Consider the following 144,179-nt stretch of genomic DNA (forward strand, 5'->3'; position numbering starts at 1 on the left):
GAAGAATTCTTCTGTTGACCTAGTGGTGTCTCCTTGTGAAGCTAGGTCATTTTAACTAATCCACTCAGGAGTGTGGATTTGTCACACCCCTGAGTGATGTAGTTATGTCGACCTAATTTGCTAATGTAGACCTGCTCTTAGAAAGACTTGCAACTGTGCTGTTCATGGCCTCTGGAGAGAAAGCAAAGTCCAGATGCTGACTTCTTAGGGAATCTGGCTTGCTGGGGATATCACAGTGTAGTCAGGGAACTGTGCACCCTGGAAAACCTCCAGTCAGGAAGCAAAGAGATGCAGGTTTCTCCCCAAGAGAAGTGATGGCTCAGGAGTCTCGAGTGGGTACTCTTGGAGGACCACAGAGGAGAAATACTGATACAATTGCCCTGAGCTGAGACAGTTATAGTGGAAAAAAAACATATAGTTTGGTAGGGATTTTCTACATTTTCTTTTGGGAATGGTGGGAAGTAAGGGGTCATTATCATCCTGCAACTATAGACTAATTACAGGAGCTGTTACTGTGGTACCTCACCCTACAGGATAGGCTTTTCTTAATTGGCAGCCATTACTTTGCTTTAGTAGTATGTAAAAAGCCAGCAAAGTAAAACAAAACCAAAACAAAACCCAAACCAAACAAAAACCCAACCTTACAGGGAGGGGAACTTTCCAGCCTCTTTTATACATTGTAAAGAAGCAAAAAAGGGCACAACTAACTTTCCCCCTTTAAGTAGTCGCCGTTAAATCTTTTTGTTTGATTGTTCAAATAACATTTTCCTATATGGGAACGAATCCTACTTCCACTGATGTATATAGCCATCCTTCCACTGATTTTTATGGTTGGATCAGGACATAGGTGAAGAGTTCTCCACTGGACTGTCCCCATTCAGAGATTTCTACCATATTTTAACTCTTCTTCCCCCGCCATCTTGCACTAGGCGTCATAGTTAGGATTGCTTGCTGAATAATGGTATATGCCCATCTTGAGTTAGGAAAAGGAACTGAACTAGGGGACCTTTGGTTTGATCATCCACAGATTCTACATGTATGTTAGGAGGTGTTAAATTTTTCCCTTCCCCCCTCCCATTTTCTGACACACTCTGGTATCTAATAAAAAGATTTTTACTATCCTTTTACATTTTTGAATCAGCTTGACTTCTTGGAGTATTTACCTACATTTCCTGTAAAGTTCCCTAGAGAAAGTTGGTATAATTCACTTTCATTGCCAATTTTGAAGGTATCATATAGCACATACGCGAGCTCTTCTTTGCAACTCATCATATCCACTCTTAGCTGGCACACTTTGCCTGGCTGCTGGCTCAGAGCATTAATGCAGTCCAGCCCCAGCCAATGTTCATCTGGAAGAAAGTTTATATAGTTTCTCTATCAGGATGATGGTGTCTGAGAGTTTTATTTCTCTTCTATATAGTTTCATATACCATCCTCATCACCACAGAATCCTAACACCTTCCACTAGTCCATTAAGTGCCATGCCTAACATATCTCCAAATTAAATTTTACCAAGTTAGTGATGAGCTGCCAGCATGTTAACAAAACTGTAGTTTAGGAATTGGGTAATATCCCTTTGGGAGCTGTCTAGTGGCCTTCCTGCCTTCTGTTGCAGAAGCCACCAAAACCTAATAGGGTTCTGTATATAGCCTTGGATGTTTGCATATAGTTAATAAACATGGTTATTTGGAGCCCCAGCTGTGGCTGTGTGGTTTCCTGATACTCCTAATGTTGTGTAGAGAGCACAGACACAATAAAATTCCTCTCTTCCCCCCCCTCCACTCAGGCTGTGGTAAACTGTATGCGTCACAGGCATAAAGAGCAGGGAAGAACTGGGGAATCTATTCAAATATTTTTCTCATTTAAACAAACATATTTCCTGAACAATAACCAAGCAAGAAGACAGCATCACTTGGCCAACAAATTTTAGAAGTGCCCTTTGATGGAAACATTTATGCTTGTTTCCCCCAACACAATATACAGGCCATATTATTAGTACTGTACAGTGTCCAACTTGTGATATTGAAATGGAGGGTGAGAATGTGTAAAGACCTTATCAGAGGTGCAATTATATGTGTCCTCACTTTGGAAATACTTGACACTTGGTGCAAACTTCTACAACAGCAATTTAAAATGTGTGCTCTTTGAAATTCTTTCCATGAGCTGAACAGAGAAGTGAACACTGACAGAACTGATAGATCTGTTGTGGAACTAAGTTAAAATTGGAGTTCTTGATCTTCAGATCCTAGGGAGGCCCAGGATATAGTGCAGGGGGAATCTAATGGACCAAGAGCCTTCCAGGTAAGACACCATTCTCTAAGTCTCTACTAAAGCACATGGTGTTTGTCTTGTTTGGTTGGGGGGTGTTGGTAGCTACCAGCAAGTGTCTTTGATTTATGGGCAATCACAGACCTTGTTGAAGCTGATGGGAATGCTAATCATCCTTGATTCAGTCTAAATGAGGGAGCAGTTAAGTGCCCTTTTATTTGGAATATGAGACATGTAGGGCTGGGAGGGACCTTGAGAGGTCATCAAGTCTGGACTGAGGCAGGACCTAGACTCTCCCTGGCAGGTATTTGTCCAACCTGTTCTTAAAAACCTCCAATGGCAGGGATTCCACAATGTTCCTTTTTAACCTATTCCAGAACTTAAGTACCTTTACAGTTAGACTTTTTCCTAATATCTCATCTACAGCTCCCTTGCTGCAGATTAAGCCCATTACTTCCTGTTCTACCTTCAGTGGACTTGGAGAACAATTGATCACGTTCCTCTTTGTAACAGCCCTTAACATATGTGGAGAGTGCTATCAGGTGCCTGCCCTCTCTGTCTTTTTCTCAAGATGAAATATGCTCAGTGTAACAGTGGCTTTATGGAAATATGCTTATGAATGTAAATATATAACTGGAATATGTTTTATGCTACATATGCCATGTAACATATCTCTGTAGAGGTTATGATCTACTGAATCTATTAATCCTATGTGTATGCACGTATCATTTTTGTATTCAAAGTTATGAACATTGGATGTGTACTGGCTTGATTTCTAAGTAACCTTAATAGAGCATTTGGTCAGTTCCTTGAGAAAGGAATGTGCAAATTAGGTGCCCAATCAAGAAACACTTAAAGGACAATTTTCAGAGTAACAGCCGTGTTAGTCTGTATTCGCAAAAAGAAAAGGAGTACTTGTGGCACCTTAGAGACCAATAATAAATTGGTTAGTCTCTAAGGTGCCACAAGTACTCCTTTTCTTAAAGGACAATGACTCTTGTAAGGCTCCAATCCACATAAGAAGTCTACCTGAGGCCATTCGAGGAAGCATGTGAACCATGGCTGCCACCCGTAAGTTCTGAGTCATGCATGGACATGTGATTTGCCCATGTGACTCCAAAATGGCATTTTGGGATGTATAAGTAGGGGCATAGCGAGCAGATCGAGGGACGTGATCATTCCCCTCTATTCGACATTGATGAGGCCTCATCTGGAGTACTATGTCCAGTTTTGGGCCCCACACTACAAGAAGGGTGTGGATAAATTGGAGAGAGTCCAGCGAAGGGCAACAAAAATTATTAGGGGTCTAGAACACATGACTTATGAGGAGAGGCTGAGGGAGCTGGGATTGTTTAGTCTGCAGAAGAGAAGAATGAGGGGGGATTTGATAGCTGCTTTCAACTACCTGAAAGGGGATTCCAAAGAGGATGGCTCTAGACTGTTCTCAATGGTAGCAGATGACAGAACGAGGAGTAATGGTCTCAAGTTGCAGTGGGGGAGGTTTAGATTGGATATTAGGAAAAACTTTTTCACTATGAGGGTGGTGAAACACTGGAATGCGTTACCTAGGGAGGAGGTAGAATCTCCTTCCTTAGAGGTTTTTAAGGTGAGGCTTGACAAAGCCCTGGCTGGGATGATTTAACTGGGAATTGGTCCTGCTTCGAGCAGGGGGTTGGACTAGATGACCTTCAGGGGTCCCTTCCAACCCTGATATTCTATGATTCTATGATTCTATGAAAACTCCATCTTGGAACTGGACTTTGCATAGGAGAGAGGAGGGGGTCTCCATTCACAAGAGAAAATCTATTTAAGCCCATGGGAGACCCCTTCATTTTGTCTTTGGCTGGCTAAAGAGAGAGCCTCTCCACCCCCAAGGATACCTGAAAGAAACTGGAACAAAGGACAGTAACTACGGGGTGTGCGAGTGATTGCTGGATCCGGACTAGAAGGAGATTAGTCCGTAAAAGGAAGCTTCCTGGAACTGGTGAAGTTTTGTCTGTATTCAGTTTTATTAGACATAGATTTGCGGGTTTTATTTTATTTTGCTTGGTAATTCACTTTGTTCTGTCTGTTACTACTTGGAAACACTTAAATCCTACCTTCTCGTATTTAATAAAATCACTTTTTACTTATTAATTAACCCAGAGTATGTATTAATACCTGGAGAGCGGGGGGCAAACAGCTGTGCATATCTCTTTATCAGTGTTATAGAGGGTGAGCAATTTATGAGTTTACCCTGTGTAAGCTTTATACAGGGTAAAACAGATTCATTTGGGGTTTGGACCCCATTGGGAGTTGGGCAAGTGTTAAGGACAGGAACACTTCTTAACTTGCTTTCAGTTAAGTCTGCAGCTTTGGGGCATGTGGTTCAGACCCTGGGTCTGTGTTGCAGCAGACTGATGTGTCTGGCTCAGCAAGACAGGATGCTGGAGTCCCAAGCTGGCAGGGAAAGCAAGAGCAGAAGTAGTCTTGGCACATCAGGTGGCAGCTCCCAGGGGGTGTCTGTGATCCAACCCATCACACTCAGTTTTTCTTTAACCTTTCATCATAGGTCAGGCTTTCTAAACCTTTAATAATTTTTGTTGCTCTCCTTCAAAGTGTCCTCCCAGATTGGTGTCACCTCTAAATTTTATACACGTGGTTTCCACTCCATTATCCAAGTCATTAATGAAAATACTGAACAGAACCGGATCCAGGACAGGCACCTGAGGGACCCCACTAGATACATCTTCTCAGTTCCACAGTGAACCATTGATATCTACTCTTTGAGTGGGGGCTTTAACCCAGTTATGAACCCACCTTATAGTATCTCTAGACCACATTTCCCACAATACCCTAGAATGTCATGTGGGACTGTGTCAAAACCCGTACAGAAAATGAAGATATCACATCTACTGCTTCCCCTTATCCAGTAGACAAGTACCATGTCAAAGAAGGAAATTAGGTTGATTGGGTATTATTTGTTCTTGACCAATCCATGTTGGCTATTACATATTGCCACATTATCCTCTAGATACTTACAAATTCATTTAGTTTAGTGATAACTGAAACAACAGAATGACAGGTTTCAGAGTAGCAGCTGTGTTAGTCTGTATTCGCAAAAAGAAAAGGAGTACTTGTGGCACCTTAGAGACTAACCAATTTATTTGAGCATAAGCTTTCGTGAGCTAATGCATCCGATGAAGTGAGCTGTAGCTCACGAAAGCTTATGCTCAAATAAATTGGTTAGTCGCTAAGGTGCCACAAGTACTCCTTTTCTTTTTGAAACAACAGAAGTCACTCACTGCCCAAAGCCATAAGACCAGCATGGCAAGGCTAGAGTAGCAGCTGAGCTATTGGGGTGAGGGTTTTCCCTGGGAACTTATTGCAAACAGGGTTTGGGCACTGGATTCCAGCTGGGTGTGTGTTTGTGTGTGTCAGTAGCAGAAAAGGAGCAGGAAAACTGGGAGAAAGCCACAGCAGTATTAATAGTGTGGCCCTGGGAACAAGCCAAGATAGAGAGCTTCTTTTGGGCAGTGTACTGGCTGGCAGCAGGCTTAGATTTCTGAACAAGAGACCTGTCTCCTGGTGTGTGTTCTTACTGCATTAGGGAATCAGGTTTCATGTACATTCTTGGTAAATAAACAGGATTGAATGCAAGAAATACCTCACTATCTATCACCAATCTCTGCTCCTAAGGGAAACAATTCAGAAAGGCCCTGAATATTGGCTAACTGTTCTGGCCTAAAGAAGCAACAATATATTCTCTCTCAGCTCCCACAACAGCAGTATCCAGCGCTGGGGGGAGGGAGGGAAATCCTTCGGGCCAAAGAAAATCACCTGAATTCTCTGGTTTATTTGTGGGAAATTAACAAGTTGTGCCCAAAAGTCCTTTCCAACGCTTTGCACTATGTGGGTGGAGCAGCTGCTTTACTGAAAAAGAACTGTACACCAAGTGCCTGTCTTCTCAAACCACCTGTTTCATGAAGCATTCCAGTTACAGAATGTCTGCACTGCACTCCATTCTGCATTGCATCAGCTTGTACCTGAGGACTGGAAACACTTTCAACTGAGACACTATGATTTGCCTGGTATATCAAGTCCCTCAGGTGCATGGCCAGACAGATAGTGACTTTAATCCACCTTTGCTTTTCCCTGATTCCAAGGCCACCTTGGACCATTCAGGTTGCTCTAACTTATTCCTGGCTACCTACAGCCCCAAAATGCTGTTCAGGTAGCTAGGAATCAGCTGGACATACATGTTCTGGCCACATCCCACTTTGCTCAGCCATATCTCCCAAATAGAAGATCGTAGGAGCTGTTCAGAGGGCTTATGCCAATAGGAGATTCTGCATCACAGAAATCCCCCACTGCCTGGATCCACTGGATATACAGTAGGGCTGGTTAAAAAATTTTCTTTCAAAATCATTTTTGATGGAAAATGGGGATTTGACTACATTACATTTTCTGCAAAAATTGTCTGCTTTCGAAGGAAAATGTTGACTTTTCATGAAAAAAAACGAATGCCCAAAACCAAAAATATATTGATTTGGAAATGCTGCTGCAGTGCCTCCTGGGTATTGTAGTTTGGTTGTCTCATGTCACTATTCTTTTATAAGGGCTGGACTACATTTCCCATGATACACTGCCTCCCTGCCAAGAGAGGAGATCATGGTGCATGATGGGAGATGTAGTCTATCCAGGGAGCCAGCCCACTGAACAGAGTAGGCGCTTGAGATACCAGAACCACAACTCTCATCCCATAGCAGCATTTCCAAATCAAATATATTTCAGGGGTTTTTTGTCAAAAGTTTTCAATATTCAAATTTCTGCCAAAAATTGAAGTTTTCAGTGAAAAACAAAACCATTTTTCATCCAGCTCAACTACCAAATCATTCTGAGATGGTGAAGCAGCACAAAGTGGCACAGCATGGCCATGAATCTGGCCCTATATTTAAATATTATAGTTAATAGAGGGAAAATAGAGCTGACTTGAGTGTTAAAACAACATTTAATTACTCTTAGGAAATTGGCAATCCTGAGGCTTTTGGTACTGCTTAATTTCCAGGGTTGACTTGGGACTTAGGATCATCAATTGCTGTGGGGCAAAGGCCTTGGTTTGACTTTTCAAAAATCTATATGCTCCATTTTTGCCCCCCCCCCCTTCCATGACTTGCAGGATATAACATCATCCCATACATGTTCTAGATGAAGACACAACTTCCCCCCGTGATGACTCTGGGGGGGCTGCTAGGGTGCACTGCAGTAAAGAGAAAGCAAGGTCTGTGCTTGCCATGAGAAGGTACTGGAGTAGGCTGGGATTGGCCCAAAATCATTACCAATAACCCCACACCCTCTTCCCTAATGTATGTAAGCTGTCCTGGCCAACCTTACTGCTGGGCCCATCTCCTCCTCATACCCGGAGGCATTACACAAGCAGCTATGTAGGGAGCACTGGCGAGCCCCACTGAGCTGGTCATGGGCACAGATGGGAGAGGCTAGGGGCAGAGTGCATCCGATTCATGACCATTCAGAGGGGCAGCCTTTTTTAATACCTATCCACTGGGGTGGGAGTGGAGAAAGGCTTGTTGTGTGGATCTAGGAAAAGAAGGAAGCCAAGACTACTGCAAAGGAGAAAATGATGCGGTTCAAATATATATATATATTTTTTGGATCCAGTCTGTTATCTTAGCTGGTGACAAGTGTAACCCTTCTGCCCGTCAGAGTTGGCAGCAACAAGGGCCGGGTTCAATATCTAGGGGTTCCATTCCAATAACACAGTGCAAACCGGCTCGAGCCCCCACCCAGTGACCTGGGACAAATATATACCACCCCCGCTGGGCGCCTCCAAGAGGCAATACTTCCCCTCTCGCAAGCACATAGTCTGAGTGTAGCAAAAGTCTTTTAATAACAGAGAGAAACAATGTGGCATTATGTTTGGGAAACACCACCAACAGGATTCATAACACAACCCATGAGCAAAAAAAAACCCACCCCAGGCAAATTGGGGCATGCCCTTTTCCCTTTGGTTCTTGAGTCCAGCAATCCCAAATCACCCAAAGTCCCAAAAGTCCAATGCCCCAAAAGTCTCTGTCCCTGGTCAGGGCAGCCCCAGAGTTCGAAAGTTTATCTGTGGAGCTTTACCTCCCAACCTGGGTGGAAATGGGACAGGGGTAAGAGGCACCTTACGTGATCTGAAGCTGACTGCCCCATAGCTCCATAGCGGCGCTCCGCTCCGCCAGCCGCCCCACAAACTCCTTCGCTCAGCTGCGCTCCGCTCCGCCAGCCGCCCCACGAACTCCTTCGCTCAGCTGTGCTCCGCTCCGCCAGCCACCCCACAAACTCCTTCACTCAGCTCCACGGCCCACAAGCAGCTCCTGCCATCCACACACTGCGCCGCGTCGAACTGCTTCACCAGCCGTCCCGCAAACTGCTCCACAATATATCTTCAGGCTCCCCCACTACTTAACACAACACTCAGTGATTTCAGCTCATAATAGGGGAGCCCCAGTGCTGGTGCACTGTCAGCCCAAAGTAAGCTCAGCAGCCTATAACTAGACTTCTAATGAAATCAAAATTAGCTGTGATATTCTACAGTGGAGAGAGGAGGAAGTGCAATTAGCATGTAAGGCCCTCACCAAGGGGCCCATGCCACCAAGTATTACTACTTGTCCCCAGCCTCTCTCCATTCACACAGTTTTGGAACCCATGACCCTTGCCTAGCGAGTGCTACTTAGTTGATGGTGAATCCCTCCATCATAACAAAAGGCCACGTGCAGTTCCAAGCATAGTTCCCATAATCAGGGTAATAACAATTTATTCTTCCTGCCCCAATAACAGAGACACTGGGGATCCCACAGCAGCCAAAGTGACCATTTGGGCAGCTATGGTCTCATTCTAGGCGTGGTGGGTGTGCCTATGCAAATGAGATCGGCCCCTGAAGTTCTTTTCCACAACTTGCCACACCTCACCACCAGATGTCAGGGTGGAGCTCATCCTGACACTGCTTACATCAGTATACCTGTTCTAAAGGTTTAACTGTAATATACACTGTACAGGCATTTAGACTTCAGATTTTGAGACTTAATTTTAAGGCCTATTTAAATGCAAGCTTCCTTGTAGGAACATTCTTACATATATGCAACATGTCCAAATCTTTGTTTGTAGCTGTCCCAGACCCTCATGAAGTTCACTGGTTGACCATTTTCACCTTTTCCATGGCGCCTCTGAAAAATAGTCCATCCTCCATCTTCACGCTTCTCACAGAACACCTATGAGGCAAAGACTCAACCTAAGGTAACGTTACAGCAGATTATCCACTTCATATACTGTTATGAGCAGGGTGGAATCTTATTATGGGTTGAATTGAAACCCCTGTCCCCCGAGACAAAAGGAGTGTGTAAACCCACCCAGGCGCTTTTGACTGAGTGTTGTTTTGGGTAGGGATGTGTCTGTGGGGGGTGGGGGAGACAGAACAAGAAAACCTGAGAACGAGAGCCTAAAGTTGCTGCTGAAAGCATGGTGGCTGATCCTGGAAGACACCTGAGAAGGGTTTCCGGGGCAGGGAAGCAAGCTGAAAAGGGTGCTCTTGGTGCTATGAGAAAAAGAAGCTGTTCCCTGATATTTGATTCTTTCTGCATTAGAAGACACAGAATTTGTACATTCTTTGTAAATAAATTGAACTGCATCAAAGAAAATACCAGACTCCATCAATTTCTATTTCCAGCTGGAACATCCCCAGGGCCCTGAAACTTTGACTAGCCACTTGGGTCAAAAAGGGCCAACAATACTATAATGAAAAAAAGGGAAATGGCCCAGGTCTTGTTTACCTGCTAATTCTGTCTGGTCAACAAATAGTACAATGGAATTCCAGGTTTAAAGTCAACTTTTAATTTGACTTTAAGCTAGAACAAAAACTTTTAGAACATAGATGGAAAAAACTGCCATGAAGTTTAGTGAAGTCATCTAATTAGCCAGTAAACATTGGGCTCATAGAGTGGACTGTTTCCTTTTCAAAGGAGATGGGGACACAGAATCAGTACGTTGTCATAGCTTAGTTACATTAAAAACATTTCAAGGCAGATATAGCCTTGAGCAGCTGTGCCAATTTACCTACACAGCACTTCTCTTGAACAACTCTGTGTATTCCTCAGTCCGCACAAGCCCTAGGTGCGTTCCCTTCAGTGGAACTGCCCTTTCCATTTTCCCAAACAGGCTGTGCACTTCAAGTCCCCCAACAAAGAACACATTTCCCGTTGTTGTTAGCTTAGCTGTTTTACCTCTGTAGGTTATACAGGTACCTTACCATGGGCGGTGGGTATAATAGGCCAGTGGAAGCGCCTCTGGACACCTGGGCTGTGGTGGCCCTGCCTGCACGCCACCCCTTCCCTGAGATCCCCAGCAACCACTGCTGCCTGGCGAGTCTCTTCTCTCCTCCACTCCACCCCCTCTCCGCAGGTCCCCGCCCCTCACCACATTCCTCCTCCCCTCCACCTCCTCTCCCACAAGGCTGCCCGCCTCTCCCCAGCAGCCAGTGAGGACTCAGCTCCAGACGGCAGCCTGGGGCTTGGGCTGGCTGGCAGCTCAGGGCAGCTCAGCCCAGAGTTCAGGCCAGTGCTGGGGCCAACAGCACAGGCTGGGCTGAGCTGGTGCTCAGGCCAGTGCTCGGGCCAGTGCGCAGGCCAGCCCTGGGGCTTGGGCCAGTGCTCGGGCCAGCTTGGAGGTTGGGGCGGTTCGGCTGGGGCTCCTCTGGCCACGGGAGGATGGGGGCAACTCAGGGCTCCGGTGTGCGAGGGGGGAGAAAGGGGCGGGGTAGTGGTAGGGGCACGGCCTTAGGTGGAAGGGCTGGGGCTAGCCTCCCCAAAGGGGGTTTCACCCACCACACATGTACCTTACTCTCTGCTAACCTGATTCCTCTTTGGGTGCAGCCATTTTGTAGACACAAGGCAATCCACTTGAAATCAAATATTAAGGAACTTCAAAAACTTCAACTTGGCAATGTCTAGTTAAGGGTCAAGAACATATTGCCACTGTATCTAAATGAAGGTTTTCTAACCATCCAGAGATAAAATTACAGCTAAACTACTGTATAAAGGACACAGGAGATGACCTTCAGTTGCCAGCGTGCATTGTCTGGGTCATGTTTTTTTCTTAATAAAACACAGATGACCATGAAGCACCTAATTGGGAAGATATTTTCACAGTCTAGTTGTAAGTATTCTGGCGCCACAGTAAATTAGTGAGCTGGATCTCTAGAAAGAGCAGTTCTCAAAGTCTCTTTATAAATGCTTGCTTTCATAGTTGACATCGCAGTTCACAAAGGCCTTGATCCTGCAATCCAATCTCCATCGGAGAACCCTTGCACTTGTGTGGCAATCCATTGACTTCAGTGGCCCTCCCCGAAGGTGTAAGGGTACACCCAGACAGAGCGGCGTGGAGGATGGGGGCCAAAGTTTGGCTATGGATATTTTTATAAGTGTAGGGCTGTCTGGATCCAGGATTTTGATACAAGACCAACAAGAAATGTCCAGAATTTTTGGATTTGTTCTGTTTGCTGGAACAGGGTTAATGGTGGCTTAAAGAATTTGTAACAGTCTTCTGAGCAATCTGAGTACAAAATTCATTTCAGAAGAAGAGACTCCCTTATGACTGTCTGTCTATCTAGTGCCAAATCACAGTATCATCTAAGCATTCTATCAACACTTTATCTAGTGGCTGATACAGAAGAAACAGCTAGCTATTTGTACTAGATGCTTTCTAGACAGATCTGAAACAGCCCCAATACTGGAAATAGCATCTTACCTTAAAAGGCTTTGCAACTTTTTCTGGTTTTATCAGGTAAACTCCACTTTCAGCATTAGGATTTTCAGCAAATATTTCTGTGCAATCACATCCTTTAACTGAAAAAAATTACAGGGTTTTTTTTTTTGAGGGGTGGGGAGGGATTGATTTTGTTTGTTTTTAAAGCTGAATGAAGTGTCTGAGGTGGGAAAGGGTGCTATATACTAGCATTTTTATTACACCTGGTCAAAAAATGTCCATTGAAACTTTTCTTTGACAGAACATGGCTTTTGATGGAAATTTTTGCCAAAAAATTGCTTGCATACAAAATGTTCTATTTTTCCATAGAAAAATTGCATATTTGTAGGGCAGGGGAAGATAACTATTATGAAAGCCAAAATATTTTGAAGAAAAATTTCAGCAAAAATGAGCGTTTGTTTTCATCAACAATTTTCACGGGAGAAAAAATCATTTCCTGTCCAAATCTGAAAACCAGACTACTTATTTTATGTGCCTTGGCGAAATGTTTCAAACATGGTTTATGTGTCAAACTCCACTAGAAAAGCCAACATTTCTTTTGGTTGAGGAGTTTGAAATTTACTGCCCTTGGAACTCTTCCAGTCCCACCAATCTTAAGGCTTGATGCAAGAAGCCATTGAAGGACTTCCATTAATTTCACGGGGCCTTGGATAAGGCCTTTAGAACACCCAGTTTTCACTGCTGTGGGCACTATGGAAATAAGTAATAATAATTTATGTAAGATCCATAAATAGAAAAAGAAAGACGCAAAGTTATATTTTGGCAGTGCTGCCATTCTTAAATTTAACATTACCATTGCTCTTGATGTCTGAAATTATTTTAGCTTATCACATTCTCTATGCAAATATATTTATTTATCTTTGTACTGGTAGCTGATTAATATCTGAATTAATAATGGATTAGTGGCTAAAATATTTACTCAACTTCTATCATATCATTAGCAGCCTCTGCGGTCATCACCTGCAAAGAGATTGCATAGTGTTTATTTTACACTAAGCTATAACACTAGTGGTACAATGCATAGAAGTTTTGCGTAACTCAACAATACAAACAGATGAAAACTAAAAGAATTCCTCCTTTTAAAAGGATTTCTAAGAGAAGGAAGAGCTCTGTAAATGAAACATTCACCATCTACTTTTAAGATTTAATATATGAGAGAGACAAGTTGGGTGAGGTAAAATCTTTTATTGGACCAGCTTCTGTTGATGAGTGAGACAAGCTTTCGAGCTACACAGAGCTCTTCTTCAGGTCTGGGAAAAGTAATCAGGGTTTCCAGACCTGAACAAGAGCTCTGTGCAGCAAAAAAGCTTGTCTGATCCACCAACAGAAGTTGGTCCATTAAAAGACATTACCTCACACACCTTGTCTCTCTCATATCTTGGGACCACTATGGATACAATACTGCAAACATTTAATATATGAAGTATTTTTAATCCACACCCACTCATTGTGGCACTCTGTTCCCCTTTAGTGGTGGCTGGGCCAAACATAGAGGCTCATGAGCCTGTTACAGCCTGGACTAATAGACTTGGCTCTCTTACCTTAGGCTGCAGCGACTCATGCTTAAAGTTCTAGAGGGTCAATGTTCAACCCCCACTGGCAATGACCCATCCAAGGGAAGGCAGTACCAGGTTGATGAACATCTGTATGTGGCCCACCCACCACTGGGTTACAGATCATCACTTGACACACAAAGTGGCTGCTTGGTCCAATGAACATGGGATTAGCCTGGGAGGCAGGAAAGCTGATTTCTCTACACGACCACAAGACTTGAGAAAGCCACTTAACCTCTAAGCGTTTCAGTTTCCCCATCTGCACAATGACGATTATAATGCTTACTCACCTTTTGTAAAGCTATTTGAAATCTGTGGATGAAAAGTACTATTTAAGTACTAAATATTGTTCTGATCTGTTATTAAAATGTAAAATTCACTCTCTAAGTCAGTATCAAAACATAAAAGCATGAAATAAGTCAGCTTGATTGGTCAGTGAAAACTCCAATTTTCATCAATTTGGGCCAATAAACTTGTGTTTCTTTTTATGCGTATACTGAAGTAATGGTATATCTCACCTTTGCACTTGCTTGCTGAAAGTACAGGCTTAATAAGACTATTGCAATGCTGTTTAATCAGCCAAGAAAATTCAGTTTCATAACTGAAACAGAAAAAATTTAGAGAAATAAATTCAAACTGTTGTGTTCCTTTAGCTAAGAAGAGCAGGGAACAGTGATCTCTACCATCCTAGCAGAGGATTAGCCACTGCACAACATGATAGTGGGCTAAATTCATCCATGGTGTTAGTTATTTAAGTCAATGGGGCTCCTTTTGAACCACTGCTTTTATTACTGACCATTTAATGTAAGAACCTATTGCAAAGGAGGTGATTAGTAACATTTATTCCAGAAAATGATATACCTGCAACAAATACTAGTCTTAATGGCACTGCATGTTTTCAGTTAAATTTCATTTATTGTTGTCGCAATTACAGGGCTAGCTGCACCTCTGTCCCCCTCCTGGTCTGAGTGCATCCCCTCAGGTGTCAGGTCTCATGCCTTTACCTGTCCTGGGGTGGAATCCCACAATTCTCCTACTCTTAGACCAGGTCCTGGACTACCATAACCTGTGTGTCAGCCATTCCTAGCTGCAGCTCAAACTGGGCTCAGCACCTGTGGTTCTTCCCTTCCAGAGACTATGTCCAGTGACAAGACCGCCTTCTTAAAAACCATGTCTACCTTACCTAATGGATCACCATTCCCTGACTGTGATCTATGCAGCTCTAACTTCTTCACCCCCCAGTTTGTATCTGTGCCTGGTTTCCCAAACATCTAAGCCCCTCCCTTAAGATAGAGTCTCTGTTTAAAGTGTCAGAGGTCTTTTGTGCTTCTGAGTTTCTGGTCTTGGCCATCGTCATCAAAACCGGTTTTGTAGGTTGGCTGGAGCCGGAGGTAAAATTATCAGAGCGAACATATCCGGCTGACTCGTAACAATTCTCATATGTTTGCTGAGAGATGGCTTATCTTTTTGCTCCCTGCTTACTTTTCCCAACAGGCCCCTATTAAACTAATCCAATATATTGATACAATAAACATTCCAATAACAAGGCCAACTTAGAGTATTTATAAATTATTACAGAACAGCTCGAAATCCATCACAACTATACATATAGCAACAGGACCTGGGTGCTATACAGTGCAAGAAACATGAACATATCGCACTCCCACAATCTGCAGCCCAGATGTATGTCGCAAGCAGCACTGCCCACCGTTCAGCTCTGCCCTCACCCTGCCTAACGCATCCCACTAACCAGAACCAGAAATACAAATGATGGAAGAATAGAAACAAACCCAAGAGCAATTCAAGGAAAAGCCGGAGGGAACAAAAACCCTTGCAGCGTGACCAGATTGAGGCTCTGGCTCAGAACACAGCCAGAATTAGCAAGGCCCAGGACAAGCTATGGAAATGAGTCCAGAATAGCCCCAAGGGACAATGACGGTTGTTGGCAAAATAGACATGGGAAAGTGAGCTCAAAACCTTACTCCCTCCTGCAAATCTCACCTCTCCCAGCTCCCCCCAGCTGCCCCCTATAAATCACTCTCCCACCCCCACATCAGTCAGTTGCAGAAATCTGCCCTTTATCCCTTCTACCCCCAGGGGAGTGGAGCAGGACAGAAATAACTTTCCCAGGGACCTGGTGGGGCATGGTGCCAGGAAATGTTCTCTCTCCTTCCTGAAGGAGAGCTGGCATTGGAGGGAGGGGCCAGGGGTCCGTAGGAACTTAAATCTCAACATTTTGGCCATTGCATTTAATTAATATGGCATCTCTGATTTTTAGGAGGTGAAGTAGCAGCATCTCCAGTTACGGATGAGGAGCTGAGGAGCCTTTATCCATAAGGAATTGGCCTGATTTTCAAAAGTCCTGAGCACACACAAATCCCATTACAGTCAGTCTGAGCTGTAGGTGCCCCTCTCCTTTGGGAATCAGGCCATTTACATTTAGACACAAATATGAATTTAGGACTCCAACTCTAAACACCTTATTTTGAAAGTGTTGGGAATTATCACTGCCAGCCCAGCTCCCCCTCAGCCCTCCGCCTTCCTGCCAGCCCAGCTCCCCCTCCCCACTGTGCCTGCCTGCCCACCCAGCTTCCCCTCCCCACTGTGCCTGCCTGCCAGCCCAACTCCCCCTCACCGCTCTGCCTGCCTGCCAGCCCAGCTCCCCCTCACTCGCCCTGCCTGCCAGCCCAGCTACCCATCACCACTCTGCCTGCCTGCCAGCCCAGCTCCCCCTCACCCACTGTGCCAGCCCATCTCCCCCTCATCCACCCTCCCTGCCTGCTAGCCCAGCATCCCCTTGCCCCCGCACCCACCCTGCCAGCCCAGCTCCCCCTCACCCACTCTGCCAGTCCAGCTCGCCCTCATCCATCCATCCTCCCTGCCAGCCCAACTCCCCCTCAGCCCTCTGCCTTCCTGCCAGCCCAGCTCCCCTTCACCTGCCCTGCCAGCCCAGGTGTCCCTCACCCATCCTGCCTGCCATAGAACCAATATATGCAGTTTTATCTTGCTATCCATGTTCCGTATTGGGAAAAGTGTAAGAAGCAGGTTACGCAGGCTGGTTCTGTTAATCCACTCTGGCACACACAGACATTGGCAGTCTGTGTGCCAATGCACCTATAAATGTAAACTCAGCTGTAACTCCACCTGCAACAGCAGCAGCAGCTTCCTTACCTACTGTGTTCAACAGAGCATGTCCTCTGCTTCACTGAGAGAATGATGAGAGCAACAGCGCTCTGGGTGAAAGGGACGCCCGGGAGGAAGAATGTAGCCAGGTGGCAGAGTGGAGGCCAACTCTCTCCTCCACCGAGAGGATGAACCATTGCCTCTCACCTGGAGGTGGGAAACAGAGGTAGGAAGGGGAAGGCCTGAGCCTTGATTACCTGGTGCTCCAATTGTAGGCACAAGTGCGGGGAGAAGCAGTTTATCTGAAACATATTAAATAATTGTACAGGCTTAGCCTGACCATGGTGAGCCTGACCCAAAGCCCCTGAAGGAAATGCCGACGTTGCCATTGGTTTCACTGGGCTATGGATCAGGCCCAGAATGAGCAGAGCTCCTGCCTGTCAGAGTCTAGACATTTGTGGTCGTATTTTCAAGATGTTTCATTCTTTGATATGGCACAGTAGGGTTATAGCACAGGTGGCGCCTAGCCCAGGCCCACAGATGCATGGAAGCTGTCACTAGGGATCTTTGGGGAGGTCGACTGGGGACTCGCTTTGTAACACCATTGAAATACACTGCAGGAATTGAAACAAACTAATAATGTCCAGGAAGGAATGTACCAGGGTGACACACTATGATTGTGACCTAACTCGGGGAAGGCATGTCCACAGTGAGCACACACAAACACACACACCCACACGAATGATAGGATCTGCCATATTTAAAGAGAACAAAGGTCTGGTTAGTTCAAAATTCTGTCTCTCGTGGTGATCTGTTTTAAATGGCGGTTTAGATGCGGGCAAAAAACAAACCAAGCACACACCCTAAAAAACCTGGACAACTGTACAGTATTTTTCATCCTGGCCCCAGCAGGTGGTCAGGTTATGCTCTGCAGCATGACATATTACCACTCCTTTGCCACTCTATTGAGTGCACCTGCCTTCTCATCTAATGTGCAGGGCCAATTGAGTACATATTATGTAGAGCTGTAGTCTGACTGCCTGAACTTAAGCATTGGAACAGTATTGCCACAGGGTGAAATTCCAACAGCCAGCTAACCCCTTTTGAGGCGGATACGTTGCGTGCCATGCAGTTTACTATGTTCTGGATCTTTCAGAAGAGACCTTGAAAAGCAAGCGCTGTACAGTCAACAAAGATTGAGCTGAGTTAGATAATAGTTAGAGTTAGATAAAAACAAGCAACTGGTCAAAAATAAAAATAAGTGGCTGTATACAAATATGAGCTGCTTAAAAGAAAAAGCGGTGAATTAGACTGCCTTGTAATGGATAAAGCCTTTGATAATATAGGTATGACTGAAAGATGGTGTCATGATGCCATGACAGATGTGGAGCTGATATGTACTCATGTTATGAGTACTGAGATGTAACCTTTTTATGAACACTGTATGTGATCTGGTCAGCAACGGGAAGTTGTGGTATAGTGACTCAGACTATCCTGTATAACTATCACTCTAACTTACTAGAGGGCTGTGAGAAGAGCAAACAGGAAGGTAATAAAATCAATCTACCTGAGGACACCCCAAAACACGCTTGACAGACAATGGGTCAAGCTGTTAGCTTCAAGACTCCTGTCTCTGGTCACTAATAAGTAGGGTGACCACCTGTCCCTTATTTTAAGGGACAGTCCCTTATTGCATTGATTTGTCCCTTCCTTAGGGGGACCAGCTGTCCCTTACTTTAAGATGTATTGAAATGTATTAAAACTAGTATGTACCATTTTAAACATTATATTGAAGCTTATGGTAATTGCATTGTATACCTGAGGGCAGTAGAAATGTACACTCGAGAGAAAAATACATGATGTGTTAAGGGAAATGGTTTTTCCCTAAAAATAAAGAAGCAGTAGTTTTCATGTTTTTTCTTTCCAACGAAGGAGGTCACCCTACAAATAAGTTGCAAGCTTCACTTTGCCAAAGCTCTGCAGCTAGAGCTCAAAACGCTAACAAGTTAAAAAGCCTTTCTCAAGGGCAAAAAGGGTACACTTGTCAACAGCTGTCTAGGGAGACAGGCTGCCAAGAGGAACTCTGCAGATGGAGTCCACGTGGTAGGGCCTTTCCCCCTCCAGGGAATGGTAAACCTGAAGGGGAAAGATAGACAAGCATAAAGGCTAGTTTATTGTTTTTAAGATGTTTTCTCTGAAATGCTTTTGTTCTAAATTCGCTTTAAGGAGCCTGTTTGGTTACTGATTACCACTGTCATTGCTTCCAGAGGGAACAGAGCTGCAGGCACTAACGATAAGTCAGGCCTGCTGAGGTAAATCACAGTTGATATACAGGGGACTAAAACTCAGAGCTCAGTCTGAGAGTGGAAGAACTGTGTTACTTCACCCCAAGAGACAGCTGGAGGCCTGAGACCTACTAGAGGCAATGCACTCAAAGAGACCAGGAGGGGGAGTCAGAGGTGCGTTAAACTGACAGCCACAGACCAATGGGATACTGTAATACCTGGTTACAAGACAGACTATCCCAGAGAGGTGAGGGAGTACTGCCATATCTAAAGGATTCCATAGATACCAGTGAGATAAACATTCTGACTGGAGAGGAACACACAGTTGAATCTATGTGGATACAAATCTCAAGCTGTAGGGATGTAAATATAGACACAGGGTTTATAGTACTGGCCTGTGGATCAAAAAAAGAAGAAAAAAAAAGGAAATTGTGTGCTCAGTGTTGAGAAAGTGGCAAAAAATTGTTTCTCTAAACTTTGTCCCATCTGACCAGTTTCTGTGTGGGTAGCTGAAGTCCTTCATTATTATCACATTATTAGAGGTTGCTGCCTCTCTGATCTCTAAGTGCTTTCTTCTTGAAACAGCTAATTCTAGCTCACACAACAGGCGAGACTATGCTCCTTAGTTTTAGGTAACAAGGGGCGATAATTCAAGAAGTAACAGTGGCTGAGGTCCAGATCCTTAAATGTATTTAGGAGCTTGTCTGCCTCTTTACATGCCTAAGTCCACCAGTTAGGCTCCACTGAAATTTTCAAAGCCACCACTCAGCTGCCACCTGACCCCCATAAACACCTATGTCCCCTAGGAGTCTACATTTCCACCAGTTGGCATTTTACTGCTACCCAATAGCTAATAACCTAGCTCAAGCTGAGGCCTGGAAGCAGGCTTTTATAAGCTAGATGGGGAATGCCTATCTCACTCTCAGGGCCCACTCCTGTAAGTGTGCGCTGAGCATACCTATGATGCTTGGGGAATCTGGCTAGGCATAGCTTATGAATTCTGTTTGATACAGGGGGCTCTTTAAGTGTATCTGTGTCAGACTGCAGACTCCATTTTCAATGTGAGGCTTACTGCCTTGTCTGTTGTCCTTTTACCTCCATGTTGGACTGAAATTCCATTGGCTGGTGGCCCAGGGATAACATGAGTGGGTCATTAAGCTTTGATGGTCAGCTATTCAAATAGAAACCACTACATTTGGCAAAGAGTTTGGCTGCCCCTGAGAAGAATCGGTCTGCCCAGGATGGATGGTAATCAAGCAACAGATCACCCGGTGAAGGACATTGATCACTGGATGATGAGGCTGAACAGTGTCACCTGAAAAATGGGACAGGAGATTATAAAAGACACGGTCTCTCACCAGCCATTTGGGAGAAGCGACCAGAAGAAGCTTGGTGATGAGTGGAAGGGCATTGACTGCAGTGCTCAAAGGGAGAGAGCCTGCATGATTCTGAAAAGCCATGTGCAGCAAGGGAAACCCAAACTCTGCAGAGGACTCTGCCCAAGCCCCGAGAACTCTCTGGAGTGGTGAGGAAGCTGAGGCAGGGAAACATGTAGAGGTGTGTTTATTATTTTGTTGACCTCTGTGCTAAGTAAAGAGTAATTGTGCTTAGAATCCTGTGCAAAGGTTATTTGTGTGGCTGTCAGCTTTCACTGTTATGTGCCCTGGAGAGTTAAACTGTAAACCCAGAGTGCCCAGGATGGGGAATCCTGAGAAACGGTGTGCTTAAGCTACAGGAGAGTGTGAGGGGTCTTCACTAGTCCCAGGGACTAGGCTGTTGGATTCTGGGGGTTCTCAGCACTCAGAAGGGGTTGCTTGGCAGATGATCAGCACCCTGAGATTGTGCTTAGAGACCCCAGCCAGGGGAAGTACTTGGATTCTGTTCAGACTCAGGAGGCTGACAGCACATGTGGCCCAGTGAGATGGGCCCCCAACACAACAGCCTTGTAAGTGTCTAACCAGGGTTGTGTGTGTGTGTGTGTGTCAATGTCTAAGATCTGATGTCCATCAGACTCTGCAGCAGGAGGGCTGGATGCAGGCCACAAAGCGGTGGGAGGATGCCATTAGTGAACGGGACAGGTGCAACTCCCTGGGCAAGGCTGATGCAGGAAAAAAACATTTGTCAACAGATTTTTGAGCCTTTGGCCAGTGAAATGTCCAAGGAGTGGGAAGCCGGCTTGTCTAGCTGGACGATTCCTTGGGATTCTGCTGAACCTGTGCTCACCCTGTCTGGGCAAGAGGACACTCCCAGCCGCTGAACAGAAAGCAGCAGCAATGCTGGGGACTCCCTTTCTGGCTGGACAGTCTTGGCAGTTTATTTATTTCATTCCTGGCTCCCCACCAGGAGGCTGGCTGCCCCACCCTACCCTTGGGCTGTTGGCTCCCCACTCCCCACCGGGAGCATGGCAGCCGCCCGGGCTCTCCACTCCCCGCCGGCAGCCATGGGCCACATTTAATGGAGGCTGAGAGAGGCTAAGCCTCCCAAAAACCTCATGCTACTGGGGGGAGGCAGTGGTGGAGCAGCGAGCAAGGGCGAGGCCACACCTGGAAAAGGCGGGGCAGGGGGCACAGGCAGCAGCTTCACCCACCGCCCATGAGCAGATCCTTGGTGCAGCTGGGCCCCCAGAGGGGAGTGGGGAGCCTCATTGTAGCCGGGCTCCAAACAGGGAGCTGGGCGCAGGGAGCACAGGCAGCAGCCTGGCTGGAAGAGGGGACCCCAGGCTCTAGATGGAAACTCGCACCCCCAGCTATGAGTGGCTTTCTTGTCAATTTCACAGCTCCAGCATGGAACCATGAAATTAAGAAGAATGACAGCCAACAGCCAATGTAAGTAACCTGCAGTGTCTACACAGACACTGCATTGACCTAACTACACCAACATAAGCCCTATACCTCTTGTGGCGGTGGAGTTATGATGTCAGTGTAGCAGGGCACTTACATCCGCGGGAGAAGGCACTGTACACTGACATTAGGTGGCTATAAGCTACCTTACATCAACCTCACTGTAGTGTAGACCAGGCCCCAGTATTGTCTCTTGAAGTTGTTCCATTGGGGCTACTTGCTTAAAGAGGCATTGGGCCAAAGAGCGTGCGAGACTGACACTATAGTCTAGTGGTTAGGGCACTGAGATGGGACACCCATGGTCCACTCCCCTATGCTCCAATGCCTCGTCAATCAGTTATAAAAAGTGGAACAGCTTCAACAGGTGAGATTGAGGGAACCCACATCAGAATATCTCATTGCCCAATGGTTAGAGTGCTCTGGAAAGTTGGGAGATCCCGTGTTCAAATCCTTTCTCTCCCTCAGGCAGAGGTGGGACTTGAACCCAGGTCTTCGACATCCCAGGTGACTGTGCTGCCCACTGGGCTAAAAGTTAGAATGTGGGTAGTTCATGTGCCTCCTGCTGGATTTTGAATGGTGCTTAGGCGAGTAGGTGCGCTCTGAGCCAACCTACCAGGTCCAGCAGGCAATGTAAGGTGGGACTGTCTATCTTCCCCCAGTTTATGGGCTGCGCTGGGGCGTAAGCATCCAGCGTGACCCTAGGACTAGAATGACGTAGCAGTGCACATGCCTGGAGGCAGACACGTAGGCACCTATGCAACTTTTATCTTGAAAATTTAGGCACCAAATGAGTTTAGCTGCCTAGGGAGTTAGACAGCAGACAAGTTGGCGTGTTGGGGATCTCAGTGAAGCCTAAAACTGGGACGTAGATGCTTACATTTGAGATTTAGGTGCCTCAGCCCCTTTGTGGTGCTGGGCCTTACTGCAGATTGAGGTGTGCAATATTTCCCTTCAAGTTGATTTTCTTCTAAAACGTGAATCAAAGGCTTGACTAGCAAAAAATGCCCAGTCTGGAATTTCATTAAAAATCTTGCTGTTGGCTAACAACAAACCCACCATGATGGAGTTGCTGACATGAAACTGCTGAGTGTCCCATTCCAAGGTACAGCACAGTGGCTCAAGGCACTCCCTGCCTGCCCCCAGCTTTATGGCTATTGAGATGAAAATGTGACTGCTGGTCCTGTATCATTGACATGTTGGCAATACTGCCCCTGAGATAAAGGGTGCATGGTGTTAACAGTAGCTCACATACTGAGGCATAAAGCACAAAACCTTGTGGTTCTCCAGGCTGAAGGGGAAGCCTTCATTTATTCCACAAATGGAGGGGTAGGTAAAGAGCCTAAATGCTGCAAATGCAAATTTCAGCTTTGCTAGCATTTGACTCATATTATTATGTGTAAATTGGCACAGAGCCGGGCAAGCTACCACCACCAGAGGAAACATTTTGTGCTTGAACATTTATTGTCCACAGAGAGCCCTGATCGCCTCATTCCCCAGGCAGGGCTATGCAAGCAAAATGATTTTTAAAAGGTCTTGTGTCAGGGTTTTATAAACCTAAAAGCCAGCACCTCTTAAAGACTGATTTCCAGGGGTCAAGTTTCCTGGACCTCTTCATAGTTTTCTGCTTGTAATTACTCTATAGGTGGAGGAGGAAAGCAGGTGGTTATGGACAGTGGTGAGCTGGAGCCGGTTCGCACCGGTTCACTAGAACCGGTTGTTAAATTTAGAAGCCCTTTTCGAAGCAGTTGTCCCGTGAGGGCTGGAGCACCCAAGGGGAAAATTTGGTGGGTGCAGAGCACGCACCGGCAGCTCCCCACCCCACACCCGGCCCCAGCTCACCTCTGCTCCACCTCCTCCCCTGAATGCGCCGCCCTGCTCTGCTTCTCTGCCCCTCCCCCCCGCACCCCGGCTTCCCGCGAATCAGCTGTTTGCACGAGAAGCCTGGGAGGGCTGAGAAGCAGGCGGTGGCTTCGCGCTCAGGCCCAGGGAGGCGGAGGCAGAGTGGAAGGGGGCACGCAGGGGAACCGCTCCCCGCCCCAGCTCACCTCCGCCTCCCTGGGCCTGAGCGTGAAGCCACTGCCTGCTTCCCAGGCTTCCCGCGCGAACAGCTGATTCGCGGGAAGCAGGGTGGGAAGGGCGGAGAAGCAGAGCGGGGTGGTGCATTCAGGGGAAGACGCAGAGGCAGCGCAGAGGTGAGCTGAGACCGGGCGTGGGGTGGGGAGCTGCTGGTGGGTGCTCTGCACCCACCAAATTTTCCCCGTGGGTGCTCCAGCCCCAGAGCACCCAGGGAGTCGGTGCCTAAGGCGCCACTTTTGATGTGATCAGTGGGGGGAGTGACCACTCCCCCTGCTGCCCCCCTAGCTATGCTTCCCCGCCCCTAGGAGCCAGAGGGACCTACTAGATGCTTCCTGGGAGCTGCCCCAGGTAAGCACCGCTGGGACTCCCCAGCTCACCCCCCAGCAGGTCCCTCTGGCTCTTATGGGCGGAGTGGACACCCGCTACAGTGGCCCACGAGACCCTCCTGCCTAGTTCTGGGGGCAGTCAGAGGACAGGGGAGGGGGGTGGATGGGGCAGGGGTCCGGGGGTGGGTGCGTCAAGGAACGCGGGGGGTTGGATGGGGCAGGAGTCCCCAGGTGGTGGGGGTGGGCCACGACTCCCTCGTGAGGTGAGGAGGGAACTGGTTGTTAAGGTTTTGGCAGCTTATCACTGGTTATGGACCTACGTTAGCAGGATGGTAGGAAAGCAGGGATCTTACTTCCTGTACGGCTATAAGGCAGGTGAAAAGGGAACCTTGATCTTTGGAAGGATGTGGGCAAGGGATAGAGGAGACCTGCTATGGGGCTAGTATGGGATCATGCTATTTGATCCTTGAATGGATTTTTAGGTGTTGCATTGCCTAACTTGTAGGCACCCTGCCACCCAGTGGAACCTGAGTTAGGCACCCACAACTGTGGGTTAGGCACCCAGGCTCCCCATACAATGAATGGGGAGACTTGGGCACATGAGAATGGAATTCATGGAAGCCAGCAAGCCAAGCAGGGAGCTGCTTAAGCAAGTCAGTAGGAAATACTGGGGAGAGGGATGGGGCCTAAGCTCTGCCCCTCAAATGGAGAGGGGGTGGGGTGTGCCCAGTGGTCAGCACAGTCATCTCAGAGGTGGGAGACCCACATTCAAATCATCACTCTGCCTAACATAGAGCCAAGACTTGAATCCAACTCTCCCAGGTGACTGCACTAGGCTATAGAGAGACTATAGCAGGGGTTCTCAAACTGGGCATTGGGACCCCTTGGGGGTCACAAGGTTATTATATGGGGGGTTACTGGGCATCGGGACCCCTTGGGGGTCACAAGGTTGTTACAAAGCTGTCAGCCTCCACCCCAAACCTCACTTTGCCTCCAGCATTTATAATGGTGTTAAATATGTAAAGAAGTGTTTTTAATTCAAAAGCAGGTTGGTGGGGGTCACACACAGAGGCTTGCTATGTGAAAGGGGTCACCAGTACAGCAGTGAGAACCACTGGACTATAGGCTACTGGCTATGATGGGTGTGTGTATGTCTCTCTCTCACCTTCCTTGCCCCTGGTTTTTCAGAGTAGGGTAGGGCAGGGTTACCTAAGTGGCTGACCTGGCTGTCACCAGTCTAACTCTAGGAGAAGATTCATGGCAGAGAATCCTTAGTGAAGGTGACATCGAGTGGCCCAGATCCATGCTAGTTAGGTTTCTAATTATCTTTGAGGATTTGGCCATAAGCTCCACCCTGGCTAGCTTCTGTGAGTCCCTTGCTTACATGCCTAACTCTCCCCATAAAATGCACAGGGAATCCAGGCATCTAACTCAGGCCTCAGAGTAGCAGCTGTGTTAGTCTGTATTCGCAAAAAGAAAAGGAGTACTTGTGGCATCTTAGAGACTAACAAATTTATTTGAGCATAAGCAGCTGTAGCTCACGAAAGCTTATGCTCAAATAAATTTGTTAGTCTCTAAGATGCCACAAGTACTCCTTTTCTTTTAACTCAGGCCTGTAAGTTCCAGGGTTTAGGTGTTGCATTGTTCAAGTACCTCTGTGGATTTAGTTTCCTATCAATCTGGAGATGAAAAGTCATTTTTAGATAGTGTCAATATCTGGTCATCCAAGCTTAGGAGCCTGAGGCTTAGCAATGCTTTGACAAATGGGAACTTCTTGGCTAGTTCTTCAAAGTGTTTCTCCTTTCTGACCTGCACGCTGGGTTCAACATGAGGCAGATGCTCTTCATCTAAGACGGTGGTTCTCAACTCCGGGCTGGTTTGTTTACCTGCTGCGTCCGCAGGTTCGGCCGACTGTGGCTCCCACTGGCCGCGGTTCGCCACTCCAGGCCAATGGGGCCTGTGGGAAACAGCACGGGCCGAGGGATGTGCTGGCTGCCCTTCCCGCAGCCCCCATTGGCCTGGAGCGGCGAACCGCGGCCAGTGGGAGCTGCAATCGGCCGAACCTGTGGACGCGGCAGGTAGATAAACCAGCCCGGCGAGCCAGGGGCTTTCCCTGAACAAGAGATGGACCAGAGTTGAGAACCACTGATCAAGAGCTCATTTCTTCTAGGCCTTCTGACATCGAGCAGTAGTGGTGGTTGCATCATCTGCAAATGATGCACATTGGTTATCATTGACATTGGTGGCAGCTAAGTCCCTGGCATCTCCTGGTCTCTCCCAGCTGTCATCATGATGACGAGCACATCAATTATGTTAATTTAGAAGCCACTTCTGAATGTCAGGTTGCTCCACTCACACACTTCCTGTGAATGCTTTAGAGCAGTGGTTTTCAAACTGTGGGTCGCGACTCATGCTGGGTTGCAGAATGTAAGGCACTGGGTCACGGGTGCTCTGATCAGCACCGCCGACAGGGCCATTAAAGGTCCCGTTGGCAGTGCTGCCTGGCTAAGGCAGGCTAGTCTTTACCTGTTCTTAAGAATGTAAGAATGGCCACACTGTGTCAGACTAAAGTCCATCCAGCCCAGTATTCTGTCTTCTGACAGTGGCCAATGCCAGGTGCCCCAGAGGGAGTGAACCTAACAGGTAATGATCTCGTGATCGACCTCCTGCCATCCATCGCCACACTCTTGACAAACAGAGGCTAGGGACACCATTCCTTACCCATCCTGGCTAATAGCCATTAATGGACTTAACCTCCATGAATTTATCCTGTTCTCTTTTAAACCCTGTTATAGTCTTAGCCTTCACAACCTCCTCAGGCAAGGAGTTCCACAGGTTGACTGTACGCTGAGTGAAGAAAAACTTCCTTTTATTTGTTTTAAACCTGCTACCCGTTAATTTTATTTAGTGGCCCCTAGTTCCTATATTATGGGAACAAGTAAACAACTTTTCCTTATTCACTTTCTCCAACAGCAGACAGCAGCAGGTCCCACTCCTAGGTGGGGGGGGGCGGAGCACGAGACTCCACGCACTGCCCCTGCCCCAAACACTGGCTCCATATTCCAACTGGTCACTTCCCATCCAATGGGCACTGGGGAGGGGTGAAGGGCAGTGCCCGCGGGTGAGAGCCATGTGGAGCTGCTTGGTGCCTCTGCCTAGGAGCCAGACCTGCTGCTGGCCGCTTCTGGGGTGTAGCGCGATCCGTGGTGCCAGGACACACAGGAAGCCTGCCTCTGCACCCCTGCTGCACTACTGACCTGGAGCCGCCTGAAGTAAGCCTGTGCCCCAACCCCCTGCCTCAGCCCACGGCCCCTTTCTGCACCCCAAACCCCCTGCCCCAGCCCTGAGCCCCTCCCACACCCCAAACCCCTTATCCCCAGCTCTGTTGGGTCACAGGCATCAACAATTTTCTTCAGCTGGGTCGCCAGAAAAAAAGTTTTAAATCCACTGCTTTAGAGCCTTCCAACACACTTCTTTTCCTTCCTCTGCAACCTACTTCCCTGACATGCCCTAGGCACTCCTCCAAGCCTCCCTTCCTTGCACCTACGTTCATTCTTACGATTCTGGCATTGAGATTGTGACTGGCATTTGCTGGGGAAGCCCACATGGGGGACTGGAGTTGTGGGGGAATGAATATACATTAAAGAAGTTGCACTAAAGGTGGGTGCCTCACAAAAATAGGCATGCACAGGAAGAGTAGAATAATCAGGAAGCAGGAGTTTCTTGGAGAAATGTGTTTCTACAGCAGCACCTCTGGAGAACCAGGTCATAACTAGCTTTCCCTCTTACTTCTCCATAAAGGCATGATGGAGCAGGCCAGCTCATGCATGTTTAGTAACTGATGGCATTTAGTAACTGATGGCAGAAGTTACAACTGTAGCAAACAGCGTGACTGGCCAAACCTCCATTCATGCATTATTTTCAGTCTCAAGTTGCCCTTTCTTCTTGCTAGAACACTCTGCTCCACGGCAGATTTCAAATTTCAAGCGGAGACTTCCAGCCTTGGCCCCTGAGCTGCTGGAATCTCTGCACCTGCTTCAGCTCCTGTATGGAGAAGTTGGGGGAGATAATATTGCATGCATCTTATTCTAAAATCCTCAGAAGGCAATATAAAAGTATTCATATTTTTAATCTTCTAGCAATGAGCTAGGTACTACTGTAAATACAGCTACTTCTAAAGAAACCAAGCACACTGTAATAAAGAGTGCAATAGCAGGCCAGCAATTTAAAGCATTAACAAGGAAGGCAAAATTGCAGCTTTATCTCATGGTACACTTTTTTTTTTAAAGAGTAAGATATGAACACTTTTTAAACTGTACACAAGTAAACATGAATTAATGGCAAAACAGGCAGCTGTAAATTTACAAGCTTATGAATAGAGATTGGTGGTTACATCTTATTCAATCATGAGAGCAACACACCACTGGCTTTATGCTACTGGAAGAATTCAGAGACTTGCCCTGTCTTACATTTCTCATTTGAAAGCTCTGCAAGCTGCTACAAGGTTATATCTACTCAGGAGTAGCTCAGATAGGTGCCAAAGTGCTTTTGAAAATCCCAACAGGCACCTAAATAGCTTTTAAAAATCCAGCACTGAACTTAATCTCCTGGGTCCAAGTCCTGCCTTAATATAAAGCCCCATATCCACAGTCAAGCACTGAGAGACTCCAATAGTCTCAAATAAATTCTTAATAGAAATATTTGTTTTTCATGCTACAGGTGGTCATGGCACTTCAATTTATCTTAACATTCTTCCTGAATGCCTTCACCTGTTGGAAGAATTTAGTCCAAAGGGGAAAATGATTTGTGATAGACTGACACAGATTCACATGAACGTACCACATCACCTTGGTCTAAAAATTTTCTTCTTTTGGTCTGAATCTGGTCTAACAGAAGTGAGAGTTGATCTGATTTAGAAAGAATCTGAATCAATTGAAGGCAGATCACTGTTTTTTCAAACTTTAGTCAACAGGGCTTTTGCAACACTCCTCACAGTGCTAGCAGCTTTCCCCTTCCCTTTCTGGGGTGATATTTACATGGTATTGACTCACTCTGTTAAACAAAACAAGCTTGGTTGCATGGTCTGTTTTCAGTGCCCTCAAATTCACATATGGAGTGTTAATCCCGGTTGGCAGTCGTTTCACTCACAAAGCCAGCAACTGAGAGAGAACTCACTTGTACAAAGATGAATTCTTTCTAAAAGCAAGGTAAGTTGTACCTGCTAGTATTTCTCAGATCCGCACGTCTACGACAGCCACTCTGTCCTTTGACTACATCATACCACCATTGGTCTGATACATGTACAAGTAGACATGTTTGGATTTATTTTTTCAAAGAAAGCCAACACAAAAGCACCTCTTAAGACATACTTTTAATATGTGGCATTCTGTCAATGTCAGTCTGAATAGTAGTTTATGAAGCCTTATGTATTAATGTGTTATGTAATAAACTCTTCTTCTTCCACAGGTAGAGAAACAGTGTGATTGTTTAAACTGCTTTATTTCCAAGCTTGTCAGCATTTGAGGAAGATGTTAGAGTAGGACAGAGCAATCCTAATGAACAATAAAGTTTTTTCTATGTGACTATTATACTGGGAGAGGTGTTGCCATGGTACATTTGAATGTCCCTAAAATCAGTTTCCAATATACAGTATACCCCCTGCTTGATTTTTCTGACTGACAGATGTATTATTTGAAAAGCTCAAAACCAGTTTGTGACAGAACTTGGGTATCCTCCTAATTTCTGAGCAAAGAAAGGCACAAGATTTCAATTTTACTTTTTGGTTCCATACTTTGATTAGTTTTTGCTGATAAGGCAAAAGCTGATCAATCCAGGGAGGCTGGTTACTCTTAACAATACTAAGATGAAGCCTTGTACAGTAATTGATAAAGCACACTTTAAAAGTTTTTGCACTCCTAGTGGAAGCAGCATGGCTAACCCTTAAAATAATAAAGCACAAAGGTACCACTTGAACACATTCTATTCTATGTAACAGTGTGACTGACACTAGGAACGTACTATCCAAGTGAGTAAATATTTTGACTGTTTTGGATCTGCTGGCAACTTCTTTCAACCAGTAGCAGCTCCCTGGAGAGACTGCAATATTGCTTTCTTTTAATGTGAATTTAGATCACACTGGTTGTCATTTTAAAATTGATCTTTGATGCATATTGCCTTAAGTTGTGGTTTCCCCATATGACATTGAGAAGTACACAGCACCATGTACTATACAAGAGTGGGTTGCTGAGAAACACTTAAGGGATGATAGTGACAAACGGTGTGGAAGATTAATCTTTTTTGGTCAGTATCGCAGAAAAAAAAAGTGAAACTGGAATACTGGCCAAGGATAACTATTTAGAAACAAGTTTGCTTTACAGGGTTTGGGCTGTCAAAATCCATAACTAATACTCTTAGAAATTGTGAGTAAGATTCACAAAGTTACTCTTCCATTATTTTTGCAGAGTCCAAAAGAAATAATGAGATTTCATTCATTGTATAAGCTTCCTGCCTGAAGCAGTCTTAGTACAGGTCATAAGCCTACCCAAAAGAATTATAAACAAAGCAGAAGTTTCCAGCGTTCTTTACTGGTATGTGATGTGATCCATGGGGGTATGTCTACACTGCAATAAAAAACCCACAGCACCAAGTCTCAGAGCCCAGGACAGCAGACTCAGGCTCACAGGGCTAAAAACTGCAGTCTAGATGGTTGGGCTCAGGCTGGAGCCCAGAGTCTGAGACCCCAAGCCTGAGACAGCTGACCCAGACAGCTGCAGCTATGCATCTCTGACTGCAGTGTAGATGTACCCATTATAGTCAGAGAAAGAGCTCAGCATTATTTCAATGCCCAAATCGGGAGAACCCCAAAACAGTCTGAGCTGGCTAAACCACAGAGAAAGCTTAAGGTACATAAGCTACTGCTAAGGGTTTGTTTGAGTACCCAAATTATCCCCACTGCTGATACTACAGCCATCTCTTTTTCCCACAGCACACTTATCTTTATTCAATTTCTTTTCCTTTGTCCCTGATGATAATCATGCAAACCAAGTTTAAAAACAAAAAACTTAAATCCAACCTCCACTTAAAAATATAAAATGCTATAATTTAAAAAAATAATAATGCTTTAAACTACTGCCCTCTAGACTAAAAAACTGAATTAAGGTGACTGAAGTGGCTTAGCTCTGGAATACATTTTTCCAGTGAGAGACACATAAGAATGGCCATACTGGGTCAGACCAAAGGTTCATCTAGCCTAGTATCCTGTCTTCCAACAGTGGTCAGTGCCAGGTACTTCCAAGGAAATGAACAGAACAGGGTAATTAAGTGATCCATCCCCTGTCATCCATTCCCAGCTTCTGACAGAGGCTAGGGCCACGATCCTGGCTAATAGCCATTGAGGGACCTATCCTCCATGAATTTATCTAGTTTTTTTTTTTTTTGGAACCCTGTTATAGTCTTTGCCTTCACAACATCCTTTGGCAAGTTCCACAGTGTGCAGTGTGTGAAGATGAACTTCCTTTTGTTTGTTTTATATGACCAATCAGGATCTATTTCCGACTCCCTAAGTACTATTTTAAATTAACAAGGAACAGTTTCACACTGCACATATAATGAAATATACAACATTCAGAGCTCTTCCTTTCACCTCAAACATATCATCAGTATCCATCAAAATACAGAAGCAAAACTGCATAAAGTCAACAAGAGGGGAAGTAGGAGTATCATTTATATATTCTCAGACATTGCCACCCCAGATTTTAGCAAATAATATTAAAATGGCAGCTTTCAGAGTAACATTTCCATAGATTGATGATGATGGATGGATAGATTAAAGACTAAGTTATACAAGAAGAAAGTACGAATACAAAAGTTGCATTGAATAATCCTGAACAAGTACACATCTGCCAGTTTAATGTAGAAGGAACTGCGTCAACAGCATAATCAATCAGATAATGAACGCTTATATTAAGTACTGGGTAGCTTATAGGGAACAAGCTAAGTTGGCAAAGTGATCTTGTTTAGATCAACTGACTTACAAGTTGCAGTCCAAGATTTTAATAAATATTTGTACATGTATATTTCACACAAACATATTAAAGCTGAATATATTTTTCTGCTAGGACTTCCAAGTGCAAATATGTATAATCCCCCTAGGTTCTGATTTCTATACTATATATTATAAAAGAATTATACTCCATTGCTTCCCCCCCCCCATCAGCCTGCAAAAATTCTCTTAAAAAAAAAACCTGATGTTAATATGAAGGTTCACAAGAAATGAACTACTCAGTTAAAGGAATCATAGCTTCAGAGAAGCAATGATAGGCCTATTCCTCCATTAAAGAGGATCAAACATCCCTGCAGAGTAAAAGCATTAACCACATTTTGGGACTAAGTACTATTAATTCATCATCAGTCAAAAATAGATCACATTTCCGATTTGTTATTTTTGACTTCACACAAATAGTTACATTTGGATGTTCAAAGATCACTGTATGCCTACACCTAAGACATCACTAATTACAATGTGGTGAGGAGGAAAGAAAGTTGTTCAGCTCCCCAAACATTAATCTAACAACGTACATGGACTGTTTGTCATTGGTCCATTAAACCTATGAACAATTCTTATTTTGATTCAATCATGGATGCTGAAGTGTGGTTGCAGGTACATCCAAATGAACTGTTTCAGTGACTTAACAGCACTTTGATTTTGCCTTGTTTGATTCTCCACTACTGAAGAAGCATCTCCAGTTTACAGTGAAAAATAAAACAAAGCGGTTACGAAGATCACGTAACACAGAGTTCTGAAGCCCAGAGTGGAGGTTTACTGCTATATGGAAGTCTGCTGCTGGCCACTGGAGCACAAGTAGCAGCTGCTGCTGCAAGTGTTTCCTCCTCTTCTTGATCTTCCTGCACCGCAGCGAGACCTTCTGTCTCTTCAAATGGATTTTCCAAGCATTTCAAAACTTCTCTTACCTAGGGGGAAAGCCGCAACGTGTTGCAGTGAGAAATTAAAAAGTAAAAACTGAACCTTCGATGGGTTCAAAGCAATCTGAAAAACTGTATTTAATGGATAAGCAGACTATGAAGAGCCACAAATGAAAAGATGAAAAAACGTGATACGCTGATATAATCTAAACTGAAAATAGAGATCTGCAATTATTTTATCGTCTATTGTAGCCTGCATGGAACACGGTATGAGCAACAGCAATTGGGAGGCTTATAGTATTCAAAGTAAAGTACCTGAACACCTTTACATTAGCATCAATACTATACATATATTAATTGTATCTGCACACTGTAGTATTTAAACATAACGTTGAGCTAAATATGATCAAATGTTGTATTTTAAAACACCATTTGGCAAATAGGGTTTTAAGTACACACTAACCCTCAGCACTCCTGTGAGTTAAGTATCATTTTATAGATGCAAAAAAAAAAAAAAAAAAAAGGCTTGCCCAGTTGTGCAGCCAATCAGTGCAGAGCAGGGGTTGAAAAAAAGTCAGGAGTTCCTAGCTCTCTGCCTCATGCTGTATTCACCAGACAACCTGTAGCTCAAAAAAAAAAAATTGGCCCATCATATTCTATTTTTGTCTTTTAATCTTGTTGCACATTATGCAACATGTAATCTGGACTGTAAAATTCCTTGGAGGATTTTCTGAAGTGTCCTGCATACACAGCCATGTTGAATAGTAATACTGTACCTCTGTGAAGTCTCCATTCTCAGCTGCTTCAATGGCATTCTGAGCAATGTAATTTCTCAAGATATATTTTGGATTGTTTGAATTCATAATCTTCACACGTTCAGCATTCCAGACATCAGCATTACTAATACTTTCTATCTCTTTTTCTAATCGGACTCTGAAAATAAGCAAGAAGGAACAAATTAAGAATTTTGTTTGGTTCAAGATTCTGTTTTTAAAATTTGGACCCATTTTCTTGAATTTGCAAGTGTAAATGGGAATTTACAGATGAGAACATGGCCTATGATCCTCCTTGTTGGTCTGGAAAGCTCAGCCATTTTTAAATTTCAGCTACAAAAACTACCTCCCACTTCAGTTAAGAACCAGTTTCACAGTCCATTAGAGGCAGCAAACTGAAGTTCAGCATGCACTAAGTGGCAAGCATACACACTTCCCTTGAAGACTTCACATTTTTGAAAATATCATTACTTATTTGAACAGGTAAAACATGTTGCATAAGTCAGCATATGAATGTTCCTGCACTTTCGGGAATCAACTCTGAAGCTTTTCTATGCACTTTATTGTATATTTAAGTTTCTTGCATGCTTACACTGGCAGAGAGATGGGATACAGTCAAGAATCAGATCTATGACTGGTACTTATTCCTGCTAGAATTCTCAGATGTAGTGAAGAGGGTCAGTCACAGGAAGCCAGCTGTGCCTGCCATCACAAATTAAAGCAGGACTTCGCCTGCCCTAACTTACACTGCTGGTGTAATAGGCTGCTACACTATACCAACCCCATCAGTTCTGGCCCAGCAGAGATTATTCCTACCTACACAGAAGGATTTCTCTGTCAGGAATCTTGAGCTATCTTAAAGCCTTGTGGCACTTCTATGAAGCACCAAGTGACCTTAGTGGTAAAGAGAATGTGGGCCCCATTGTTTTGCTTTACCTTACGCTCCCCACCTGCTCTTCTAAATTCAAATACAATACTCAATGCTCTTGGCAGTAAGAGCATTGAGTATTTTCAGTTGCTTTATCTATTATTGTGTGGATTCTTCCCTCAGGCCAAGAACTATTAGCTGGGTGAACTACCCTAAAGGTTGGACAGCTCTGGTGTAAGTCATGTTTTGGTAATATATTTACTAACGACCCAAACTAATACAATCAAGTTTAGGTATACGTGTTAGAATTAAAGTCAAAATACCTGTTTGCACCCAAATGTCTTATTGTATGTGCACCAATGCACCAAACTGGGATTTAATACTAATTAATTTATGAAATTTCCATGGAAAAATATTGAGCATGTGGGGGTTTTATTCTAACTTTTGTAGCTTATTCAGATGTCGGTGATGCCAAAAAAATAGAATCTGTTTTATGTTGTAAAGCTTTGGAGATGGGGCCATGCGGTCTTCTATTTGTAGAGGGCTATGTACTGTTGCTCAGTATAGCAGAACCTCAAAGTTATGAACACCAGAGTTATGGACTGACTGGTCAACCGGACACCACGTGGAACTGGAATTAAGTAATCAGGCAGCAGCGGAGACAAAACCCCAAACCAACCAACCAAAAAACCCCAGCCAATACTGTACTGTGTCTATATTGCATCTTAAAGGTAGGCACATCTGGGCTACCTGTCCCCACCTCCACTCCCTACTCGCCACACGGGGGGCAGCCACTTTCAGACAGGAGGTGAAGATGCTGAAGTTTACAGACACAGCTGTTAAGTCCCTGAGCAGGAGCAGCACTGGGGTCTGCACTGCTTTCCTGTAAACCACGGGTGCAGGTTCCCCCTCTACCCCTGTAATCAGGAGGTGGACAAGCTTACAAGCTCAGTCCTAGCCCGGGAAAGAAGTTTCCTGAGCTCCTGATAGAACCCGACCTGGAGAGCGAGCTGCTGAAACTGGAGCCCAATCTCCTCCTTGCATGCTGTGCTCTGGAGAAGCGGCTCAGTTTTAAAGGGCCACAGCCTCCACTAGGGGCAGCTGGATCTGGCAGAGCCCAGCTTACAGATAAAAGATACTGCGGGGGGCGAAAGGGGAGGGGGGAAGAGGAAGGAGCTGGAGGGTTCAGAGCAGCTGCAGTTCTTCACATGCCCTGAAGGAAGGCGGCAGTGTGCAGGAAACTCCACACAAGCCTGGGACCCAGCATCAGGCTGTTTTCCCCTTTGGAGCCCTGAGCTCCCAGAGTTAGGAGGTGTGGGTGTCTGGGCTGGGGGGAGGGGAGGCATGGAGGGGGCATAGCTGAGGTCTGGGCTGAGGGGGCCGCAAAGCTGGGCTCTGGAAGACAGCGGGTGCATGTGAGTGTCTCGGCAGGGGGCTCTGTAGCTGGGCTCTGGGAGATAGGGGGTGCAGATGTCTAGCTGGGGGCACCCCATGGCTGGGCTCTGGGGGGTAAGGGAGCACGTTTCTGACCCCCTGCTGGACTCTGAGGGGGAAAGGCAGAAAAACAGGGATTTACTTAACTCCCTACTCCTGGGGGAATTTTGTGTGTCTGTCTGTATTGTTACAGTCAATCACTGACAAGTATTTTGAAATAAATTACCAAAATAATTGAAACTGGCCTGATTATATCATGTTATTTTGACAAAATATGCAGAATTTTAAGATATTGTGTGCAGAATTTTTAATTTTTGATGCAGAATTTCCCGAGGAGTAGGAGGTGAAGACGCTGAAGTTTTCAGGAAAAGCTATGAGTCCCCGCTCCGAGCAGTCCGCCCTGAGGAGCAGCCCAGAACCTCTTGTGCAGAGTTATGAAAAACCTCCATTCCCAAAGTGTCCATAACTGAGGTTCTAACGTAGATATGACACAGCACAAATGTATTGCAGGCAATATTTAATAATCTCACCTGTACTTCTGCAGCCATTCTTTCCAGTGTCTTTTATTTCTACTCAATAAGTCAGCTGCTGTTAATTGCTGCAGTTTAGAAAACTGGTCTATGCGTTCTAATTCTTTAGTTATATTAGCTTTTGTTCCAATTAATGCAAACAGTTGAGGATTAGACTGAGCCAACATTAGCATCATGGAAAGTTGTCTGCAGGGAAGAGAAAAGTTATATCAGACTTTAAACTCACAGTAACAGGTAAGAACTGACTTTTTGTATCCAGACTAGTTTAGCAAGCAAGTAACCTTGTTTTTTGTCAGCAAAGCTAAATACCCTATATCCCATAATAAAAGACTAATTTATTATGCAAAAGAACATTAATTTTACTGTTATTTCCCTCCTCCCATTTGTTTAATCCACTTCTCTTGTTGTGTCAAACCTAGATTGTAAGGCTGAGAATTCACAGCCACCTAGGGGATTTAGATGCACAATTGCCCCCTGAAATTAATGAGCTGTGTGCCTAAATGCCCTAGAAAGCTTTGAAAATTGCAGCCTCGTGTTTGTAAAGTGCCAAGCATAATGGGATTTCACTTTTACTTGGGGGCCCTAGGTACTACTGTAATACAAACATCATAGAAAAGGAAGCAAAAACACTTTAGAAGAGTGGGGAATGAATGCAATGGTACCGCTTTATAATCAAGCGGTACAAAGTAATATAACCATAGACTTGTTATATATTTTATCCTATTTTGCCAGAAAGGATTGTGGACAAAAAACATACCTAATTTATGTAATTCAAACTAATTTATTGGATAATCACAGTTAACTCACACTATTAACTCAAAAAAATTAATGGTGATTAATCGCACTGAATACCAATTGAAATTTATTAAATATTTGTGGATGTTTTTCTACATTTTCAAATATATTGATTTCTATTACAACACAGAATACAAAGTGTATACAGCTTACTTTATATTTTTATTACAAATATTTGCACTGTAAAAATGATAAAGAAATAGTATTTTTCAATTCACCTCCATACAGTACTCCGTACTGTAGTGCAATCTCTATCGTGAAAGCACAATTTATAAATGTAGATGGTTTGTTACATAACTGCACTCAGAAACAAAACAATGTAAAACTTTAGAGCCTACAAGTCCACTTAGGCCTACTTTTTGTTCAGCCAATCGCTAAGAGAAACAAGTTTGTTTACATTTTACAGGGAATACTGCTGCCTGCTTCTTATTTACAATGTCACCTGAAAGTGAGAACAGGCGTTCGCATGGAACTTTTGTAGCAGCGTTGCAAGGTATTTATGTGCCAGATACGCTAAACATCCGTATGCCCCTTCATACTTCAGCCAACATTCCTGAGGACATGCTTCCATGCTGTTGATGCTCGTTAAAAAGAAATGCATTAGTTAAATTTGTGACCGAACTCCTTGGAGGAGAACTGTATGTCCCCTGCTGTTTTACCCATGCTCTGACATATATTTCATGTTATAGCAGTCTTGGGAGGATGACCCAGCACATATTGTTCATTTTAAGAACACTTTCACTGCAGATTTGACAAAATGCAAAGAAGGTATCGATGTGAGATTTCTGAAGATACCTACAGTCCTTGACCCAAGGTTTAAGAATCTGAACTGCTTTCTGAAATCTGAGGACGACGAGGTGTGGACCATGCTTTCAGATGTCTTAAAAGAGCAACATTCAGGGCAGGTCTACACTACAGCTGGAATCGATGCTCTGAGATCGAGCCACTGGCAGTCGATTTAGCAGGTACAGTGAAGACCCTCCAAATCGACAGCAGATCGCTCTCCAGTTGACCCCTGTACTCTACCCCTGACGATAAGAGTAAAGGTGTAGACCCACAGTGTCTCAACCTAAGGTACTTCAACTCCAGTTACGTTATTCACTTAGATGGAGTTGCGTAGCGTAGGTCAACTTACCGCGGTAGTGTAGACATAGCCTGAGATGCAGAAACTATAGAACTCGAACCACCAAAAAAGAAAATCAACCTTCTGCTAGTGGCATCTAACGCAGATGACGAAAATTAACATGCGGCAGTTTGCTCTCGTTATCGAGCAGAACCCATCAGCATGGACACATGTCTTCTGGAATGGTGGAAGCATGAAAGGACATACGAATCTTTAGCGCATCTGGCACAAATATCTTGAGATGCTGGCTACAATAGTACCACACAAACACCTGTTCTCACTTTCAGGGGGACACTGTAAACAAGAAGCAGGCAGCATTCTCTCTCCTGCAAATTGTAATCAAATGCCTTTGTCTCAGCGATTGGCTGAGTAGACTTGTGGGCGCTAAAGTCTTACTTTGTTGTATTTTTGAATGTAGTTTTTTTTGTACATAATTTTATACTTGTAAGTTCAACTTTCAAGGTAAAGAGATTGCACTGCAGTACTGTATTAGTATTTTTCAATTCACCTCTTATTTTTATAGTGCAAATAAAAAATATAAATATAGATTCAGCACTGTACACTTTGTATTCTGCATTGCAACTGAAATCAATATATTTAAAAATGTAGAAAACATCAAAAAATATTTAAATTGTATTATTTAATCGCAATTAATTATTTTTATCACTTGACAGCACTAAAATGACTAATATACTCTGCTAAAGAGATATGTTAATGGTTTTAACAGGACTAATTTATTAAAGGACAGGAGTTACTATGGTTAATAGAGCCAAGTTATTTTGGTGTGGTTTTTATTAGGTTTCTAAAAGCTGTATACCGTTGGATTGTGTTAGTGGGAGCTGTCCAACAGTTTTATCACTTATTCAGCTGTCTTCTCCTCCTTCTTCCAGTTTAAGTAAACATTTGTTTTTGTAATACTGTATTTTTGTCATGCCACACCAATGTAAGTGGAAGTCTCAGAATAATTTTCTAAACTTTTCATTAATGCATACATAGAAAGTAATTAAAGGACAGAAAAAAAACCAACCTATCAGCACCTACTAGCTAAAGGACAACTCATCACTAAAGATAATTAAATATAATATCTAGCAGTTTTGATTATTCAGTCTACATAAATTACCCTCCCATTTGATCTACATATGCCTAATGCAACTATCACTGGAGTGCTGTGGTATAACAGTTGTTGCACTTAGTGTAATACAGTACTGCATTAAAAAGCTTTGCTTTCATACCACTCTGATTTATTCATTACATCTCCTGCTCCTCTGTACAAAGTCTAACTATAGTAACCCAAAAGGATTGATTTGTGTATAATCAGATTTAATTCTTATTACAAGATTTATGTTTAGGCTCCAGATTTGGTTTACCTTGAAATCATAATCTAGTAATATCAACTGGCTTCTTAAGTATGGATTTCTTCCTTTTTCAATTTACCACATCATTGCTAGAACTCAACTGCCCATCTATTCAAAAGGCGATAACCAACAGTATCTCAGCGTGATATCAGAAATGTGTGAACATTCCTACTGCTCAGAGTAGAAATTAGACACTTTTGTTCACACTGACAATTCTGAGAAAAAGGTATATGTAATTATGTTGGCTTCTGCAACACTAGGCACACAAAACGTCTGCCAAACAAACAATTAATAGATCCTAGAAAAATATATAAAATCTATTCATATTAGAAACAATGAAGAACACTAAGGGTCAGTTTCACTAGAATGCTCTAATTTCCACTGTTTCCAAGATGCAAAGCAGATGTAATCCTGATGTAACTGGCCACATGAGTCAAGTTTACAGCTGCTCTGCATTGCTGAGTGGTGCAGAACAGCTAGAGTGTACCAGTAAATCTGGCCCCAAAGATGGAAACTGGATGACTCTGGGGATTTGTAACAGTATACAGAGCATCTAATACACATTTTAAATTATATTTAGCACAGTAATTGAAATATAATGCTACCACTCAGCTTGTTGGCAGTACACGTGAAATGGGTTTTGGTGATTAAAATCCAGTTTAGTGAAGTGTGTCCTTACCACAAAACTACCGAATTTGACACACTTATTAGCTTATGCCACAGAGAAGCCAAATATGGAGGAAAAAAAAAACAAACCAAAAAAACCCCCAAACAACTAGTCTGTCAGGCCATGGTTAAAATGTCCTGGCATGGCAACACAGGAAAACTCGCACTGCTGTTGATCTTATATTCCTGGTCTGTGGACAGTCTGAGACTGTCACTCTGGCACCTTAAAGATCACTAAACTGATTTAAACATTAAAAAGCATACAAAAAACAGCTATATATAGATAGTATGCCTGAAAACAGTTCAAAATTGTCCTTGTTTACTTCAGTTGTACCTTGGATCCATCTGAGGCCTGAAAGCAACTTTTAATTCTTCCATGGAAGCACACTGCATGGCAATCTTTTCAAGGAAATCTTCCAATTTTAGAGGATCCAAATCGCCCGAGAAAGAGCTCAGCAAACGGAAAGTATTTGTAAAGTCTCCACCTGAACACAAAATTTTATTCTTCAGACATAAGACAGTCTAATTTAACTTCAACTTAAAGTTTATAGTCTAATTTGTTTCTACCCGATACATCCACATTTTTGAAATAAGGTTAATTTGTTGTCAGTGGAATATGATTCTCTGATTAGTTATTTTTCTAACATGGTAAACAAGACAACCAAGTTATGTCCTGTTTTCATCACTAACCTGTGAGATGCATAGTTTCCAGAAGTTCAGACACCAATTTATCATCATCTTCTAATTCCAAATGAATGAGACCTAGCTTCTTCCTCATCTTCTGCAAATAATGCCTCTCAAATTCTGCATCATACTCCTCTTCAAGAATGAGTTCACTGATCTCCAAGGGCAGTTCTGGGACTAAAGCTTCAGCCAGCTTCCCTAGATTCCACTTGCAGATCTCTGGCTGTTTGTTATAAGCATAGCGGCCTCCATTATCTGAACCATTGCAAATGTGTTCTGGGTCATATCTACAGACAAAGAAGAAATGGTTAGTAGTCTTCTTCTAGTTAACAGAGTGACTACTGAGTTAGATCCTTTAGGAGACTAGAAAGTACAAGAAGGAAGAGTGCTTTTAGTTCTGACATTCCTCCAAAACTATTAATCTAAGCATGTGCTTGTATTGCCCTTCCTTAGGATAAACCCAAGACCTTTCAAATACAGAAAAGAACCATGCTAGAAAATGAACAGGTTATACATATATGGTTGTGACAGCTACAGAAGGTTAGAAATGGTTATGTCACGGAATACAAACAATTAGGGCTAACTTAACTGGACTCGCCACAAATAGGGCGTAATAAATCCACTTAGGAGGATGTTGAAAAGGAATGAAAGCAATCAGGAAAAGCATGAGGATTATTTTGCACAGTAAACACACAGTTGTACATTTCAGGTAATTAAACTATACTGACCTGTCCATAAACCCAAAAGGGCCATAGTCAATTGTAAGTCCTACTATGCTCATATTATCTGTATTCAGCACACCATGGCAAAACCCAACACATTGCCATTCAGCAACCATCCTTGCTGTCCGCTTTGTTACCTAAGAAACAAACACTTCAACTTTGATTATGACTTAGACATGTCTATATATTTCAAGGGATCATTTTAACCTAAACAGTGTTATTTTACAAGGTATGACTGCATTACACTGTAGGGCTTGAAATTCAGGGGGAAAAAAACAAACGCTACTTCCACTGAAGTATGGCCTCCTGCTCCACTAACATAGTTAATTCCCAAAAGCAAACAGCGATTTAGCCCAAGTCCCAGCAGTAGCAACATTTTAGCAGCATCTCCCCCAAACTAAAGGTCTGCTCTGACTGAAATAAAATTCATATGGACTTCAATGGGAGCAGGATCTGGCCCTCAGGATGTATATATAAAAAGTTTCATTAGCCTAAATGCTGTGTGTCTGTTTCCTTTGTTCATTATGACCCTATTTTCCACTCCCACTTCTTTCCTCATGCCATTTTCTTTCCTACTACATCTATCTTAACTGACAAGCCAGCTCATACAACTTGGCCCTATGAGTCACAGTGGCTCCCTTACCGTAGCCTGCCACTGAATTTGTTAATGGTGGGTTGGGAGAAGTGATAACCAGAGAACAAAAAAAAAAAAAAGACAGATGCAAGAGGCTAGGAGCGAAAGAACAAAGGAAGTGACTATTAGCACACTATGAAACTAAGGGCACCTGTCCAAGAATGATAAAAAAGGCTTCTAACAGAAGGTCAGAACCACTAGACCAGTGGTGCTTAACCTGAGGTGCACGCACCCCCTTGGTGTGTGAGATGCCCTTTCTGTGGGTGCGAAGGTTTTTAGAAGGTATTTTTAGAAGGTAAATCATTGAAAACACAAATTAAGCACAGGCATGTAAGTACAACTACTTTGTTTCATCAAACCTATGCGTTTATTAACATTATACAGTTAACAATTACTGTAATATACAAACAAAAAATATATCTAAGTTTAAAGAACTGACCTACTTCAATAATTTTTGATATGGGGTGCAAGATCATATTTTGAGAACCAAAGGGGTGCAGGCTGCAGTAAAGGTTAAGAACCACTGCACTAGACTAAGGTTGATCTAGATTGAATAAACCTTCACTATTCCAGTCTTTGCAACAAATATCTCCTGTTGCCCACTTCTAATTCCAGAACAAGAGCTGTAGGATTTCCCCATAAGAAGTGTAAGTTGGTGGGGCAGGGGGACGGGACTTACAAAGATTTAGAAAAATGAAGACGTGTTAAACAAGGATCATCAGTGTTAGACTTTGTGGTAGGGGAATATCACATTCCTTAACTATGCTAAAGAAACAAAAGATGCAAAGTTAAGTAAAAAAAAAAGTCAGGAAATGCCAAAATTGAATTTTTATGTACAAGCTGAACTCTTCCTCATTGTATCCATGCATTACAACAGTTTTTAAGTTACTTTTCCATAGTATTGTTTCTGCAGTGAGCAGGTTAGATGAGGTATAGCACATAGAGAAAGGCATGCAATATTTTTAAACAATTTATCAATTTCTTCATTTCCGTGCTATCTGCCAACCAATATTAAGTCTGTTCTACGAAAACAGTTATTTTAACTTTTAAAATAAATCTAATTAGTAAATCTATTACTGATCTGCTACCATTACAAAAATCACTGACACAAACTATGATTTTCAAATCCTCAAAACCTGGTCAAATCAAAACCTATTTGCACCAGAACACTGACTTCTCCTCTGAAACAGCTATCAACTTGTCAAATTTCAAACTTCCAATCCTTCCTTCTAGAGCTGTTTACGGTAGAAAAAGTGTTTATATAAAAAAAGAGGAAAAGCCAGCTTCACACAACTCTCATTCTCAAAAATGGCAGAACTGTCTTTGCTTAAACTTTCATCAAAATCAACCAACCGGGACAGGCTGGAAAATTTCAGCCCCGAGGAACAAAGTTCCAGAAAGTTAGAGAAACAGAAAGAAGGGTTTAGAACACCAACATTTTGGAAATTAACTTTATGCATTCCCCTCACCACCATTTTCCAGCTTCCACGCTGGCATGCATTATAGTGCTTTCAAGCATAACACTTTATATGGTTTCCACACTACTCAGAAGGGCGGTAGAAAGCCATACGACACAAGTTACTCCAAGCAGCTACATGTGCACAGAACTGATTAGAAATATGCGATAAACAAGTGCAAGTGGCCACACTCTGTACTATGGCTCTATGCCAGAGAGATGAGATACCACCACACAGTAAATTAATCATAAAGATGAGATCCAAGCTATTGAAAACAAAAGCTCACAGAACGATAAAGACATGTGAACTGCACGGTGCCACTGCATAAAATGATTTGTTATTCTAGCAATTGTTTTTTTTTTTTTTTCAAACTGCCAATGAAAAGCTTGTACTGCAATTAAAACATGGATCATTCCCAAAGAAGTGTGCGCTGATTAGAATGAGGTTGTCTGTGTTCTAGCTTCAATTACCATTTCTCTCCATCACCAATTTCTAAACTTACTGATTTTTACAAGTAAGTTTTACAAAAAGAAGAGCTTGGGAAATTATATGTTACTGAAGCCCACCACTTTAAAATGCCTGTTTACATTTTACCCTTGTTAAAAATGACATCTAAAACTACTGTAACAAAGATTCAAAAAAAAAAAAAATCTGTTCTCTTTACATAAAGTGATATCAAATGCACTCACTTTTGCTCTCTGGTTTAGTTTCCTTCACAGCGGAAAAGAGGCGACAAAAGCATTTTATATATTATAGGCAGGCCACAAAGTGCTGCCTATTAAGGTTGTCCAACACTTCCATTATAAGACCCTACTTTCAGTTGCTTATAACTAACTGTCTGGTCTGAAATTTTAAAGGTCAGGTGTCTGTCTCAGGCTGAATTTTTGTGGAAACTATCAGTCATTTCCAAGGAGAAAAATATGTTGTTTTGCCCTTGTTAAAAAATACCGGGGACCTTTTCTTTGAAAAGTTCTCACACCCCCGTGCTTTCGAGCAGAGACATGAAATTTGGAAGAGGGCGGCATATGTATTAAATGTGCCTTTTGCAATCCCTGTGAAAACATGCTGAAGTTTGGCCAAGTAATAAGCTTATGAAAAATGACAGCTGACACTTTGAACAGGTTACCAAGGGAGATTGCGGAATCCTCATCATTTGAGGTTTTTAAGAACAGATCAGACAAACTTCTATTAGGGAGGGCTTAGGTATACTTAATTCTGCCTCAGTGTTGGAGGATGGTCTGCTCACCTTTTGAGGTCCCTTCCAGCCCTACATTTCTATAATTCTGTACTCAGTAGCAATTTAGATTTTAGCAGCTGAAACCTCCAAAGATGGTCTAAACTGAGCAAGCCCTGAGGCTGGAGCAGGACTTTCCCTGCAATTGCAACTCGGGACTGTTGTGTGCCCGGCTGGGTCCTGCCACTTGAGCTGAGAGAGCAGGAAGGCTGTCTCTCCTGCACTCTCAATGACTCTGCCGCTGGGCCCAGGCAGCGCAGAGGAGGAAGCTGACTGATTTGAATATAGAGGGTACAAGAGATGAACCTGGGGGAGAACATGGAGTAGTTTGGAACAAGGAGGTTGGGGGGGGAGTGGGATGAAACTGTCAGGAAGATGGGGAGAGCGAAATAGGGACATAGGGTATATGTGAGGCAGGAGAACGGGTCTAGGAGCCAGGTGAGAAAGCATGTGTGGGAAACTAGGAGCCAGCAGGTGGGAGCGTGAAACAGACTGGATGAAGAGCAAGGTGATGGAAACAGGGACTGGCTAGGCAAGTTCACTGGCATGGGTGATGGGAGCCTGGAGGAGTGATTTACTAAATTAGATGGGACAAGAAGCTTAAGAAATGGAATTTGGGATGAGGAGTCTGGGATGGGAAATGGCTAGGACTGGGACAGTGACAGGTTGGAGGGAATGGAATGGGGTGAAGTTTGGGTGGAATGGACAGAGAGTCTGTGCTGACTTGAACACAATACCCAAGATTCCTAAGCCTCAGTGTCCCTAGGCTGTCACCACATATCTGTGAAACCCACCGGCAAAGTGCCCTCTCTACTGCTGGTCCACAGAAATGACGACAACCTATTACTATCATATATCCTATTAGCTCAAGCCACAGAGGTCTGTTGGGGATCAAGCAGTTGCAACCCTGCTGATGATATAGGTATCTATGATGGAATTTGTGTTTTCACTTCGCTTTTTTAAAAACCCAGAAAATAAAACACAAAAAAAAAGTTAAAAGAAGATTAAGATTGCAAAGTCACACACACAGAATTCAGGAAATGCTAGAATTAAAGTTGCCTATGCAATCCGAATTTGGCACCTTTGTGCAGATTCATTATAAATTCAGTCTTTAATTACACAATCCCATACTATTTCCCCCCCCACAGGACCCCTGCCTCATTCAGGACACAGGATGGACCTACTCTAGGGATGAACCAGGATTGTGTAGCAAAGGAAACTCTTTTGCGGGAACCTTACTTCATTTGTGCAGAAGTAGGAAGATGTGGTGAACGAGGAAGGGGACTGCAGGGAGAGAAAGGAAAGTCATGGGCAAGGGCTGCCCTGGAGAACTGGATTTATAAATGTCTATGCTAGAGTCCCTAGCATCATATAGGAAAGTCACTTAAATGAAACTTTTCATAGGGGTCACTAACTGTTCCTCGGTGCTAAGCATTCACAACTGCAACTGAAGTCAGTGGGAGTTGTGCTATAGAATACTAAGTACTCTGGAAAACCAGCTCATAGGCATCTTAAACTGGGTACCCAAAAGGAGGGAACTTTTAAATTTAGTTCCTATGCCTCAGTCCCCCATCTGTAAATTGGGGATAATTATACGCCCCCACTTAATAGGTGTGTTGTGAATATAAATTAATGTTTGTGAAGCGTTCAGATACAATGATTAATGCCATAGAAAAACCCATGAGGAAATTAATAATTCTGTCTTCAAAGCAAGGTTTGAATAGTGTGCAGCTAATAAGGCCTGGGGCCACACATTAATTTAAAAAAAAAAAAATGAGGAGAAAAAAATACTGAATAGCAGTCGCCAAGAGAGCACCATCCATCCTGTGCACTGAATGAGACAGGGGTCCTTTGAGGAAAAATAGTATGCAATCACATAACTGAAGATTATCGTAATGCATGTGCACAAAGGGGCCAAATTAAGCTTGGAAAGGCAACCCGAATTCTGGCATTTCATAACTTGAGAACCTGACTTGCAACCTTAATGTTTTAATGGTTTTTGAGTGCAGTATTATATATAAAATGACAGACCATAATAATTGGCAGGTGGGCCAGAAGTAGATCTACTACCTCAAACTAGTTTTAAACTTTTTCCACTGACTAGATTTAAAGTAAAACTGTCTAAGGCTTGAGACAGGACAAGAATCAATGATTAATTCAGGAGGGGGAAAAAAATCAATTTGAGGGATCTTGCCAGAACACAGTGCTGTTTGTAGAATTTACATAAATTATTCTAAAATAGCATTTTTATTGTTCATTTTAAGCTTCCTAAAGTAGCTGCTGGCTATTTCCTGCTAACCTTGCCAGCTTGAACAAAGCCTTCTGAAATACTGAACCAGGTATCAAGTAGCTGAAATGGTTTGTTTTACCGTATTGGCAAATTCCTCCTCTTTCACATATACCTCCTTATGTTGCATCATGTGGCTGCGCTAAGACTTTTCATTCTTCCTTTAAGAAAAATCAGAAAAGCCCAGAAGGCAGGTCGTATGGCCGCTTTCCAGCTTCCCGATTTAGGTATTCTATTTAAATTGAGTGTACTGGACAGAGCCCCAGAAAGCACATAATATTTGAATATACAATTAATGAAACAGAAACAGAAGCATTTCATCTTCCCTAACCCCTTATTTTGTTCATTGAAAAAAGACACACTTATTTCCACCACCTTACAAACAACTAAGGAAATTGTGTGAAAAGTGGTGTTAACACAATATCAATGTTTTGATGTAGAAGTACACAACAGTCAGGAAATGTGAAGTTATAATTCCCACAACAACTTTAGCTCAGAAACATTACATATTTCTATTAAGGCATAAATTTAGCAGTATATACACACACACCAATGCTACATATCTGCCAACAGCTCAAGTAATGGTTATTGAGGAAACCATAATTGAATGTTCTGGCTTCTGAGCATTTAAATTGTGAACCTTTAATTTACATTCTTCTCAGTCAACATCCTTTTCCCCCCCCCCCCCGTCTTTCACATTACAAAATGAGTACAGACCCTTTTTACATTCTAAATCATTACCTCATCAGCAGCCAATCAGGTTCCAGAACTCCCCAACATTCTGATATACTCAATTTATTATGCATAGTCTTGTACAGCTCTTCAAAAGCTAGGGGAATCTTGACTTGCTGGTGAGGAGGTAACTAGTCTCTTAAGTACATTTCAGTATACAGTTCTACCAGGAGTGTTTTTTCCAAAAGCAACAAAAAAAGTTAAGATAACCAAAAGGGGAAAAAAAAAAAAACAAAAAAAAAGTTAACTCACCCCATATTCCTCACACGATGAAGTTCTTGTACCTTACTTCTACATATACTATGAAAGGAAAGAATTATCAGTCTCATACCTCTCTGAAGAAAGCAGCATTCCTCTGAACACTGTTGTCAGAGTAAGCCTGCTGGATTTCTGGATAGAAAGTGCTGATCACATAATTAAGCATCTGTATTCGAATATCATTTCGGTTAACACTGGGACCTTTGCGTCCTGTGTGTTCATCTGTAGGTTTAAAAATCTCAAAAGATCCAAACCTGTTTTAAGATAAGACACTTCTTATTCATTTATATTACAGCAATAAGAAAATTACCACTTAGAAATATTACTGTAGTACCATCTCCTTAATTTAGGCCCCAGTCCTGCAAATGACAGAGATAATCAAAATAACAGAGCCCCTCTGAAGCACCACACAGCAAAGGTGTGCATCCACGTGCTGCCACGTGAAGGATCAGGGGCCCTAGACAGCATTAACAGCTAATTCTTAAGAGCTTCCTAAAAATATTCAATGGAAGACAATGATTATATGGTGAACTTATTTTAAAAAGTAACAGCAAACCAAAATAAAATACTGCCTATACAAATGAAAGACATCTTGCAAAAAAATTGGAAAAAAGATTTTCCAAGCTTTATATATTTCCTATTCCTCAGCCTTTCATTAGGAATTTGTGACTTTGCAACGGACCAGAGATCTTCCATAGAGTCCTAATATGGTTTCAAGCAGGAACTACCTTCCATTTCTAATATGTAGTCTCACATTTATCACGATCTAGATTTTGACAATTTTATTCCTTATCCTAAAACCCTTCATTAAGTGGCTTTTAAAACAGTCCTCTCCCACATAATAGTCACCCACCAGCATCAGGAGTATCATAAAGACGGCTTTTCTTTGCCAGGACTTGAAAATAATTTTTTTTTAAATTTATGAAGCTTAAAAAAATTCCACTTTCCATAACACCCCACCGTGATTTTCTGTTTTACTCCCTACTAATTAATGTTTACCTGGCAGTGTGCAAAGATGCCAGTGCATCCCATCTACTGGATGGAAAACACAGAGTTCCACCAGTCTAGCACTGAAGAGCTAAAACCCCAGAATGAGAATCATATATAGATGGCCTTGTTAGAGAAATAGTGTATTTCCAACAGGATGATGGTTTTGTTTTAACAAGAAAAAAATTGAAAACAGGCTTCTCTTTACCTTATAAAGGTGGAAGCTATTCTCAGGACAATTGTGCATCTTTCATTTTTTGGATTTCCATCATAGAGTATGTCCCGAACAACTTTTGAATCGGATGTTACACACGTTCCAGCCCTTGTTGTAGGTATACCTAGATGAAACATGGCCTCACTACACAGGAATTCTCTTATACTCGACCGCAGGACCTTTCGACCATCAGCTTGTCTATAAGAAAAACAGTAATACGACTTAGCTCTTGTGTAACACTTCTCATTTCTACATCTCAAAACACTTCACAAAAGCAGAGTATCATGACCCTCATTTTCTAGGTGGAGAAATGAAGGCCCAAAAGGCAAGTGACTTGTCCAAAGTTGCCCACCATCTCCTCTTAGTTTCAATTTACAATGTGTAATGCTATCTCCTTATTGGAAACATTTATTTTTGGTATTAATACCAACATTCATAGTAGAACAATAGAAATAAAGTTAACATATCCTCCTTTCCAATCACCTCTTTTGTTGTTTGTACAGGTTCTATACACTCCTTAAGCTTATCCCAGTATTTAAATTCTGTAGAATACATTGTTAATGGAACACAAGGGCCAGCAGAAGTGTTCCCATCATTTTTTAAATTTTAATAAAGAGCTTTTCAAACAAGTAGAAATTCATCTGCAGACCAGACATTACAGAACTTCACCTAGTATTGTAACTGCCTATAAAAAAAAAAGTGAAACTGGCTTCATTATTTTTTATTATCCAAACTCCAAAAAACCACAATCTATGAACAAGTGAAATAAGTTGACTGAATTTTTAAAAGTCACTTAATCTAAGGTTTTATTAGTAATGTCTACTACCAAAGTTGACAGTGTCTCTTTAAAGAAACGATTACGACTTTGGAATTAGCTGCAAAAGTAACTTCTTTCCCCATTCCCCCTTTAAAAATGGAGATTAAACATTCACAGGATTTAGTTATCTCACACCACCGACAAACAATCCAGTTTGAATATTAGCTACCACTGAACATAAGTTACTGCAGTAGTTTTCAAACTGGCCCGTGGCCCAGATATCTACAGCTTCTGAAGCTATTAGAAAAGCATACAAACTGTGATTCCTTCTGCTAGCTGTAGCCTACTCTAGGACTTCAGTTTTAAGTTTGTTTTTTTTTGAACCAGCTGAACTTTAAAAAAACCCTTTATCCTTCATGACTGCTTCAGATCTTTCTTTGTCAGATGTCTTTAATGCAGTGGTTCTCAGCCCATAGTCCATGGGCCACTTGCAGCCAGATCAGCACACAGCTGCAGCCCATGTGACACGCTCAGGGCCATACACACAGTATATACCGTATATATTGTTTGGTCACAGCCCACATAACACAGATAGCTACATATATGGCCCACAACGGTAAATAGGTTGAGAACCACTGCTTTAACGTATACATTTAAATATAATCAATTTTTTTGACCATCACCAAAATTAAAAAGATAGGAAACAAACAGAAACAGGACCAAACTGCACAATAATCGGAAAGTATAGAATAATAGGAGCTAAAAATCAGTTACTCAGTCTGTGCAGGTACTCCACTATAGCACCTTTTGACTTGTTTACCTATTGTTTCCCCGCTATTTCTATGACTAAAGCTCCATAATAACGCAAACAATATGCTGGCAGCTACCAGTATTTTATCTACCAGGAGAAGATCCTGGCTGAGCTTAGTTAAACAATACAACAGAAGGAAAAAAAAGGGTGGCTGCTACACACTAGCATTCCCACCACTATTATCAAATCTCTAGCAATAACAAAGGTGGAAAATTTGAGGGAAAATGCCTACTGGGGAAGGAAAGAAACAACAAATGCAAAGTGCAGGAAATGTAATTAGTTTCATCCCTCACACTAAAATATCTTTATTTTTCATCTCACCTCCTTTGTACCACTCAACATTATCTTTTTTAACCAAACATTATGATTGCTGTAGGGATGATGAAAAATCAGGGTTAAGAGTAGAGCCCTACCAAATTTATGGTCCATATTGGTCAATTTCACAGTCACAGGAGTCTAAAAATGATAAATTTAATTTAAATCTGAAATGTCATGGCGCTGTAAGCGTGGGGGGGGAGAACCAATACCATTCCACCCTTACTTCTGCACTGCTGCCAGAGGGGTGCTACCTTCAGAGCTGGGTGCCTGGCCAACAGCTGCTGCTGCTCTCCAACCACCTAGCTCTGAAGGCAGTGCAGAAGTAAGGGCAGCAATACCACGACCCCCCTGCAAATACTTTTGGGGTCAGGACCCCCAATTTGAGAAACACTGGTCTCACCCATGAAATATGTATAGTATGAAGTAAAAGTACGCAGAAGACCAGATTTTACAGGGGAGAAGAGAGAGAACATGAGCAGGGCTGTCCCTAGCTATTCTGGGGCCCTACACAGCCCCCCTGCAGGGTGTGTGTGTGTGAGGCCCCAGGCCTCTCCGGGGAGGGGTGGAGGTGAAGGGGCAGGACTGGCTTGGGGGGCAGAGGGGAACCACCCCTCAGCACTCACTGGCAGCACAGCAGGGGCAGGGTCGCTGCACTTCCCACAGCCACTGGTGAGTGCAGGCCCGCCCCCGCTGCAGTCCTCAGGGGAGTGGAGGTTGGGCTGGGGCGGAGGGGAGGGGGGCATGGGGAAGAGATGGGGCAGGGGCTGGAGCAGCACACAGCTGTGCAGGGCACCAAGAAACGTGGTGCCCCAAATTTCCTGGTGCCCTACGCAGCTGCGTACTTTGCGTATGGGTAGGGATGGCCCTGAACGTGAGTGCCCCATCTACACTAGCACACATCCCCAGCTGCCACCGCACCTGTCCCGGGCATTGGCGAGGCATTTCCCGCGGTGGCAAGCAAAGGCTCCTGGGCTGGGGACACTGTTGCGTGGCAGGATGGGCTGCCAAAGGGTGAAGTGACTCAGGCTGGGAATGGCAAAGGCTTAAAGCCCCTACGCCGAGCTCCCCAGCTGCAGCAGCAGCCCCTGGCAGCATCTCACAGGCGGGACCGGGGTGCCCCGGGGGCACCAGAGCAGTGGGCCAGGCGGGGAACCCACAAGCTCTAGGTATGATACAACCTGCGACTGACCCCGCAAAAGGGTGCGGCGCCCCCGCCAGCCCCTGCCCGGCAGAGGGGCAGGACGCGCCCGCCCGCGAATGGTTACCGGGAGAAGGGGGTGAGCCCGGCCCCCTTGAGCTGGATCTCCCAGCGCTCGCCCCGCGGGCTCAGCACCTCGCCCAGGTACATGGCCGCGCCGTCGCCCAGCTGCCCGGCGAAGCTGCCGAACTGGTGCCCGCAGTAGCAGTGCGCGGCGGGCTCCGCGCCGGGTAGCAGCCGGTTCCCGCTGAAGTACAGCGCGGCCTCGGCCTCCAGCTCCTCCAGCGCCCCGGCCGCGGGGGGCTCCAGGCCCAGCAGCGCCAGGGCGGGCAGCGACAGGGCCACCAGCCGCGGGCTCTGCACCGGGCTGGGCCGCACCCGCGAGAAGCAGGCGCCGGGCACCTGCCGCGGCACGTTCTCCTCGGACGGGTCCAGCGGCAACGAGCGCAGCGCCCGGTTATCGAAGCGCAGCGCCCCGAGGCAGCTCGCAGCCGCCGCGGCCGCGCCGGGGCCCGGGCTCCCCGGCCGGGCAGCGAGGGGCGGGGGCTCCTGCATGGCGCCGCTGCAGCAGCCGGGAGGGCGCAGGCCGCGCGGGCCCGAGCTGGGCAGCAAGAAGCAGCGGCCGCTCCGCAGCACCGCGGCCATTCACCCAGCAGGGCGAGGGGCGCAGCGACCCCGCCCCTAGCGCGGGGACAAGATTGTGACGTCACGCCCAGCGCCTTATCACAGGGCGCGCTTTCTCCGAGCCCCGCCCCGCCGGCCGCTCCACGCCCGCGGCGGTGCCTAGCCCCCCAGCCACAGGGCGAGGTCGTATCGAGGCCCCGCCCCGTGGCTGTCCCGTGGCCCAGTGCGAGCTCTGGAGCCGCGCTGCTGTCGTGGGGCAGGCCAGATCGATCCGGGCCTGGCCCCGCCGCCGCCCCACCCCTGTCTCTGCCGGGCCGAGCCGGCGCCGGAGGCCGCGCGCGAGCGAGCAGAACCGATCCGACACTCCAGCCCGAGGCAGACCAGCGGCCCTGGGAACGTATAAGCCCTCGCCGCCTGCGCCCCGGGAGCCAGCCCGGCGCTGCTTTACTGCAGGGTAGGCTGGCCCGGTGAGAGCATGAGCCCGGGAACGATCCTGCACTGGCAGAGACGTGGACTGGGTGCTGGAGTCTCTTCCAGCTCTCGCTGTCCATATCCGCTTTTTGGGTGGAATACACCGTACAGTGCCCTTCTAATCCAGCTGCAGTGAGTTAAAACAAACGCATTAATTACACAGTTATTACACAGCAATGATTCACCTTTTGATTATATTCTGCAGAAGGCAAAACCCCACTTGTAAATAAAGTGTCAGTCTCTACCAAAGACTTTTAAGAATATGTTTGTAAATGGCTACAATTAAATTGAAGGCCCAGAAGATGGTTTAAGATTGAGGGGAGTTTGTGTTCATAGACGTATTTCTCCAACACAGCCATTTATATTTTGTTACATGGTTGAAACGGTGATATAAAACAAGCCCCTATAAGGAATTCAAATTAATGCACTTGTTTATAATTGGAGGGATTAATCTATCTTCTCTCATAACAAGTTCCCAACCAGAGATGTCTTCCAGGTGGTGTACATCAACTTGTCAAGATAGTTGCAAGTTTTACAGTAGGCTACATAAAAACATTAGCAAAACAGTACAAACTAAAAGTTCATACAATGACTTATTTATATTGCTTTATATACTATACACTGAAATATAAATATTTATATTCTGTTTTATTTTATAATTATATGGTAAAAAGTAGAACAATTTTTCAGTAATACGGTGGCTGACACTTTTGTCTTTTTATGTCTGATTTTGTAAGCAAGTACCTTTTAAGTGAGATGAAACTTAAGCATACAAAAGACAAATCAGACTCCTGAAAAGGGTACAGTAGTCTGGAAAGGTTGAGAGCCACATACAATTGTTGCCAACTCTCATGATTTTGTCATGAGCCTCATGATAATTATTGTTTTCCTTAAAGCCCAATCTCTGGGAGTCAAGTGGATATGTGATGATTTTCAGCCTTCATTCTTAAAGAAAAGGCAAAGTTCTGGCTCTTGTGACTGTGGAGAAAGCTTTAAAATGTATCCTAAAGGCTCAAAAAGCAGAAGGCAAATAAAAATAACTTATTTTTACATTCTCTCATTATTTGAAAGCTAATTTCATAATTTTTGAACATTTGTGTTTGGCAATACTGCAGTGGAAAGCTCCTTTTATCACTTTTGAATGAAATACTCAGATTAACACAGTTACAACTAAACATGACACCATCACTGTATATTAAAACCATAACAATGTGTTCATCACCAGTAAACAGTATGGGGTGGACAGAGGTATTTGCATAATGTGAAATTGTCCACTGGCTTACCTGCTAGAGAAGGATAAAAATAAAACTTCAACCAATCACTCTTAAGGCTATGTCTACACTGCCACTTATGGCGGCAAAACTTATGTCGCTCAGGAGTGTGAAAAAAAAAAACCCATCCCCTTGAGCAACATAACTTTTGCCAACATAAATGGTAGTGTGCACAGCGCTCTGTCACCTGGAGGGCTTTTCCCACCAACATAACTACCACTGCTCATGGAAGTGGTTCTATGGAGATGGGAGACCTCTCTCCTGGCAGCACAGAGTGGCTACATGAGCTATCTTACATTGGCACAGCTGCAGCAGTACAGCTGGGCTGCTGTAAGCTCGCTAGTGTAGACATAGCCTTAGTTGCCTTTCTTCAAGGCTCACTTGATTTGAGCAAAGAAAATCCCTAATGGAGAGCAAATCAACACAAAATAGTGGGGTAATAATTATTTAGTTTTCCAGCTTCAGTCATCTGTGAAGGTAGAAGACACATCATTCCCCTTTAGTAGCCTCATCCCTGGTCTCCCCTTAGGCTGATGAACTCAGGGCAAATATCCATACAGTAAGTTCCAAATATGAACATTCTCTGTGTATATATAAAGTCTGCTGCAGTTTCCACGATATGCATCTGATGAAGTGAGCTGTAGCTCACGAAAGCTTATGCTCTAATAAATTGGTTAGTCTCTAAGGTGCCACAAGTACTCCTTTTCTTTTTGCGAATACAGACTAACACGGCTGTTACTCTGAAACCTGTCAAAATGTACACCAACATACTTCTAAGGTTCTGACCCAGTTTGGATGATGAAGGCATCAATGGAGGGGGCTGGTTGGTTTATCTCCAATGTCATAATCCCACTATAGGACAGAGAAAGGATTGAACAGGAGGCAGACGACAATTGCTTTGATTTATGTCTGTTGTCAGTCACAATAGGGAGGAGACGATGGAAGAGATATGGGCAAAGTAACACGGGTGCTATCTGGACAGTTCACTAAATGATAACAAAAGGTTGAGGGGAAGAGGGAGAAAGAACTGCCCTAATTATACCTGTCCTGAGACTGACTCCTAGGCAGTTACTATATAGGATGCTTGTATTGCTAATTATGATTGATCGTGTCTGGATGCAAGTTTGTACTGTAAGAGAGTTTCCGTAGTCAAAAAATAAAAGTTTAAGAACTATGTGCATTTGCCATCACTGGGGAACATTTCAAAATACAACTATCCTCTTATTGAGTCCATTAGTTACCTCCACTTAAAAAAATATATATTGCTATTGTCATACCCCTTGCAGCCAGTTGATGGAACTAAATATTTTAAAGCATGCAAAATACAGCAGTTAAAGTAAAATAGGGCCAGATTCTGCCAGTATTACTCATATTGAGCAATATCTTATTCTGCAAGTAACCCCACTGAAACCAAAGGGGCTGATTTGCAGTTATGGGCCTCCGGTATTAATCAAACACCAGAGGGTCAGAAACTGGCCCTTAATTATTTTGTGCACTTTGTGTGTTACCTTCATAGTTGATAGCTGGTAGTTTGTACCATTGTTTGACATGGAGTTTCTCTTTGCTGGGAGGAGATTATTTTAAAAAAATTTAAAAAGCTGAAGAGATGCATTTATGTTTTTTTTTTAAAAAAAGCTGAACTCTCACTTCTTTCCTCAGCACAGCACACATCTAAAATATTTTGCATCAAGCTGGGATTGGGTGAGAGGTGGAAGTGACTGTATGACTCAGTTTGTTTATCCAAACCAGCAATCAGAAGTCTTCCCCTTGCAGCATTTAAAAAATAAAGAACATTCCAGATGAGTGAAAGGAAAGTGCTTATGTCAGAAGCTGTGAGCTCTTCAGAGCTGCCCTTGCACCAGCACAGCCTCTTGGAACACCAGCCAGGGCATCAAGCAAGAGGCAGGGGACACACTGCTGAAGGGGAGGACCTGTGAAGAAAAACATGACACAACCTCCTTGCTAATTGTCTCCCCCAGTTACCTCTTTTTCCCCCACTGCTAATGGGGGCAGAAAGGATAACTCCATTTCTTCGCTGCTATTGGTTCCCCCAGTAGAGGAAGCTTTCATCTGATTCCCTTCCAATAAGAATACAGCAGGCAAAAGAAGAAGAATATACATGGCAATTTGACAAGTCACACATCTGCCTCAGCATAGGAATGCCGAGCAGAACATCTCCATTTCACATAGCTGGCACAGAGGGACTCTTGGTGGCTGCACAGTGCCACGGGAATCTACCACATAGTGGTATTTCCCAATTTTAGCCTAGTTGACACTCAGCTGCTCCCCTCTATAGCTCAGACTTGCAGTCAATATCAAAAGGCAGGTGAATGAGCTTAGCCTCATGCTGGATATGGCCCTTCATCAGTGCAGCTGTAAAAATATGTTATTAGATAGGAGTTATTAGACTTGAAGTAAAGAAACAGTCCTGAAACATCAAAGTCTAAAATTAAAGTTTATTTTAATTTCAGAGGGAAACAACAAACAACTACAAGTTTGTCTTAGAATTACACAAATGACATAATTTTCCTCTTTTTTAATGTGTAGTTCCCACTACTGTCTGGCACTTTGAGATAACGTGTTATATTTCTCATAACTGGCACTTTTAAAAGGGTTTTACATTTCATATGCATAGCTTCAGATAAGCAACTTCCAGTGGAACTCTGGGTGATTTTTAATTCAATAATTTAAATTGGATTCAGTATTATGTCAGCATCTATTAAAAAGACCTTTCATCATAAATACTATCTTGGCCAAATGTATGTATACAGCAGTGATAAACAATAGATTATAAAAGTAGGTGGCTTCTATTCCTACACAAAAGAGTAGATTAAAAACATACTAGAAGGGATGCGGGTTGGAGGAGAGAGAGCATGGCATTCCTTTGATTTAGCTGCCTCACCCTAAGCACTTCTGTATACTGCATGCCCAATCATCGTGTATTATTTCCATTGGGTTAGCTAACTGATCATCTTTGCTGGAAGTGTAGTAATTTTTGTTTTACTTTAAGGCTTTTTTTCCAGCAGCAAAATGAGGGTCCAATTCTGGAAGGGAACAAGGACCCTCCTCCATTCAACATCTTGCCAGATTGGGCCGCAACTGAGACAGTACTTTCAGAACTCATTTAACAATTTCCGTGGCATGTCAGAGGGAAGTTCCATGGCTAGCACTTTATTTTAACATTTATTTAAAAACAGCGTCTGCTTCCATCTAAATAGCCTATTCAGCACTCAGTCAAAGATCACATAAGCAAAACTTCTGCTGATGGCAAAGAAAGAATAACAGGACTTAATGCTTATGCAACCCTGTGGTCATAAGCTCCCTTTCTTCACAAAAATGCATACAAATAGTATAGGCAGTTGAGTGGCAAATCACATAGCATATTCCATTATCAGTAAATCGACTATTATATATCTAACTGTGTTACATATGGATTTATTTTCAATATGAACATTATCCTGACAAAATTAAAGCTCTGCACATATATTTTTGCAAGGGTTATTTTGATTAATCTGGTCCAATTTTCAAGATTAAATAAATTCTGGTTTTATTTTGCCACAAATTCATGCACCTTTAGCCTCTTATGAGGCTCAGTCCTTCAAAGTATGAGTGTTCTGGTTCTGATCCAAAGCAGAACACTTAACCACATGATCTACTTCTTATGAAACTACTGATGTGCTCAAATTTAAGCATGGATTTAAGTGCTTTGCTGGATTTGGGCCAAGCTGTTCAGCAACATAGTCATGGTATAGAAAAATACGTTAGGTGGTGTGCATATTTTGCATCTATTTTAGTTAACCAGTATTTGTTTTTTAAAAATGATGACTAATATAAAAAATAAATGGCTTCAAGAGAAACAGTGGTTAAAATATTTTATTTGGATAACATAGAACATACTGCTGTTTAAACTGTTGTAGACTAAAAGGCACACGCTTGTTAAAAATACTTCAGATTTACATAAGATGTACAAATGCATAAAGCAAATGCACAGTTTACCAAAAAGTACAATATGGCTTCACAGGGTTGAGTGAGGGCTGGGACAATTCAACATGTTTAAATTTCACTGAATGTTGTTAACACCTAAAGGATTGATTGTAGAATACAGAAGGAAATTAATGGAGGGTAAAACATTGATCATGTTACATAGATAGTATAGCACATCAAGTATACAACATACACCACTTATATGTGGATTCATAGGATTGTTAGGTCTGCAAATTCATCAGGCATTTGATTGCCCCAGGATAAACACTTGTGGGTTTTGATGATCTGCCAGTTTGAAAACAAATTCTTCATCAACAAACAGCTTGTGTCAAGAATCTGTTTATATATTTTAAGAGATACAGAGGGGGAAACAATACACTTTTAAAAACAAATTTTGGTAATAATCAAATTGTCATTAAAATCAAAGAGTAACTGACATATCCATTTTCCAGGGGTGCAGGTAATTGTGCGCATGTGGGAAAAAATAACATACTAAGCATCTGAAAATGCTCCAAGACAATCATTTAGTGGTAGCCCCACACAAATTTAAGGCTCATTTGTCTGCAATTTTCCTTAGTTTTTTTCTTTTGTGTAAAATTACCTGAGCACAGATATGTTCACAGATATTTTAAAGCAAAAAACATTAATACATTGAACTAAACCTCCTAGAGAAATCTCAGGAGGGGAAAAAACTCCCAATCTTTTGGTAGGTCACTAAAGCCAGGAGAAGAATGGGCTTAAGCTTTTTCTTTAAAAATGTACATAAAAATGTAATAAAATTATTCAAATAGGACTGCTAACCAGGTTACTAAATTATTACAAAAGATCAAGACTCAGAATTCAGGTGGTCTTTCTAGTCTTAGTTATTTGCTAATGCTGCCTTCAAGCTCAATACAGATCACTGCTTGTTTCTCAAACGTTAATAAATGGAAAACTGAAGACGAAGGACCCAATTCCGCTGTGTCCTGCATTGTCATTTGCATCTGTGAAAAGTGAGTATGAAATACAGCCATTCTGAGTAGGCAGTATTTTACACTCCCTTGCACAGGTATATACCCCAATTCAGAAAAGCACTTAAATACATAAGTGTTTTAATTGGGATAGATTTAAACACATCCTTTAAATTAAGCATCTCCAGAAGTGGTTTCCTGGATTGGGATCTAAATAACTACACAAGGTGCAAGGAAATGGAGTATCAGGCCCAATGGACATACCAGCCTGCCAGTGATGTCAGTGGCATAAATGCAAACAGGATTAGGCCATTCATTTCTTAAGGGTTAAAGAGAAAAAGCTTCTAAAAAGACTCTGCATGAAGGTTACACGCACAAAAACGTTGGACAAAATAGATTGTGTGAAGACATTTCCCCCACACAAGACTTTGGAAACATACCCTACTAATAACCAAGCACAGTTTGTTAACCTTATTGAACTGTATGAAAACCAAAATCAACCTCTCCTTGCTGCCATCCCTCAGATTCAGCTCTTCCTCCCCACGTAAAGGTACTAGAACAGATATGGACTTCACTTCAACCAATTTGCAATTGCATAGGAGCTCCAGTAGCACATGGACCTCTTTTACATAAAATTAAGAGATTAAAACATTATTGATATGACAAGTATGATTGCTATACCATCGGGGAGGGAATAGTTTGTTTCCAAGGGCACTTATAATCAAGGGCAATCCTGTCTTATGGATACAGAAAGAACTATAAAACATAATGAACATAGGGTTAGAAGTAGATGTACTGAAAAAAAGTGTTTAACGTTACAGTAATTGAAGTCATACCCATAATTCTACAAACAAACAGCAAAGATAAAAAACTCAACCTCATAGCTAGTTAAAAAAATTAATTGATTTTTGCTTTTCTTTCTATTAAATAGGTAAAATACTCATCCACTGAAAAGTTATAGTGATAAAAAAAAAACATTTGCATGTGTGGAGGGAAAACAGTAAGGTCAAGTACTGCATATCAACCCCAGACACATTGTCCAAAGAAAGAAAGAAAGAAAAAGCTTTGCAACATGAAAAGTAAATTAGACAGTAGTTCTAGCCTCAAAAGTTTACAATACTGAACTTAAAGCCAAAAGGATTTGGCTAACTAATATGGTTAAATAATCAAATCCAAAAGGAACAGAGTGCCCTGTAAACACTGGAAGTTAACCAACAGCTGCTGATAAAGCTACTGTGTGTACCTTTCCAACAGAGGAGAAAACTATTACTGATGTCTGTAAGGAGAGATGCAATTCTAAAGGCAACGTTTCAGTTCTTTAATAAGGCTCATAAAGAAACTTGGCGGTGTACGTCTGATAGCCTGTACCATTCTGATTTTTTTTGAAAGCTCTGAAGTTTAAAAAAACCTAAATGTATACAAAATTTTCTGTAAGAAGATGTCCTTCTAAATCATTTTATAGGTGCTTAGCACCAGGAACGATCATTTGGTATTATACCGAAACACTACTCATAGAGGTGTCCTTGCGCTGTTGAGCGGAAACACAATTAAGTTACCGTATGTCGCTTTGTTCCTCTGAAAAAGTCAAGAATATACACTCTTTACACTGTCTGTACTACATCATCATAAATATATATTATATATACACATAATATATAATATGATATATAATATGTGTAACATATTTCATTTACCTCAGACTGGACTCATGTACTTTCATACCACACACTTATCAGGAAGCAGACTCATTCATTAGGTCACAGCTGGTGTAGCTTTTAATAGCAACCCATTTACTTCACAGCAATTCAGCACGGCTCAGCATCAAACGGAATCTATGACTAGAATCCTCAGTCCCTCTTTTTCATCCCAATTAGCATGTGTTGTCTTTAGCACTCTTTTCTGCAATTATCTCCAGACAGTATTTCAACTGGGCGTTCAATGTCGAGGTCTAATTTCCATCAGCCTCTGAAGACAGTTCTGTGTTGTTGGCATCGAGAGAACAAATTGAACTGTCCTTTGTCCTACCCGGTAGCAGCCATATCCCATCAGTCCGAAAACTGTTGCCTTTATGACAAATCTGAGAACCTTACTCGAAGTTGACGGTGGAGGCACACTGAAGTAAAGGTGATAAAGACAAAGTTACCATCCACATAGCTGGAAGAAAAAGATCCTTCCCCATCTTCATTAAATGCTGATGATTTTTGCCACAATGTTTGTCATTACAACACACTTTACTAGTACAGGAGCCCTTGCAAGGAATGGGTATATTAAGACAGAGCAAATGATTCTTTCAAGGTCATAGATTACATCCAACATCTTATTCCAAATCTAAGGGTAAGTAGTATACTCCTGAGAAGTACTTAGGCTCTTAACTTCCACTGAAATCAATAGAAGTCTAAATACTTTTGCGGATCTGGACCAATGACCTTTCCAGCCACATAGGGCACAACTTAATTCCCTAAGGAGCTTGACCTCTTTTACCATCAGAATCCCTAACAAACACAAAGAATGCTGTCAGGAGTATTGTGGAGAAATTGAAATCAATGCAGAATTGTTTTTAATGTGACTATTCATTTAACTACAAAGAACCAAAATCAAAGGTAATGTGTGAGGTGGCATAAGTTAAACATCAGTATGAGGATTTAAAGAGGGTCAGGACTTGCCATTACTACAAAAAGTTTCACTGGTACAAATAAGTGTATTTACATTTAATTACATTGGTGCCATCCTGTAATACAGACAAACTGGATTAAATTGAATCTCTATTACCATGATTTAAACTGGGTTAAATGTGTACATATATTAGAGATTTGCACCGGGTCACTAGGTTGATTTTAAATTAATTTAGTTACAATGAGTATAAAAGTTTCCTAATATAAACAAGATCTTGTATTTTGAGGGGTTGGAAAAAAGGTACAACTTAGAGAGAGAATGTGGGGGCGGGGGGAGGAGGACAGGGGATAGAGATACAACAACTACTTTAGCTTCCATCTTTTTATGTCCCCTTATTAGTTAGCTTTCCCCTCTTTTTCAGTCTCTCAACTAATTTAAATCACCTCTGAATATAAACGCAAAAGGGGGTTCAGTAAGTTCAATATAGGATGATCCAAAAATCTGTAAATGGAAATACACATTTGGATTCTGAATCCTAAGAAAGGTTATTTCCAGATCACTGTGCCCCTTATGAGGCATAATAAAAAGGTATCTGCAGTACAGCAGGAGAACTTTAAATCTAGGAAGAATACCCAGAGAATACACAGCCGTAACCACACAGACTGTACATCTCAAATATGCTGAGAAAGCTGAAAGTTCATACACCAGCCAAGAAGTCGGGGTTTGAGAATGGTTGTACTCTGAGGGTTATTATTTGCTTTATACTTAGGCTTGGGAAGATTCAATTTTTATCAGTAAATGGCTGTAAACATCAATTTCACTGTACACACACAAACTGACAAAACTATTTCCATTATTTGGTTATAATCAAATTTTACAGATAGGCAAAGTAAGAAAAATGCTGCTTAAATTAGAACTCAATTTGAAGATATTTACTTTTTATATTTTGACACGTGAAGTTGACAATTTGTGTTTCAACGGTTATAAAGCCTTCACTTTTTGAATCTATGCCCATTGTCATTAAATAATTTTTGTCTGACCCATCCCAGTTTCCCGCAACTGTGAAAGTGTAAACTGATAAAAATTGAAAAATGCTTAAAAATTATCAATATCTTTAAAAATTATAAAAAAATACCAAACCAAGTTCTGCCACACCTATTTATACTATTAAAAAAAACAGGAGAGTTTAAGCAAACTTAGTGCCTTATGAAAGATGTTGGACTGACAACTCCTCCACAGTCAGAGCCTTGAGTAGTGTCAGTTCAGTCAAAATGTCTTAAGCTTGACTTAGAGGGATCCCCTGTGTAGGCATGAAGATAGGTAGGTGAATTTCCATGCCATTCAGTCTTCAAACTCACTAATGAAAATGCAAACAAATGTACCAATAATGCCAGTTACTGTGACTCTGATGTGGATCTCTGTCCACTAGCAACTGGACTGAGAATACTAACCAGCCATCAAAAGATACGGTCTAGTTGTTAGGGCACAAGCCTATGACTTGGAAGGCCTGAGTTCAATTCCCAGATTTCCTATGTGATCTTGGACAAGCCTCTCTGTGCCTCAGTTCCCCTTCTGTAAAATGGGGATAAAAGGATTTCCCTCCCTCATAGAGGTACTGGGAGGATAAATACATTAGAGAAATTAAGGCACTCAGGTACAACAATAATGGGGCATAATAGATTCAAGGGGAAAAAAAAAATCAAATGGTGAATTCTGGAATTTGCTAATCTGGGCTGAATTCCAAGGTATTATGAGTATGTCTACACTGCAAATCAGGAGCTGTGACTGCAGCACATGTAGACACACCCATGCTAGCTTTGAAAAATTAAAGCTAGCTTGAGGAACAATAGCAGTGAAGCCACGGCAGCATGGGCAGCAGCTGCCCAAGATGCTGAGCAGGCGGGGCTAGTCTTTGTAGTCTCCTGTTCTGCCGCAGTTTCACTGCTATTCTTAGTAAATGGATTACGAGAAACTGTGATTTTGCACTTCAAGAGGCAGTGCTGCCTGAATACAACAAAAGCCCAGAGGTCAACAATGTCTCACTCTTTGGTTAAAATATATTTGAAGCTTCTTGTTTTAACATACTACAGGTCCCACCTGTGAATCACATACTCTACACTCATTTTAAAAGCCCTAAACATAGGTCAATACAATTTTTTCCATGGCATGACAGTTTTCTGATCAGATGCCTCACCCTGGAAATCCAGCTTCCCCCCTCCCTTTACAGCTTCTCTCATGTTCTTGTTGTAAGAACAATCTGCAAGTATTATACACCATTTCACGGCTGACCCCCAGAGCCCCACAATGCCAGCTGGCAGATGGCACACCGTAGCACAACTCACATCAGGCCTGGCACACACATTGCCCCACCTCAGTGTTGTCATAACCTGTATCTAAAAAGTGTCATGTAAGGTAACCTACCTGAACTGATAATATGCTGGTCATTAATAATACTGAGTGACGTATGTACATGCAGAGTATAAAGAATTATAGACGTGTGCTGCAAATGTGTTTGTAAAAGGCATTTGGCAAGCATGCTTAAAAGCCCAGCCTGTCCTAGACAAAGGTATGTTGTTTTGCCTGCTTGATTGTGTCTCCAGTGTAAATGGAGCCTGATGAGCCCAGAAACAATGGAAGTATATTTACACATACAGTAAACGCAGCTATCAAACCAGCAAGTGGGGGAGATGATCACTTAGCACTTACAAGAGGGATGGAGGCTATACCCCTAGGAAGCCTTCCTGGCTCTTGAAACAGAGACAATGGACTTTAGGAATTATAAGTAGAAACAAACACATTTTGGCCACATCACTTGAAAAACACATGTGGCCAGAGTTCTAGACATCTGAGAAAGGTGGATCCTTCAACCAAGGGGGTTGAAGTCCCTGGGAATGTACTATAGGTGAGAGACCTGATTAGACAAAGATTGAAACTTGCTGACATTACGTTTTAGTCACTAGAAAGCATGTTTTGTTAGTAACCTTTCATATCTCATTCACTCTTACCGGAAGAGACAAGGTGGGTGAGATAATATCTTTTATTAGACCAACTTCTGTTGGTGAGAGACACAAGCTTTTGAGCCGTACAGAGCTCTTCTTCAGGTCTGTCCAATAAGAGATATTACCTCACCCACCCCGTCTCTCTAATACCCTGGGACCGACACTTAAACCTATGTTGTTTGTTAATAAACTTTTTTGTAGTAACACACGACTCTCTCTCAGTGCTGCTGTACTAAAGTGAAGTGTGGGTCTTCAGCTAACCTAACAAGCTAATGTGGGCACCATCTCTTTGGAGGCAGTGAACTTAACTTCCAGTGAGAGGAACTGGACACTCCAGAGAGATGTCTCTTGGGAACTGGGGTTCACTGATTGTTACCTACAAGGCAAGTTTTGGACTGACAGAGTCCTGAAGAGTTTGCTGGCAAGGCAGACAAGCTGGTGAAGCGGGGAGCTGACACTCAGCTTAGCAGCAGCAAAGCTCATTCTTGTTGAGGCAGACTGGTAACAGTGTGGCTCACGGTTCTGGGTGACCTGAGCAAGATGTTATAAGCATTAAAAACAAAGGCTACTGCAGACTGTAAAGCTGAGGAGCTACTAAATCAACACCCAAAAAGGAAAGAAAGTTACCTCATGATTTCCTGGATGTTTAAGTCAGTGTTCCAGTTCTTTTCTATTCCAGGCACATGACCCATCCCAACCACTCCAACTACAACAGACGGGATACATTTTCTGGGTTCAGCTAAGAGAGAAGAGGGGAAAAAAAATATATCAGTCTCTTCTCCAGTGAGAAAAACATTGCCAAACTGTAAGCAATCTTTAAATTAAAAAAAAAAAGTAATCATATTTCAAGGGAACAATTTCAATTACGCCCCGTAAACATGAAACAAAATTTTTCAAAAAGTTAAAAAACACATGTATAAACACACCCCCATATGTAACTTATTTTGACTAGCTCTAGTGCTACTTTAAGTCCTAGAAGCTCCAGCTGGGGCAGAATGCAGCTCCTCCCTAGTACAGCCTGCCATGAGCACATAAAATTGGGGGAAGTTTTTGCATTGCCTTCTTATTGGCTTCTGAAGGGCAGCATTCAAGGTTTTCAGCAATGATCCAAAAAGCCCTGAATGATCTCACACCTGGTCCCCTGAAAGACCTCCTCTCCTATTATATCCAGCTGTGGCGGTCAAGGTTGACAGATAAGCACTTGGTGTTGGAAGCTTACATATCGTAGTAAGTCACTCTCCATTGCCCATCTTTGGAATTTGGGTAACCTAGATCACCTGAGTCTAGTGACCATCAGGGTACAATACAAAACACGTTTGGGCCCCGAGCCTGCAAAGGGAGCTCTGCAAAATTGGACCCTTCCGTCTACACAGAGTGCCACTGATTTCAGTGGGGATCCTAAGCAGCACAGAGTTTGGCCCACCTGGTTCTCTTTACATGACTGGGCAATTATCCTATTTTTAAAGTATCTGATGGTCTTCTTTATTTTTGTTTTGGGAGCGGCATTTCCAATTTGTGTTTCAAGCACTTAATATCCCTTGCTCAAATATAAATAAAAATGAACCTCAAATCACCTTCTAATATGCACTCACTATTTAGCCCACCAAAGTCTCAAGAACAAATTTTGAGGTCCTATTTGAATACATGGCCTTTGAATACATGAACCTCAAAACATGGTATAAGGTTTTAGCTCCCCAACTTGAGTAAATGCTACAGCAAGACTGGTGCCATTCTGGTTCTCTCTGCCAGGTATGGTGGATCAGCATGATGGGGATAAATCAACATATAAATAATAAATACACAAACAAGATTCTCCTTTTTGCCTGATTCACTAAGAAATTCACACTAGTGTTTTCTGACACCATAAATTGCTTGTGACGTGCACACATGCGTGCACACACACAACACACAGTTGTGTGCTAGACTTCTTCAGCTAACAATTCCATAAATGAAAAGCCTCAGAGACAGACAATCTCCTTGAAAATCCAGCTGCTTTCTTCTATCCCCTAGGTCTTTGCCTGATCTCTCCCCTGAATTTTCTCTTTGTTCCAAATAGCTTTTATCTATCCTCCCTACTGTTTTTTCCTTTCCACTCTTTGCTTCATTGTCTCCCCTTCCTCTACTCCACGCTCCCCCCATTTTTACTTCTCTTCTCCCCCTTCACCAGCATGAACAGATTAAAGAGTTTTGGGGCCCTGTGAACTATGGAATTGGGAGCCCACCCACCTCCCTTAAACTAAACAAGAGCATGTGATATATTGTCTGCAAATAAAAGAAAAATCTACATTTATTATTAGATCAGAGGAGACTTTTAAAAATATGAAATATATTAATAGAGATAGAATATTTAAATATTCATGGCAATTTAATTTAAAAAAAAAATCTAATACCCACTCTCCTTTTTCTCCAGGAAATGTTACCTAAGTAGGCTAATCACTTGGCTATATTTATGCAACATGACTTAGAAATGAGCTTGACTATGCTCAGCTGGCTCTGCACCTCGAGGGAAAGTGATCCGGACGAACACAAAACTTGCTGGAGACCATACAAATCACACAAGAGCAAGTAGTTTGGTACATTGGGTTTCGGAGGCTCTTGAGCCAGAGACAATTCGCTGCCTTTTAAAAAAGGGGCAGAACTAAGAGGAACTTTACCAGCTCCTAAGGAAAAGGGGCATTGAGTCTCAGCTGGCTCTGGACGCAAGTTTGATCCAAATTGATACAAATAAGGGACTGAGACACTGATTGTGGGATTGGGCTTCAGCAGCTGAGGGAGCAGGAAAGCTGGTTCTTTACCCCTGGGAAGAAGAAACATGGGTGCCATAATGGCCAGCCACCAGGACCCCAAAGCAGATACCTGATGGGTCACGACACCAGTGCCAGCAAGGAGGCCCAAAGAGCCAAGGACAAGCTGAACCCTGAGAAGGGACTTGAGAAACCAGACCCCACCCTGAAGTTCCCCTACTCTTACATGGCCCTGATCGCCATGGCCATCCCAGAGACAGCCAAGAAGCAGCCCAGCTGCCAGGGTGCCAAACCTGTCTGCATCTCCCTAGGGAGCCAAACCTGAGTGGCACTGTGATGCTGTGTGGCAGGTCACAATGCCACTCACTGATGTTTGCCCCCCTCTTCCATTCATGAGCCATGGTGAGGGGGGGTGTCAGAGGGCAGCTGGGCCAAACCTGGTCAGAACCCAAATAGAGCTGCCACCTCCAAGAGTCCGAAAAAAACAGCCACTGCTTTCCCCACTGCTTCAGTTCCCAGGTGCCACCCCTCCCCACACAGCCTGACCCTCCTCTTCCCCTCCCAGGTGTCCCCCGTACCACAAGCCTGAACCTCCCTTCCCCTTCCACACAGTGCCACGTACACAGCCTGACCCCCCTCCTCTTCCTTGCCCAGGTGTCCCCCCCCCCCACAGCTGGACTTTCTCCTCCCCACACAACCAGATCCCACTCTTCTTCCTCATCCAGGTGCCCCCACCACTGCCAAGACTTCTCTTCTTCCCCTCCCAAGTACCCCATCCCCACCAGCCTGAGCCTCCCTTGCCCACCCCTACCCTCAGCCTGACTCCCTTGGCCTATAAGCCCTTAACACCCACCCCCTGCCAGGAGCCCCAGCCCAGGGAGCCCCCCTGCTATACCCTCCCAAACTCCAGGAGCCCCTGCTTCACCCACCACAATCCCTGCTCCTTATGCCTCCCGAATGGTAAGCCTTGGGCCCATCCTGCTTTCCAGCACCAAGAGAAGCAGGAGCTACCGTGCCAGCATGAAGAGCAGGACCTGGGTGGAGCCCCTTTCTACTCGTGTCCCTTGTAGCATCTCCTTTTTAGTGATGGAATCTAATCTACCCCCCCCCCCTTTTCCTCCTTCATCTCTCATCACCAGGCTCAATCATGCATGAGGCCATTGCCATGCTGATCTTGCATAAAGCAGTTTTGTTTTGCTGCTGGAAACTATGTGATTCTGAGCAGTTTCACCCTGGTCCTCTTGGGTCACATGGGAAGTGCCATGCAGAGAAACTGCACAAACTATCCTCCACTACTGCTGAGGTATTTGGGAGGAGAGAGGTGGTAAATTTTATCACCTTTTCTTCTCGGAGAACTCCAGACCCAACAGTAAAGGGAGACAGTTCACATGTTGCTTTGACACCTACTGCTTCTCTCATGACCCAAATGGGACTGACAGCAAAACTGAATGATTTTTCTCCAGTTTCACTCTGCTGCTGCTCCAGCTGGAATCACGGAGGAAAACACCATGTGAGGGAGCAGCAGAGGCCCAAGTGCAACATTTGTGAAATTTTAAAAGCGGGAGACAGTCTCGGTGGACCTACACTAAAGTTACATCTAATATCTTCTTAAGATATCGGGTATAAAATAACCCATAATTTATTATTTTATGCATCCCAAGGGATTATGGATCACAAAAGTGACAGCCAAGTGCCTTTAGAGACTTGAGAAACAATATTCAGTATGCGCACCCTCCTGAAGTATATTATTGCTTTTATAAAAGAAGACTAGAGTCCCATCCTGTGCTGTAATATTGACTCCTGCATTTTTCAAACTTTAGCAGCCTAATTAGTATTTTCCTGTTTTGAAATAGGCATGATGGGAAGGAGGAATCCATTATTCAAAGCACTCTCATAAAGCTAAAAATTTCATTCTACTTCTATTTGTAGAAGAGGCTGTCATACTAATCTAACAATATTCTCCCTTATTTTTTAAGCATTATAATTTACGAAGACATCTCATTTATTACACCTGGTACCTGTCTACAAAGCAAGATGGCAAAGCTTTTCAGATTTCCTGAGAAGAAGGAAAATCATGGAGTACTACATTAAGAACATATTGCTTGCTAAACACAAAGTTAAGAATCTGCTTTAAAGCAATTACTTTCTGAAGCACGAGGTAGTTCTATTCGCTTAGCTGCTTGTTTCAACATGTAGGTCAAGTAAATATCTCGCTCCGATACAATTGTTCGATGAAGATCAGGAAATTCTCCAATCATTTCAGCCATCATCTGCTCCAGTAAATCCTTCTGTTTACACTTCTCCACGTCATCTTTACTGAAAGAAAGAGAAACAGTCCCAATGTCTGTAGAGTCATATTCTAAGCAGTGTGTCTGAACTCAGTGAAAGGGAAAGAAAGTGGTCAATCATCTAAGAGCTATTCAATAGAAGTCAGTCATTACGCCTTACTCATGGGAAGCTAAACAAATACATAAATTGGCCGCACACCTGACAACGTGCCAAGGCTTTGAGGGAAGGCGCTATCACCACTGCCCAGTTAAGGAGCATTATTTACAGTGCTCCTCCTGGGGCTTGTCAAGCAGTCCTGAAGCAGCAAGATCAGTCACCACAACACAGAGCATTTGAGAGCATGCACAGGGAGAGGAACAGAAGGACACCTCCAAAGGTGTACCCTCAAAGCCATGAATTGGAGGAAACGGGAAGAATTCTGTATGTTCCTATTAAAGTTGGACACCCCCGCTGAAGATCTGAGGAAAAAAGTTCTGAGCTGGCAATCCCCTGAGTGGGAGTGAGGAATGAGGATGAGTAAGAAGCTGCAGAGCAAATTCAGCTCATTTACCACGTAGTACTGTAGTATTTCTGGGAGTTCTGAGCCTTGGGTTTGTTTCTGGAGTTGTAGCGCGGGCGATAGTTAAAAGAAACATGAAAATAAACGTTTATGTAAATAAAAGTAATGAAGACACCAAAATGTGTTTTATTTGCTTACTTTCCATATAGCTGAGTCATGAAACGTTCTGGGACTGGGGACATTGCCACAGGAGCCAAGGACAACCAAAAGCAGAAGTGTACTGTGCATTTTCTACAGAGTATCTTAAGGAGATCATTCCAGCTTGTTTGGACTAAATGTAGATATTTATTTAAAAACCCTTCACATAACCATCAGGATATGAGTGTACCAGAACTGAGTCATCATGATCTTAAAACGTTACCGCTGTCTTTCCTTACCTCCCTCTTACCCTCTATATTGTTACCATCAGTTGTTGTCACACACAAACTTAGATTGTAAGCTCACCTGTGTAGGGACATTTCCCATACACATAATAATCAACAAAATTTGCCTGTTCTTATTTAATGATCAATGTCTTCCTGGGAGGAAAATGCAGAGAGGAGTTGCACAGAAATCCACCTTTCAGTCAATGAAAATTTTCTTAAAATAAGAGCAAAATTCATGTCACAGGCTGACAATGAAGCATATTAGTTACCCCCATATTTTGTAGATCAGCTGCTAGTTAACAAGTCAAAAGAAAGAGTCAGACACTGGCTCCAAAACTGGATTTGGCAATATATGCATAAATGGAAACAGCAATAAATGAAACCTAAATTAAAGCAAGGATGGGAGACAGAAGGTGAAACCGTCTTGGTTCAGTTCTAGGTCCCTAAAAACCCATGTAGTTTCCTCTAAGCTGTTCATGGTTCCAGTCACAAGAGCACTGGACAGGTGCTATGGGTCAGACAGAATGGTCCAATGGATTTTCGCATATATCCTCCTCACCCAATCCCCTGCAAACCCACTACCACTCTTTATACATCTGCTGGGAGCACAAGTAAATTGCAAGGGCATCTAGGAATGCACTCCTCAGCCATGCAAATTAATGCTGCTTTTGCAGAATTATTTGGCCCCACCTATTTTTTTGGAAGGAAAAAATCCACAGACAGAACAACGGGAATGGGAACCATTGCATTATTGTAACACTTCCTGGAAAGCTAACAAAGACCCTTTATAAAGGGTGATATTAATGAACAGAACAGTCAGACATTTAAAGGTTACAGTCCATAGTCTCTTCTGTGCCAAGACCTCCTTGCATAGAGAGCTGGTAATCGTATCTCAGTTCTCAAGCTGAAATATGACAGCACGCTATGGTCCCTAAGGGACCATAAAACAGCTGTGAATTGACACAGTAGAGCTCCACTTTGTCCCTGTCACAATCCCTTCTTCTACCAAAGGGTGCAGGGAGGCTGGACAGGAATAAGAACTTGCTGATAATTCTTCCTCTAGGCTGATTTTGAGCCCAATCATCTCCGACAGATTGCTGAGGACTTTCATCTCCCACTGAAGTGAAACTGAGGATGCTCAGCAAACTGCAGGATCGGTTACTTACAATCTACCTTTCAAATAAAGCTAAAAACACTTACTCATACCTGATTGGGTCAGATAAGAAGCAGAGGCCCCAGGCAAGCTTGACTTTTTGCCAGAAAGAAAGTGCAGCGATGGCTCTCTTAAACGTAACAGGGATAGGTCTGTCCCCAAGATGAAACTTACAGAAAGGTACTTTACCAGCCTGCAAGAGAAGGCACACATTAGCTGTTAGCAGATTGTTAGGACACCATTACTAGTTACACTAACCTACATGTTCTAAAGAACACTAAGGAAACAAGGGCAAATATCATCACACTTACATATCAGGTAAATGGAGGTTACTTACAGGTGACTGGAAGTTCTTTGAGATGTGTGGTCCCTATCTGTATTCCACACATGGGTATGCATGCGTGCCAGAGTCCAGAAATTCTGACAAGCAGTGTCCATTGGCCCACACATGTATAGTGGATCTCCTCATTCTCCCGACCAAGAGCACAAGAAGCAGTGCAGGCTGATGCCCCTCCTGTTCTTCTTCTTACCTCAAATCCAGCAGGATCCAAAGCAGAGGGGACAGAAGATGGGTAGTGGAATACAGATCAGGACCACAGATCTCAAAGAACAGCCAGTTACAGGTATGTAACCTTCATTGCTTCTTCGAGTGCTAGTCCCATGTATTCTGCACATGGGTGATTGACAAGCAGTGCTCAGATATGAGCAGGGTGTGAGGAAGATGCTTGCAGTATTGCAATTCTCACTGCTGCATCTGGCCTGAACTAGCACCCAATGCATAGAGAACGTATGGAAGGAGCTCCAGGTGGCCGGTCTGCATATATCTAGTATTGGAATGTCTTGTATGGATGCTGTAGAGGTGGCGTTTGCCCTTGTGGAGTGTGCCCTGACTCCATCAGGAGGAGGTATGTGTGCTAACCTGTAGCGTTCAATGATGCACCCAGAAACCCAGTTAGAGATTCTCACAGAGGATATTGCTTGACCTCACAATCTTTCTCCTTTGGCGAGAAAAAGTCTTGGTGATTTTCTGATAGGCTTGGTCCTTTGCAAGTAGAACACCAGGGCACATCTGATGTCAATGAAGTCATGTCTCTTTGGCAGAAGCATGGGGTTTTAGAAAAAAAAAAAAGGACAGGTAAAAATGGATACTTTGGTTTACATGGAATTCAGAAATAACCTTGGGGAGGAACTTAGGATGGAGGCAAAGAGATGCCTTTTCCCTGTGAAAAACTGTTTAAAGAGAGTCTGCCATGATTGCTCCCAACTCACTCACCCTCCTGGCTGAAGCGCTCGCAACAAAAAATGAAACTTTCATAGACAGGTGGGACATGACACATGTCACGAAGGGTTCAAACGGTGGTCTGGGGTGTGTTGACAGGAGGAGGTTGGAGGTCCCATTGAGGTGTAGGTTTGACCACTGGTGGAAAGGTCCTGACTAGGCCCCTCCTGAATCTTACTGCAGTTAGGGGGGTGAAGACAGAGGGAGGGAGGCAGGCAGGCACTAATCAGTCACTGTGAGATGGACTCACAGTGAGCTAATGGAAAGGCCCGAGTTTTTTAGATACAGGAGATAATCTAAAACAGCCGGAATATCTGCAATGCCTGGAGAAGGCGGATTATGCTCCACACAACTAGAGAAATGTCTCTATTTAGCTAGATAACAGATCCTAGCTGAATCCTTCCTACTCTGGCTAAGGATAGCCTGAACAGGTGCCGAACAGGAGCGTTCTACTCCTGATGCCCATCCAAACACCAGAATGTGAGATGGAATGGGTCCAGATTGGGGTATTTGATGCTGCCCCCCCTCCTGAATTAGGAGGTCTGAGAAGGGGCAGGTCCTGGACCAGGGGGAAGGTTGATATTTTCAGGAGCTCTGGGAACGAAAACTGTCTGGGCCAATTGGGTGGTAGGAGAATGACTCTGGCCCTGTCATGACAGATCTTTCTCAGGACTTGCAGTAGCCGGGGAATGGGATTGTTTGTCCATGACAACAGGAGATCACCATGCTAGAAGCTATGGCTCATAGTTCCTCTGAAACGGTACAGGGGAAGTTTTCTGTTTGCTTGGAGAACAAAAAGATCCCATTGAGGTGTACCCCACTGAGTAAATATTTTCTTCAGGACAGAGTCATGACTCTCCTACTCGAGGTCCACTGTGAAGTGCCTGCTCAGGTTGTCTGCTAAAAAGTTCTGACCACCTGGGAGGTACATGGCTTGCTTTTAGTCAAAGAGGAAGAGATCCTGCTCCGCCCTGTTTATGTGAAGGACCACAGTGATGCTGTCTGACATCACTTGGATATGGAGCAAATGCATAAGCCGGAGAAAGGATCCGCAAGCCAAGTGGACTGCTCTCCATTCTAATACAATGGATGTGCAGTCTGGCCTCCCATGGAGTCCAGGTACCTTGTGCAGTGGAGTTGTTCAGGTGAGCACCCCAACTCGGAAGGGAAGCTCCCGTTATGCTGGTGGCTCTGGGGGTGGAAGCATTGGAGGCAATGCCCACTCTCTCTCTCCAGGTTCCACCACCCAGGTGAGGGAGCCAATGACTCTGGCTGGAATGGTCACTTGGAGTTGATGTGACCTTTGTCTGGTGAATAGACTGACCAGAGCCAGGCCTGTAGACATTGTAGATGAAGGCTGGCAAATGGTGTCACCGAAGTGAAGCCATGTGGCCTAAAAATGAAAGGCACATTCTGACCACATTTCTTGGTCTGTAAGTAATCCATGTTATCAGGCTGCTCATTAACTGAAGTCTTTCTATTGGAAGGAAAACTCTCACAGAAACAGAATCCAGCGTGGCTCCAATGAAGGGCTGCTAGAAGTTGGAGCAGATACTCCATCACCATCTTGACCTCCTAGCAGGAGTGCCAATCACCCAGATATGGGAAATTGTAACTGCCGTCTCATTTAGGCTGCCACCACAGAAAAAACCTTTGTAAACACTCTGGGTGCTGTTGCTAGCCCAAAGGGGAGGGTGTCATCAGAGTAGTAGGCAGCTGGGAATAAGAAGCTGACTCAGGCCATGAGGCAATAAGAAGGAACTGGAGAGGCGTCAGCCCATATTGCCTCTTATGCTTGGTCAAGAGCATGAGGAGATTTACTGTGCACATACACACTGCTAGTTAAAATTTCCAGACTCAGGTGCATGGCGTGCATGTGCACCCATTGGGAGACAAAGAGGGACTAGCACTCAAAGAAAAATTTTATATTTTGTAGGCAAATAACATTTTCATTTTCAATGTAATATCTCAAAGGAATACTTCTTCCATGAAATGCAACAGTTATTACAATAAAAACCCAGGGCTCTATTCATATCAAACAGCACACTGACCCTCTCTATCTTCTTTTGTACCATACCGAATAAGTCATCAGCTTTTTGGCTAGGCAGAAAAAAGCTTTTTGCACATGACTGCATTTGATAGGATTGGGATCGAGACTTGGATTCAGATCTGGATAAGGTCAAAAGCAAAAATGATTTTAATTATTTTAAATTTTGCTTTCAGAGGATCTGTAATATCCTGGATCCATCACACAATATGGAGTGAGAGGCAGAAAGCCTAAGGCTGGTGGAAGTGGGATACTAGACACTACATGGCTTGCCCTGGTGAGAAAAGATTTTGCTATAACAGATCTTTGAGTCAGAGCTACGTGAAGCCACAGATCTTTTAGAGCCCTGTCTAGAACACATGAATTTCATGTTAGGTGGACCCTTACGCAAACCTCTTTCTCCGCCTCTCAAAAAGGTCCTTCCAAACATGATTTCAAAATACTTTGTTCTGTCAGTGAAGATTCAGATCAGTATCATTTTAGAAGAGGTTTGAGAGTTGGTATGGGTACTACTTTCTCAATTGGTATGAACATATTTCTGCCCAGCTTCTGCTGAGCAAGAAATAACATCTTAAGCCGGATACCACAAAAGAACCAGTCCATGGCTGGCAACATGACAAATGGCAAATGAGGGAGAGGAACATTAAACCAAATGAAGCAAAGATACGAAGGTTTACTTCACAAATATTTAAAGGAACCAGACTCTCTATATAGTACGGGAACTTATTTGGGACAAAAGTGTCTTTCATATGATCAATAAGATAGATCACATCAAGGGCCTGATCCTGCAGTGTGACAGTGTGATAGCTCAGTGGTTTGAGCATTAGCCTGCTAAACCCAGGGTTGAGAGTTCAATCCTTGAGGGGCCATTTAGGGATCTGGGGCAAAAATTGGGGATTGGTCCTGCTTTGAGCAGGGGGTTGGACTAAATGACCTCCTGAGGTCTCTTCCAACCCTGATATTCTATGATTCTATAATCCATTAGGAGTTCCAAAGACAATGGGCAGAATACCCCACTGCCTTGCATTTTGTGTAGTCATCGACACCTGTACAAAGCGGTTGTAAAATGCTACCATGCTGATTTGATACCACAGTATTTTCACTTTGCATAGGTGTAAATGACTACATAAGGGGCAGGCAGTGAGGAATCAAACCAAATGTGTTTACAAAATACAGAAATAAGTCTACTGGCAGGATTCTACTTTTCTCCTTCAATTGATAATGGACTTTCAGAAAAAAGGAGACATCAAGTTAGCAGCATTATTAAATTTAATGCCTGATGGGCTGACAAGGGTTCTGACACTGCAGAGTATTTGGTAGAACAATATGGGTCAGGACCAGTTAGTATATTACTACACAACCTTCTTGCTACTTTTCCCCCCTCCATTCCATTCCAAAAAAGGACTGGACACACACAGGTCCCATCAGATTAGTATTCAGCTTTGTGCCTCATAGCACAGCCCAGACATAGCATGATCAGTGTAACTGTATTACTTACTAATTACTGAACGAAAGCTCTGCAGTAAATGGCACTATTCACTCAATTTGACTGCATCAAAACAATTCAGCATTTAAAGATCCATGCAGTAAAACTGAAATGTCAAGAGACACTGAGTGGAGCAGGTCTCTGCTTAGTTTCCTAATACATCCAGTTCACTCCTTTCAAAGTCCTTCTACCTAGGACTCAGACTGTATTTCCCCATGAATTATAGCATATAGCTAAAAAGCAGTTTTCCTGGCATTGTTAAGCTGCAGGAGCACCATGAAATCCTTGTAGCATGTTCATGTTATCACACAAGTTTCTGTCCTGGGCTTAAAGGTGAACTGCAAACCAAACAAAGATTGTGTATGTGCCCTTTCCCTTATTACTACTATTTAGATAGCTGCAAAGACTTTTTTCAGTCTGTCTTTTTATATTAGAGATAAGACATCTTGGATCCCCCCAGTTTTGGCTGGAGGATCCTCTGAACTAGGGATTCCCAAACTTGCCCCTGTCACAACCCTATTAGACTCTCCTAATGATTGTGGCCCCCCTAGAAACTCTATTTATAACAACAGGTTTCAGAGTAGCAGCTGTTAGTCTGTATTCGCAAAAAGAAAAGGAGTACTTGTGGCACCTTAGAGACTAACAAATTTATTTGAGCATAAGCTTTCGTGAGCTACATGCATCTGATGAAGTGAGCTGTAGCTCACGAAAGCTTATGCTCAAATAAATTTGTTAGTCTCTAAGGTGCCACAAGTACTCCTTTTCTATTTATAACAAGTTTCAAAACACACCAGGCTCATGAAGAGACATCTTGTCTCAGCCAGTTTAGGGGAGATTTACCCCTCCACAGGACTGGCTACATTCTTATCTTGTAGGTGGTGTTCATAGGGTGGCTGGTTCTTCCTGCTACTGACAATAAAGGGAAATAAATGGTGCTGGGGAGCGGAGCAGCAGATTTTCACAGACACAAGTGTAGCAGAATCCATCCCTTATTCTTAGGGAGACAGCTGAATTCTGAGGCTGTCCTCATCTGTGTTCATGCTGCCGTGTTCCCCATGTGGTTCAACTGCCAGTTTAAGAAGTAGCGTTTCCTCTCTCACCCATTATGTGTATGTTCAGCTTCTGGATCACCAGACAGACAGTGCTGGCCAGCCTGCTCACACACCACCTCCCTTTCACACGAGGGATAGGAAAGACACAGCTTTTAAAAAAAAAAAAAAATCAGTATTCCCCCAACAGTCACCACACAGTGCTATGTGAGATAACATTTTACATAACATGTTAACCTAAATATAGGGAAAACTGTGGGAACTGTTGGCAAATGTTGATTTTAACAGCCACCACTTCATATATTTAATTCAATTAATTACGTTTTTGCTCATTGCAAAAGTAGTACATTTTGTTAATTCAAAGTCTCTGGTCCCCTGTCCCCACTTCCCCCATAGAGAGTTCCAGTGCAGTTGGGGAAATGCTGATCTGGAGAACTAGAAGGACAACATTGCCATCAGGACATAATGAACCTGAGCTGCAGCTCTCTCGCCCTCAGCTGGAAGGGGAGGAGAGGTCTAGTCAGACAGGTGGGTGTGTTTGCAATACCCATGCAAATCCTTTTGACTCCAGACAAAGGCATTGGAACAGGGTTCCACCCGCAAGGAGTTCGTTGAAGGACCAGTGCCAAAACTGGGAGAAAAGCTGTGTGTGAAATGTTTAGCAACCCCTCTCTCTCAGCTGGAGTCCTACTGTGATTTCATTATCCCCCAGCAAAAACAGAGATGTAAGAACTGAATATCACTATTTCTAGGGAGAAGACAAAAGCCGTTAAAAAAAAAAAAAGCCAAATTTTTTTGTAAAGTCTTTATGGAACCATCTTTATATACACATCAGAAAGGAGCAGACACCACCATTTTCCCTTCTTCTTTGTAGTTCACCTTTAAGGAAAAGATCTTTAGTTCTCTGGCCTCACCATGTATAAGGCAGGGATCAGAAAAGAGCACTCTAGCCAAACAAGTGCCTTTATTTAGTTTGACTGAGGTACAAGAGACCAATATTTTTACCTTAGAAACAACCAACTTCCAGCCCCTACCTCTTTGAAAGCTTCCCTGAATTCCCCTCCTGGGGCCATTCCCAGCTGTTCTGTGATGTGAGCAGAGACCTTCAGCAGAAGCATTTGCATCAGTCCTGACATAACTCCATTCTACCAGAAAAGGGAAAAAACTATTAAACAGGAAGTATCAAACTGTATGGATTATTGGGAAGTACACGCAGACATTGTGCCATTGACAATCACTGAGAACCATCAACCATTCTGATGAAGAAACATTGTAGCCGTCCTCTGGAGCTGATTTACGGCTGAACACCATTCTCATTATTTCAGCTTTCATCATTTATATGCGGGATCATCCTTAAAAATGCTCTTTGAGCAAACAATCTGGTGTGTAATCAAATAAATAATTAAATAAATCAGTCTTGTTTCAGCCCCCCCTGCCCAAGGTGAGAAGAAAGCATCTGTCCATGTGAACTGTAAGAGAGCTCATACCACACATTTGTAATTGAATGAATTAGAACAAACACTGCATTCTCCTCCGAATACAAGTAACACAGAACATGACCATATTTGCTCTGCATTTGTCCTGCTAGAGGGATAGTGGAGTGGGCTACATCTAGCAATCTAACCATGAAACAGCTAGATTCTTCAAACAGCGCTGAACTCTGGCTGAGTCCAATCAGACCTTCCTCTTTCTAATCTAGATAAGCTGAGCACCAGGTAGTTTCCTGTTCATGGACTTGCAGATGAGATCTTAAATAAAAACCCTGAGCTTGATCCACTCTGTGGGCATAAGAAGGGATGCAACTTAGGGGGCTGGCAACTGTAGCACTGCCAGTTTCCGTGAAGGGAAGACAACTTTAAACTCGACCTGGGGCTGCAGAATAAGGGAGGAAGGGTAGTGAAAATGAGTGTTCATTCACAGAACAAAGGACAAATGCTTCCACAAATTCAGGAGAGGTCCCCAGCAAGAGAATAAAAAACCAAAAAAAAAAAACAAACAAACAAACCGGATGTACTTGAGGATAAACTAGACAATAAATACAAGCCCCCATCCTTAGGCTATATTTGAGTAATCTCTCAGCAGCATTTTACTCACATAATTGTTTGTGCATTTTCATTTAAGACTTTAAATCTCTTTGTCTGGACTTGTGCTGCTATCTGCTTCAGCCTATCACCTATTATTTTCTTGAGTCTGAGCAAATAGGACAGGCACTGCGTTTTGGGCAGATTAAGAACATGATTGACTGAAATACACTGCAGTTATGTCCTTCTGCTACAAAGCAGGATGGAGTGTTTCCATCACTGTTCAAAAAGAAAACCCAGAACACAAGCGAAAATTAATTACATCTGTCCTAAAGAAGCAAACCGCAGCAAGTGATCTCAGCAGGAATCCAGCCTCAGCCGCTTTAGTTAAAAAAAATTAAAAAACCTCTTATTTTGCTGGGGATCTCTCCTGAATTTGTGGACGCATTTGTCCCATGCGTTCTATGAACGAACACTTGTTTTCACCACCCGCCCTCTTCCCTCCCACTCTCCTTGCTGGCCTGATGACTTCTCACTCCTGGTGCACTTCACTTGGTAGTTCCCCGTGACCTGGCCTGGCCTCACAACACCACCTCCCCAGCCACCTCCCTGTGGCCAATTTCTAGCTTGAGGAAGCAAATGGGCACCTGGCATAAGGGAGGGTGGGTCATTTCAGCCATAAGGTGTGGGGTGGGAGGGAGGAGAGAGGGAGGGAGAAATCAGGATGAGAGGCGAGGTAGCTCTTGGTTATAGGGTTTAGCAGTTTGGAATTTGCTCTTTTCCAAGAGTCCCGAACTGCCCACTTTTCAGAAACCCTCCCTTCTCCCCAGTACAGCACTCCCTGTCAGTCACTGATTGCTAAAGAACCCTGGGATGATGACTGGGTGGCTTTGACTCTTTGACTGAAATCAAGGCAAAGTTCTGCTGTTTAGGTTGAGCTTTGCTTTGTATTTTGCGTCTCCACTGCAAATCAAAACTCAGGATGTGAACCAACAAGAACTGAAACTGGAAAAGAGGCCTCAAAAATCCCTGCTAACTAATCCGGGGCGTTTCACACTGCTCTAACACATCATGCTGTCACAAACAGGGAGCAGGTTGCTGAGAACAGCCAGTTATGCTGTAGAGTAGGTGGGAAACCGTCAAAAGCACAGATGACAGTTAGGGGGCGAGCTCTTATTGAGAGTCAGTGGGACTTGGGTGTCTTTGAAAATATCCAACCAAGGCAGGCTTGATTACTATTGGGAATTGGTAAGATGCACAGTGTTTCTACATATACAAAGGACCCTCATCCACAGGCAACTTTATTTATTGACCTTATATTTTGAAATGGTCATTCAAAGAACAGCACAAGAATTATAATAATTTAAAGTGAACAAGTGCGTGTTACTCGCACTGCCCCTAGTGGCACAAAAGGAGAGTCATCCCAAGTCCTGGCAGGAATTGCTGACTACACGACACTACAGAGCTGCCATCATGAGCTTTCATAAGTCTCCTATTTAGGAAAAAATATAAAAGGTCCAACAATGATTTAAAATTAGTTTTCTATAAGATTTTCATTGGTCTTTTCCTCTAACAAAGTTGCAAGGCAAAAAACTACTGCATTCATATTTAGATATAATAAGCAAAGAGTAATATTTTGTTCCTATTTTAATTGTTTAGAAACTTTGATGATGATCCCTTGATTGCACAGAGGCTGTGTAATTTTAGTCATTGCTTAAAGAAAACCTTACAAAAAAATGTAACATTTAAATATGTTGCAATATCCTGGTCTTTGAGACTACATAAATACAAAACAGGAAGGACTAGTTATTGCTCTAGCTACAGGAGTCAGAAAGAGACCATACACACACAGAAAATTACTAACTTCTTATTCACATGTGATTTCAGATTGGCAACAAGTGTTCTTGTTTTGGGACCAAGCCTGTAAATACCAACTCACAAGCAGTCCCACTGATGTCAATACTACCTACTTATGCCGAAGGTTCAGGATAAAATCAAAATATCTGCAGTAGATTATGAACCTGTCCTTTTAACTTGATTATTTAAGACACCATTGATTGGTGACCCAATGCTTGTAGTCTGTTCAAGTTATGATAAATAGACCATTTAATCAACTTTTATTTGTTGCCCCACTGAGTAATTTTTACTTCATTAAACACAAATACAATTCACTGTTTGATAAAGATAAAAAAGGGCTGAATTTATATTTGCATACACAATCACACAATAACAACCAGCCAGTTGGATAGGACCTGAACGTAATCCACTGACAACCCATCCATGATATAACACAAATAGCAAATACTAACATGATGTAGAATGGAATTAATAATGAAGGGGAAAAGCAACCAAATCTACCACTCAGAAACTATATACCCAGAACACACACATATACAAGATGTCTGGCTAAAATTCCAGAAAATAGTGTCAAAAGAACATTAAGGTTGCAAAGTTAATCTCCAGTCCTGCAACAGGCTCCATATGGTGAAACCCAGGCAGAGCCCTGCTGACATCAAAGGGGCTCCCTGTACAAATCCAACTATAGAATCAAGGCGGTAAGCACTGAAAAGCCAGGAATTGCCGAAACCAAGGCTTAACAAACAACCTTAACTCTGAGGGTTTGTCTACACAGTGAAGTTAATACAAAATAAGCTAGGTTGTGAATTGAAAGCGCAATAGCTATTCTGCACTAGCTCCCCATGTAGACACTCTTATTTAGCACTAAGGCTATGCCTACACAGCCCCACACTTCGGGTTAGGGGAGCATGAACTGTAGCCCTAACAGTGCTTTTGTGCAGTTTAGCTTAATCCACTTCAAGAGTGCCCATATGGGGAGCTAGTGCAGAGTACCTATTCCATAACAGCTATTCCAGGCTATTTCCCCACATAGACAAGCCCTGACCATTGCAGCTATGCTCACACTAGGGCTGAAGTGCTAGTAGGCGTGGTAGAAGTTGGTAGCAGCCATGTTTCCGTTTGCTGAACTACCTTTTAGCACAGATAGATTTAATTTTCACTAAGGTAATCATACCTGCTTTATGGCTTGCTGAAGTTTCTCCAGATTGATTTCTTTGGCTTCCTTTAGCAATGTCTTTTCATCCATCTTTAACATAGAAACTCTGTATTGGCAGAGCTCAACCACAACCACATCGGGCTGCACCTCCTGTATTGTCTGAAAAAGATGAATTTATTTACATAAACGTGGACAAGATGGAGAGCTACTGCAGCAAATATTGATTTTTTTATGAGAGCTATTTGTAAGGTATGGGGCTTAATAGGAATCCATTCCAAAAAATCATTTTCAATTAACACGGCAATGAAAAATAAACTGCTTCAGGCCATTGATATTGCTCTGAGTTATCACGTGCTTTTAGCACCTGCCAACCATCTGGGGACAGGAACATGGAGTAACAATTGTGCTGGAAAAAAATCTGATTTTAACATATTCCCTGCATGTTAGCAAAGTTCATTTTAAACGGTACTTTATGACCTTCTGCATCACAAACCTAGTTGGGACAGGCCTTTCCATCAGCAAGGACTAAATGAAGAGCCCAAAGTGCTGGAGGGACTGATTCTAGCACAGATTTCCTCCTGCTCAGCTTCCAGTGCCAAGCAGGGCGGCGGGGCCAATCTATATTGCAAAGTTTGCATGGGACATGGAGCTCTGCTAGCTCTTCAGACCTGTCCTGATTCAGTTATTTCTGCCCCAAAGTTTGAGAAACAATCCCAGTTTTTACAGGCCTGTTCCACTTCCCACAGTCCTAGCACGTAGAGCAATTAAAAGTTCCTTCCAGCTTCCATTCTCAGCATGATCCCAAATGACTATGCGATAACATATGATCATGTGTTAGCATCACAAAAGTGTTACAGTTTCCTGGAATGACTATCATTAAATTATCAATAGGAGAGAATGCAAGCCCTAAAGCCAGCTACCTGTACTATACCTGCATCTGGCCTAAAAATATACAATTAGGTGCTTTTATGCCAATTACTGATAACATTTGGGACTTGCTAGCAGTTCACTTTAATCAAATTATTGTTTATACACTATGGCTTACATCTTCGTACCATAATCCTGTAGACCCAACAAGCTAACCTTAGGGAAGGAGTCTAGGAAAGCACAGGGCTGAGTCAAGAGACTTAGATTCTATTCTCAGTTCAGCCACGTACTTGTGATATGGTGATTAATTACCCTTCCACAGCAGTATTGAATCATTGACCCAGGTACTATAAAGTGTGCCATACTTTGGAGGAGATGTAAAACCAAGGTCTCAACCATGTATGAATACAACAGCACTCGTGGCACTTTGCACAAGATTAGAGCTGTGACGTCTTTGCTCTCTACACAACTTTAAGAATATGAGGAAAAAAACAGACACAGTTGGGTTCCAAATAACTGATTTGAGGGACGGTATACAAAAATACAAGGCCTAGCTACATAAATACACTGTTGCTCTGTTAGGATCTAGTGGCTTCTGCAATAGAAGACAGGGATGTCTATTAGAAGCTACTTAAAGGGATGCTACCCAATCCTATACACTACCATGCATGTTAGTTGCAAAGTCATGGCTGAATCATGCAGTTATATTCTGCTACCCTAACCCCGAAATGCCCTGACACTATAGCAAAATTCTAATTATTATGAAAACAAGTTAGTTTCTTGTTAACTTTCCAGGATGTCATAAATATAAAGGGAAGGGTAAACACATTTAAAAGCCCTCCTGGCCAGAGGAAAAATCCTCTCACCTGTAAAGGGTTAAGAAGCTAGGATAACCTCGCTGGCACCTGACCAAAATGACCAATGAGGAGACAAGATACTTTCAAAAGCTGGGGGGAGGGAAAAACAAAGGGTCTGTCTGTGTGATGCTTTTGCCGGGGACAGAACAGGAATGGAGTCTTAGAACTTAGTAAGTAATGTAGCTAGATATGCGTTAGATTATGATTTCTTTAAATGGCTCAGAAATTAAGCTGTGCTGAATAGAATGGATATTCCTGTCTGTGTGTCTTTTTTGTAATTTAAGGTTTTGCCTAGAGGGATTCTCTATGTTTTGAATCTAATTATCCTGTAAGGTATTTACCATCCTGATTTTACAGAGGTGATTCTTTTTATTGTTACTTCTTTTTTACTGTTACTTCTATTAAAATTCTTCTTTTCAAGAACTGAATGCTTTTTTTTCCAGTGTTCTGAAGATCCAAGGGTTTGGGTCTGTGGTCACCTATGGAAATTGGTGAGGATTTTTACCAAACCTTCCCCAGGAAGTGGGGTCCAAGGGTTGGGAGGATTTTTGGGGGAAAAAGAAGTTTCCAAACAACACGTTCCTAATAAAATAAACCCAGATAAACGTTTGGTGGTGGCAGTGGAAGCCCAAGGGCAAAGGGTAAAATAGTTTTATACCTTGGGGAAGTTTTAACCTAAGCTGGTAAAAGTAAGCTTAGGAGGTTTTCATGCAGGTCCCCACATCTCTACCCTAGAGTTCAGAGTGGGGAAGGTACCCTGACACAGGCATATAATAAAATGTTACTGAATGGCTCCACCTGCATGCTTACCTTCACTACATCTCTTTTGCTGCTGTCACTGAAGTGGGCAGTACCAACCACGAACACCTTAGACCCTTCCTCAGTGACGAGTTCGGTCACAGTGCTTGGTAGATTAGGCTTTTTCTGTCTCTTCTTCATCTTCATGTCCAGGAGAATTTTAAATGCATCTGCATCAGCTACAAATTTTATTAAAATATGCACGTCTATAAAAAAAGTTTATTTTGGCCATTGCAACACGATAACATTGCATCAGTAACATAATGACAAAACGTCCTCATGACCTAGTGCAACATCACTGTCATTGTAGTGCCATGATACAGAATCCAATATGTACATACCCAAGTATTGCCTAGAGAGAAGGACCCGGCTTAAACACAAGCTGGGTATAACTATGATCTCAACAACAGAACATATTTACTTTAGTTTTAAAATATGGGAGTAGATAAAACCCTAGACTAATATGCCCTTTTTTCATCATTGCTGTTTTCAGATTTGGCCTTTACAGTAGAGCTTTGGCAGAAATGATGAAATTCCCCCACTTACATGTCTACCTTTTTTACACAGGGTCATTAGCTCCTTTTTAGACTAGTCACCACATTCTTGCTAGTAGTGCAAACATTTAGCTTTACATTCTACAGTTATGACATGTCTTTTTTCCTGATCAAACTAATACATACAAATATTTGGTGATGCGTCTGAAGTTTCCTTTTGGTCATCTTCCGGTGCATCGGAGGAGGACATTGGATCTGCAGCAGCCTGCATGAAATAAGAATTCAAAGGACAATGGGAGTTATAATGAAATGGTTTATACTCCTCTCTCCTTGTTAGTCTGGTTAGTTTGAATCCATGTATAATATTTAAACAACTAAATTAGTTAGACAGTGACAGAGAGCAAAATCTGATTTTTTCAACAGCTCTTTTGTAAGCTGGAAATTTATGATACAGAAAAATATATTCAAAAGGCATTTAAAATCTTTTGAAAGAGATAGTATTTATAACTAATACAGAGCTCACACAATCTGATGAAACATTCTAATCGAGCAGACTACTCTCTAAAATATTATAGAGAAGAATCATGTGTGTTTTAGAATCATCTGTGCACAGATGATTCTAAAAGCATTGCTACTTATGGAAAACGTATTTCACAGCTTTTTAACTTGTGTACCACTGGAAGTCTAAGAAGAGTGCAAATCAGATATCACAAACTATCTACATTCTTTCAAAAGGGTCTGTTATGTATTATGCCATTTTAAGTTATATGAGAGAGAGAGAGAGACTCTGACTGACTGACTACAAAATAAGGCCTGATCCTGCAAACACTTATTCACAAGCTACTTCCCACACATGAATAGTTCAAGTAAATGCACACATGTAAGTCTTTGAAGGATTGAGGTCTATCCGACTTGATATCCAAATATTTACCTCAAAAATTTTACAACTTGAGATATCTGAAGCAGCTCTTTGACTAGCAAAATCCCTTCAATTCCTAGTTAACATATAAGCTTTAACATCATACAACTACAGACAATGCAGACTTGGAGCACTCCCTGTAATTCAGCCTGCGGTATTTTGGGACTGACCAAATCTCCAATCAAGTCAGAGAAATATAATTAATGCCAAAAGATACTACAAACAAAGTAAAGCCCAACTACGAGCTATGTTTAGGCAAGGGCATTATTTCAAATTATTTCTGGTAATTGTTGGGAGGATCTGGAATTCTTCATCAGCACATTCTCAAGCCAGTGACTGGATGTGGCTCAATAATTATTCAGAGTTCCTTTCAAATGAAGCACTGGTAATGAATCAACACCTACCAATATTTACTTGGTAAACAACGTAATTTCCAAAGGATGTACATTTCCTATTTTTAAACCTTCAAGTTTGTTAGTTTCTTCCTACAAAAGATGTAACAATGCCTCATAGGAGGAAACTTTTCACTACATCTACCTTATTCTTTCATACCACAATATTTCTGCTTTCAGAAATTCTAGCACAGTTTACATTTATCATGTTTGCCATCCAAGGTAAAAACAATTACAAACTTGGGTACTTAAATATCCAAACCCATATTTAAAAACCTGAACACAGACAACTTAGGTGCTTCAGTACAAATATAGCTACACCCTTTATGCATCCAAGTTTGAAAGTTTGGACCAAGATGAACAACCCAACAAACACATACCACAGTAAATTATGTATTTGGTGACTGCAAGTTCATCTTATATGGCAGTTTCAACAGCATCTACCCCATCACAGATCCCATTTAATTCATATTTTTACCTAGAGGTGCCTTTTTGGGGGCACTTTAATTGAAAGTAAGGACAGACAAAACGTATCTGATGCTTGAAAGCTTTACACTACTTTTAGCAAGGAAGTTTTACTTCTCAAATCCTTGGGGCGTTTCATTAGTCTAGTCAGTAATTCTCAGTTGTTAAATACTAGGGGTGAAATCCCGCTCCTAGTGAAGTCAATGGGATTTTTGCCATTGACTGTGATGCAGCAAGGCTCTCAACCCCAGCCAGGAGCAATCAAACTCCCAACCTGTTTCTGACTTCAGCTCTGGAGTACCCAATCTAAGTAATTCAAGGCAGTGCACCATATACCTGTTCTGCAGTAAAAGAATATTTATAGACAAGATACAATCATCAATATAATCAAGTACCCACTCAGCCTCTGAGTATCCATTCTTTGAGCCTTTCAGAGTAAGCAACTCTATTCAAACATTAATAATATTTCATATTATATTTTTCAAATATGTGGCATAGAAAACCCCCTTCAATTCTGCCATTTGTAATGGCTTTATCAATATAATGAGGGTGAATCGGAGGTGGGGGTAAATACTATTTGCCAGATGAAACAGTGTCTTAATTTTATGATTATTACACACACACGTACACATACACGTCTTCCATAGCAAAATATTTCAGGAACATGGGAAAGTGAGTTGAAAGAGAAGAAGGGAAACAGAAGGAATTCAAGGGTGGAAAAAGGCATCTAGGCCACAATTCAGCAAGGTACTTAAGGTGCCTACAACGGGACTACTCGCATGCTTGAAGTTACTCCTACTATTTTACCATGAGCCCTTGAAGTCAGGTAATTAGGTAAGAATCTCAGCTTTTACTTAAAAATAAAAGAAGGGTACACTTCTACCCCTCCCGGTTGCAAAGAAAAGCCTGAAAATAAACCCTAGGGGTCCCAAATCTGGACAGCAAACAACCACCACCCACAGTTTAATTATTTTTAAGCCAATCCCATGATTTTTGAATGCTTAGCGCTGGTAATAGTGGGCATGTGCTTAAGTACCTTGCTGACTCTGGGCCTTGTCAAGTGCTTTCTATCATCACTACTGGGGAAGAGGTTATTCCAAACCTTACCTCGGGCTGTTGCTCCTCCTGCATTACTGAAGTGTAGTTTAATTTCACTAATCTGAAGAGGCCTGTAAAAAAAATAAAAGGTGGGTGGGGGAAAATAAAAGGTTATGGGTTGTAACTAGCAAAGGTCAGAGCATTTATGAAAAAATGAAGAAAAATACTGAAAAGTATAGGCATTTCCATCCCCCACCTTCTCCAGATAAACAGAAAAGATAATAGAAGCAACCTAGAGATATCTAGTACAAACTTGTTTATGGAAAACATTTTAGAGACAGCAAAAACATCTGGATCAACGGGAGTTGGAAATAATGGGGATTTGGAGTTTACTAGCCCAGCTACCCAGTGTTCTGCAATGTACAGGGTTATATCAATTTCTGCAGATCAGCTCCACACAAAAGGAAATACAAGGGAGGGTGTCGGGGAAGAAGAGAGAGTTCTTGGTAATAGGAAAAGTGTTGTTCCATTGCATGTGGTTCTCTATCTTTTTCCTGAGATGACCCATATCACAACAGAAAAAAACGTTTCTGCACCCTCTCCTTTATTTTGGCGACGACTCAGCCACCTGGCTAAAGAACAGGAAGGTGCTCACAAACCCCACACCCTGGACCCATTTAGCGGACTCTCACACCCCAGGCTGAGAACCCAGGCATTAGTTTTTGCCTCCCATAACGAACATTTATATTGGTGTCATGCATCACACAAAACTTTATGAACCAAGAGGCCTGACTCTCAGTAGCCCTAAGGCCCCTTTACACACCTCTCTGTCTGGAAAAAGAGGCCTTAGTGGAACTTAAAAATCAGGCTGTTTGGAGGCTATGGTGACCAGATGCCCTGATTGTATAGGGGCAGTCCCTATATTTGGGGCTTTTTCTTATATAGGTGCCTATCCCCCCCCCCCCCCCCATTTTTCACACTTGCTATCTGGTCACTCTATTAGAGGCTGCTGAGATAAGTTTGCCTAATTCATCCCACTCTTGTTTTCAAGCTGCATTCTTCCACGCTGCAGCATATACCTGGAATACCTTCTTTCTCCCTGGACCCAATCATGCAAGGTTGGTAAAAAGGGACTTTAGTTATAGTCTAGAGCAGGGGCTCCCAAACTGTGGTACGCGTACCCCTGGGCGTATGAGAGATGTCTCTGGAGGGTGCGTGGGAGAAAATATGTAATGGTCACTTATTTATTATTTATTGCATTTTCATAATAGGCTACTCAGACAAAGCTTTAAAACTCTGTGGGAATTTGTTATATAAAATATGGTATTTACTTCAAGATGTACCAATGAGAACAGGTACACACAGACACTGATGTACAGAGCCCTCACCTCCAAACACTGTACAGCATGGGTTCAGTTGCCCAACAACTGTCCAGTCTAACTGAGCTCAGAACTTGGGGGGAGAGCGGGAGGGAGGAGGAGGAGGAGGAAAGAGGGGTTTTGTATATGTCACATTCTAACTATATCTGTAGGTAACAGTGAAATATGGACAGATGGCTAAAGACAACGTTAAGAAGAACATACACACACACACACCAGCGATGAGAGGGGTAGGGGTACGCAGGCAGCTGGTAGATCTGGAATGCTGTGTGCAATAAGAAAAGTTGTGAACCTCTAGTCCAGGGCATGCAGCAGATTGTAAGAACTATTGAACTAAATGACTATTCCTTCCTTATGCAAACTTCTTCCACAGATTGTTAAACCACCAAAACAAATGTTAATACAATAAAGAAATAATGAGCATGCAGGGATTTGGAATCAGAGTCTTCTGTAACCTGGTTCATGGAGATAATATTGTTCAGACACCACACTTAGAATGCGAGCTTTTTGGATCAGGGACCAGGTTTTATTTCGTGCTCTGTACAGCACGTAGCGCATTGACGACATCTAATAAAATCAGGCATGACTTCACCCTCCATCAAGTCAGTCTACCTGAGCAGATCATGGAAGACACTCACCCAAGATTATCTTCTTTTTTGCACACTGGGATGTAAGAGACACAAAGACTGTACATACTCCTTCACCTCTATTGCAGTACATTAAAAAGGATAGCATTTTAGTCTTTTGTTGCAGGCTAGACTTCTAGTTTTCATTCAAATGGATTTTTATTGCTTTCCGGCTGCCACTTAAAGTTGGATATTAGAAGAAAAAAATATCCAACAGGGCAGCAAGAAGCATCAGCATGTAGCTCAGACAGCTGCCCATATGAATAGACCTGCCTTAATGATTCACACGATAGGGTTGTCTAGTGCTACTGGTCACCCAGAAAACTGGAGAGGGGCATGGGGAGAACAACTGCAGTTCAGGCAACAAGACAAATTACAACGAGACCTAAAAGCCTGACTCTGCAGACTCTTTGTAGGCAGAATTCCCCATGAAGTCAGAGGAATGCTATGCAGAGAGCAGCTACAGATCAGGCTCTGAGCCTTTGGGGCAAACTACATTAACAAAACAAAAATTACTTACAAAGACTCCAAGGGATTAAGTTCCTGATGATTTGTCCATATGCAGACAAGAGTTGTACGTATGCAACATAACTGCTAACATTCTTTCAAGAAGAATTATTTTTCTTACCATGTGCAGTTAAGAACAAAACCCCCACAACTCCACCTGCTTTTTCTTTTTAAAAAAACATATGCAAAACTTAAGGTAAAGGGATGGGTGTAGCTGAAGTGCTATTTTAACTTACACCTGTCTTTTATGCCTCAGTAGCATTGTACATAAACATAATGAAAGGGAGTTCCTGCTCCAAATAGCTTGCATGCTAAACAGACAATGCAGACAAGCATAACTCCAAATTAGCTGTGCCTCAGTTACTGACCTATTCCTTTGTACTAGGTCAACTTGGCACTTGATTTTCTCATTTATGTACAAATACCCAGAGTTTTTCCAGCATCCGCATACACCTGAGCTCTAGAGGCAAACTGAAAGGTTTGGTAAGTTTGAACACATGCCTTTTACCTACAGTTGGGAGTTAAAGAGTAAATTAGAAGCTCCATTTAAAAAGCAAACTCTTATACATAGGCTTGGAAGGATTAGGTTTTTATCAGTAAGTATCACTGTATACACAAAAAACAATGAAAACCTATTTCCACCAATAATAATTGAAATTTATGGACAGACAAAGTAAGAAAAATGCTGCTTGAGAACTAGACTTTGATTTAAAGATATTTACTCTGTATATTTTGACATGTGATGTTGACAATTTGTGTTTTAGCAATTATGAAGCTTTAGGTTTTTGAATCTCAATATCTATTGAGATTCATTGTCAGACCTCTCCCATTGTCTGACACACCCACACCCATAATTTTGCACAACAGTGAAAATTTAAATTGATAAAAATTGAAAAAATGCTTAAAAATAAAACACTGAGATTACCTGTTGAAATTATTAAAAATAAAATAAAATTGAGTTCTGCCAAGCCACGTTATACAGAAGCATCAAGTGATTCTAAATCATCACGCAGATAAAATTTAAAACGACCATCTCCAATTCTCACCAAATTGTGAATGCCACTATGCACAATTAACAGAAAAATCTTCTCTGAACTTCACCTTGTTAATTCTAGCCTCAACAGCATCCTTGGTCTGTCCTGTCTATTTGGAATGTAAGCTCTTTGGGGCAACCACTGTCTCTCACTGTGTGTATCATGCCCATCAAAATGGGGCGCCAATCTCAGCTGGAGTCCTCTAGGCAGTACTGCAATACAAATAATGATATGCGGCACAGTAAAGCTGAGGTTGATCAACACTTTCCATTTTAAGATTCTGTTTTCAGTTGCTTATAACTTTGCCAAAGTTAATTGTTTGGGCTGAAATTTACCATGCTGGCTGTCCACAATTTTTTTTGTGAGGAGATGGAAGGAGGAAGATTTCAGACAATGGTTCAACCACTTCCAAAAACAAAACCAGAGAAAAATATATTGTTTTTCCCATGTTAAAAAATTCTTACAACGGTACTGTTAAGAAGCTTTAGCACTCCCATGCTTGGGATCATGGACTTGTACTATGGCAACACCCTTGCCAAATTTCTAGGATGTGCTTTTTGCAATCTTACTGAAAATCTGTTCAAATTTGTCCACGTTCAGAGCCTCTGGAAAAAAAAAAAATCTCAGTTTGCACATGCTCATTAGAGACTTGAGAGTTTGGCCTGAAGTTCTACAAAGATTCCATCTGTACTGAAAAGTATATGCTCTGTCCCCACACAGCTCCTATGGTCTGACCACATTTCACATGCACCATCCCATTGACTCAGAGTACTCCACCCCAAGGTTGCAGGAACCAAGCAGGACTTTTCTTGCAACTGCTCTTTTCACCGGCCAGCGACTGCTGCAGCACCAAGCAGAAGAACTGAGAGTAGGGAGACTTGTCTCTCAAGTGCTCACAATACTCCTGTGATGGGTCCCCCCTCCCCTTCGGGATGCTGCCTGGAACTGGGGTACCATTGACGCCGCCTGACCCACCAACCTGTATTGCTGCTATATGCTGTATTGCTGCGGCAAGCCAGTCCAGCCTTCCCCCAGGCTTCAGACTGCACTTTACCAGCACACATACAGGTAGGGACACACCCAGCTGCAGCTACACACACAGATGCTGAGATCAGCTCTGCATGGGAAGGCTCAGCTAAGGAACTGCCCAGTATTCAAGTTCACATCCCCTCTGGAGTGTAAACCCAAAATTATACTGTCTTGAACTGCATAGAGAACTGTACAGCATAAGCTCATGAAATTCACCCTCTCCCTCAATGTGGAGGGGAATATACACAGCTTTCTGCCCCAACATATGATTTCAACACACACTGGTTTTAGACAAAACAAAAACAAGTTTATTAACTACAAAGGACAGATTTTAAGTGATAATAAGGGATAGCAAACAGATCAAAGCAGATTACCTAGCAAATAAAACAAATATACTAAAGAAACTGGTTATAAGTAACAAATTCTCACCCTAAATGTTTTTTTAGGCAGATTGCAGAGATTCTTGAAGACAAGCTGCATTGCTTGCAGCTTAAAACTCCAGATATTTCTTTCACAAGACAGACAACACTCTCACCTGGGCTCAGCCCTTCCCCGCAGTCCAGTCTTTTTGTTCTCAGGTGTTTCCAGCAGTCCTTTTTCTTAGGCAGGGAGTCAATGAAGAACGAACCACAATGATGTCACTCCCCTGCCTTAAATAGTTTTTGCATATGGTGGGAATCCTGTGTCTCCCAGTTTGATTCCCACCCCCCGTATTATCATGGAGTCCAGTACCAGCCAACTTGGTCACATGTCACTGCAGCCATAACTCAGAGGCTGTTTGCAGCATCCCCAGGAAGGCTTCCCGGTGGGAGATTAGCATCTTCTAAGACCTATTGTTTTCCCTAATGGCCCTTCAAAACCAGCCATCTAGACTGATTGCAGTCTGCCTAGTGGGCATTCTCCAGGTGTAATCACATTTGTAATAGATGTATAGACAATATTTTTTATGTCTGAAGTTAGGAAAAGAGACATGCATACAAATAGGACAATCATATTCAGTAAATTATAACCTTTCCAATGATATCTCATATGCCTTATCTTGCATAAAATACATCATATAGTTATGCCATAATCATATCATAACAATATCACTATGAAGAATACATGGGTATAATGCCACAACTCCCATTACTGGAGCCCAGGCAGCAAGGGGAAGAATGAGGGAATTGCTTGAGTGGCAAGGAGCTGGGCTTGGGGAAGGGCAAGTAGGGAGATTGGGATGAGGAATCAAAAAGAGTTGGGAAGGGGAACTAGGTCAAGGAGCCAAGAGGGGAATGTGAGGGAGGTGAGACTGGTAAAAACTGGAGGGGCCAAGGGCTGAAGGGTCTGTAACCACTAGAGAACACTCTCCTCCATAGCCTGGAATGGAACACAACATTCCCTAGTCCAGGGGTTCTCAAACTTTTGTCCTGGTGACCTCTTTCACACAGCAAGCCTCTGAATGCAACCCCCCCCTTATGAATTAAAAACACTTTTTAAATATATTTAGCACCATTATAAATGCTGGATGCAAAGCGGGGTTTGGGGTGGAGGCTGAGAGCTCACAACCCCCCATGTAATAACCTTGTGACCCCCTGAGGGGCCCGAGCCCAAGTTTGAGAACCCCTGCCCTAGTCTCAACACTCCTATACTGTCAGCAAATAGCTGTGAACCCCCCTGGCAAAGTGCATGCCTCATCCCCTCCTCTCTGCTGGCTGGCCTACACAGAAGATAACCTATCAGTGCTATAAATTACTCATTTAGCCCAAGTGGCAGAGGTTTGTGCTCTGGATCTAAAGGTTCCAACTCTGCTGGTGACCCACATTGGAGTCAATATGGTTCCACATAAGGATATTTGTTTTTTTCAGTTTGCTTTTTAAACACGCCCCCCAACCACCCACACACAAAATGATATTGCAAAACCCAGCCCTCAGAAATTAGGACATGGCAGCATGAAGGTTGTCTGTGCAACCTTAATTCAGCCCACTCGTTCATAGAATCATAGGGTTAGAAGGGACCACAAGGGTCAGCTAGTCCAGTGGTTTTCCAACTTTTTTTCTGGGGACACAGTTGAAGAAAACTGTTGATGCCCACAACCCAAAGAAGCTGGGGATGAGGGGTTTGGGGAGGGCTCAGGGCTGGGGCAGAAGGTTGTGGTGCAGGGGTGAGGGCTGCGGGGTGGGGCCAGGAATGAGGGGTTCAGGGTGTGGGAGGGGGCTCTGGGCTGGGGCAAGGGGTCAGGGCTCTGGGTGCAAGCTCTGGGGTAGGGCCAGGGATGAGGGGTTTGGTGTGCAGGGGGGCTCAGGGCTGAGATGGGGGGCTCAGTACTGTGACAGGGGGTTGGGGTGTGGGAGGGGGTTGGGGCTCTGGGTTTGGGGGGCTCACGGCTGGGACAAGGGGTGCAGGCTCTGGGGTGAGGCCAGGGATGAGGGGTTTGGGCTGCAGGACAGTGCTCTGGATTGGGGGGGCTCAGGGCTGGGGATGAGGGGTTTGGGGTGCAGGAAGGGGTTCTGGGTTTGGGGAGGCTCAGGGCTGGGAATTGGGGCCTGGGCTTACCTCCGGTGGCTCCCGGTCAGCGGCGCAGCCGTGGCGCAGAGGCAGACTTCCTGCCTGTCCTAGCACCACGGACTGCGCTGTGCCCTGGAAGCAGCCAGCAGCAGGTCCGGCTCCTAGGCAGAGGCGTGCAAGCGGCTCCGCGTGGCTCTCACCTGCAGGCACCACTCCCTCTCCACGCAGCTCCCATTACCACTTCCACGGTGCAGCGCAGTGTCAGAACAGGTAGGCACTAGTCTGCCTTAGCTGGGCAGTACCACCAACAGGACTTTTAACATCCCAGTCAGCAGTGCTAACCAGAGCCACCAGAGTCCCTGGGTGCTGAGCAAGGTGACCCAGTGCCTTACATGCCATGACCCAAACTTTGAAAAACACTGATCTAGTCTAACCCTCATCCAAGATGCAGGATTTGGTGCATCTAAACCATTGAAGACAGATGGCAATCCAGCCTCCTTTTGAAAATCTCCAGCAAAGTAGCTTCCACAACCTCCGGAGGCATCTGATCCATTGTCCTACTGTTCTTACAGTTAGGAAGTTTTGCCTGAGATTTAATCTAAATCTACTTTGCTATCATTTCAACCCACTGCCTCTTCTCCTGCCCTCTGTAGCAAAAGAGAACAACTCTTCTCCATCTTTTTATGGCAGGCTTTCAAGTATCTGAAGACCGTTATTATATTCCCCCTTAATCGCCTCTTTTCCAAATTAAACATATTCAGTTCCTTCAGCCTTTGCTCATATGGCTTGATTCCATCCCTTTGATCATCTGTGTCACTTGCCTCTGGATCCTTTTCAGTTACTCTGCATCCTTTTTATACATTGGTGACCAAAACTAGACACAGTACTCCAGCTGGGGCCTAAACAGCGCCGAGTAGAGCGGTACTATCACCTCCTATGACTTGCATGCTATGCCTCTGTTAATGCCTTTGCCTTTTTGCAACAGCATCACATTGCTGACTCATGTTGAAGTTGTGATCCACCACAACTCTCAGATCCTTCTCAGCAGTACTGCTGCCAAGCCAGTTTTCCCCCATTCATGTAATTAAAGATCATCATACTGCACAAGATCCCATATTGTTTTTTTCTACAGCACCCCTGTGTAAACCAATGGGCCAACTGACCAGCTAGCGCATCATAAAGCATTCTCAGCTGCCCGATTTCAGTCCTTTTAATTCAGGGCTCAAATTTTATTCCTCCAAAATAAGACAGCTTAACTTAAGTTTGAGTTATAAACCTGTCCTGGGGTCTCCTGAAGGAGCCCAACTACTCCAAGCAGGTCTGACTCTTCAGGCCTTCTGCTTCAGCTTTCCTCCAACAAACTGGTTTCCAACCTTCCTGGTCTGCTCCCTGCAGGACTGTACTCCCAGGCCATCTATCTGGCAGTTAAGGAGGGCCTCTCTACTTCCTTTGTATATCTAGCCTGTGCCCTGAAATCAGGCTGTCCTTTATATCCCAGCAGCCTGGCTCTGAGACACAGTCTTAAGTCCTGTTTCAGAGTAACAGCTGTGTTAGTCTGTATTCGCAAAAAGAAAAGGAGTACTTGTGGCACCTTAGAGGCTAACCAATTTATTCGAGCATAAGCTTTCGTGAGCTACAGCTCACTTCATCGGATGCATCTGATGAAGTGAACTGTAGCTCACGAAAGCTTATGCTCAAATAAATTGGTTAGCCTCTAAGGTGCCACAAGTACTCCTAGTCTTAAGTCCTGTAATCACAGGACTTATTTCCTTCAGCTGGGAAGGTGGGCTGACCTGACACAGGATGCATCTGAGCACCGACACCCTTACCACATCAGCTCACCCTATGACAACTGCCTCGTACAGTTGCAGTATCGAGAATGGAACATGCTCTGGGGATGAGTTGGGGTTGTATAGCGAAGGAGGCTGTTGTCTGTAGGACTCCTGCCTCATTTGTTGAAAAAGTCAGAAGGTTTGCAGTAAAGAAGCCCGGGGACTGCAGGAACTGAAAGGATGGTCTCATAATAATGTCAGTTAGATGCTGCACTGGAAAACTGGATTCTATCTGTGCCTCTGCCACAGAGTTTTCAGTGTGATGCTGGGCAAGCCATTTAACCAAACTTTTCCCAGGTGGCCACTAATTGTGCGTTCCTCATTTTCTGGATTTCCATCTTGACACCCCTGGGGTCTGATTTACAGAAGTGCTGAGTGCTCACATCTGCAACTGAAGTCAATGGGAAATGCGCACATAACAAATAAATAAAGTGCTATAAAACGTTGTATGTTCTTTGAAAACTCAGGCCCATATCATCTCAAATTAGGTACCCAAAATTAGTGGACACTTCTGACATTAATGCTTTTGCGCCTCAGTTCCCCATGTGTAAAATGGGAATACTACCACTGTAGCTCCCCAGGTGTCGTGAAGAGAAATCCATTAATGTTTGTGAAGCACTTAGATGCTACAGGGATGAATGCCATACAAAAGCGCACGTGAGGAAATGAATAATTCTCTTATCAGAGCAGTGTTTGAATAGTGTGTGGTAAATAAGACTGGGCCACAGTTTGAGCAATGAGGAAAAAACAAAAGATTGAACAGCTGCTTGTTCAGTAAGCATCATCTATCCCTTGCACTGAATAAGGCATGGGCCTCTAGAAAAATAATAATAGTATGTGATCATGTAATTAACGCCTGTATCAGAATGTATATGCACAAAGAGACTGAATTAAGGTTACATGGGCAACCTTAATTCAGGCTTTTGCTAACTTTTCAGTGCTTGACTTTTCAATTTTAACATTCTTATAGTGTAGTTTCTTTTTGTATGTAATACAAGTAACATATACAACCACATAATACTAGGGAATCTCAAGAAATTACCCAACTCCTGTTCACGGGTTTCAGCACTGCAACAAAAGAAGACTGATATTTCAAAGTTATGCAAAGCCTTCCACAAGGTCAAAGACCCCAGAGTCCGTGCAGCCTATAGCAGGAGTGAGACTGGGACATTTCCTGAAACACAGCAGTGTTGCCTAGTGGAGAGAGCATTGGATTAGGACTCAGGAGACCTGGGTTCTTTTCCTGGCTCTGCCACTGGCCTGCTGGATGACCTCGGGCAAGTCACTTTAACTCCCTGTGCCTCAGCTGCACAATCTGTAAAATGGGGAAACTGATGAAAGTTCCCTCATGAAAAGCACTGCATAAAATCTAAGTGGTGGTATTATTATCATCACCATCCTCCTCCTCCTGCTGCTGCTGCAGCAAGACAGCTTGGGTGGGCAGCCATCTTCACTTACACCGACATTTCCTGGATTGGGGAGAAGAGACTGCAATATCCTCCCCTAAAAGAATTTTTTTTGGGAGGGGCGGGGAGGCGCGGAGCCGGGGGAAAGGTTGACTACCCAGATTTACTTGAAGATCTTTGAAGGAAGGGACATGCTTTTCCAGTAATTCCTATCCTGCACAAAATGAAATGAATAAATAAAGGATATAGTGAAAAAGCAGATTTCCCCAAAGTAAAGCCTGGCACTGTATCACACCAGGCCTTGTATTCTCCTAGCAGCCTCGTCAATGGTGGGTATTCCAAGGTCAATTCAGGAAGGCATCCAGCATGTTTAGCCAACGTATGATCCGTAACACCACCTCTGCCTTGGACACTGCAGGTACACTGATGGCGGGGAAAAAGGAATCAGCGAGAGTAAGAGTGTCAGAATGCTTGCTGTCTCCTTGGGTGGACTCTATTAGTAAACTATTGGTTGCAGATAAAGAGTTTTTTTCCTAGCGTATGGTGTCTTAGTTCACCACACTGTTTCAGTTCTTGTTGTATAATTAGGTACCTGAAACTGTCCCTGATCTCTTATTCTCCCCACTGCAAACAGAGGATAAACACACAGTCATCAGACACATGAATGCAGGGTTCAGACAGGACTTTAAACTGAAAGACACTAAAAACAAGTTACCATTAAAGAGTCATTCCTCACCTCCTCTGTTGTTACTATCACTTTGTAGGAACATATTTCAAGCATAGCATAAGAAGAAAGGACTTTCAGGCAGATCAGTAGAAATTGCACACGCGCGCACACACACACACACGGATTGAATTTGGCCCTATATCTTTGTCTGAACGCACCTGAATATTAAAGAACTTGTTCCGTTCAGACAGTGAATTGGAGTCAATCAACAAAATGCTTTTTTAAAATTCTCTCCCTTTCTATTAATGATATGATGTGGTCAACTACTTTTTTGAAACCAGGTTTTTTTAAGCCAATACAGTATTTATTCTTCATTATTATCTCTGCAGAAACTTGAAAAATAGCATTTGTTTCACCCAACATTTTATTATCATCTCCATTAAGGAAATACAGTATATTTTTCTCTGTTTCTAGAACTGCTCTGTGTTTATTACAGTCTATGCACAAACATCATTGGTATAACTGGTCAGAAACAGCGGGAAGGAACTTGCTACAACTTGTTTTAATTTTTCATTGAAACAAACTTTCAATAACTTTTTATAAACATGCCTAATTGTCTGCAATGTCTATATAAGGTACTCATATGGCCCACCATTACCATAGTATCTGAGCGTCTCACAAACTTTAATGTATTTATCGTCATAAACTCTGAGGTAGGGAAGCAAGATTAATTGCATTTTACAGATGGAAAACTGAGGCACTGAGAGCCCAAGGGCCAGATTTTTAAATATATTTAGGCACCTGATGGGATTTTCAAAAGCACCTAGGTGCCAACTTCTATTGAAATTTCCAATCCCTTTTATTTGTGTAGAGCAAATTTGGTGCCAACAACCCTTCAGTCTGAAGTCCTCTTTACCCACAAACAGGGATAGCACACGTCTTTGTTAGCCGTGCATATTTCCCCATGCTGACGTGCCAATATGCCTCAGCCCTGCTCTTTTGGGATCAGTGCTAGGGAGTAGGGAATGCAAGAACAATCATACTGGGTCAGACCAATGGTCCATCTAGCCCAGTATCCTGTCTTCGGACAGAGCCAGGTGCTTCAGAGGAAAGACGATCCACCTTGATGCATATTCAGTCCCTGGCCTCTCTGCCAAGACTGCCAAGGATGCCAATTAGTGCAAACTGCCATATGAACATTCATTCTATGGACACTAGACTGAGACCACTAAAGTACTTCACTTAGATCACAGAACAGCCACGAAATGTAACAATGGTCATTAATGACCAGGGCTGGATTCAAACCAGCAACCACATGTAAAAGGCTCTATACTCCATTAGCAAACCCTGAGCCATCTTGTCCCATGATACTTCAATATTCTTGGACAGAACACAATTTATCTGTTTGTTTTCAATGAAAAAGCATAAGTAAAATCTCACTCAAGTCTACATACATTAAAATCTATTGCATTCCTTTTGTATACTAAAACTGTAATTTTGTCAGAGATAGCTTTTTGAGTTTGTCAGGTACAGCCAGCTTATTGTGAATCCATTTGCTTATGTAATACGCTGGATAAGTATGTCCCATCCCACTCTAACAAGATCCTACTACTACTCCTCACTAACCAAATAACTCTTTTTTGCATAAGTGGTAGGCGCAAACCTGTGTTTTGGAGCTGAAGATACAGGGTTCTGTCATGACTCATACTTATCACTCATCTATTGCTCCCTTTTGTGTATCTATGATCCCCTTCCCCAACCTAATATTTTACCCAGTATGAAAGTTTAGCCAGCCAACTGGTATGTTCCTATGTCTCTTTTTACTTTTATCACAAAAAACAGAACGGTACGAAGGATTTAAGGCTGATACAATTTAAATGCTTATAAATAAAATCTTACAATATTTACAGACAAGTCATCTTCATTTCCAAGTAGTATCTCTTTCCTATTTACATACTACAAATATCCAACATGACACATCAGCTGAAATCTGGTGCCCAATGATGCAACAAACACAAATTTAGGAATTTGAACCGGTTTCAAAACCGGTTTCAGAGTAACAGCCGTGTTAGTCTGTATTCGCAAAAAGAAAAGAAGTACTTGTGGCACCTTAGAGACTAAGCTTATGCTCAAATAAATTGGTTAGTCTCTAAGGTGCCACAAGTACTCCTTTTCTTTTTGGTTTCAAAACCATCACCAAGGTGACCTATTCTATCTATGTTTTGCACATTTCACCAGCACCACCCACACCTCTGAGACTTAGCAGGAGCAACTAGCTCTGACCACAGTCTATTGCAGATCATGGTTCTGCCTTCTTGTGTGTCAGGGAATACTTGTATCAACATATTTCAGCAGCTGAATTTAAAGTGACTCTACAACCCTGAGAAGAGACAGGTTGCCAGATTTGGAAAGAGGTGATAAAGAGGCAGAAGTAGTACAGTCCACGTCTGGTCATCTGTTGAAGAATCACATTAGCTCAGGGACTAAGTGCCTGCCTAAAGTCCATGGTAAAGATATGACTTTACAGAGAAGAACCCGTTTTAACTGGAGCTAATATTCTAGACTTCTCACAATCTAGATTCAGGCCATGACATGGGACCGAAACTGCTTTCGTGGCACTGATGGAGGATTGCCTGCTGTCGATGGATAGAGGATAGGCATTTATTCTCATCCTCCCGAATCACTCTTCAGCATTCGACACCGCTGACCATGAGATTCTGCTGTCTCACCTAAGAGAGGTAGCAGGGGTCCAGGGTATTGTGCTAAGATGGTTTGAGTCCTTCCTGGAGAGATGCATCCAATGAATAGTGATGGGAAATTGCACCTCTACCACTAGACCCTCACTACATTGCACACACACTTCTCCCTCCTGGAGAAAGGATGACAGAACAAGCCACATGTGATAGATATTAGTCACATACCGTAATGCACTACTGGAAAGAGCTCAGTTATTAAGGTGATAAGCATGGTATAAGAACCTACAGCCTCCTCAGAGCTCTATATGCTAAGTGCTAGTAACCTCTGACCTGTGGACATTTTATGGGACTAGAAATTAATTATTTGTGTTTGTTATAAAATATGAAATATGTAACTGATGAGTGGAACTGGAGAAAGTGTCAGGGTCTAGGAGGAACCTAGCTGAGTTGGGTACCAAGGACGCAGGAATGCATGTGGATTCCACTCTCCAGGCTGCTAGTTCTCAAATTCTGTAGCCCCAGCAGAGCTATGACTTTTTTGTGTCTTCAGCTTTCCTTGGAAAGAATTCTGCCATGAAGTATGTGTGTAGTATTTTATATTCATAGAATCATAGAAGATTAGGGTTGGAAGAGATCTCTGCAGTTCATCTCTAGTCCATCCCCTGCTCAAAGCAGGGCCAACCCCAACTAAATCAACCCAGCCAGGTCAAGCCAGGCTTTAAAAATCTCTAAGGATGGAGATTCCATCACCTCCCTAGATAACCCATTCCAGTGCTTCACCACCCTCCTAGTGAACATTCTCCTAATATCCAACCTAGACCTCCCACACTGCAACTTGAGACCATTGCTCCTTGTTCTATCATCTGCCACCACTGAGAACAGCCGAGCTCCATCCTCTTTGGAACCCCCGTTCAGGTAGCTGAAAGCAGCTATCAAATCCCCGCCCTCACTCTTCTCTTCTGCACACTAAAAAAGCCCAGTTCCCTCAGCCTCTCCTCACAAGGCATGTGCCCCACCCCCCTAATCATTTTGGTTGCCCTCTGCTGGACTCTCTCCAATCTGTCCACATCCTTCCTGTAGTGGAGGGCTCCCAAAACTGAATGCAATACTCCATGTGTGCCCTCACCAGTGCTGAATAAAGGAGAATAATCACTTCCCTCGATCTGCTGGCAACCCTCCTACTAATGCAGCCCAATATTCCATTAGCCTTCTGGGAAACAAGGGCACACCGTTGACTCATATCCAGCTTCTCATCCACTGTAATCCCCAGGTCCCTTTCTGCAGAACTTCCACTTAGCCAGTTGGTCCCCAGCCTGTAGTAGTACATGGGATTCTTCCGCCTAAGTGCAGGACTCTGCACTTGTCCTTGCTGAACCTTATCAGATTTCTTTTAGCCGAATCCTCCAATTTGTCTAGGTCACTCTGGACCCTATCTCTACCCTCCAGCATATCTACTGCTCCCCCCAGCTTCCTGTTTAACTTATTGTTAGAGGTAGACCCAACCAGAACACTGGATCTTGACACCCTCTAGAATTTTCGATCTGTCCACTCAACATACTCAATAAAAGATCTCTTTCCTACAAGTCTGCCCACCTGCTTCAATATTATTGCTCAGGACAGAACAATCACATTTGATACATAAGGCAATCTACATCTCAGTATTTATAAACAAAAATTGTAACCAAAAACCCACCCTCCAAAACACATTTTATTCCTATTCCAGGTGGTTCCCCTCTACACTCACCTCCCTTTCCCAAAAACAAGAAAGGCCTTAGGTCTGTGCCTGACTTATTTTTCAGCATGTAGCAGTAAGAATACACCCCCCCACCCAAAAAAATCCATTTAACACTGTCATCACTGAATTAAACAAGACATGAGTATACTGTTAGAACACTGAGATTTACGGTTAGATGCTGATGTTACAGGTATGACACACACACACACACAAAACAAAAAACACACAACCAATCACAACCCAAAACCTAGAAAAATCAAATTGCTGAAATGTGAGAGAGTCTGCTTAATCCACAAACAGAAAAAGGACAAGATAATGAATTCTATTAGCATACCTTTACATTTTTTTTTCCAAGAAACCCATACAACCCACTACAGTCAAGCAATTTAAATATCTAGAGATAATGTTATGTAAATGTATTTTCCCTGTGTGTAAGCTTAATATTTGCTGAAAATGGAGGATTGAAAAATTCCTAGAAGCAAGTTTCCTCTATTTTGTGTGTGTGTTATTGACAGTACCATGCATGCACAACTACAGTGTCACTGCAAAAAGTTTAATCTCCTGGGCATTTTTCCTCCAGAAGCGAGAGTTAGCAGTTGTCAAGTTGTTTTCTACTTCAATAAATACAAAATGAAAGTCTCTCAGATAAGTAAACCCTTACAAAAAACACACCCAAAAGTCAAAAACTTTTTCTGGAAACTGGTTAAAAATAAATACTCCAATCCTGCAAACAGCAACACATGGGAATAGTCCCAAGTTTAAAGCTCACTGGAACTACTCATCTGAGTAAAGTTAAGCATGTGCTGAAATGATGGCAGGTTTGAGGCCAAAAATTTGCTACCAGGGTCTGTGTGAAACATGACTACTTTTAGAGCTTAATTCAAGCTCTTTATTTCACAGGAGTTTACTTTAAGTTATAGGACAACACTAACATCTGACAAGAAAACAGGAGTATAAGATAAAAATGGGGGCGGGAGAGAGTGGTGGTGGCGGCTGTTTAAGACTGAAGTAAAACAAAAACCAAACAAACAAACAAAATCACAGAAGTGTCCAAAGCTCTTAGAACTGTTTTCAAATCACCACGCAACCACCAAGATCCTGATCCTGCCATACTGCCTGTTAATACAGACTCATGCACCAGGATACAGACCTCTTGAAACCAACGGGAATTTGTACAAGGATTTGTGCAACCATTTGCAGGACCACTGTCTTAAAGATGGATTTTTTACTTTAAATTGGGTTTATATCCACTCTTGCTCTACAAATTATGCTGAGGAAGTTCTATGGCCATTGGCCTGTGCTGTACAGGCAATCAGACTAGAGGACAACAGTGATCCCTTCTGGCCTTGGAAACTAGGAAGCTATGATATATGAAGAAAGCCTTTTTAAATGCTTCATGCTGCTTTGTCCCCTGAGCTGCATTCAGGGCCAAGTGGTGGGAAAAATGGCTTTCCCCCCCTCTTCTTTATATATCGATTTAATGTTTTAAGTCCTGCTCTCTCTGAGCTGAATATCATTATCTCAGTTTTACAGAAAGGGGAACTGAAGCACAGATAGTTTAATGGTTTCAGAGTAACAGCCGTGTTAGTCTGTATTCGCAAAAAGAAAAGGGGTACTTGGTTAGTCTCTAAGGTGCCACAAGTACTCCTTTTCTTTTTGCAGATAGTTTAAAGCAACTTGCATAAGGCTATCTAGCAAGGCAGTGGCATAACCTGGGTTAGGGTTCCTACCTCCCAGCCATGTCCTCAGTCCACAAGAGCATGCTACTTCACTTTGTTTTGTTGTCAGCAAATCTGACAGCCATTCTATCTGGTTATTCACACGCATCAATAATTGTACCTTTATCACATTGTACATCCTGACACAGAACTTAAGGCTTACAGTTTATTTAAACCTAATATTGATTTTCAATTATTTTCTCCACTCTATAGTGAGGTGTGGGGGAGCCCTGAAAGTTGTTTAAAGTTATTCAGCAATAGATATAACAATTTGCAACGTTTGGTTTAAGTCGACACACTTTTGCCCCTTCATGACTGCTTCCGATTTTCTTTTGAAGTTTGTTAAAAAGATAACTCTTCCCAAAGCTCCAGAACTTTGCCGACTATGAAAATAACGTCAAACAGTTCTGCTTGTGAAGGGATTTCTCCCACGGAAAGAGCTGTTCATGCATGTACACAGTACCTTGCCGAAAACTTGCTAGCAATTATAGGTTTTAAAGTGCCCTGTTCCTAATTACCTGACTGTCATGAGCAAGGTGAGCCACCCCCAGCACCTGGGAAAGGAATGAAGCAGTTGAAGGAGAGCAGAGCAGGAAGTGATCAGAAGAAGCTTTTGCTTCATACAAGTACTTTGTGACACATACTTTAAATAGCACGGTAGGGTCAGTTTTTGACTGGTCACAAGGCCCCTGGAAAGACTACAAAAGTCCCAGGCTATGAATTCTCTCCGCCCTCCACCCCCATATGCTACCAACTTCCTGATCAAACGAAAGCTCGGCAACTATGAAACATTTTCCGAACTCTTCCTTCACACGCACGCCCTTTGCCCAAAGAAGAAACCCACTTCAGGGTGGAGAATCACAAAGAGAGGCGATATTTTCGAGTGAAAGTCGTTAAGCAGAGGTGGGCGGGGGCGGCGTGGCTTGGGAAGCAAAGGCGGATATCCTGGCTCTTAATATTAAACTTCCCCCCTGGCAAAAAAATCTCTGCCCAGAGCCTGGAATACGCGAAGCAGGAGGCACAAAGGTGACAGCCCCACCCCCCTCCGGATGCTCGGACACATTGTCGCAGGCAGGCGCGGGCCGGCCGCCGCACGGACCGCGGAGCCCCCGAGCCGGGGCCTGAGCCCGCCGCCCAGCTGCACCACGGCAACAACACGCCGCCGCCGCCGCCGGGGAACAGCCCGGGCAGCCCCCGCCTCGGTGCCCTGAGCCCGGGCGAGCCGGGGTGGAGAATGAAGCCCCCACCCCGCCCCCACTGACTTACTTGGCGGGCGCCGCCGGAGGGTGAGTGCCCCGCGAGGGAGGCTGGCTCGCGGCTGCTCAGGCACCGCCCCGGGGGGAAGGAGAAGCCGAGGCGAGCGGCGCTCTCCGGCTCCGAGGGGCACGTTAGCCGCCGGACAACATGTTGTATTAGTCATTCATACGGGGCGGGGGAGGGGGAGGCGGAGGGGGAGGAGAAAAGCGGGTCGCTCTGCACCCTGGGAGCTGTAGTTCCCCCCGGGCGGCGCCGCACCGGGAAGCGGGGGATGATAAACTGCAGCTCCCAGGGTGCACCGCCCGCGCACGTGCCAGGCTGCTGCGAGCAGTTTCCCCTCTGCCCCGGCTGGGAGCTGGGGGCGCGTGGCTGGCGCTGCCCGATCCCGTCTGCCCAGCGCGGCCGCCTGCTGCCAGAGAGGGGGCTTGTCGTGGGATGTGGCTGGCTCCCCTGCCCAGAGCGAAGCCGCTGGGAGGCTGGGGCGCGGCAGAGCGTGCCTGTCTCCTTAGCCTGGTGTGGCAGATCGCAGAACCCTAGAAGATTAAGGTGGGAAGAGACCCCAGGAGGGTCCTCTAGTGAGTCCACCCCCGTGCTCAAAGCAGAACCGACAAACCGACCCACGCGGTACTGCAGATGCGGTCATCCAGTCCTGCCCCTGCTCCTCCTTCCCCTGGAGCAGCGGCGGGGCAGGAGGCAGAGTTTAAAGTGTGTGTTTAAAGGTTATAGCGCCTACTCAGGGGCCACCTCCTGTCTCCTCATAAAACAAATCTAGGGGGGCTCAGTGTATAGTTTTCTGACATTTAAACTCTTGTTGTTGGTATCATTAAATCACCCACTCCGACTGAAGCCCTGTGCAGCCTACTGTATTTCTTCAGACACAAGTAGGGGATGTTTAGAGATAAGCCTGTAGCAAAGAGTTGGAATAAAATTTTCAATAGGACCTAGGTGCCGTGCAAAAAGAAAAGGCGTACTTGTGGCACCTTAGAGACTAAGTAATTTATTTGAGCATAAGCTCACGAAAGCTCATTCTCAAATAAATTGGTTAGTCTCTAAGGTGCCGCAAGTACGCCTTTTCTTTTTGCGCATACAGACTAACACGGCTGCTACTCTGAAACCTGTCTAGGTGACTTGGGCACTTAGGAGCCTACATATCACAAAGGCAATGGGATTTAGATTCCTAAGGGCCTAAGTCACTTAGGGCCCCTGAGTCATTTCAATACTTTTTGAAAATTTTACCCCTAGTCTTGCTAGACCAGAGGTGGGCAAACTCTTGCCCGCGTGACCGTCCTGCCCAGCCCCTGAGCTCCTGGCTCGGGAGGCTAGCCCCCAGCCCTCCCCTGCTGTTCCCCCTCCCCCGCAGTCTCAGCTCACTGCGCCACTGGTGCAATGCTGTGGGCGGCAGCACAGCTGCAGAGCCGTGGCCTGACCCGGTGCTCTGTGCTGCACGGTGGCGTGGCTGGCTCCAGCCGGGCGGCGCAGCTGCCTGTCCTGGTGCTCTGGGTGGCACAGCAGTAGCGCCGCCAGCCACCAGCGCTCCAGGCAGCGCGGTAAGGGGGCAGGGAGTGGGGGTTGGATAGAGAGCAGGGGAGTTCAGAGTGGGGTTGGGGCTGTCAGAGCATGGAGAACAGGAGATTTGAATAGGGGCAGGGGTTCTGGGGGTGGTCAGGGGACAGGGAGAAGGGGTGGTTGGATGAGGCAAGGGTCCCGGGGGGGCAGTCAGGAATGGGAGGAGGGGTTGAATGGGGCGGCGGGGGGCAGTCAGGGGACAGGGAACAGTGGGGGTTGGATGGGGCAGGAGTCCCAGGGGTGGATATAGGGGGCAAGAAGCGGGGGGGGGGGTTGTCGGATAGAGAGTGCGGGCCGGGCCATGCCTGGCTGTTTGGGGAGGCACAGCTTCCCCTAAGCAGCCCTCCATACAATTTCATAAACCCGATGTGGCCCTCAGGCCAAAAAGTTTGCCCACCCCTGTGCTAGACCCACATATCCAAATCCGGTCATCTCAGCCTTTCCTCCATCTAAGTCAGACTAATCAGTTCTTTCCAGTTTACTGTCTACATGTAATGGGGTGAAGGGTGTATTTTGGTCAAGATCTTAAAACCCAAGGTCCATCTGCTCTCCACAGACTTTAATCACATGGCACTTTCTATATGAGCAGCATTTTACTCTGGTATCCTTAACCAAAATGTTCTTTCACATTAGTGTTGGTCTCTGGCTGGCCACAGGGCTATCATTCTTCACCCAGAGGTGCTTAAATGACTTGTTTGTTTCGGTTTTCACCAAGAAGGTTAGTGGTGATTGCACATCTAAAATAGTGAATACCAGTGAAAATGAGGTAGGAACCATAGAATATCAGGGTTGGAAGGGACCTCAGGAGGTCATTTAGTCCAACCCCCTGCTCAAAAGCAGGACCCATCCCCAATTAAATCATCCCAGCCAGGGCTTTGTCAAGCCTGACCTTAAAAACTTCTAAGGAAGGAGATTCCACCACCTCCCTAGGCAACGCATTCCAGTGTTTCACCACCCTCCTAGTGAAAAAGTTTTTCCTAATATCCAACCTAAACCTCCCCCACTGCAACTTGAGACCATTACTCCTTGTTCTGTCCTCTTCCAGAGAGGATGGTTCTAGACTATTCTCAGTGGTGGAACTACCTCTCAGGTAGTTGAAAGCAGCTCTCAAATCCCCCCTCATTCTTCTCTTCTGCAGACTAAACAATCCCAGTTCCCTCAGCCTCTCCTCATAACTCATGTGTTCCAGGCCCCTAATCATTTTTGTTGCCCTTCACTGGACTCTCCAATTTATCCACATCCTTCTTGTAGTGTGGGGCCCAAAACTGGACACAGTACTCCAGATGAGGCCTCACCAATGTCGAATAGAGGGGGACGATCACGTCCCTCGATCTGCTCGCTATGCCCCTACTTATACATCCCAAAATGCCATTGGCCTTCTTGGCAACAAGGGCACACTGCTGGCTCATATCCAGCTTCTCGTCCACTGTCACCCCTAGGTCCTTTTCCGCAGAACTGCTGCCTAGCCATTCGGTCCCTAGTCTGTAGCTGTGCATGGGATTCTTCCGTCCTAAGTGCAGGACCCTGCACTTATCCTTATTGAACCTCATCAGATTTCTTTTGGCCCAATCCTCCAATTTTTCTAGGTCCCTCTGTATCCTATCCCTGCCCTCCAGCGTATCTACCACTCCTCCCAGTTTAGTATCATCTGCAAATTTGCTGAGAGTGCAATCCACACCATCCTCCAGATCGTTTATGAAGATATTGAACAAAACCGGCCCCAGGACCGACCCCTGGGGCACTCCACTTGACACCGGCTGCCAACTAGACATGGAGCCATTGATCACTACCCGTTGAGCCCGACAATCTAGCCAACTTTCTACCCACCTTATAATGCATTCATCCAGCCCATACTTCTTTAACTTGCTGACAAGAATACTGTGGGAGTCTAAATAGGGAAAGAACAAGTCAAAAATTACTTAGACAAGTTAGATGTCTTCAAATCACTAGGGCCTGATGAAATGTATCCTAGAATACTCAAGGAGCTGACTGAAGAGATATCTGAGCCATTAGCAATTATCTTTGAAAAGTCATGGAAGACGGGAGGCATTCCAGAAGACTGGAAAAGGGCAAATATAGTATATCTGTAATAAATATATATCTATAATATATCTATAAAAAGGAAATAAGGACAACCCGGAGAATTACAGACCCGTCAGCTTAACTTCTGTACCCGGAAAGATAATGGAGCAAATAATTAAGCAATCAATTTGCAAACATCTAGAAAATAGTAAGGTGATAAGTAACAGTCAGCATGGATTTGTCAAAAACAAATCATGTCAAAACAACCTGATAGCTTTCTTTGACTGGGTAACAAGCCTTGTGGATAGGGGGGGAAGCGGTAGACAGGGTGTATCTTGACTTCAGTAAAGCTTTTGATACTGTGTCACAAGATCTTCTCATAACCAAACCAGGGAAATGCAACCTAGATGGAGCTACTATAAAGGTGGCTGCATAACTGGTTGCAAAATTGTTCCTAGAGAGTAGTTACCAGTGGTTCATAGTCACGCTGGAATGGCATAACGAGTGGGGTCCTGCAGGGATCGGTTCTAGGTCTGGTTCTGTTCAATATCTTCATCAATGATTTAGATAATGGCATAGAGAGTACACTTATAAAGTTTGTGGACGATACCAAGCTGGGAGGGGTTGAAAGTCCTTTGGAGGATAGGATTAAAACTCAAAATGATCTGGACAAACTGGAGAAATGGTCTGAATTAAATAGAATGAAATTCAATAAGCACAAATACAAAGTACTCCACTGAGGAAGGAACGATCAGTTGCACACATACAAAATGGGAAATGACTGTCTAGGAAGGAGTACTGCGGAAAGGGATCTGGCTGTCATAGTGGACCACAAGTTAAATATGAGTCAACAGTGTAACACTGTTGCACAAAAAGCAAACATCATTCTGTGATCTATTAGAAGCAAGACACGAGAAGAAATTCTTCCGCTCTACTCCGCACTGATTAGGCCTCAACTGGAGAATTGTGTCCAGTTCTGGGTGCCACATTTCAGGAAAGACGTGGACACATTGGAGAAAGTCCAGAGAAGAGCAACAAAAATTATTAAAGATCTAGAAAACATGACTTATGAGGGAAGATTGAAATATTGAGTTTGTTTAGTCTGGAAAAGAGAAGACTGAGAGAGGACATGATAGCAATTTTCAACTACATAAAAAGTTGTTACAAGGAGGAGGGAGAAAAATTGTTCTTCTTAACCTCTGAGGATAGGACAAGAAGCAATGGGCTTAAATTGCAGCAATGGTGGTTTAGGTTGGACATTACGAAAAACTTCCTAACTGTCAGAGTGGTTAAGCACTGGAATAACATGCCTAGGGAGGTGGTGGAATCTCCATCATTGGTGATTTTTAAGAGCAGGTTGGACAAACACCTGTCAGAGATGGTCTAGATAATACTTAGTCCTGCACTGAGTGCAGGTGACTGGACTAGATGACCTCTTGAGGTCCCTTCCAGTTCTATGATTCTATGAAGAGCTGACTATATTTCAGTGATGATGTATAAAAATATATAGGAATAAAAGGCACACTGTAAATGTAAGAAGAAAAGGAGTACTTGTGGCACCTTAGAGACTAACCAATTTATTAGAGCATAAGCTTTCGTGAGCTACAGCTCACTTCCTCAGATGCATATCGTGGAAACTGCAGCAGGCTTTATATATACACAGAGAATATGAAACAATACCTACTCCCACCCCACTGTCCTGCTGGTAATAGCTTATCTAAAGTGATCATCAGGTGGGCCATTTCCAGCACAAATCCAGGTTTTCTCACCCTCCACCCCCCCACACAAATTCACTCTCCTGATGGTGATAGCCCATCCAAAGTGACAACTCTTTACACAATGTGCATGACAATCAAGTTGGGTTATTTCCTGCACAAATCCAGGTTCTCTCACATCCCCCCCACCCCCATACACACACAAACTCACTCTCCTGCTGGTAATAGCTCATCCAAACTGACCACTCTTCAAGTTTAAATCCAAGTTAAACCAGAACATCTGGGGGGGGGGGGTAGGAAAAAACAAGAGGAAACAGGCTACCTTGCATAATGACTTAGCCACTCCCAGTCTCTATTTAAGCCTAAATTAATAGTATCCAATTTGCAAATGAATTCCAATTCAGCAGTTTCTCGCTGGAGTCTGGATTTGAAGTTTTTTTGTTTTAAGATAGCGACCTTCATGTCTGTGATTGCGTGACCAGAGAGATTGAAGTGTTCTCCGACTGGTTTATGAATGTTATAATTCTTGACATCTGATTTGTGTCCATTTATTCTTTTACGTAGAGACTGTCCAGTTTGACCAATGTACATGGCAGAGGGGCATTGCTGGCACATGATGGCATATATCACATTGGTGGATGTGCAGGTGAACGAGCCTCCGATAGTGTGGCTGATGTTATTAGGCCCTGTGATGGTGTCCCCTGAATAGATATGTGGGCACAATTGGCAACGGGCTTTGTTGCAAGGATAAGTTCCTGGGTTAGTGGTTCTGTTGTGTGGTATGTGGTTGTTGGTGAGTATTTGCTTCAGGTTGCGGGGCTGTCTGTAGGCAAGGACTGGCCTGTCTCCCAAGATTTGTGAGAGTGTTGGGTCATCCTTTAGGATAGGTTGTAGATCCTTAATAATGCGTTGGAGGGGTTTTAGTTGGGGGCTGAAGGTGACGGCTAGCGGCGTTCTGTTATTTTCTTTGTTAGGCCTGTCCTGTAGTAGGTAACTTCTGGGAACTCTTCTGGCTCAATCAATCTGTTTCTTTACTTCTGCAGGTGGGTATTGTAGTTGTAAGAAAGCTTGACAGAGATCTTGTAGGTGTTTGTCTCTGTCTGAGGGGTTGGAGCAAATGCGGTTGTATCGCAGAGCTTGGCTGTAGACGATGGATCGTGTGGTGTGGTCAGGGTGAAAGCTGGAGGCATGCAGGTAGGAATAGCAGTGAGTAGCCTTTTTGATTATGATGTCAGAGTTGTTTCTGAGGCTGTGGATGGCATTGCGTTCCGCATGGCTGAGGTTATGGGGCAAGTGATGCTGCTTTTCCACAATTTCAGCCCGTGCACGTCGGCGGAAGCACTCTATCATAATCAAAAAGGCTGATAAAGGAGGTGCTGTTGTCATCATGAATAGGTCGGAATATGAACAAGAGGCTGCTCGGCAGCTCTCCAACACGAGTTTCTACAAGCCATTACCCTCTGATCCCACTGAGAGTTACCAAAAGCAACTACAGCATTTGCTCAAGAAACTTCCTGAAAAAGCACAAGATCAAATCCGCACAGACACACCCCTGGAACCCCGACCTGGGATATTCTATCTACTACCCAAGATCCATAAACCTGGAAATCCTGGGCGCCCCATCATCTCAGGCATTGGCACCCTGACAGCAGGATTGTCTGGCTATGTAGACTCCCTCCTCAGGCCCTACGCTACCAGCACTCCCAGCTACCTTCGAGACACCACTGACTTCCTGAGGAAACTTCAATCCATCGGTGATCTTCCTGATAACACCATCCTGGCCACTATGGATGTAGAAGCCCTCTACACCAACATTCCACACAAAGATGGACTACAAGCCGTCAAGAACACTATCCCCGATACTGTCACGGCTAACCTGGTAGCTGAACTTTGTGACTTTGTCCTTACCCATAACTACTTCACATTTGGGGACAATGTATACCTTCAGATCAGCGGCACTGCTATGGGTACCCGCATGGCCCCACAGTATGCCAACATTTTTATGGCTGACTTAGAACAATGCTTCCTCAGCTCTCGTCCCCTAAAGCCCCTACTCTACTTGTGCTATATTGATGACATCATCATCATCTGGACCCATGGAAAAGAAGCCCTTGAGGAATTCCACCATGATTTCAACAATTCCCATCCCACCACCAACCTCAGCCTGGTCCAGTCCACACAAGAGATCCACTTCCTGGACACTACAGTGCTAATAAACAATGGTCACATAACCACCACCCTATACCGGAAACCTACTCACCGCTATTCCTACCTGCATGCCTCCAGCTTTCACCCTGACCACACCACACGATCCATCGTCTACAGCCAAGCTCTGCGATACAACCGCATTTGCTCCAACCCCTCAGACAGAGACAAACACCTACAAGATCTCTGTCAAGCTTTCTTACAACTACAATACCCACCTGCAGAAGTAAAGAAACAGATTGATAGAGCCAGAAGAGTTCCCAGAAGTTACCTACTACAGGACAGGCCTAACAAAGAAAATAACAGAACGCCGCTAGCCATCACCTTCAGCCCCCAACTAAAACCCCTCCAACGCATTATTAAGGATCTACAACCTATCCTAAAGGATGACCCAACACTCTCACAAATCTTGGGAGACAGGCCAGTCCTTGCCTACGGACAGCCCCGCAACCTGAAGCAAATACTCACCAACAACCACATACCACACAACAGAACCACTAACCCAGGAACTTATCCTTGCAACAAAGCCCGTTGCCAATTGTGCCCACATATCTATTCAGGGGACACCATCACAGGGCCTAATAACATCAGCCACACTATCGGAGGCTCGTTCACCTGCACATCCACCAATGTGATATATGCCATCATGTGCCAGCAATGCCCCTCTGCCATGTACATTGGTCAAACTGGACAGTCTCTACGTAAAAGAATAAATGGACACAAATCAGATGTCAAGAATTATAACATTCATAAACCAGTCGGAGAACACTTCAATCTCTCTGGTCACGCAATCACAGACATGAAGGTCGCTATCTTAAAACAAAAAAACTTCAAATCCAGACTCCAGCGAGAAACTGCTGAATTGGAATTCATTTGCAAATTGGATACTATTAATTTAGGCTTAAATAGAGACTGGGAGTGGCTAAGTCATTATGCAAGGTAGCCTGTTTCCTCTTGTTTTTTCCTACCCCCCCCCCCCAGATGTTCTGGTTTAACTTGGATTTAAACTTGAAGAGTGGTCAGTTTGGATGAGCTATTACCAGCAGGAGAGTGAGTTTGTGTGTGTATGGGGGTGGGGGGGATGTGAGAGAACCTGGATTTGTGCAGGAAATAACCCAACTTGATTGTCATGCACATTGTGTAAAGAGTTGTCACTTTGGATGGGCTATCACCATCAGGAGAGTGAATTTGTGTGGGGGGGTGGAGGGTGAGAAAACCTGGATTTGTGCTGGAAATGGCCCACCTGATGATCACTTTAGATAAGCTATTACCAGCAGGACAGTGGGGTGGGAGTAGGTATTGTTTCATATTCTCTGTGTATATATAAAGCCTGCTGCAGTTTCCACGATATGCATCTGAGGAAGTGAGCTGTAGCTCACGAAAGCTTATGCTCTAATAAATTGATTAGTCTCTAAAGTGCCACAAGTACTCCTTTTCTTTTTGCGAATACAGACTAACACGGCTGTTACTCTGAAACCTGTAAATGTAAGGTATCATTATTATGACATGTCCAGTTCAGAGCTATGACCACTGTGAATACGCCTGCTATTTGTTTCTTTTGTCTCCGTCCCCCTTCCTGACTTTGTTGGTCTCCTTCATTCCATTTCCTCTCTTTCCCCATGGTCCGTCCTTGCCTCTGTTGTTGCATAGTTAATGTTATACTTGTAAAACCTGGAAAAATCAACACTTGTTTAATCACAGGCTGTATAATGCAATATTTCAGAAACAAAAAATGGGACTAAACATGTAAAAATGTCTCAGATAGAATACGTTCTGGGTCTGAAAAACCTCTTCCTGTGGGGCCAGGTGTGTGAGAGCTCATTATAGGAACCGATTGTTTACTAATACCTTGTCTAGTCCCTTTTTACTGCGCCTCCTCCCTGTCATTGGCATTTATATATTCAGAATAGACAATATTTCTTCTTTATATAGAGTTTTCACTAGAACAGGGTTTAACACAAACTTTATAGTGTTCCTCATCTGGTTTTCTTCCACTCAGATATTTTACTTGATTAACAAATTATAGCTCAGAGTTGGGCTGAATTGGTTCGGAAATATGTAGTATGTGGAAATCAGGTACAAACATGTTAATGTTTCTTGATATGGCAAGGAACTACACTTTCCATTAAGAGTAATAATAGTTTGTACTTACCACGCAACCAAGGATTAGACACGGACATGGAAGAGAACATGAACAGTTATATTAGATATGATCAATTCAATGTATAAGGGGTATAACTCTTCTTGCTTCTGGACATAAGCCAACCACTGACCGATGGGTTAGGAAGAAACTTCCCCAATGAGCGGCTTATTCCACAGATGTCCACTAAAGGTTTTCTAACACCTTCTTCAGAAACCATCTGGTACAGATCACCATCCAAGACAGGCTAGATGGGACGTACCGATCTATTCTGGTCTGGCAATTCCTACGTTCATTTGAGATAGTGCGAGACCCTACTTACCTATTGTTCCCCTGGTTTATGACACTGTCCCCTGGTTATGTCAACAGGGGCATATGTTTCCACTTTTGATTATTGTTTTCTCTCCTGCTTCAGCAAGAGCAGAATGGTGGTTGAATGTGCCTTTGCAAGGACAAAGGTAAGATGGAGGGGCCTTCTGCAGAGAAACAATGTTCTTGACTGTACCCTCTGTATTGTTTCAGCCTGCTCTATGTTGCACAACATTTTCTGAAAGCAAAGAGGAAGTGCTCCAAAGGGTGGGGACTGATCAGGCAGAGGAAGCCGCAGCATGGCTACAGTCAGGGTCCCAAGGGTTGCAGGACTCAGCAGCTGCTGACAAAAACAGGCTTGCTTGTATCATTAGAGATGCCCTCCGCAGGAACTTTTCAAGTGACATAGTTGACAGTGCTGACAGCTGTGCTTTTTTTCCTTTTTTTTTTGTGGTAGTTTTGGGGAAGAGAGGATTGTTGTAAACTGAATGCTGAATTAATTGTATTGAATTAATTAGCAGTTACTAGGTAAGTTATTGCTGTCTGCTAAGTAGCTTAGCATAACAGATCTATCTGGCTTTTTGAGTTGGCCTTAATACCATGTGTCTCTTTTTGAGAACTTCATTGCTGACCTGGAACAATTTTGGTGCCAGTGACAAGAGCCAGTGGGAAACAGGGAGGCAGCAATAGGGGGGCTGATATATGCTTTCTCTCAGGATGTCACATTTCAGATTATTTTAAAACTCCTTAACATGTTTAGGTGAAACATTGGGGACTGTCAGCAAAATGAGAAAATAAAATCAGAGTAAACGAATGTTACTTTCTTCCCAACTCTATAGGCCACTCACAGCTGTTGATTATTTGGAAGAGCTTTTCCAGATACAGGATCCATGCAGGTCAGATGCTCCAGTGCCTAGACTGTATAGAGTATTTCAGTATGGGGCTCCAACATAGCACCAGCAGAAGAGCATAAGTGACTAGCCATCAACTCCCATAGAGCACAAGAACTTCAGTGGCTAGCCATCAACCACCATAGAGCACTGAAGAACATTTTTGAAGTGTCTTTAGTAAAATGTACACATTCCTCTAGGGGGCTCCAAAGCAGGACCTCACTGATCAGCTGCTGTGTCAGCACTGCAGGGCACTGAGGAGACATTAAAAGGACCACACACACACGGAGCCTGCGCCCTTTTACGTTTCTTGATGATGTATACAGAAAATCTGAGTAGTGTTGGTGGCTTGTGTGTATGTGTGTGTGGTCTTTTAAAAAAGAACTGCAGGAAGGAGGGGGTTACCCGTGTTTTACATTAGTAATTCAGGTCTTGCCTGCCCTGAAAGACTTCATGGAGACTGGAGAACTAGTGAAGTGATGGCATCACAAAGTCAAGCAACTGAAAGTAGAGAGGGGATGTGGTTTTCATAGAGTCATAGAATGTAAAGCCAGAAGGGACCATCAGATCATCCAATCTGACCTCCTGTATACCACAGGGCACCAACCCCACCCAACACCTGCATACTACACCCAACAACTGAAATTAGAACAGGGTATTACAGCTCTCAGGAGACCAAACTATTATGTACAACAGGCAGAGAACAGAAGGGACCAAAGTGTACCAGTGCCAGTGGCCCCTGCAATGGCAGGAAATTGAGTAAGTGAGATATACCCACATAATCCTGACAAACAACCAGTGCTCCACACTGCAGATGCAGAGGAAGACAAAAACTCCCTGTCAAGGTTCCTCCCCCACTCTGAACTCTAGGGTACAGATGTGGGGACCTGCATGAAAAAACCTCCTAAGCTTATTTTTACCAGCTTAGGTAAAAACTTCCCCAAGGTACAAAATATTCCACCCTTTGTCCTTGGATTGGCCGCTACCACCACCAAACTAATACTGGTTACTGGGGAAGAGCTGTTTGGACGCGTCTTTCCCCCAAAAATATTCCCAAAACCTTGCACCCCACTTCCTGGACAAGGTTTGGTAAAAAGCCTCACCAATTTGCCTAGGTGACTACAGACCCAGACCCTTGGATCTTAAGAACAATGAACAATCCTCCCAACACTTGCACCCCCCCCCTTTCCTGGGAAATGTTGGATAAAGAGCCTCACCAATTTGCATAGGTGACCACAGACCCAAACCCTTGGATCTGAGAACAATGAAAAAGCATTCAGTTTCTTACAAGAAGACTTTGAATAAAAATAGAAGTAAATAGAAATAAAGAAATCCCCCCTGTAAAATCAGGATGGTAGATATCTTACAGGGTAATTAGATTCAAAAACATAGAGAACCCCTCTAGGCAAAACCTTAAGTTACAAAAAAGATACACAGACAGAAATAGTTATTCTATTCAGCACAATTCTTTTCTCAGCCATTTAAAGAAATCATAATCTAACACATACCTAGCTAGATTACTTACTAAAAGTTCTAAGACTCCATTCCTGGTTTATTCCCGGCAGAAACCAGCATAAGACAGACACACAGACCCCTTGTTTCTCTCCCTCCTCCCAGCTTTTGAAAGTATCTTGTCTCCTCATTGGTCATTTTGGTCAGGTGCCAGCGAGGTTACCTTTAGCTTCTTAACCCTTTACAGGTGAGAGGAGCTTTCCCCTGGCCAGGAGGGATTTCAAAGGGGTTTACCCTTCCCTTTATATTTATGACACTCCCCAAGGACACTAGTAATCAGACCTGGGGAAAAATCCCTTCCTGACCCTACATATGACCCTGAGCACGTGAACAAGTACCAGGCAGGCTATGGGCGTCGAGTCTTCTAATCTGCCGGGGGGTGCTCCCACCAGCTCTGCCCATGCCCCACCCCCATTCCACCCCTTCCCCCAATGCCCCATCCCTGCCCTGCTTCTTCCCACCCCTGCTCTGCCCCCGCCCCTCCTCTTCCCACCCCGCCTCTTCCCCACCCAGTTCTGCCCCCTCCCCCAAGTGTGCTGCGCCCTCACTCATCCCCGCCCCCCCCAGCGCCTCCTGACACCACGAAACAGCTGATCTACAGCAGACAAGAGGCGCTGATCAGCGGGACCTGATGGTGGGCGAGAGGCGCTGGGGGGAGAGAGAGGCATTGATGGGGGGCTGCCAGTGGGTGCTGAGCACCCACCATTTTTTTCCTGTGGATGCTCCAGCCCCGGAGCACCCACAAAGTTGGCGCCTATAAGCCAGGCAAGCACCCACAAGAGAGAATGCTCAGTGCCACCTCAGAGCATCAGCCCACCTTGTCCAGTTTTAATGGCAGTTTAAAACTCATTGGGGAAAATCCTGGCTCTTTTCAAATTAATGGCAAAACTCCCATTGACCTGAGTGAGCCAGGATGCCACCCACTGTTGTTCTGTTTGTTCTTGTTAACACCTTTTAAATTTCAATAATTAAACAAGATTGTGAGTAGAGATTCAGCATACCTTTGTCCTTCAGTTAAGATGTAAGAGTTCCCAATACATCTGATAATTAAAAGGTTAAAAATCAAGCAGGAAACCTCCTTAAAAGCCTTTTATGCCTTATTTATCAAAAAGAAGTTTTAATTTTTAAAAAATCCTAGGCATTTCACATCTAAAATCTTACCTCTGTAGCTTCTGAGGTCAGTCAGAGTTTTGTCACTGACTTCATTGAGTGCAAGCACAGACCTTAAATGAGCACACACACAGAACATAGCCTTAAATACTGGCCTGGCAGTGGTTACTGGTGCACTTAGGAAGAGGGGAGGTTTTAATAGAAAAGTAAAGTAATGCTTTTAATGCACCAATAAATCTAAGACTTTGAGCTCCCCTCTCCCCCTGCATTTCTTGTGCAGTGCATCCAAATGTTCCATTGACTTCAATAGGAGTTTTATGCGCTCAAAGGCATTTATCCTTAACTCAGCTATTTTTTTTTTTCAAGAATTACACCAAAACCTCCCACTGTTTTCTTGCCCCGTGTCAGAAAAACATGGGCTACAAATGGCATTTTGGCATTAGCTCAGGTTCTCCTTTTCTTCTGGTTTAATTCAGACTCATTATTTGAAGAGAGCACCCTGTGATTTAATTGTTTCTATGCAGCAACAGGACTCTAAATAAAAGCAACTTTTTCATCTTATCTTCCTCAGCTTTGACATTATGTTCCATCATGGAACTTCTTTGTGTCTCTGGTGAACAGAAAGATTAAATTTTGCATGTCACACTGGCATTCTTTAATTTCTAACCTACAAAACTGTAGCGGAGTCTACTCACGGCAGGCGTGCCTCCCTGGATTCAGCATGGGGTAGAAGCTCTTCTCCTTTGGTGGCCCCTGCCAACAGCTGCCCTGGCCCTGTAGTGGTCTGCCTTTTCCTGTGACTTGGCCATCCAGGCAGCTCACTTTTAGTCATGCCTCCTCTGGAAAAAACAAGCCAGGCAAGTCAGTGGTTTGGCACCATCACACTGGAGGTTTGCCCCAATGTCAGGCTTTTAGGGCCTGCCAGCCAGCTCTTGGCTCCAGGATCTTCACACCCCACCCTTTGCGGGCTGGGAGGGGAACCCAGGCCCACCCTTTACTCTGGGTTTCAGACCAAGGACCCTGTATGAAGCCTAGGAAGTCTGTTTGTTCAGACCCTCTGCTACATCCCTGAACTACTTCCTACCATGACTAGTTAGACCTTTCTCACAGTCTTTTCCCCCACTGACTCTTCTGCAGGTCCCAAAGCAATAGGGTAGTCAAACTAGCTATAAAAACAAATGAAACAGGCCTACCTGTCCCAATGTGGCTCTGATCCTTAAATGTATCTATGTAAGCTCTATCCCCAGCTGGTTCTTCCTTCCAGGCAGCTTCAAGGACAGCCTCCAGCCAGGGATGAAAGTGACCGGTACTGGGCCAGGCTGGCTCCGGCCCCTGGAAGGGGCAGGACCTCGGGCAGAAGGGGCAGCATCCCCCAGCCAGCCCTTCCAGGCCGCTTGGCCTGCGCCACCCGGGGCTCCAGTGGCAATTTAAAGGGCCCGGGGCTCCGGATGCCGTTGCCACTACCGCTCCCTTTTAAATCGCCAGCCCCGGGGCTGCTGCTCCCTTTGCCCCTCCATTGCCCCTCGGTGGCCAAGGGGGGGAAAGGGGCAGGGATGTTACAGCACTGCAGGGTCCTTTCCACGGCAGCGCTTTAACGTCCCTGCCCCTTTTGCCTCCCCTGTGGGCAGCCCTGCTGGTACGGACCCTACCAGCAGGGCCACTGACGGGGGGAGGGGAAGGGGCAACGATGTTAAAGCCCTGCCGCGGCAGCGCTTTAAGGACGGTCCTTTGCCGCGGCAACGCTTTAAGGATCCTCACATTGCTGCACCTTCCCCCCGCCCCTGTCGGCGGCCCTGCCGGTACAGACCCTACCAGCAGGGCCACTGACGGGGGAGGCCAAAGGGGCAGGGACATTAAAGTGCTGCCCCGGCAGCGTTTTAATGTGGGCTGCGTACGGGCCGGCGCGGGTTCTCACCGGTATGCCGTACCGGCTCACTTTCACCCCTGCCTCCGCCCCAGGCCGTGTCCCCACTCCACCCCTTCTCCCAAGCCCACCTCCATCCTGCCTCTTCCCACTCCTGCCCCACCTCTTCCTACCCCCACCCCACTTCTTCCTGCCCGGTTCCTTCCCCTCCCTCAAGCGTGTCCTGCCCTCACTCCTCTGCCCCTCCCCGCCCAGCGCCTCCTGCACACCATGGAACAGCTGATCCGCAGCGGGCAGAAAGTGCTGGGGGGCGGGGGGAAGAGGGGGAGGCACTAATGGGAGGGCTGCCCATGGGTGCTCAGCACCCACCTTTTTTTTTTTTTCCCCTATGGATGCTCCAGGGCTGGAGCACCCCCGGAGTCAGAGCCTATGATGGCCATTTCACCACCAATCAATCTATCTTTCTCAATGACGGAGTAAGCCTTTTCCCAGGAAAATATGTTTCCAGTCTTATACAGCACTGATGCTCCTCTCCATCTATATCTTGGGACAATATGGCTCCCAATCCTACTTCTGAAGTGTCTGATGCCCTACTTAGGCAATCCTTCAGTGGCTGGAAGGCCTTCTCACATTCCTTCAGATCAGTGGCCTTTTCTAGGATCACTACCTTTAATTAGGTCCGTGAGAGGGGCCGCTATCGTGGAGAATCTATGTACAAATCTGCAGTAATACCCCATGACCCTGAGAAATCTCAGAACCTGTCTCTTCATTGTTGGACCAGAGTAGGTTTTAAGGCTTGGACTTTGTCCATCAGGGGGCGGACTTGGCTTTTCCGCAGTGTATATCCAAGTAAGCCATCTCCTACTTTCCAATTTTACATTTTGCTGTGTTTGCTATCAACCCAGCCTCCTTTAGAGACTGGAGGACTGTAACTTCTTGGTTTAGATAGGTTTCCCAGTCCTGTCTACAGATAACCACATCATCCAAAGAGGCGTTGTCATACAAACCGTGAAGATGGAGCCACTGGAAGGTGGCAGGAGCTCCATGGATGCCAAAGGGCATGGTTCAAAACTGCTATAACCCAAAGGCTGGAGAGAAGGCAATCTTCCCACAAGACGCGGCATTTTTAATATAAGGGACCTACAATCAATCAAACGTAAGCCCTGCCCCCTCAGGCCCCACCTGACCCCTCAAGCCCCGCCCCTGGCAGTATTACTTCCGGGGTCAAGGCAGACACATGACTGGAAGCAAAAGATGTCATCTGACCCCCTCAAAGAACTCCTCCCACCGCCCTCTACCAATCAAGATGGGTTCAGGCAGAAGAGGACCTCCCCAAGAGCAGATTTGACCAATCAGGGGGAGTTCCAGAGCAGGATGATCCATCCGGAAGTGGGTCGTGTGACCCCTTTAAGAACTCCTCCCATCACCCTCTACCAATCAGGATGGGTTTCTGCCACAGAGGACCTCCCCAAGAGTGGATTTGACCAATTCGGGGAGAGTTCGGGGGCGGGGTCGACCTGCCCAGAAGAGGGTCATGTGACCCCTCTAAGCTCTCCCCCTACTTCCCTCTAGCAATCAGAGCACAGCGCTGCACTGGGAAGCCCCAGTGCTGCACAGAAGAAACAATTTCACTCCAAGAACGTGTGTTTTAGAACTCATGGAAAGTCTGAGAGAAAACATGGACTCCTTTACCACCCCCATGAGAACTTCAGACTTTGTTTTAGTGCCGAGGGCCTTCGACTGCCCACGGAGGAAGCGCTACATCAGCGACAGTTCCAAGGAGGAGGAGGGAGTGGTCATGGGGAGCCCTTTGGCCCAACCCTTGATGGATACGCTGGAACCCAAACCCAAAACCCAAGTGCTCGCGAGGAAGAGCAACGAGTGTGAGAGCATCCCATCATCCACCCCCCTAGAGGAGGAAGGCCACCGTGGCTCATTGGAATCACTGGTGGACAAGGTGAACAGAAAAGACGTCGCTCAGGTAAATGAATGATTAAGAAGTGATGGTTGAGGATGGGATGTAATGGGGTAGGAACCGAACTGGGGGTTGCATTAATCTAAAAAACAAGCGGTGGGGGCTTACAGCTGTTTCTTTTCTGAAAATCTCTCGACAGTTCGACGATGCCTTTCTAGAGGCCCTGGAATCCCCGGACAGTGTTGTATCAGACAGCGAAGATAAACAGGGCCTGCCTTGTTTTTGCTCAACGCCAGTACAAATCATTGATGAGGATGCCAAGGATTACAGCTATGTGGAGTTTATGAGGAGGGTTGGCATAGAACTAACTGAGCCAGTGCCACGTCAGGAGTGTAAAAAGTCATGCGGTCTATTGTACGTGTTGCTGTTTATCCTGGCCTTAATCACTGTCTTAGGGAAAAGCTTGTAGAAGATTGTGAGGGCTGTGTCATAGATGTGCCAGGCCAACAGCACCATGACTGTGTGACTTGAACTTCAGAGGATATAAACTGCAAGCTCCGGGACCTGTGTGCTGAACTGTGTTCGGAAAGCTTATTAAACGCTGTTATTGCCATAGGTTATGCTATGCAATAGTCAAAGTCATTAACTCAAGAACATGTAGCACAAGGTGACACCTTGTAAATGCTATGCAATTTGGTCGAGACCCTGACAGTGTTTTAAAGAAAATACACCATACTGTATAAAATAAGCATTTGCTGTAAGAACAATCAAACATTTAAAAACTATGAAAAAAATCCCTAAGAATCAAACATTTAAAGCTATGGGTATTTGTAGAGTGTTTACTATGACTGTGCTACATCAATTTTATTTAAAAACAAATCAAAACTTTAAGCATGAAAGAAACGTTTAAAAAAACAACAACCCTAAGACATACATTGATATCTGCAAGGTCCCCCCAATCAGGAGAGGGTACAGTAACATTAAGGATTGTTGTGTATGGTGATTTACTGTTTAGTACTGTAAGAAGGCCCTACAGTTTTCATTGAAACAGAAAAATGTATTTTAACTTTAAAAAAAAAATCCCAGTTGCGCAGATCACAAAAGGGGGATGTTTGGGGAGGGGTGCCTAAAATCCTTTTTTTTTTTTTTAAAAGAACGAGGAGTACTTGTGGCACCTTAGAGACTAACAAATTTATTTGAGCATAAGCTTTCGTGGGCTACAGCCCACTTCATCTGATGCATGCAGTGGAAAATACAGTAGGAAGATTGTATATACATACACACACACACACAGAGACCATAAAAAAATGGGTGTTGCCATACACACTATAAGGAGAGTGATCAATTAAGGTGAGCTATTATCAGCAGGAGAAAAAAAAACCTTTTGTAGTGATAATCAGGATGGCCCATTTCCAACAGTTGACAAGAAGGTGAGAGGAACAGTATGGGGGAAAAATAAACATGGGGAAATAGTTTTACTTTGTGTAATGACCCATCCACTCCCAGTCTCTATTCAAGCCTAAGTTAATGGTGTCCACTTTGCAAATTAATTCCAATTCAGCAGTCTCTCATTGGAGTCTGTTTTTGACGTTTTTTGGTTGTAATATTGTGACTTTTAGGTCTGTAATCGAGTGACCAGAGAGACTGAAGTGTTCTCCGACTGGTTTTTGAATGTTATAATTCTTGACGTCTGATTTGTATCCATTAATTCTTTTATGTAGAGACTGTCCGGTTTGGCCAATGTGTTTAAGTATCTTCCGGGATCAGGGCCTTAGGGCTCGATCCAAAGCCCACTGAAGTCAATGGAAAGACTTCCATTAACTTCATGAGTAGGCTTGGCAGCATAGGATTTTATTTCTTTAAATAATTTTGACAGATATTAATGTTTATTTAAGATTTTATTTCCCTATTTTTATCCATTTAAAATTTCACAGTTGCAGGAAATTAGGAAGGGTGTCAGACAACAGTGAGAGTAAAACAATAATTTAACGACAATAAATGTTGAGAAACAAAAAGTTAATGCTTTATAAATTGTTAAAACACAAATTGTCAGCATCACATGCAGAATATACAAAGTAAATATTCTTAAATCATGCTCTAAGTTCTCAAGCAGCTTTTCTTACTTTGCCTGTCTGCGACTTTTGATTATCAATAGAAATATTTTTTCATCGGTTTATGTGTGTACAGTGAAATAGATGTTTGCAGCTAAAAATCTAATCCTTCAAACATATTCATAAGCATTGGATCAATCCCTAAGTAATCTTTTACTTACATGCAGCAATATTAAATGAAGATTTGACTTTATTGATTTGACAGTATGGGCCACAATTATGCAAACATTTACACACAAGAATAACTTTCTGTGGGTGAAGAGTCTCTTTGACTCATGAATTCCATTGGTTAGTAAATATAAACAGGGATACTTGAAGGTTTAATTGTTTTCAGCTAGCAATAATTTAGTCATTGGGCTTTTTGTACAATAAATAAAAGAAGACTGGGGAGAGCCAATACTGTTAGAATAGCACCTTTTCTAAATATTTATTTTCACTTTAAGAATGATTGGTGAAGAGCTCCCTGTTATTAACCAGGAGTATTCTGATCCATAAATCCCAACTTTTTCCCTGTTCTATTTTAAAGGGTCACTTGATACTTGGTGATAGGATCATGTAAACCAGGAATGTATGGAACAGATGTTTTATTGTATCTGGGTGCCTTAGCCAGAGCTTTGAAAGACAACTGGAAGAAAGATTGAATTTACTGCTGATACAATTTATATGTTACCCTTTTATATTTTTGTCTCAATTTCATGAGATAAATCACACACACCAGAATTGGAACTCTGGGTATGAATGTCAGGATACTTGATTAGTTGGACAAGGTGTCTGAGCCAGAATGTTAATTCCTATGTTCCCATGATAGATCCTGAGATAAAGCGAGATTAGCTCCTGCAGGAGGTACTTATTCCATGGACAAAAACTGCTTCTGAAAATCCTAAGAACTAAACCTTGGAAAAGAACTATAAGAAAACCCATAAAAACTACTAAGGACTAATTGTCAAGAAGGTCATACAAATAATAATAACAATGTGAAGCTGCTATCAATTTCTCCTTATTTGCAGCTAAGCTTTGCTAAAGGCAATCACGTGTAAGATGAAGATGTGGAACAAAAACATTTTCCATCTGAAACCACTGGACCAAGAAAACTTTGAGTTGCTTGTTTTGGTGGTGTATTTCCTGACAAAGGTCAGGATTTATAAGGGGAAGAGGAAAAAAAAAAAAAACCTGTTGGAAAGGAATCATACTATGGAAAGTGGTGAAAAGCTACCATGTGAACACAAAGAACAGGTGCCTTCTAACTGTGATAGAACCTTTCTTCCAATGAAGGCTTAAAAAATAAGGTAAGACAAGTTAGGTTACCTTCCAAACTTGCTGCACTTTTTAGGAAATGAAGGCTACAAATGGACAGCAATGCATGATGTCTGTTACACAAACGGGAATGATTGGTTTAAATCCACGTTCACAGACTGCGTGCCACAATTAATGAAGATGCCCTGTGAGTGCTTTGCTCAACATACTGACCTGGCCGCTAACAAGAAAAATGTGGCACTTACCTACTTAAGGAAACATACTGAAGATGTTAATAAAGCAAACTCTGCAGACATCATCCATTGATGATGATGACGACCAATAGCATTTCTCAGCATAAGTCAACCAAAAACCTCTGTATATGGATTCTGTTGGTCACCTAATAGCTCGCGAATTATGAAGTGGAATAATTGGCAATGGAAGGTTTGAGAGTGCTTGTAAATTTGACCAAATCTAGTTTAAATCGGGAACTTGTGCTCATAGAATACACACACACTGGGTCCCTGTCATGAGGATAAATTAAAATCAAGTTCTGTGCAAGATGACCCTCTCCTAGAAGTGGCCATAATGCTTGGAACTGTATTACAGATGGTTCCTGTGCTGCTCTGCTAGCTGTTCCTGGAATCATTCCAGCATGCTTTGAACTGAGCAGTGAGATGAGGCATTTTTGTGCCAAATCATCTCTTTTTACTAGATGGTTTTCCATCAGCCATCAGAGATGTCATCAAGGAACTTAGACTCTAGCTTACTGAATATACCAGATGCATGACAGAAACATGGAGATCTGCAAGGTCTACGATAACACACGTGATATTATGATAGAGTATGCAGAAAAGTGGGCTGAGAGGATGCAGAATGAGAAGCCCTCTCTCAGGGCTTGATCCTTGAGTCCACTCTTGCTGCTTTGTACCAGCATGGTAGCATTTTATATCCATTTTGCACAGCTGTAAATGACTATACAAGGTGCAAAATAGTGGAGAATCAGGCACTATGTGTTACAGCCTATGAGGCTAGTTTGCTAGCTTGCTATCTTGCATAATGAATTTTCTTCATTGGTTTGATTGATTATACTGTTTGGGATTTTGTTTATACCAAATTCCAGTATATATTACTCTTAATATTTGGCTATAGTGCAAGGAACCAACAGGCCTACATCCTGTATGATTAAGCTAGAGTAAGTTGGCATAAGTGTTTGTAACCTTTGGCATAGGTTACCTGCCAATTACCCCTATTTATCTTTGGGGAACTGAATGGAGAACCGAACGGAGAACTGAATGGGTTTACCATGAGTCTGGAACAGACCGGTAACTACAGGGTACACTGCAGAACATGGAAGTCATGATTTAGTCCAAAGGTAAAGGTTTCGGGGATGAGATAATTGATATTAATATGTATGAATATATGTTAAAATGTAAGCCTATAGAATAAATGTACCCGAAGATTTATCTGGGTGAGGAAATAAGATTTGGGCATGGTAGATTGGGCACTGATATGAATATTCAGGGCATTGCCAGGACCTTATAAAAGGGCAAACAACCATGCAGAGGGGGTCACTCTTTTCTATCAAGCTATCAGCTCAGCTTTGGCAATATAGCTTAGCTACTCAATACTCAAACCTGATCTCGACCAACTTGGGGAGACTGGACCATCGAATTCATTGGGCATGCCAGAGATGAGGCAGACACCTAGTACGGAAACTTTCAGCCCAAACAGTTAAAGCTTGGCAAAGACACAAGCAACTGAAAAGTGTCTTATAAAGGGAAGTATTGGCCAATCTTAACTACAGGTGGTGCTACCAGCCACCTCTAATTCTTGTACAATGCTGTGGTACAAAATCATGATGATAAGCACTTGATTAACGATGATAGAATGTGATCCTGAGTGAATGGTACAACAGACAGTTTCCAAGGACAGGAATAACAACATGTTTAAGAAAATGATGAAGGCTGCCAGGCATGGGCAGCATACCTAGTGGGTGGAACAGGACCTTGCCAGTTTGGAGTAATGGCAAGCCCAGAGTCAGGGCAAAGAAACCAGCCAAAAGTCCGAACCGGAGCCAGGACTGGGAACACCAACCTGAAAGGTAAGCCGAAGTTAGTGTCAAGAAGTCAAGCCAAAGGCTGGAGCCTGAATCAGGGCAAGGAGGCCAGGATTAGACTGAAGCAGAGAGGAATCAAGGCTGGAGCAAGGAGTGAAAGCGGGGCAAGTTCAGCTGCAGGTGTGGTACACACTGAGCAGCCACTGTGCTCCTGGCACTGCAAAGCTCAGGGAGCAGGCTGCTGGCTCCCCTGCCCACTCAGGAAGCACGACCATTTGAAGAAGGTTCCCTGGGCTGTGCTCCTGACAAAATGCCCTTACTGGGCAACTAAGCAAGATTCCCCAGCACTGAATTGGGCACAGAATATTGTTGGCAGATTATTGCAATGGCTGAAGGAAAGATACCAATGTGATGGGCTGCCAGTGCACCGTGTGCTGTCTTTGACTGGTACTTGACATATTAAAGTGATGTTTTGCTTGAGGACAGTGCATTTTTGCTCCAGTAATGCAAAGCCGCTACAAAGTTTGATAGATCGGGATATCCTCTGGTAATGTAATGAATGTCATGATAACGATTCCTACACTGAGTAGAGATTCCTGTGCAGGAAACGTGGCTGAATTAGAGGGAGGCATATATAGGAAATCCCCATGCTGTGGTGTCCTCAAACTGCTGGAGTAGCCCCTTACGATCCTAAGGCTGTTATAACTTACACAGGGATCCACCAGGGATCTTATACCAATCCCTGGCCAGCTCCAGGATTGAGAAAACAGGAAGGTGGCTTAAAACCAACTTTTCCTTTCCCCCACATCCAGTCTCATCCCAAGCACAGCTCAACTGCACTGGTGAGAGGAGGGGAGGAGTGTAGGCCTACATGTATACACATTTATGATACACTCATTGACCAGCATCAAATATAAGTTCATATATATCATTATGAAGGAATGGATGGGGCTTTTTTTAAACAGCTAACAAAATCATCCAAAGCACAGGACTTGGTGGTGATGGGGGACTTCAATTACCCAGACATCTGCTGGGAAAATAACACAGCGAGGCACAGATTATCCAACAAGTTCTTGGAATGTATTGGAGACAATTTTTTATTTCAGAAGGTGGAGACAGCTACTAGGGGAGAGGCTGTTCTAGATTAGATTTTGACTAATAGGGAGGAACTGGTTGAGAATTTGAAAGTGGAAGGCAGCTTGGGTGAAAGTGATCAGGTAAGAGGGAGAACAGCAAAATAAAGACAAGGGATTTCAAGAAGGCAGACTTTAGCAATCTCAGGGAGTTGGTCAGTAAGATCCCATGGGAAGCAAGTCTAAGGGGAAAAACAATTGAAGACAGTTGGCAGTTTTTCAAAGACATTATTAAGGACACAAGAGCAAAGTATCCCACTGCGTAGGAAACATAGGAAGTAGGGCAAGAGCCACCTTGGTTTAACATGCTTTTACTAACAAAAAAGTAGGTTTTTTTTATAAAAATATCCAGTCTATCAGTTCATTCATTAACTGATAATATTATTTTCTTGTGGCCCATTCTGTGCTTCTGTAGCAGAGAACTCCACCTTTCCCCCAATCCCCTTATACCACTGCCCTGGCTTCTCACTTACCAGAGAGCTGCACACATGGGGAAGTCGTCTTCACAGATGTGTTACTCACCCTCCCACACAGATGGATTGGGAGCAGGCAAGTGGGGATGGGGAGAGGGTGGAGCCTTGGCTGATGCTAACTTATGTTGCTTCTCAGGTGGCTCCTGAGGTAGCACAACTATGGGCTGCCCTTGCTCAGGGCTTGTGGGAAAGCCACAATCTAGCCCATAGTTATCATTATGACATCTGTTCAGGATCAAGTGAGAAAAGACAATGGATCTGAAAGAAGCAAGTCCTTTAAATTCAAATAGTTTCAAAACCAACAAAGGTTAAAGGTAGCAAAAAATTATGACAAGCAAGTAGAAGAGAGAATAGATCCTTACTGGGTGACCTTTCTAAATGCAACGGAACATGAAAGTCCCACTTATGCATATGTGTATATAGGTGAGTATAGATTAGTGTCATGTGACTTATGGACTGTCAGTATGCCTGGCTGCTGACAACACTTATTATCACATTGGACCCAATTCTGTGAAACACTGAATGCCCTCATCTTCCAATAAAGTCAGTGGAATTGAGAGGGACCAGTAATTTGTAATCAACCCTTCCCATGCTCAGGCCAAGAGTCTGGTAAATGTTTAACATGCACTGGTCTTCCATAAGCTGTTTCCTGGCCAGGAAAAGAGAAGCCTAAGTGTTTTATTCTTTTTTTACCTCTGGGATTTATATTACCAGCACTCGCCAGCCATTTAACTATCCCATATGTGGTTGGATGGGCTAGCATCGAGACCTATTTTAAAATGTCCAGTGTGTGACATTATTGACATAAACTGGGACCATATAGATCATTGTTGCAACCAAGATCCTGTAGTGGCACCAAATCTTGTATAATGAGGTGTCTAAGACAAGGTTATGGTTTGCTGGTTATGATCATGCGATCTGTATGCATGTATCATTTTTGTATTTAAAGTTAAGTATTGGCTCTATGCTGTCTGTATTTCAAACTTGTGCTATGCTTCTGGGTGACACGCCAGACAAGTTGGTGTCAGCTCTGCCTAGCCTGCTTGAAGGCCCATTAAGGACCATCAGCTACACAACTGAGAGAAGGCAGACACGCCTTGGGACTCATCAAGGTATGCAGGAACATGCCTATGGACAGAACTCTTGAGGTTTTTCCATGCCATGTGATGGACAGCTTGTCTTTGGAACAAAGAAAGAAAGACCATATGGCAAGAGAATATAAAAAGCTGCTGCAGCTCCTCCATCCTCCTTCTCTTCCTCCTTCAATCCTGCTTCATACCTCTGGAGGAACTTTGCTACACTGAAGCTTTGAACAAAGGACTGAAAGACCCATCTCAGCTATGGATGCACTCCAGAGACTTGATTTGAACTTGCAGTTTATTCCATCACTGCTACAAGCCTGAACCAAGAACTTTGCCATCACTGTGTGTAATTGATTCCATTTAACCAATTCTAGCTCTCATCTATATCTTTTTCCTTTTATGAATAAACCTTTAGATTTTAGATTCTAAAGGATGGGCAACAACGTGATTTGTGGATAAGATCTGATTTGTATATTGACCTGGGTCTGGAGCTTGGTCCTTTGGGATCGAGAGAACCTTTTTTCTTTTACTGGGTTATTGGTTTTCATAACCATTTGTCCCCATAACAAGTGGCACTGGTGGTGATACTGGAAAGCTGGAGTGTCTAAGGGAATTGCTTGTGTGACTTGTGGTTAGCCAGTGGGGTAAAACCAAAGTCTTCTCTGTTTGCCTGGTTTGGTTTGCCTTGGTGTACACAGAAACCCCAGCTTTCGGCTGTAACTGCCCTGCTTTAAGCAATTTGTCCTGAATTGGCACTCTCAGTTGGGTCCCGCCAGAACCAGCATTGTTACACAGTGTTTAAATAATTTTCTGTGATGTAATTGGAAAGAGCATTGAGTTTGTTTTGATTGTTAGACTTGAGCAAGGCATTGATCATGGATATTCTTTGGAGCTGTCGCAAGGCTTATACTGTATATCCAGGATTTAATGTTGTATTATATTTTAAGGTTAAATAAAACATTACATGTAAATCATTAATCCACAGAGTTTCTTGTCTTTGCTGTTAATAGTACAAGCAGCTGATCTACAAGGTAGATTGCTATTTTTTTCAGGTCATTTCATTTAACTATATGAGAAACTGAGATACCCACTCTTTTTATTGCTGCTACTTGAGGCACATTACTAAGAAACTTAAGGCCAGGTTCTGCCCCAAGATCACACTTGCTCTAGGCCAGGTTGTCAAACCCCTTGCTCAGCTGTGCAGGGTAGCAGGGTCTCCCTCACCCTCCTGCACAGATTGTCAATCTAGCTTCATAGCCAGATCAGGGGCTATTCACCCAATACTCTCCTGTGCAAACAAGTGGGCAGGGAGATAGCAGAGGGAATGGAGCGTGAGTGGAACCCAGCCTCCAACCAGGCCCGAGTAGCTGGCAGGGCACACAGTGTAAAAGCTGCTCCATGAAAACAATTGAAGTAACTTAAAACTTTTTTGTACTTGAAACACTCACTATAGCGTAGTAGTTCTCAACCTCTTTACCACTGTGGGCCACACATGCAGTTCTCTATGTGTTATGTGGGCCGCATCCACACAACATATATTCTCCCTATATGGCTCTGAGGATGTCACATGGGCCACAGCTGGGTGCTGAATGGGCCGCAAGTGGTTGAAAACCACTGCTATAGTGACAGGAGGTGTTCTCCTGTCAGCACAGTTAACCTACCTCCCTGAGAGGCAGTATGTAGGTCGATGGAATAAATCTTCCAGCAACCTACTGCTGTCTACACCAGAGGTTAGATCGGCTTAACTATGTTGCTCAGGAGTGTGGATTTTACATACCCCTGAATGGCATAGCTTGGTTGACCTAGCTTTTGAGTGTAGAAAGGGGGCTTTACTCTCAATGCCAGAGCAATGGGAGAGCAGGGGAGCAATTGCATGCAGTCTCTGAATCACACTTTGTTCTCTGGTGTGTTCTGGGCATGGTGCAGCTACGGGCTACCTCTTAGTCATTGGGAGATTGCAAAGTTACAAAACAGCCCTTGATAAATAGTCCTGTTTTGTTCACTTTTATACAAAGTATCACTCATCAAATCTAAGGGGAGCAGAATATGATGCTTAAAGCGATCAAAAGGCTCAACTCAAATGAAGTAGTACCTTCCTATGGGCCTACTTTAACACCTTGCTTCAGTAATAGTTCCATTGAAGTCAGTGGGACTTGTGGAGTGAGATGCTACCCAACATGAGTAAGGGTATCACTCATTCTCAAAATGTGGAGCTGTGAGAGGTTCGGTCACAGAGACCCCCTTGGGACTGTCACCTGATGTGCTGAGATTACCTCTGAGCCCGTTTTCCCTTCCAGCTTGGGACTCCAGAATCCTGCCTTGCTGAGCCAGACACACTAGCCTGCTACAACATAGACCCAGATCTGGTCCACATCCCCAAAGCTGCATATTTTAACTAAAAACTGCTCAGCAGGTCACCAACCTTCAGCACCCAGACACCCAGTTCCCAATGGAATCCAAACTTCAAATACATCCATTTTACTCTACACAAAGCTTATGCAGTGTAAACTCAGATTGTCTGTCCTGTATAACACTGATAGAAAGATATGCACAGCTGTTTGCTCCCCCAGGTATTAATCACTTACTCTGGGTTTACTAATAAACAAAAGGTTTCCTGGACCAATTCACACAAGCGGTCCATTTCCTGGACATTACAGTGCTAATAAGGGATAGTCACATAACCACCACCCTATACCGGAAACCTACTGACCGCTATACTTACCTACATGCCTCCGGCTTCCATCCAGGACACATCACACTATCCATTGTCTACAGCCAAGCTCTAAGATACAACTGCATTTGCTCCAATCACTCAGACAGAGACAAGCACCTACAAGATCTCTCTCAAGCATTCTTAAAACTACAATACCCACCTACTGAAGTGAGAAAACCGATTGACAGAGCCAGAAGAGTACTCAGAAGTCACCTACTACAGGACAGGCCCAACAAAGAAAATAAACAGAACGCCACTAGCTGTCACCTTCAGCCCCCAACTAAAACCTCTCCAGTTCATCATCAAAGATTTACAACCTATCCTGAAAAATGATCCCTCACTCTCACAGATCTTGGGAGACAGACCAGTCCCCACTTACAGACAGCCACCCAACCTGAAGCAAATACTCTCCAGCAACCACAATACAAAAACACTAACCCAGGAACCTATCCTTGCAACAAAGCCCAAGGCCAACTGTCCATATATTTATTCAAGTGATACCGTCATAGGACCTAATCACATTAGCCACACCATCAGGGGCTTGTTCACGTGCACATCTACCAATGTGATATATGCCATCATGGCCAGCAATGCCCCTCTGCTATGTACATTGGCCAAACCGGACAGTCTCTACGCAAAAGAATAAATGGACACAAATCTGACATCAGGAATCATAACATTCAAAAACCGGTAGGAGAACACTTCAACCTCTGTGGCCACTCAGTAAAAGATTTAAGGGTGGCCATTTTGCAACAGAAAAGCTTCAAAAACAGACTCCAATGAGAAACTCCTGAGCTTGAATTAATATGCAAACTAGATACCATTAACTTGGGTTTGAATAGAGACTGGGAGTGGCTGCGTCATTGCACATATTGAATCTATTTCCCTAAGTAAAGTATCCTCACACTTTCTTGTCAACTGTCTACATGGGCCATCTTGATTATCACTACAGAAGTTTTTTTCTCCTGCTGATAAGAGCTCATCTTAACTAAATTAGCCTCTCACAGTTTGTATGGCAACTTCCAACTTATCTTCTTACTATATGTTACATTCTATGCATCCGATGAAGTGGGCTGTAGCCCATGAAAGCTTATGCTCTAATAAATTTGCTAGTCTCTAAGGTGCCACAAGTACTCCTGTTCTTTTTTTAAATAAACAAAAGTGATTTTATTAAGTATAAAAAGTAGGATTTAAGTGGTTTCAATAACAACAGACAGAACAAAGTAAGTCTCCAAGCAAAATAAAGCAAAAACACATAAGTCTAAGCCTAATACATTAAGAAACTGATTACAGGTAAAATCTCACCCTCAGAGATGTTCCAATAAGCTTCTTTCATAGACTAGACTCCTTCCTGGTCTGGGCCCAATCCTTTCCCCTTGTACAGTCCTTGTTAATCCCAGCAGACAGCTTAGGTGGAAAAGAGGGGTCTTCTCATGACTGGCAGCCCCCTTTGTTCTGTTCCACCCCCTTTTATAGCTTTGGCACAAGGCAGGAATTTTTTGTCTATTTGGGTCCCCGCCCCTCCTTCTAAACGGAAAAGCACCAGGTTTAAGATGGATTCCAGTATCAGGTGACATGGTCACATGTCCTGTGAGACCCCAGCCTCCATTATTCCAGGGCTGACTAGCAAGCACTCAGGAAGGTTTGCAAGTAAACAGACCATTTACAACTAATTGTGCTAGTCAACGGGAGTCATCAAGCTTCCAAACCACCATTAATGGCCCACACTTGCATAATTACAATGGGACCTCAAGAGTTATACTTCATATTCCTAGTTTCAGATACAAGAATGATACATTCATACAAATTGGATGAACACACTCGATAGATTATAAGCTTTGTAATGATATCGTATGAGAGACCTTTTGCATAAAGAATATTCCAGTTACATTATATTCACAGTCATAAGCATAGTTCCATAAAACATTATGGAGTGCAACGTCACAGGACCAGCCTTTTGTTCTGTTTGTCCAGCATGAACCACAATGGGGTCCTGATCTGTGACTGTTGCTCGTAGGTGCTTCCATTGTACAAACAAACAATATCAGCAATATACAGTGATGGCACAGAAAAAACTTGCCAATAACTCAGCATTTACAGCATTCCTTTGTAAGTAGCTTCATGAAAATCTTGTTTTGTGACTTAAGTGAACCTAGTTTGAGGATGTGGAAGTGCTTTACTAATTTAATTAAGCCTCACAGAATCCCTATCATGCAAGGAAGTATTATTATCCATATTTTACAGATAGATTAAATGAGGCACAGAGTGGTTAAGTGGCTGCCAAAGGTCAGACAGCAAATCAGTGGGAGAGGAAAGAAAAGAATGCAGATCTCCTGACTTCCAGTCTTATATTCTAACCACTAGATATTTGCCTGTCATAGCAGTTAGAGGTCACATTTCAGATAAATAAATAGACTCAGAGTAAAGAAAAGCACTGTTCACTTCTTGATTATATCAGTAATTTGGTAAGTGATTTGAGCTATATTTTACAACTGTTTCTCACACATGCTTTGGTTTAAATCACTCTGTAAAACTAGTCATTTTACAGCATTTAATCTTACAGCAATTTCCTAAAATGGTCAAAAAAAAAAGTGGGTTTCCCCCCAAATTATTGAAATTAAAAAAAACCCTGCATTTAGTAAACCAAAACTTTAGAAACTGCCACAATATCTTAGTTACAGTCAGCCCCCCATGTAGCTTCAAATCTCATTTATCCACCAGATATGGTCAACATTCAAGGAAATGTAAACATGTAGACACTGTGTAGACTGACCTTCAGACCAAAACTCAGGCCAAGAGGTTTTGGGGAGAAAGAAATGACAAAACTGTTGAAAAAACTGCTCTGAAGAATGCTATAGACAGCTGAGAGAGAGAAATGAGTCATAAAAAAGCTAATTGTTATTTGTGAAGAAAAAAACCCAGTTCTGACATCTGTAAATTCACAGTTCAGTTCAAGTGGGATATCTGCAGACTTCTGTGGTTATTCATAAGCAACACACAAACTGGAGACAGGCCTAGAATAAGGCAATATATTCCCCCCTCGCCCCCAACCAATACTTTACATAAATAATGTGGTTTTAAATGTTGAAAAACTCAAGTTTCCCCCATTCCCATTTCCTCTCCACATACTTACTTACGGGGAAAGTATCAAGCCGCACCGCCCTGTTCTTCATCCCACCCACCCTTGTGCTTTGACCCACAGTCCACGTATATTTTAAGTAGCCATTCAAAGAGGGCAGGGCTGGGGCCTTACACCCCATGACTCCCCAAAGAAGCCATGTAGAACTAGGCATAACCCTTCCCATTGTGATGGGTGGAATGGGTATTGTGACATCTGACTCAGGGTACCCAGAACTATGAACCCCTGTGTACTTCTCTCAGCCTCAGCAAGAGTTTTGCTGCTACTAAAACACACCAGCTTGTCTGCCTCGCCAGCAAACTCTTCAGGACTCTGTCAGTCCTGACCTTGCCTTGTTGGTAACGATCAGTGAACCCCAATCTGCAGGTCCCCAGAGATGTCTCTTCTCAGTGTCCAGTCCCTCTCATTGGACACTCACAGAAATTAAGTTCACTGCCTCCAAAGAGGCAGAGTACACACCAGTCTGTTTGTCTAGCTGAGGACTCACCCTACAGCAGGGGTTCTCAAACTGGGGGTTGGGACCCCACAGGGGGTCACAAGGTTATTACATGTGGAGGGGGGGAGGTGGTGGTTTTAATTTATAAGGGGGGGTGGTGGTGTTGCACTCAGAGGCTTGCTATGTGAAAGGGGTCACCAATACAAAAGTTTGAGAACCACTGCCCTACAGTTTAATACACAGCATTGAGATGATTTTGTAATAAACAAGAATAAGTTTAGGAGTACTTGTAGCACCTTAGAGACTAACCAATTTATTTGAGCTTAAGCTTTCATGAGCTACAGCTCATTTCATTGGATGCCAAGAATAAGTTTGTTAACAAAGAACAAAGATTTAAGTGATACTAAGCAAGAATAAAAGACATAGATCTGGTTACAAACAAAATACACTTTCTAGTGACTAAAACTTAATTTCAGCAAGTTACAATCTTTGTCTAAGCAGGTATCTCACTTAAATTAAGTCTCCAGCAACTCCTGCCTTCCAGGCAAAGAGGATCCAGGTTTCATAGGATGCAGTACCCATTGAGCCTAGCATCCTTTAAATAAAGGATAACAAAAATGCTTCTGTGCCCCCCCCCTTTATATTTCCCAAAGTCTATTATCTCTGTTTCATGAGCCAGAAAGGTTTCCTGTGGTGTAGATTTTGTCCCCTGGTTTGATTGTTAAATGGTCTTCTCACCAGCTGATTTAGCTTAATAGCTTTGTTTACCTTATATGTAAATGTACTTTCATTGTCCTTTGGCTTACAAAGCTTGACCCAAACAGGTCACTCCATAGTTCTTTGTCTAAGCCAAACATGTTCATCAAGGCTGCCCCCAAAACATATATTAGGAACGTATTTCCAGCATGCATACATAATTCTTTTCACGCCATATGTACATAGATCACATAATGATATTCATGACTAGTGTGCCACCAGTTTACATAAGATACCTTGCATGACACCTTTGCAGTATATATTATGACAGGGTGTTGGGGCAATGAGTGAGGACAGATGTGAGTGACAATGTGGAGGTGGGGCCTCTGCCAGGTGGCATTGATGGTCTCACAGGGTCACAGGCATATTGAGTAGTTTCACTTCAGCATGACAGCAGCAAACACAAGCACAGAATCATAGAAACTGGGGGTAGAAAAGACATATTAGGTCATCACGTCAATCGCTCTGCTAGTGAAGGATTGAAGAATTCCAGATGTGGTCATCAGAGCAGTAAAGAAAGATGAACACTATGCTGGTCTATGAAAATTGCATTGGCCTTTTTACTGCCACATCTGTTGTAGGAACAGCAGTGATCTGTATGCTCTGTATAACTATGCTATGTATAACCTGTATGCTCAAAAGGTCTGTTACAAGGGAGGGAGGGTGGGGGGGAGAGAAGTGTGTCTCCTCTCCCTCTTTGAATACTTCTGAAGTGGCTTTCCCCCTCCCCCTTCCTCCTGGACTGCTTGTGGGATAAATGGGCTGGTTGAACAGCTGGAAGATCAGAAGAGCTCCCAGGTAGACAAGATGTCTGGGACTCTAATTAGGCAGCACTCACACACCCAATGCATGGACGCTGCCCGAGGTGGAGTGTGACCAACCAGATGCGGCCAAGTCATCTCTAGTCGCAGGCCATGAGGAGCAGGTCCTTAAAAGGGGAAGGGGCCATGTGCTCAGGAGTGCACTCACAAGCTTGTACCTCCTGTGAAGGCCCTTCGCCTGCACCGCCTGGCCAGTGGTTTGCTGCGTTGCATTCCATCGTGCCTCGGGAAGACTGACCTTCATCGCACCATCCATCGCTGCGCTGTGGGACACTTGTGCCATGCCTGTCCTGGGAGTGTGAGTATGCAAGTGTAAGTGTGACCTACACCCCCCTTCTTTTGAGCTTAGCTATCAGTATAATAAATGTTCTGCTTTCTGCCAAACTCTGGTGGGTCATGAGTCCTCCCTAAGCTTACTAGCTGGCCCAATTTCGGGTAACAATATCATATTGCAAACTTATGTCTAATTTGCTCCCCTCTATCAGCTCAGGCCTCCTTCAACCTCAGTTTTACATATCTGTGTTTTGATTCTTTTCCCCAAGATGTGTTAGTTGGCATTTTCCATGGTTAATCTTATTTTTAACTTCTCTTTGATACATAGTTACTTCTCTGGTAGACTGAACATTTCTGAATCCTCAACTGTTTCCTTGTTTTAACTCCTCTGTCTGTTACCATCTGTATCTCTTGTCTTATCCTCTAAAATGGAAGCCTTTTGGGACAGGGCCCATATTTTTGTTTGGTGTTTGTACAGTGCCTTGCGCAATGGAGGTCCTGATTCAGGACTGGGACTCTAATGTTCTATGGTAATACAATAAATAAATAAATAATATGGCATGCCACAAGACACTTTCTCCTTCAACTTAGTACACTGATGTTGATCATTACCCTTTCTTTGGCCTTTCAGTCAGTTTTCAATTCCCATGTTCATATGCAAGAATTTAAATTAGTTTTGCAAGTAATATTTCATGAGACATTGTAATGGTTTCTTTACTTAGATCCAAATATATTGAAAGCACTGAATTCCCTTCATCCACTAATTTTGTAATTATGTTAACAACAAAAAAAATCAAACTCCTCTGATAAGATTTGTTCTTTGTAAGCCCAATGCTGTTTTATTGCTTATGGTTCACTTATACTCTCAGAACCAAAACCTGCTTCCCTTACACGCACAAAGTAATCTCAATGGGGCCACACACAAGAGTAAAAAGACCAGGATTTGCATGGGCAGCATGTGACTCCGGCATCTGGGGAGGTGGGAGTGAGTGCCGGAAGCTCTCTAGAAGTGTGGGGGGGCACCCAGACCGTGGCCCTGCCCCCTACTTTGCCCCAAGGCCCACCCCCACTCAGCTTCCTTCCCCCAAGGCCCCCCACATGCTCCACCCCATTCCACCCCTCTTTGCCCTGAGGACCCCCTGCCCATCGCTCACGCCTCTTGGCCTGCTCCTCTGAGGAGTCCCCCACCCACCGCTCACGCCTCTCCATCCCCTTCCTGGAGGACCCCCCATCCTGCCACTCTTCGGAGGACAGGCACAAGCAGCGGGGGGTGGGGAATGAGGAGTAGTGTGAACAGGGCAACGGAGAAAAAGGATGAGCGGGAGGGGGGCCTTGGGGTGAAGCACAGGCGGGGGTCCGGCCCAGGTGCCCTTTTGGAGGCAGTGCTCCAAGGGCGGTGGGCCAGCGCACCTCCAGAGGGAGGTGCACCACATCCTGTTTGGGGAAACTTAGCCTCCCCTGGCCTCTTATACCCACTGCCAATGAGGATTTGACACTCTCTATCTATGGTTAAATACCGGTGAGTCTCATGGTCCATTTGTGCCTCTTAGCAGTGCAAAGGGGCCAGAAAACTCCCCTACACTGGCAGGTGAGAATTCTCCCAGATTTATAATCTACAGATTTATAAATCACCTTCCAGCATAGGGGCTGAGCCAGAAGTTGCCACGGTGGGGGAGAGGTGTGGCCAGAGTGCTCTATAGTTGGCATAAGAGCTTCTAGTGGCACCATTACAATCCAGAGTATTTTAGAGCATTTCTGTGGCTGCTTCATCTCCAGATGCCTTGGGAAGCAGGGGAATGCAATGGTAACCTAAAGCCACCTTTGCCCACTTTACCTCTGTAAAGTGGAGCTCTGGGATTTGGGTATCATAGTATCTGATTTCCTAGAGGGTCAGGGCTAGATTATGTCAATTGTATATGGCCCTGAATGCTTGAGTCATTCGAGAGTCTGCTGATTCACAAAGCATATGTGCACAATGCACCATTCATTAGGATGATGCAGCATGATGCTCACATCTTCACGTGGCCACCCTTGCAGTCTTTGCTGTAGTAGGACAGGGTAGAATGAAGCCATAACAGTCCAGAGAGTGCAGGGATTGTCATAATCTCTGATTTGCACAGATGGCCCAACGCAGGGGAAGGCTCCTTGTTTCCTTCCTCCCTTTGCACTTACACAAGAGACAGGAACAATCTAGCCTTAGGGACCTAAAGCCAATATTGCTTCTACCTATGGCACCCGCTAAGCATTCTTCTCAGCCACTGACCCATGGTAGTCATGCTTGCTAATGATACCAGCACAGACCCATATTTTCCCCCATTCTCCTTTGCTCTTCTTAGCACTGTGCAGCTCTTGACAGAGAAAGCTGCAAAACAAATAACCCTGTGTGAAAAATACGTACATTTACAGTCTAGAAATAAAATTATTTCAAAACTGAGATGGGGGCTCTTGTTACCATTTGTTTGGATTTCCATTTAATCTTTCATTACATTTATTATTGTAGCTATAATCATTGTCTCCACTAGAAAGTTCTCATCACAGCAAGGAAACATGAGAG

General features: G+C 43.6%; 2 protein-coding genes across 2 annotated transcripts; both read right to left on the reverse strand.

The window, feature by feature from the left end:
* Positions 1-31,975: 31,975 nt before the first annotated feature.
* Positions 31,976-53,682, reverse strand: SELENOO (selenoprotein O). Its single transcript, XM_084648598.1, has 9 exons — positions 53,096-53,682; positions 49,939-50,142; positions 48,817-48,997; positions 42,148-42,278; positions 41,426-41,706; positions 41,070-41,220; positions 36,797-36,982; positions 33,968-34,124; positions 31,976-33,239 (listed from the first exon to the last, which is right to left on the reverse strand). The coding sequence occupies exons 1-9, from the start codon at positions 53,671-53,673 to the stop codon at positions 33,051-33,053; spliced, it is 2,058 nt and encodes a 685-aa protein (XP_084504724.1). The 5' UTR covers positions 53,674-53,682; the 3' UTR covers positions 31,976-33,050.
* A 4,210-nt stretch (positions 53,683-57,892) lies between these two features.
* TRABD (TraB domain containing) lies at positions 57,893-108,311 on the reverse strand (the record flags this gene model as incomplete). The annotated part of the gene is made up of 10 exons (XM_084621218.1): positions 57,893-62,441; positions 66,568-66,679; positions 70,828-71,000; positions 73,104-73,243; positions 79,946-80,056; positions 83,964-84,104; positions 86,480-86,646; positions 87,148-87,226; positions 89,845-89,906; positions 108,158-108,311. The coding sequence occupies 10 exons, from the start codon at positions 108,309-108,311 to the stop codon at positions 62,264-62,266; spliced, it is 1,317 nt and encodes a 438-aa protein (XP_084477344.1). The 3' UTR covers positions 57,893-62,263.
* Positions 108,312-144,179: the final 35,868 nt, after the last annotated feature.

Source organism: Lepidochelys olivacea, assembly GCF_965140295.1.
Source record: "Lepidochelys olivacea isolate rLepOli2 genome assembly, chromosome: 1".
Classification (NCBI taxonomy): Eukaryota; Metazoa; Chordata; order Testudines; family Cheloniidae; genus Lepidochelys; species Lepidochelys olivacea.

What these genes read in the sequence shown, in the direction of transcription:
- SELENOO (XM_084648598.1), bottom strand. Translation starts at nt 53,673, where the DNA reads ATGGCCGCGGTGCTGCGGAGCGGCCGCTGCTTCTTGCTGCCCAGCTCG. An exon ending in CCTTTTGGGTTTATGGACAG is followed by an intron (nt 41,707 to 42,147) that starts GTCAGTATAGTT and finishes CTTTGTCTGTAG; the next exon opens with ATATGACCCAGAACACATTT. An exon ending in AGAATGGAGACTTCACAGAG is followed by an intron (nt 33,240 to 33,967) that starts GTACAGTATTAC and finishes CTTTCCCCCTAG; the next exon opens with GTAAGAGAAGTTTTGAAATG.